The following is a 142005-nucleotide window of genomic DNA, read 5'->3' on the forward strand; positions in this document are numbered from 1 at the left end:
AAGTGGCTTCAGAGAGCAGGGAGAGCAGACGGGCTTGGGACCGGGTGGCAGTCAGTCTGGGGCTAGCTTGGGGGTGCCCAGGGATGGGGTGGAGTTCTTGCTGGCACCAAGAAACAAGCACCAGGCTTTCTTGTAAGCTTGTCCTGATGTGGGGCAGAGAGGGAAAGGGAGAAGTGCAGCCTAAAAGCTGTCAGCATCAAACATCAGAAATGAAGCGAATGGCTTTTATCAAAAAGACAAAAAGGAATAAATGCAGGAGAGGATGTGGAGAAGAAAATAACATCTTCCCTACATGTAGCATCCTGGAGCCCAGCTCTTCCCACAATCCAGGTCCCCACCCTGAAAATCTGTGACAGGTCTCAGTTAATTTAGCAAGTTTATTTTGCCAAGGTTGAGGATGCATCCCCATGGCACAGCCTCAGGAGGTCCTGATGACATCTGCCCAAGGTGGTCAGGGAACAGCTTGGTTTTATACATTCTAGGGAGACACGAGACATCAATCAACCTATGTAAGATGAACATTGGTTCGGTTCAGAAAAGATGGGACAACTCAAAGTAGGGAGGGGCTTCCAGGTCGTAGTAGATAAGAGACAAACGGTTGTATTATTTTCAGTGTCTGATGAGCCTCTCCAAAGGAGGCAATCAGATATGCATTTCTCTCACTGAGCAGAGGGACAACTTTGAATAGAAAAGGAGGGAGGTTTGCCCTAAGCAGTTCCCAGCTTGACTTTTCTCTTTAGCTTAGTAATTTTGGGGCCCCAAGATTTCTAAGATTTATTTTCCTTTCACATTTCCCCCTGTTTTCTTTTTAAAAATATTTTGGAGAAAGCATTTTAGGAGATAATTAGTCCCTGGTCTCAGAGTTCATCTGATCTCTCAAGGCTAGGATGGTTTCTGCCTAGATAGGTAGGTCCTGGGTTATTAGGAAAGTTCATTTTTAGAAGGTTGTGAAGTCTCAAGTCCTAAGAGGAGAAAATAAGGAGAGGGAGAAAATAGGGAGAGGGAGAAAAACAACAACAAACAAAAGGCCAATCCTGGGACATCAATATAGGCCACGTTACTCTGAAGTCCATACATCAGTAGGCAGATAAGAAAGTGGCTTATGTATGTAAATAGGTTGCTGTTATTTTCTTCTGAAGTTTAAGTTGTTCAGCTTCAGTCTGTAGGGCTTTAAGAAAGCACAGCTTAGGTTTCAGCAACACCACATTAAGAAAAGTCAGGGGGAGAAAAAGGAAAAATATTGACAACTTTACTTTGAAGTCTTGTGGCCTAGAAAAATTAGCATCCAGTCCAAACTGCAGAAAAAAATTGAAAAATTGAAAAACATTAGGCAGGACTAGAATCTAACGACGGTGTACTATAGTTTTTGACACATAGTTTTTCTCTCTCCAGTTTCCTGTTTTTACTAAAGACACATCATGGTAGGATCGATTTGCTTTATTATAGTTAGCCAGATTATTTGTATAAAGTGAAACAAGAATAATTATTTTCTACATAGGCTTTTATAATGGGCTTTGATGGAACTTTGTTCCCTAGAAGGAATCTCAAATAATACTTTTTTAAAGCTGAGCTCAGCCATGGATTTGTACAAAGAGAGGGTGAACTCCTCTCTTTTTCAGGTCCCAGGATAACTTGGGACCCTGGGCCTGTCAGAAAGTGACATTCTTTACTTACCACAAGTCAGGAACCCTGTGCAGGGACTGTGTAGACATGTAATGAAGACAATTTTCCCAAGGGGCTTTTATTGGCTCTGTAAGTCAAGTTTGATTCCTTAAAGGAAAGCACACCATTCCTCTCAAAGTCTTGGTAAAATAACTGTTTCTCCAATTGTGTCTTGTTACAAATGAAAACAGATTCTTATTGCACTTACACAAATAACTATATCGCTATAAGTTAAGAATACTCGCAAATAGGTTCCAAATTCTGGAGAAATCAGGTAGAGAGAAACAAATATGCTCCAAATTTTGTTTGTAGATGTATACTCAATTGCTAAAAGATGTCAGTATCTCAAAAGGCTCTGAAAAACAAAACAAAGGCTCAGCAACATTTTAAGCAAAAAGTCAAAAAGATTACTTCGGTGTTCTATTAGTTCAGTCCATACAGTTAACTCGTGTTCTGCTTGATATTCATGAACATTTCAGTTCTTCATGAGTTCTGAAAAGTTTTTCCTCTATTCTGATGTCACAATCTCCAAAGTTATCAGAAACCTGCGTTCAGGAGCACCTGTCAGAGTTTTATAGCTGGTTATAAAATCACCTTCTAAAGAGGACCAAAACAAGAAAACAATTGTTCGTGGATGACAGAACGTTTTAACACAGCCAGAGTCAAAGACACAATTGACAAGGAAATTTGTTACCTCTGTGGCACACAATAACTTAACATAACAATTATAATAATTACTGATAATGTGTATTACATCATATCAGAATTATAGGAGTTTCTCATGATTGTGAAACACATACCAATAACATATTTACACAAATGCAGCCCCCCCAGAAAAACCAAACACCATTTTATATATGACAATGCCTCCTGTATAATTTTTATACCAAATAAGCCAAATTTGTTATTTTTGGACTTTAGGGAATCTAATATCTTAACAGATTAATTAAGTCAGAAAAAGATATAACTTATAATTTGATTTTGGGAAGTTTGTCAAACCAAACAGAGGTTTAAGACACTTGATATCACAAAATAAGATCGCAGGTCATTGTAAAATAAGTCATTCATTTGAACAAAGTCATAACTCAAGGATTTCAAAAAAAAAGGTAAAAACCTTCATTCTTTGAGAAAACAGAATTAATTTTCCAAACAATAAGCCCTAATAAAAACAGCATGAAGCTAATTAAATTTGTTTTCCAAAATTTTATAAACAATCTACAAAATTTTAATCTTGACCATAAGATATAACTTTCATAAGACTTTATAACCTTTATTAAGGAGTCAGTTAATGCTTCAAGAAAACCTTGTTTTTTTTTGTTTTTTTTTGTTTTTTTTTTTTTGAGATGGAGTCTCGCTCTGTTGCCCAGGCTGGAGTGCAGTGGCCGGATCTCAGCTCACTGCAAGCTCTACCTCCCGGGTTTATGCCATTCTCCTGCCTCAGCCTCCTGAGTAGCTGGGACTACAGGCGCCCGCCACCTCGCCCGGCTAGTTTTTTGTACTTTTTTAGTAGAGACGGGGTTTCACCGTGTTAGCCAGGATGGTCTCAATCTCCTGACCTCGTGATCCGCCCATCTCAGCCTCCCAAAGTGCTGGGATTACAGGCTCGAGCTACCGCACCCGGCCAAGAAAACCTTGTTAATCTGACACAGGGCCCACATGCTGGTCTTGCATCAGTGTGCCTTTGACATTAGTGGTTAATTTATAGATAAACTGAACTTATTTTTTCTCTCAAAATCAGCCTTTGCAATCTCACATGCCCAGCTCTTCCATGATAGTCCCTGGGCCTTGAGGAGCTGAACAGCTTTAATTTCTTACCCTGTGTCTCAGGAGTGCAGTATATTTTGATTGGCATCTTCTGCAGGGCCTGAAAATGAGGCTTGAATTGCTGTCACTTTTTAAGATTTGGCAGAACTTGTGGCTGGGCACGGTGGCTCAAGCCTGTAATCCCAGCACTTTGGGAGGCCGAGACGGGCGGATCACGAGGTCAGGAGATCAAGACCATCCTGGGTAACACGGTGAAACCCCGTCTCTACTAAAAACTAGCCGGGCGACGTGGCGGGCGCCTGTAGTCCCAGCTACTCGGGAGGCTGAGGCAGGAGAATGGCGTAAACCTGGGAGGCGGAGCTTTCAGTGAGCTGAGATCCGGCCACTGCACTCCAGCCTGGGTGGCAGAGCCAGACTCCGTCTCAAAAAAAAAAAAAAAAAAAAAAAAAGATTTGGCAGAACTTGGTGTCTTTTTTAGACTCTGGAGTCAAAGCCCTGTAACTCAACGTCACTAGGATTTTAAAAGCACATACAGAAAGATATATGTATGTAATAACCTTAAATTTTTTTAAAAAATTTAATCTCAGTTTTTTTGTAAGCAAACCAAAATGTAGTAATAATGGCATAGAAATTATTTTGATAAAATGTAAAAATCTGTTAGACCAGTTACCAAAGACAAAAGGAAAGGCCTTCTGTAGTACACAGAATAATACTTTGGAAAAAAATATTTCCTTTAGATCTTTTTTTTTTTTTTTTTTGAGACTGAGCTTCACTCTTGTTGCCCAGACTGGAGTGCAATGGCATGATCTCGGCTCACCGCAATCTCCGCCTCCCAGGGTCAAGAGATTCTCCTGTCTCAGCCTCCCAAGTAGCTGGGATTACAGGCATGTGCCACCATGCCAGGCTAATTTTGTGTTTTTAGTAGAGACAGGGTTTCTCCATGTTGATCAGGCTGGTCTTGAACCCCTGACCTCAGGTGATCTGCCTGCCTTGGCCTTCCAAAGTGCTGGGATTACAGGTGTGAGCCACTGTGCCCAGCCTCCTTTAGACCTTTAAGAAAACATTGTTGGCCAGGCACGGTAGCTCATGCCTGTAATCCTGGCAATGTGGGAGGCCAAGGTGAGTGGATCATCTGAAGTCAGGAGTTTGAGACCAACCTGGCCAACGTGGTGAAACCCCATCTCTCCTAAAAGTACAAAAATTATCTGGGCTTGGTGGTGGGTGCCTGTAATCCCAGCTACTTGGGAGGCTGAGACAGGAAAATCACTTGAAACTGGGAGGCAGAGGTTGCAGTCAGAACAGATTATGCTATTGCACTCCAGCTTGGGCAACAAGAGTGAAACTTCATCTCAGGAAAAAAAAAAAAAAGAAAAGAAAAGAAAACTTTGTTAGCATCAGGCCACAACAAACAAAACTTGAGGGAAAAAACTTAAATGAGCTGAAAATGAGTTGAATGCAAGTATTACCATTTCGTGCCTTTTAAAAGGAAAGAGAAAACTGAAAACAGTGAGATGCAATAAAAGTTCAGCTTTCAGTTAAAAAATTAAAATCTCTTATAATTTATTAAGAATTAATCAATCCCTTAAGAAAATTTTATTGTTCTAACCAATTTTTTAGTGTGTGTTTTTTTTTACATCAGACCCAATCTCTAGAAAGACCATTATGCTTTTCCTTTAATTATAGACAACCTGATCATATAAAAAGTTTTTTTTAAGTAAATCCTCTTATTGTAGCTTACACAGAATGTTCATGACATGCTTGGACTTTCTGGTTTGTTCTGAACATCCCTCTTTCTTGAACAACCAGACATTTTATTCTAGGACTACATTTGCCATACAAGATTATTTCTCATATAAAATTACTTCTCTTTAGGCTTTCTTACCAAAAACTACCTCTTTATTTCTATAACTTTACTTATATCTCTCTTATTTCCTGGTTCCTTTCATCTTGTTTTATACATAACCTTCAGAAAACTTTGAATTAGACAAAAATTGTTCACTTTTTTAAAAAGGACACTTTTTAAAAGAAAGGATGTTTTCCTACAATATATTTTTTACTGGAAAATATCCAAATGAGCAATATCTATTATTGAATCTAATATAACTTTAGATTCTAAAGTATGACAACTTTGTCTACAAGTATTTATCACATTACATTTACCCAATTATTTCATTTTGTTTACCTAGGTTATTTCCGAAAACTATAATAGTCATCATTTAAAGTTATGAAACTTGTCTTTGCAAAATTCTAACTGAGATATCAAAAAAGATATGTCCTAATTGACTTCATCTTGCTTCTAACCTCCAAGCTGTCCTTGTTCATTCCTGCACTTTTGGAGGAATGTAGTTGATAGTTCATCTTTGAAACAAAGAAGATGGTCCTTTCCCCAAACAACTGCCTTACTGCCCATGGACTAGACTGTCTAAAGCCACAAGATTAGAAGTTATGGAAATTTTACTAAACAATTCAAGATGTAATTATGTTCGTTAAACAAATATTAATGTCTTATTTTTTAAAATTACACAAGCAAAGATTATTCTGTTTGGGGCTGGGTTTATAGTTTTGTGATCCCTATGCCAAATTTTGACACCTTATAGTATTTGGCAGGGATAAGTTTGAAATTGCTTGACTAATAAATGTAAACAAAAATGTATGCTGGAAATTCTTAAAACATTTCTAATATTACTTTACCAATAATTTTAAAGACAACTTATTTATTAAAGATTTTACTTAAGTTACATAAAACTTGAAAAAGCTTTTGACTAGTCTTTTTTTCCTGATAAAATATTAGATTCAAGCCCTTTTATTTTCTTAAGCCAATTAGTTAGAGCTCTTATATATATATATTTGAGATGGAGTCTTGCTCTGTCACCCAGGCTAGAGTGTAGTGGCATGATCTCAGCTCACTCCAACCTCTGCCCCCTGGGTTCAAGTGATTCTCCTGCCTCAGCTTCCCAAGTAGCTGGGATTACAGGCATGCATCACCGTGCCTGGCTAATTTTTGTACTTTTAGTAGAGACGGGGTTTCACCATCTTGGGCAGGCTGGTCTTGAACTCGTGATCTTGTGATCCACCTGCCTCAGCCTCCCTAAGTGCTGGGATTACAGGTGTGAGCCACTGCACCCGGCTTTTATATATCTCAGTAGTACAACATCGTGTACACAACACATAAATACATATATGTATTAGTCATGCCAATAGGACTATGTCTTATAGAGTCATAACTCCCCTTTTTGTTCTCATCTTAGATTTTCAAATTCTTGATAACCTGCTTCAATAGGTTGTATCAATTCTTGATATCCCTAGGCAGTTGTCAGTTAAATAGTCTTAAATTGGGATATCTGAGGAGGGATGAGGGATTGCTAGGCAGCCAGGGCTAGTGGGGTCACCCTGCTGCATCCCCTGCTCCCCCAACCCTCCAGCACAGTTTATAACCTGTTCTCTGTGGTTTGGGAAGGCTAACAGTTGTGTTAACATGAGCTTACAGTATAACCCAAGAAACTTCTGCATGGCACAGAATGCACCGGGTGACTTTTTGCAAGGTAGACGTTGTGTGTTGTGGGATGAATATGTTGAAGTATCTACTTTAATATAAGTATATACGGAGTATACATTGAAGTCCTAATGCCCAGGACCTGTGAGTGTGATCTTACATGGAAACAGGAACTTCGTGCATGTCATGTTATAATAAGGTCATTAGTATGGGTCCTGGTTCCACATGACTGATGCTGTCACAGGACTTACAGGACAAGAAGCGAGACGCAGACACATGTGGAGAGGAGGCTATGATGGTGCCGGCACAGGTTGGAGCAATGCAGAATGTGGAAAACAAAAACAAAAACAAAAACAAAAAACTCCCCCAAATCACAAAGCCAAAGGGAAACATCAAGCTGGGAACCACATAGGACAAACCCGCCTCCCATTCTACTCCTAAATAAGATCACTGCAAATATGAAAAAGCTACATCTCTCCCTCACTATTTGCCCACAAAGAAACTCCCTGTGGACAAAGGACAGGCAGAAGTCAAAGTCCTCCCTTGGCTCCCGTGAGACAAATGCATATCCGATGGCTTCTTTTGCCCTATTGTTTCACTAAGTCAGACTAAGGCATGAGTGACTATTCCTGTAAACTGTGTATTCAGGGAAAGGCTAATCAGGAACTCAAAAGAATGCAAGTTTGTCTCTTATCTACCTGTGGCCTGGAAGCCCCCTCCCCACCCGACTTGTCCCACCTTTCCAAGCCAAACCAGTGCACATCTTACATGTATTGATTGATGCCTCATGTCTCCCTAAAATGCATGAAAGCAAAGCTATGTCCCAACCACCTTGGGCATATATCATGAGGACCTCCTGAGGCTGTGTCATGGGTGCATCCTTAACCCTGGCAAAATAAGCTTTCTAAATTGACAGAGCCCTGTCCTATATACTCTTTGGTTTATAGGTCACATGCCCCAGGACACCTGGAGCCCCCAGAAGCCGGAAAAGACAGGAGGGCCCTGCCCTGGAGCCTCTGGAGAGAGTGCAGCCCTCCCGACACCCGCATTTCTGACTTCTGGCCTTCAGAACAGTGAAAGACTCTATCTGTATAGCTTTAAGCCCCTCACTTTGTGGCCGTGGGATCCTATTCCATGGAACTCGTGCTGCTTTCTGCAGCTACCCGGTTGTCAGATGCTTGGATGAGGTCCTGTACATCATGGAGAGCAAAGTGCTTTACTGAAATTGAATGTTACTCTCATTAACAAAATACCTTACCAGCAACACCGCACTGACTGTTGGGCAGAACAGCTGGGCACCTCAGCCTGGTCGGGGTGGCATGGGGTCACCATCACAGGGTGCACTCCAGCCCATTGCCAGACCCCGCCAGGTCACCCTGAGGCATGGGTCTGTTACTGGTGTCTCACAGCATTGCTGCCTGAGCTACCAGGTGGGACTGAGTTTGAGGCACCATCCTGAACTGAGCCTTTGGTTCACACAAGCCCCGGTCTCCCCTGGGGCAGCTGGTTCGAGAGGACAAAGTGCTCCTGGGGGGACCACTCCAGCCCCATGCTGATCACACAGAGCATCCCCTGCAGAGAAAACCTTCTCAGGGTCCTGGGACCTCCCTGGAGAAGAGCAGACATCCCAGGTGGTCCCAGATCTTTCTCACAAGAAACCTCTCACCCCGGTGGGTACTGGGGTACACACAGACCCTTGGGGAACTGTGGCAATTCCAGATCCCAACTCTATCCAGGAGGGCCCAACACCCACTGCTGACACAAAAGGAGCCCATGCTCAGAAAGAAGCTGGGCTCTGTAGAAAGACATGGCACAGAAAGAACTCAAGGAGACGCAGACTGGTGGAGGGGGGCGGTGTTTATTTAGAGGACTAAGCGTCCAGCTGGACTTTAGCAGATAATGAATAACAAAGAGCTTTTCAGTGGGAGGGTGAGGTCCACAGGAGAGGCCACAGATCTGGGCATGGCCGAGTGTCTGCCGCCTCCTGGGCCTCCCTGAGCTCCAGCACTGGCCAGGGTGGAGGGCAGGGGAGGGAAGATCTCCAAGGAAGAAGGGAAGGGCAGGGCGGTTTGGCCCCAGCAAGTGGAGTGAGCTTTGTGATGGGCAGCAGAGGAAACGGCTCACCCCAGGATTCCCAGTGGGGTGATGATGTGGAGCACAGGGTGAGTGGATTTTCAAGGCAAAGACGTGGCATGACCAGCGGAGCTCTGTTTCTGATTCCAGGGACTGTCATATTTCAGAGAGACACAGCTAAAAACTGCATCACAGGTCTGGAATACAGGACGGCCTTCACCTGACACCTGGGGCCAAGCATCAAATCTTACACTGGCAGCACACAGGGATGCAGCAGCTGGACTGGGAGCAGCAGGGCTTGCAGCAGCTGGACTGGCAGCAGGATGACCCACAGCCTGAAGAACAGCAGCAGGGCTTACAGCAACTGGACTGGCAGCAGCTACAGGAGCCACAGCCCCCCTTGGATCCCCCACAAGAGCCACAGCTGGAGCAGGAACAGGCTGGCACACAGCAGCACACGGGCTTGCAGCAGCAGATGGGCACACAGCAGCTGGAGCCACAGCCCCCACAGCTGGAGCCACAGCCCCCCTTGGACCCCCCACAGGAGGTACAGCCCCCCTTGGAGCCCCCACAGGAGCCACAGCCCCCCTTGGAGCCCCCACAGGAGCCACAGCCCCCCTTGGAGCCCCCACAGGACCCACAGCCCCCCTTGGAGCCCCCACAGGAGCCACAGCTGGAGCAGGAACAGGCTGGCACACAGCAGCACACAGGCTTGCAGCAGCAGACGGGCACACAGCAGCTGGAGCCACAGCCCCCACAGCCGGAGCCACAGCCTCCAGAGCAGCCACAGCAGCCCATGGTTCTGGTGTGCTAAGAATGGAGCAGGTAGAGGAGCAGGTGAGAGGCAGGTGCAGATGTGGAGGCCCCTGAGCCTGGGCCCTTTATATCCCTGCCCAGGGTGAGGTGTGAAGCTGGGCACATGGTCACTTCCTGGTTCCTGTTTGTGCCATTTCCCCAGGGAGATTTTGTTTGCTTTCTTGAAACTAGAAACAATCACGTTCTGTTTGCTGTGTTTTGCAGTTTTAATTCCGGCTCTGCATCTCTAATCTGACTGGCGCATGCCACACCCATGTATCATGGAAGGGACTGACTAGGGCCCCCAGGCGCCTGCTGGACCTGCCGCACATCCCCTTCCCCAGTGGTTGTCCCCACATGACTCCTGGCCATCAGGGGAATGCCTCTGAACAGCCACCAAGAGACCCGGAGAGCTTGGCCAGGAGGGGCACGCAGGACCTCATAGCTTTCACAGCTCTTAGGGCAGGAGGCTGGGATCAACTCCTCCCTCCTGGGGGGCTCCCCAACTGGGCAGCTGCCAGCAGCTGCTTTCAGGGCCTCACGCCTGAGGCTGCATCAAACCCGAGGCCACACATGTGCAGGGTGATGGGGCTGGGAGGGGCCCGACACACCTGATCAGAAAGGCAGAGCTGGCTGGGTTACTTTTCCCACACTGTTGAGAGAGACCTTCGCAGGATGTCAGAAAAAGAGGGAGCCAGAGGCAGGGGTGAAGCCTGTGTCCTTGTCCAGGAGCTCCAGTGACAAATGACCACAAACTGGGGGCTCAGACAACAGGAACTTGTTCTCTCACAATTACGGAGGACCCACACCTGGGTGTCTGCAGGCTGTGCTCCCGCCAAAGGCTCTCGGGAGGCTCCTTCCTGCCTCTTCCAGCTTCCGGGCTCCGGGTGTCCTCTGGCTGTTCCTTAGCTGTGGACGCATGGCCCAGCTTCTGCCTCCCCAGCCACAGGGCCGTCCCCTGTGCTCCAGGCCTCTCTTCTCCTGCAGTCAGGTTCCTCCGGCTTCCCTCTTACCAGGACACTGAGGTCACACTCAGGGCCCGTCCTGGAGTCTAGGATATCCTTCCCATCTCAGGATCCTAGACACAATCACGTTTGCCAAGGCCCCTCACATCCACAGGACCCAGGAGCCTGGATTTGGGGGCCAGGAGGGCATCAGTCAGCCAAACACGAGACGCCCTGGAGTCACCCTGGGTGCCCGTCCCTGTACGACAAGGTGGGTCCCTTGTGAACAGAGCTTTGGGTCCCAACTGGCTTCCCTGCAGAAGCCACTGCCCCTTGGGGGTGTTGGGCGAGAGGGGGCAGGCACTTGCTAGGGGTTAGAAACTTTGGGGATTTTGTGGGTCTGCTGGTACCCCACGGTCTGTGACAGTCAGACGATGTTCTGTGCAAGCTCTGCGGGGAGAGGCTAGTTACAGTGCAGGCTCCACACTCCCTCGGCACCACAACCTCTCCTCTTGCCCGCAATCCTGCTCCGGTCCCACAAGAGCCCCTATTTCCAAAAGGGAGGCCTCAGGGGACAGGTCCCTCAGCTTCTCTCACATTGATGGTCCTGATGCCAGCATAAGGGTCCATGCTGGGCCTCTGGGAGCCCAGAAACAAAAGAGAGTTTGTTTTCTAGATCATGGTCCAGCAGGAGGCCATAAACCCCCAGCGGGGAAGTGGGGCCGTAGCTGAGTGGAGATAAAGCAGTGAGTGGCGGTGCTTTCCCCACTGTTCAGGGCAGGAACTGACTAACTCTTTCTCGGTTTTTGTTTGTTTTTTGTTTTTGTTGTTTGTTTGTTTTTGTTTGAGACAGAGCCTCACTCTGCCACCAGGCTGGAGTGCAATGGTGAGAACTCAGCTCACTGCAACCTCTGCCTCCTGGGTTCAAGCGATTCTCCTACCTCAGCCTTCTGAGTGGCTGGGATTCCAGGCGTGTGCCACCACGCCTGGCTAATTTTTGTATTTTTAGTAGAGATGGGATTTTACCATGTTGCCCAGGCTGGTCTCAAACTCCTGACCTCATGGGATCTGCCCGCCTTGGCTTCCCACAGTGCTGCCATTACAGGCGTGAGGCGCCACACCCACCCTGACTAACTCTTTCCGTTCAAGGCTGGGGGTTAATATTTTGGGCCATGCAGTCACTGTGACGACTGCTTGACTCTGCCCCAGTGACCAAGGCAGGCACAGATGCAGAACCGCCCACCGCAGCTGCGCTTCAGAGAAACTTTAGGAACAAAAGCAGGTGGGGCTGGACCCGGTCCATGGGCTGTAGCTGCCCAGGTGGGTGATGCAGGTGTTCGTGTGTGAAGATGGCACTGGGGCAGGTCCGCCTCAGCCACCCAGCGCTGTCTAAATTGCAAGACTCTTCCTGACCTGAGAACACGCCTGTAGAACTAAAACAAACAGGTTTCCTCAGAAGAACGTGAGAAGTGGGGGCTTTCCTGGGGTCCACCCAGTGAGGTCACGTTGCCTGCGTGACGGGGCCTGCTCTCCACTCCCATTCACTTGGGTTCTGGGTGGACGATCTCCAGGCAGAAATGCCTCTGTGGGGTTGATTTCATGCACCACAAGTGCACAAGTGTAGGAGGTCCCCAGCCGAGCTGTAGGTGGCGCCACAAGGCATCTGCCTCCTCCCCTCCTGTTCATCGTCCCCAATCCTGGCCTTTGAAGTTCATGTTCACACAGACACCAACTTGCACTTAATTGCTCTGAAGCATCAGCTCGTGGCCTGGCAGGATCCCATCATCGGGAATTCCATCTCAGGGGCATGGCCAATGCCACGGCAATCTCCATCCCACAACGCTGCCCCCGGATAGACCAACCCTGGACCCAGAATCCAAGAGGACCAGCCTGTTCGCTTTTCTCCACTGGAGCCTTCTCAGAGGAGAGCTTTCATCCTGACTTGGATAACTCGGGAAGTGCGGGCTTAGCTGGCCTGGAGATGGCATCCCGGCTGCCGCACAGGCCACAGAGAGCGTTTGTGGAGATTGCCCGTGGTCTCTGCATCTGGTTCACGCTCTCAGCCAGGGTAGCTGCCTCCCTGTGAGGACTGCCGTGACATCCAGCGGTGACAGTTGCTGCAGACTGAGGCAGGCAGCACATGCCAGGATCCCTCACCCCTCACACTTCCACAGTCCTGAGAGGTGGGAACACCCACTTTTCAAGGACAGGCAGCGCAGCCTGCAGGCTGTGCCCTACCCACACCCAGGGCTGCCACTCCGGTGTCTAGGCAGGAGCCGTGCAGGTGTCTGCATGAGTCAGCGGAGACCGGGAGGTTTGGGTCAGCAGCTGCCATCAGCACGGGGATGTTGTCAGTTTCACATATGAAACAGTCACCCTAGGTTCATCCAGAATCTTGAGCCACACTGAAGGTCTTCCTGCCAGCAGCTCCCAGAGTGCTCTGGTCTCTCTCACACAGTGAACATTTTGCAGCCAGTGTGTTAGCCCCTTTGCCCTGACAGCCAGGAAGCTCAAGATGTTGTAGTGAAGAAAACAATGCGCTTCTAACCATTCAACTGTGGTTTTCAATCCTGGCCTCTCCTGCCTGACAACCGCCTCCTAGCTGGGCAGGGTCAGACTCTGGTGCCATCAGATGGCGTGGCCTGGAGGTGGAGTCAGGGGACACTTGGGGCTGCCTCTTGCAGGGCTGTGGGCCAGACAGGAGCCTGGAAGTGGGTGCGAAGCCACGATCTATCCTTCCAGGGCCCCAGGTCCCCTCTTGTGGATCGGCGCTGAGATGAAGTCAGCCGGGCAGTGGGAGCCTGGCCCTCGAGGGTCCCGGGGCATTACTGGTTCTGCACAGGGCAGATCTCCAGGTGATGGTGATCAGACATTGGCCAGACAGGGCCCGTGGGGTAGGGCTGCAGCAAGCACAGGCTTTTGGGAGAGGTGTTTGCTAGTGGGCCTCAGGCCCAGCGAGGTCTTGAGAGGACAGAGAATGGAAGTGCCTGAGTGAGGGGCCAGAGCGGCCTGGGGCAGGGAGGGCAGGACCTCTCCGAGTGAGGCCCTTGGGGCTGTCTCAGGGCCTCTGTGGCCTGGTTCCAGGTGCATCCTGGCTTGGAAGCACTGGGGGAGGAGGAAGTGTAGGAAATGGGAGTCTGGCAAGAGGAAGCCAGCTCCTGCTCAGGAGGACCCAGCTCTGTCCAGCAGGGAGCCCTGAGGGCACGGTCTTGGGCCTGAGCAAGGTGTAGGGTGAGGGGAGTTCTGAAGGGCGAGGGGGGCTCAGGCTGAAACTGGAGTGGGAACCCCAAGAGAGTGCATAAGGAACAGCGCTTCTCCCTTCTTTCACTCTCGGAAGACGGAAAGTTCACTTCTGGGCCCCAGAACTCTGCTGCCTGCTTCCAGGATCGAACACGCCGCTCACTCCCTGGATAGGCGGCCGCTGTGCTGGCACAGAGGAAAGGGCTGTGAGGGTCCCAGCGCCAGCCCCCGCTGCTTCTGGTTTCTGCGTGTTCCTTCCGAGCTCTAGACCTGCACCTCTTGTTCTTCCATCTTAGAGAACACCGGTTTGCTGATGATGATGCCTGTGTGCCTGGGAACACGTATGTGTCATTCAATGTGTTCCTTGTAGCATGATCAGTTCACAATGTGGAAATGAATGAAGGCTACCCGAACAGGAACGCTTGGAGGCTGTTTACGCGGAGCTGGCTCTGGCAGGGGGTCAGTGGTGCCACCTGCATCGGGAACTGTCGGTTGATACATTCAGTCTCTCAACACTTTATTCGCATATCATTTAAACAAATTTCACCAAATGTTTTGTGTGTATATTTAAAAAGTCAAATAATGCCAAGAGGCTTTTAATAGCTTCGCCTTGCTCAGCCCAGCCTCATGTAGGGGATGGGCATGTGTGTAACAATGCACCTTCTGCTGTTACTGGCCAGGCTCTCCGTAGGTGCTGGTCCCACTGGCTCTTGGCGTACCATTTTGAGAGCGTAGGTGTTTACTTTCTGTTGTGATGTACGAGGACTCACGTCTCCTGCACCTGTCTTTCGTGTCCTCCAAATACGCTCCCTGTGTGTGTTTTGTGAAACCACTCTTTCCATTGTTGGAATGTTTATGTGAACATTGTTCTCTGTGGAGCCACGCTGCCCATGCGGGTGACAGTTCCTTCTGACTCAGCCGCCTTCTTCGGAAGCCTAGGTTGGCTTTGTTTTTTCGCTTTTATCATTTGTTCTCCATGAGCCTTGATTCTCCCAGGGTTTCACTGTCTCATCTCTGCCAGGAGGCACTAAGACTTCTGTCTGGCCCTATGCACAGTGATCACAGGGCTCAGGTGAGAGGTGGCGTGGAGGGGAGGTTTAGCCAATCTGCTTCTTCAGGAGCTCCTGGGTGACGAATCTGTCCCTGAACAGCCTGTTTTCTTGGGACCTCTTTTTTCCAGAGCCCCTGTCCTCCTGATCCAAACTGGGCGGATCTGATTGGACCACACATAGCTGTCAACCCAGGTCTCGGTCCTCGCCTCTCCTGGGCTGAGCCCCCTCCTTCTTAGAGGCTGGGCCTTCTTCCTTCTTGGTTTATGCCTTTAGTTGACAGAGAAACCCCCCACCTTGGACCCCACCCCACGTAGCTTCCTAAGTGAGCCTGGAAAGGTACAGCCAAGTTCTTGCATGCATTACTCTATCCTTTCCGTCTTTGCAGGGACTTAAACTGGGAGACTGAAAACCATGTCCCGTTCCAGCATCCAGCGCTGCTGTTGTGAAATCCAACAGAAATTCTTCCCAGCCTCCTGTCGTGTGGGGCCTGTGTTCTCTGTCTGGAAGCTTGGGGCCCTCTCTTCACTCCTGATGTGTAGATATCTCACGACGGAGGCTCATTCCATTCACTTTCAGTGATTGCACTGCAGCCCCTCTCGTGTGGAGGCTCGCAACCTTTGCCACTGGGGCTTTTTTTCTTACATAATTTCTTTGATACTCTCCTCTCTTTCATTTTCCAGTTTTTATCCTTCTGTAATTCCCATTAATCTGATGCTGAGCCTCCTTGATCAGGCCCAAGAACTCCCTTTCATAAGTATGAGTATTTTGTAATTATTATTATTTTTTTTGAGATAGGGTCTGGCCGTGTTGCCCAGGCTAGAGTGGGCAAGACTTTGTCCCACTTTGTCCCGGCTCCATGGGACAAAGCTCCCACACTCAGGATCGTCCTGGACCTCACCCTAGATGCCTCTTCACCTGGGGGTTCACCTGTGTCCTTGATCTCATCCTCTATAATAAACCAGTAAACATAAGCAAGTGTTTCTCTGAGTTCTGGGTGCTGTTCTAGCAGATTATCAAACCCAGGGAGGGTGGTGTTGAGTAAAGGAAAACAAAAATCTCAGGACCCCCAAGCTCCTTAGGCCAAAGGGAAAGTTAAGCCCGGAGGCTGAGTGGCACCACCCTCTCGCAAAAGCAGCCCTGTTCCTCCACAGCCTGTGTTGTGGTGTGTTTCGCTCTCCAGGCCCAGGAAACGGCAAAGGCCTCAGGCGTTCAGGACACTGCCCCCGCAAATCACTCATAAATATGCACCGTACTGTTTGCAAAACTTCTCAAGACGTGTGTCCTGCCATCAACAAGGACATGCCCGTTGTGACTTCAGGCCTGCAATCCACGTCCAGCTCCTAAAACGAAAGTCTTCCATTCCACACCGATCATATAGATTATGAGTTTATCTTCCCAGGAGCAGAACAAAAACAAGATGACACCAGTCCCTCCTCCACCTACCCGGAGAGGTCTGCACAACTGGCTCTTCCTTTAGTCCCCTTTCTCCTCAAACGCCCACCTTACCTCATGTAAAATGCAGACTTACTGGGCACTAACTAAAGTCTCACAGGAATGCAACCATTGGCCTAATGCTTACCTGCCTCTTCCTACCTGCCTGCTTCCCTTTAAGGAAGTGTATAAATACCAAACTTCCCAAAAACCTCTTTGGGAAAACAGCCACAGATGTGCCTGCGTCTTGCATTTTTCCCAGGTGCGCCTTAAAGCAGGCTTAGTAAACCCTGACGGATAGAGAGCTTTGCCTCAGCCACTCATTTTAGGTATCAGTGTGAACCCTGATTTATAGCCCGTTGGTTAGAAGCTCCAGAGACCTGGACTAGTGATTGGCATCTGTGTTAATCTGTTTTCACACTGCCGATAAAGACATACCTGAGACTGGGCAATTTACAAAATGAAGAGGTTTAATGGACTCACAGTTCTACTGGGGAGGCCTCATAATCATGGTGGAAGGTGAAAGGCACATCTCACATGGCGGCAGACAAGAGAATAGAACTTGTGCAGGGAAACTCCCCTTCATAAAACCATCAGATCTCATGAGACTTATTCACTATCACAAGAACAGCACAGGAAACATCCACCCCCATGATTCAATTACCTCCCACCGGGTCCCTCCCACAACACGGGGGAATTGTGGGAGCTACTGTTCAAGATGAGATTTGGGTGGGGACACAGCCAAACCATGTCAACATCTCAAATGAGGACAGTCTTGTGGGACTCATCCCTTTGCCTGTGGGATCTGAAATGAACTCTGTTTCAGGATGGGAGTGAATCGCAGGACAGTATCAGAGAATCAGTTGGTGTGGAAAGAAGCAGACAATTGAGTGGTGTGGGGAAAACTCGCACATCAGGAATGAGAGTGGTCTGTGTGAGAGTGTAGAGAAACTACGTTTTTCTCAGATTCATACTGACAACAGAAGCGATACCACAGGTGGAAGAAAACAGAGAGGGCCTCTTTCTGGTCCAGGCAAGGGGTGGAGGCCATTTTTGTCTTTCACCTTCTTCTGTGGGTTCATCTCTCTCTTGCTTGTTGGTTCTGAGGATTATTTATTTTTTCAACAGCTCATTGACTTAAAAATATACATGTTTTAAATACAGCACTTTAAGTTTTATTTATTTATTTATTTATTTATTTATTTAGAGACAGAATCTCATTCTGTTGCCCAAGTTGGAGTGCAGTGGTGCAATCTATGCTCACTGCAGCCTCTGTCTCCCAGGTTCAAGTAATTCTCTTTCCTCAGCCTCCTGAGTAGCTGGGATACAGGCGCCCACCACCATGCCTGGCTCATTTTTGTATTTTTAGCAGAGATGGGGTTTCACCATGTCCTTTTAGAAGTTCCAGGGTTGTGAATTAATGTTGACTTGTTAATTAAGTCAACATTACTTACTAAAACAGAAACTCAGAAGCAATTTCTAAAACTTCTGTGTTGTTGAGTTTTCACTTTCTTGTCACAGTTTCATCAGGCACTCATTGTCTGCCATCCTATAAGACACTGCCTTCCCAAGCAGCCTCCAGTGCTCTGCTGTTACAGACGCCTGGGTCTGGGGGCTCCAGCCTTGCAGCCCACCTCCTACTCCGCCGGCTCCTGCCTTCCCTCCCCATGAGTCAAACCTGCTGGACTTTGGCCGGGGCCCTCCAGCCTCCGGAACTGGGAGAAATGGTGTCTGTTGTTCAGTCCTCCAGGCTTACTTTGTGGGTTTCATTCTGGCAGCCAGAGCTGACAGAGGCAGCAGGGAAGGGACAGGTGGGTGCCTGAAGCAGAGGTCTGCATAGGGAAGTGTCACAAGGAGGCAGGAAGGAGATGTCTGTAGGATGTCTTCCAGGAGATGCTGTGGGATTTGGTGACTTGTGGGAGAAAGAAGCCCAAGGGGCCTCCCAATTCTGTGTTCTGGAAGACAGGAAAGATGGTGAGGCCCCCATCCAAGTGGATGCCATGGCTGAGTTATGCCCCCTGGTTCATACGTTGGAGTCCTCACTGCAGTATCTCAGAATGGGACCTTATTTGGAGATAGCTCTTTACAGGGTGATTAGTTAAAATGTGGACCTCATGGATTAGGGTGGGCCCTAATCTAATCTGTGTCCTTATACAAAGAGATAAGGATGCAGACACACACAGAGGGACGAGCACGTGAGGGTACAGGGATGGCAGCATCTGTAAGCCATGGAGAGAGGCCTCAGGAGGACCCAGCCCTGCGGCACCTCGATGGCAGATTCTGGCCTTCAGACTGTGAGACAATCCACTTCTGTTGCTCAAGCCACATGGTTTGTGGGGCAGCCCTAGCAAACTCACATAGCAGGGAACAGGGGGTTCCCAAATGCCTGGGAGTGCAACTCAGTGAAAATTGTATATTTCTCTAATCACACAGAGGCTGAAACAAAAGAATCACAACGCAAACTCGTGAGAGGTACGGATCGTATTTATTTAGAAGATCCAGCCCAGGTACTTAAAGGCGAAGCCCTGGGGCAAAGAAACCAGGCCAGGTCGGAGGTAGAAGAGGAGACTGGGCACCCCTCCTCCTCAGGAGAGGATCCTGGGATCTCTAATAATTCTGAGTCCTCCAGATCAACTCCAAAAGCAATCGGAGCTCTGGCAGCTCAGGCAGGATGAAGACGAAGGGTGGAGGAGACAGGAGGTTGCAGGGACCCGGGAGAGGTGGCAGCAGGTCAGAGGATTCCAGTTTCAGCGTGTTTCCAGCAGGCTCACAGGAGGGGCCCAGGGATGTGGGATCTTGACGCCCTGAGAAGGTTGAAGTGGTGAGGTCAGGAAAGGAAAAGGGGATTCCGGGAGAATTGATGGGCAGGACCCAGCACGCCGGAAGCCCTCATGACCTCAGAGGCCGAGCGGCTGAGTACTGAGCCCTGAACACTAGGCTGCCTTAGTCCAGAGGAGGACAGGCTCAGAGACATGCTTCAGGAATTCAGGCCACAGCTGCAGTCATTCCTGGAGGCCCAGATCTGTAGGACCAGCTGAGGTTTGTGGGCAGAGCCTCAGATCTTGCACTGGTAGCACACGGGGACACAGCAGCTGGACTGGGAACAGCAGGGCTTACAGCAGCTGGACTGGCAGCAGGATGACCCACAGCCAGAGTAGCAGCAGCAGGGCTTACAGCAACTGCACTGGGAGCAGCCACAAGAGCCACAGCCCCCCTTGGAGCCCCCACAGGAACCACAGCCCCCCTTGGAGCCCCCACAAGAGCCACAGCCCCCCTTGGAGCCCCCACAAGAGCCACAGCCCCCCTTGGAGCCTCCACAAGAGCCACAGCTAGAGCAGCAGCAGAAGGGCACACAGCGGCTGGGGCCACAGCCCCCACAGCTGGAGCCACAGCTCCCCTTGGAGCCCCCACAGGAGGTACAGCCCCCCTTGGAGCCCCCACAGGAGCCACAGCCCCCCTTGGAGCCCCCACAGGAGCCACAGCCCCCTTTGCAGCTCCCACAAGAGCCACAGCCCCCCTTGGAGCCCCCACAGGAGCCACAACTGGAGCAGGAACAGGCTGGCACACAGCAACACACGGGCTTGCAGCAGCAGACGGGCACACAGCACCTGGAACCACAGCCCCCGCAGCTGGAGCCACAACCCCCACAGCCGGAGCCACAGCCCCCACAGCCAGAGCCACAGCCTCCGGAGCAGCCACAGCAGCCCATGGTTCTGGTGGATTGAGGGTGGAGCAGGTAGAGGAGCAGGTGAGAAGCAGGTGGCAGGTGCAGGTGTGGAGCTCCCTGAGCCCCGGCTCTTTATATTCCTGCCCAGGTGTTTATACTGATCACATGAATACTGTTGTTGTTTCTGCTGTTTCACATGCACAAGTGTTATTTTTAATCTCTTCACCGTCCTATGAGCCGCCATCAGCTCAAGCCAAGCTCTACTTTCCTTGGTTTCTAAATTTGGCCTCTTCCTCATAGGCGTTTCCCTTTGTTAGAAGACACTGGGCTCCCTCTCCAGCGGGTGTCCTAGGAGTCTGGGAGGCAGTGGTGGCTTGGCTGGTGGGTGGACCATTGTCCTTGGCGCTCAGAGCTCTCCTCACTGATGCAGACCCTCCACCCCCTGGCATTGGTGTTTATGTCAACGGTGGTCATTTTGTAAAAAATAAAATAAAATAAAATAAAATTAAAATTAAAAAAATAAGCTGAAAGAAAAGGCTGTCTATAGGTTCCATCACTTAAAAACTTCCAGTATAAATATTTTGTCAAATTTGTAAAACAAAGTGTCGAAGAGCATGGATTTTAGTGTGGCCCTGGTTCTCCTTTGTCTTTCTTACCTCTTCCTCCTGTAATCAGCTCACTCCTAATGACACAGATTAGACCCACGTTCCCTTCAGGGAAGCTGGGCTCACAGAGGGAACAGAGGAACAAGACCCTTCCTAATGCTTTCAAGTTTTCCTCCATTAAGTCTTTGTAAAAATTCCACAAATCGACAGATATGCTTCAAATTTACTCTCCTTGAAGGCTACAAAAATTTTGACTAGCCACCCTCTCTAATGCACTTTTATTTTCCAAAAGATTACTTTTAATTTTGTATTGAGGTAAAATTTACATGCAGTGAAATGCCTTTTTTTTTTTTTTTTTTTTTTGAGACTGAGTTTCACTCTGTTGTCCAGGCTGGAGTGCAGCAGCATAATCTCAGCTCACTGCAACCTCTGCCTCCCAAGTTCAAGCGATTCTCCTGCCTCAGCCTCCTGAGTAGCTGGGATTACAGGTGTGTGCCACCATGTCTAACTAATTTTTGTATTTTTAGTAGAAATGGCATTTCACCATGTTGGCCAGGCTGGTCTCAAACACCTGACCTCAAGTGATCCCCCTGCCCCGGCCTCCCAAAGTGTTGGGATTACAGGCCTGAGCCACCGCGCCTGCACTGCATTTTTTTTTTTTTTTGAGACAGTGTCTCATTCTGTCACCCAGACTGGAGGACAGTGGTGAGATCCTGGCTCACTGCAGCCTTGGCCTCCTGGGCTCTGCACGTATTTTGAGTGTGCAGTTCCATGAGTTCTGCTAAACACGTACTTGTGTGCCCATCACCCCAACCATGACCAACTGCTCCACCCCCAGAGGTTCACTTTCACGGCCTTCCCTTCCCACTCATCACTACAGGCACAGCTCTGCTGACCGGTTCTGCCCGCTGTTGAATGTCGCAGAAATGAAATCATTAAAAATGTACTCTGGTTTCTTTCCCTCACGATGTTATTCTGTGTGTCAATGATTTGCTCTTCTTCTTCTTCTTTTTTTTTTTTTTTGTTGAAACAAGGTCTTGCTCTGTCACCCAGGCTGGAGTGCAGAGTGGTGCCCTCATGGCTCACTGCAGCCTTGGCCTCCTGGGCTCAGGCGATCCACCTGCCTCAGCCTCCCAATGTGCCGGGATTACAGGCATGAACCACTACGCCTAGTCTTATTCTTCTTTTTTAATCACTGCGTAGTGTTTCGTGTAAAAATACTCTCGACTGCGTTCCCCCATTCTCACGTTCATAGATATTTGAATTGTTCGCAGTTTGGGGCTATGATGAATGACACGTAAACATGCCTTACAGTCCTTCCGTACTCATGTTTTTAGTTTTAATCTTTTGGTTAAATATTGAGCACTGGCCTTGCTAGACCATAGAGTAGTGTATGTTTAACTTGCTAAGAAACGGACAGCTGTCCAAACGCTCGTGCTGCTTTCCCCTCCCCAGCGGTGCCTGGGACTGTCAGCTGCACCAGGCCTGTCAGTACCGCCCGGCGGCTTTTCAAACGTGAGGCATCGCATGGGGGTACAATCGCATCTCGTGTGGATTTTGACCTATGTTTCTCTGATGACTAATGTTCGCAAGGATCCTTTCTTGCACTGGCCATTTTCACATCTTTCTTGTTAAAAGGTCTTGTTAAAATTGTTTGCCCATTTTATCCTAGGTTTTTTTTTTTTTGTTCTTTTTGTTATTGACTTATTGGAACTCTTCATAAATTCGATATCAAGAATATATGAATGAAATGCTTTGCCATATGTATGTATATATATTTACACATGTGTTTTATATACATGTATATATGTGTGAAGGGGGCCAGCCCCTCCACACCTGTGGGTATTTCTCGTCAGGTGAGATGAAACACTGAGAAAAGAAATAAGACAGAGACAAAGTATAGAGAAAGAACAGTGGGCCCAGGGGACCGGCGCTCAGCATATGGAGGACCTGCACCGGCACCGGTCTCTGAGTTCCCTCAGTATTTATTGATTACTATTCTCACTATCTCAGCAAGAGGAATGCGGCAGGAGAGCAGGGTGATCATGGGGAGAAGGTCAGCAAGAAAACATGTGAGCAAAGGAATCTGTGCTGCAAGTAAGTTCAAGGGAAGGTACTACGCCTGGATGTGCACGTAGACCAGATTTATGCTTCTCTCCACCCAAACATCTCAGTGGAGTAAAGAATAACAGAGCAGCATTGTTGCCAACATGTCTCGCCTCCCACCACAGGGGGGGTTTTCTCCTGTCTCAGAATAGAACAAATGTACGATCGGGTTTTATACTGAGAGATTCAGTTCCCAGAGGCAGGCAGGAGACAGAGGCCTTCCTCTATCTCAACTGCAAGAGGCTTTTCTCTTTTACTAATCCTCCTCAGCACAGACTCTTCACGGGTGTCGGGCTGGGGGACAGTCAGGTCTTTCCCATCCCATGAGGCCGTATCTCAGGCTATCACGTGGACAATATTGGCCAACACCCAGCTTTCCAGGGCAGAGGTCCCTGCAGCTTCCGCAGAGCATTGTGCCCCTGGTTTATTGAGACTGGAGAATGGCGATGACTTTTCCCAAGCACACTGCCTGTAAACATTTTGTTAACACGGCACGTCCTGCACAGCTCTAGATCTCTAAAACCTTGATTCCATACAACACATGTTTTTGTGAGCTCAAGGTTGGGGCAAAATTACAGATTAACAGCATCTCAGGGCAAAGCAATTGTTCAGGGTACAGGTCAAAATGGAGTTTCTTATATCTTCCTTTTCTATACAGACACAGTCACAGTCTGATCTCTCTTTCTTTTCCCTACATATGTGTATATATAATATATATGTATGTGTAAAATATAATACATAATTTTCCAGTATTTGATTTGCCTTATTATCTGAACTTCTTTTTGTAGGGAAATGTTTTTGATTTTGAAGTGCAATTTAACATTTTTTTCTTTGACAGTTAGTGCTTTCTTGTGACCTTTTTGAAAACTCTCTTTCTGCTGGGCATGGTGGCTCATGCCTGTAATCCCAGCACTTTGGGAGGCTGAGGCGGTCGGATCATGAGGTCAGGAGATCGAGACCATCCTGATTAACACAGCGAAACCCCATCTCTACTAAAAATACAAAAAATTACCCAGGCGTGGTGGCCTCCAGTCCCAGCTACTCAGGAGGCTGAGGCAGGAGAATGGTGTGAACCCAGGAGGCGGAGCTTGCAGTGAACCGAGATCGTGCCACTGCACTCCAGCTTGGGCGACAGAGTAAGACTCCGTCTCAAAAAAAAAAAAAAGAAAACTCTCTTTCCTAGCTTTTCCTCTAGAAGCATTAGAGTTTTGGTTTCTATATTTAGTTCTATGATGGATCTCAAGCTAATTTTTGTGTGTAATGTGAGGTAGGAGTTGAGATCCATTTTTTCACATTTTCATCCAATTGTTTCAGCAGCATTTGATAAAAAGACCATCGTGGCCAGGCGCAGTGGCTCATGCCTGTAATCCAGGCACTCTGGGAGGCCGAGGAGGGAAGATAACGTGAGGTAAAGAGTTCGAGATCAGCCTGGCCAACGTGGCGAAACCCCATCTCTACTAAAAATACAAAAATTAGCTGGGCATGGTGGTGGACACCTGTAATCCCAGCTACTCAGAAGGCTGAGGCAAGAGGATCGCTTGAACCCAGGAGGCAGAGGTTGCAGTGAGCCAAGATTGTGGCACTGCACTCCAGCTTGGGCGACAAAGCAAGACTCCGTCTCAAAACAAACAAACAAACAAAGGTGGTTCTCTTGTAATAGCAGCACTTTGGAAGCCACGTGAGGTCATGAGTTCGAGACCAGCCTGACCAACATGGAGAAGCCCCTGTCTCTTCTAAAAATACAAAATTAGCTGGGCGTGGTAGCACATGCCTGTAATCCCAGCTACTCAGGAAGCTGAGGCAGGAGAATCGCTTGGACCTGGGAAGTGGAGGTTTCAGTGAGCCGAGATCATGCCATTGCACTCCAGCCTGGGCAACAAGAGCAAAACTCCATCTCAAAAATAAAATAAAATAAATAAATAAATAAATAAATAAATAAATAAATAAACCAACCAACCAGCCATCCTTATCCCACTGGAATCATGGTGTTTTTAATGAGAATCAGCCGACACTATGGCAAGTTGTTTCCTGTGTCCTGCTCTGCGGTCTGTATGCTGCTTCCTAATGCAAACACAGCGTCACTGTGACATTATGGGAGATTTTGAAGACAAGTATTATGAGACTTCAACTTCATTCTTCTTTTTAAAGATTGCTTTCTTTTTTTCAATTCCTTTGCTTTTCCAACGAAATTTTAGAACCAACTTGATCATCTCAACAACAAAAACATAGATGGATAAGGAGGCACATAGATGATAGATAGATAGATAGATAGATACATAGATACACAGATACATAGATGATTCTGAAGAATTGGACTATGTAATTACAGAGGCTGAGCAGCTCCACAGTCTGCTGTCCGTGAGCTGAAGATGTCCCCTGCTTGTCTCAGGACTGAGTCTGGTTCCCCCATCACTCTGACCAGAGATTCCTGCTAAGATGCTCCCTTGGTGACCACTCCATACACAGCCAGCATCTCTAGGCTCTGTGCAGGGTCTCCCTACACTCATTATCCAAGATTCCTGGGGGGGGGGGCAGGAAACCATCAGGTTCTGAAAATATTCATTAGCAGCGGTGGTGCATGCCTGTAGCACCAACTACTCGAGAGACTGAGGTAGGAGGATCCCTTGAGCCCAGGAGTTCAAGACCAGCCTGGGCAACACAGTGAGACTCTACCTCTATTGAAAAAAAAAAAGAGGAAGAAGAAAGAAAAAAAGAAAAGAATCACAAACAAGTAAACAAGCTGACCATGTCTTTTATTTATCTATTTATTTATTTATTTATTTATTTATTTATTTAAGACAGGGTCTCACTCTGTCACCCAGGCTGGAGTGTGGTGGTGCAATCATAGCTCACTGCAGCCTCAACCTCCCAGGCTCAAGAGATTCTTCCACCTCAGCCTCCCCATTAGCTGGGACTGCAGGTGTACACCACCATGCCCAGCTAATTTTTTTTATTTTTCTGTAGAGATGGGGTCTTGCTATGTCACCCAGGCTGGTCTTGAACTCCTGAGCTAAAGTGTTCCTTCTTCCTTAACCTCCCAAAGAACTGGATTACAGGAGTGAGCCACCATGCCCAGCCCAGGCTGACCACTTCTGAAAGTGTTCTCCACTCAAGCAGCTCATTTACTTAACAATATCACTTATTCCCACACACCCCCTCCCAGATCTCTTCCATGTTTTTGCAGAACCAGCTCTCCTAAATAAATTTTCCACAGTCGTATTTACAATGCAAATTGTAAGTAAAATTGCAATGCTTGCAAAAAAAAGAAACGTAGGATTCTGTGATGTCGATGAAAGTGACGTTGGAGAACCTCTGGTGGGAGCCAGGCAAGGCCACCGCAGTGAAGATCAGGCAGTTCACCCTGAAAGAGAAGCTGGCCAAGGAGAAAAGATAGGGGCTTCCCAACGGGGTGGATTGACCTCAAAGAGAGGCGTTTGTGAAGGATGAGAAGGAGCTCGGTTGTTTTTGCAATGTGACTCCCTTCAGCATCATTCTGTAATGGTCAACTGTGAAATGAAGGATGTTGCAGCAGGCAATCCTATGATTTTATCAAAAAATTATGCATGAAATATCCAATGCTCGATTTTCTCTTTGTTGATTTCACGGAGAGTTACAACTGTGTCCTATATCTTGCTAACTATCACGTGTCATCTGTTCATTATTAAGGAAGGTTTCGGTTTTCTTTTGCTTTCTCTTCTACCCCCCACACCCCAAGCACAGACAGCATTGGTTCTGTTGGGCCCATTTCCAATGGATGGCTGGCAGCAGGCTTTTCTCTGGTGCCCATTACTGAGGTAGGGAGGCCGTCTTTGATCTGCAGGTCACTGGGTCCTTCCTGGGCCAAACACCTCCCCTTCTTCCCTGGAGAAATCTCTTCATCACATAGCAAGACATGAATTTACCCACGGGAGCCACAGGCCAAGCAAAGAGAACGCCCAGTGAGCCATGGAGGGAGAAGTTTCCGGCATTTTCTTCTGGACCCACTGACCCCACAGCAGCCCCTCCTGCCCCACTGGCCAGGCTGGATGCAGCCACCAACTCCCTACCTGCAGTGTGGTCCACCCTCATGGAATCTCATCAAAGTGTACCCTTAAAGAGGGTTCCTTTCATTTCAGCTTTAATTGTCCTTTGCTGCTCAAAGGCCTTCTAAGTGTTATCATTTACCAGGCAGAACTGAGAACTCTGTAGCTCCCCAGATTTCTCCAGGCTTTCTAGAACTTTCCTCCTGGCTGGCAAAACCAGCTGGTTCTTTCGAGCTCACCCTGTTCTTGTAATGCTTTGATAAATGCAGCCACAACAACCCACGCAGGAGGGGCCTTGTGTTTTCTGAACTCTTCCCTCAGGGATACACGATCTGGGACAGTCTTACCAAATACATAACAACTACCTTTCTCGCCTCTGATAACTTTCCTTTCCACCCACCTCCTGACCAATAAACCAAGGTCTCAATGCTATGTTTTTGTTCTGGTTGGTTTCTGGGTCAGCCAGGATGGACCAATTATGCTGCCCAAACAAGCCACCCCCACGTTTCAGTGACTTCACATGACACAGGCTTGCTTCTTGTTCACATCGCAGGCCACTGCACATCAGCTGGTGACTCTGCTCTGTGCTTCGTCACTCTGGGACTCAGTCGGAAGCAGCAGCCAGTGCTTGGAACATTAGTGGTCATGGTAGGAGAAGAAACAGAGAATTCAGAAAACTGCAGCAGGTGCTTCAGGCTTCTTCCCACTGAGGCAAGCAAATCACACGGTCACACCTGACTTAGAGAGGGCTCATGGAAGGGTTACTCTACCACCTGCCATCTGACCTGTTCCCAGAAGAAGAGGAGAACCAGGATACCTATAAAGAGCCCTAATTACCACCCCGTTCTGTGCTCTGTGTGGCAACACTGCCAGTCTTATAGATAGGTTTTTGGCTAAATGAGCTTAAACTTTTATTTTTTACTCTAACATATGCATTTAAGGCTATAAATTTTCCACTGATTTGGCTGCATGCAGTAAATCTGGTAGTCCCATTATTTCATTAGGGGTTACAAAATGCTAAGTTTCTAATTCTATGATTTCTTCTTTATTTATAAACTGGAATACTTCCTCTAATTTTGTTACCATAAGATAAAGTTTGTCTATCAGAGATAGAGTAAGTGCCTGATTATTTTCCTTTACTTAGTCATCTTCGAAATAATGCATTGATTCCTAGAATCCTCTACAGGCAACTAAGTTTTACCGTTTGCATAGTATCTGTATTATTATTTTTTGTGTATGATTACTTACTCCTAGTTTAAACATACTTGATGTGTATCAGTCCAGTTAAGAAATTGGTGTTCAGATTGTCCTAAGTCTGTCTACAGAGAGTTTCTCCAGGTTTGCCTCTTATCTTTTTTTTTTTTTACACAGAGTTTGGCTCTTGCCACTCAGGCTGGAGTGCAATGGCACCATCTCAGCTCACTGCAATCTTTGCCTCCCAGGTTCAAAGGATTCTCCTGCCTCAGCCTCCCAAGTAGCTGGGATTACAGGCATGCACCACCACACCTGGCTAATTTCTTGTGTTTAGTAGAGACAGGGTTTCACCATGTTGGTCAGGCTGGTCTCCAACTCCTGACCTCAAGTGATCCACTTGCCTCAGCCCCCCAATGTGCTAGGATTACAGGCGTGAGCCACCTTGCCCAGCTGACTCTTTAGTTCTTTTGATGTAACTGCATTAGTCTTAGTTATCATCTCTGCTTTCTGGGATGACAAGATGTTCTAGATTCATCTTGTTCACTTCCAGCCCATTCACCAGAGAAGCCAGGTTCCAGGGAGATACAATAAACAGCATTTGAAGACAACAGTCTTGGTGCTAGGCGTGTTCACTGCTACAGGATGGCTCATTGTTTCTGAATCTTTCAGTGGAGGAGGAAACTGTTTTTATTTGGATAAAATACATCATGATTTCATATCGATATGTCTAATTCAAATTCAGGATGACAAGATTTTTACTTAACCTCATCAGTTCCACACCAAAAATTCCAGTTCTGATACCAACCTAATTAATGCATTTGCTTTTTCCATACAACATTCACAGCAGGATATCAACCATACTACCACTGCCACCATGACTTCTAAAAACAGCTTAGGAATTTTATTTTTGTGTTCTTTCTATGTTCTTAGGACATATCCCACCAATAAATTGCTGTGTTTCCAAATAACTTGAAATAATTCAATTCTATTGTCTTTTTTTTTTTTTTTTTTTTTTTTTTACAGAGTCTTGCTCTGTCGCCCAGAATGGAGTGCAGTGGCGCAATCTCGACTTACCGCAACCTCCACCTCCCAGGTTCAAGCCATTCTCCTGCCTCAGCCTCCCAAGTAGCTGGGAGTACAGGCACATGCCACCACACTCAGCTAATTTTTATATTTTTAGTAGAGACAGGGTTTCACCATGTTGGCCAGGCAGGTCTCAAACTCCTAACCTCAAATGATCCGCCTGCCTTGGCCTCCCAAAGTGCTGGGATTATAGGCATAAGCAACCAAGCTCAGCCCTTTCAGAATTCTTAAAAGGCAATATTGGCTTGGTGTTAGGAGTGTTTATTTACAGAGGTAACGGGCTGTGTAACAACAAAGGCAATCAGAGTAAGTTGGGTACAAAAACTTCCCAAAGGAAGATGGCAGAGGTCTGGACCAGGGAAAGGAGGCAAGTCTGAACTCCCCAGAGCTTTCAGCAGCCTCTTCTGCTTCTGTGGCCCTGGTCTGAGGAACAGTTCTGTCTCCATCAGATCAATAGCTGGAAAGATCTAGGAAGAAAAGGGATCTGAGAAAAGAGGGGTCAGCCGGGAAGGAGATGAGAGGCAGGGGAGACAGCCAGCCCCATCCTAGCACCTTCCACCAACATCACCATCAGACCCACAGTCCGAAATACAAGAAAAAGAGAACAATAGCTATAGCCATAGTAATGACGCCGAACAACAGAGAAGTCAGCAAGATACGTGTTTCAGTTTGTCGGCATGGTATTTTTATTAGTTTGCAACTTTTCGTTTCAGATAAAGCAGAGTGTTGGACATGCAAAGGGACTCCAAGGAAGCCTCTTAAACACCCACCTTGTTGCAGGTGGGACGCTCATGGCCAGCTGCTTCCAGCTGGAAAAGACAGGACTGCAAGTGGGTTCAGGAGCTCAGGCCTCTGAATAGACAAGCAAAGGCGAGGCTAGCAGGCGAGGGGTGATTCAACTGCAGTTGCAGTTGACTTGGGAAGAGAATTTGTTAGGAGAGACAATGGACATTGATTAGGGTGGACTCTCCTTAGGAAAAGGCAGCCAGATATGGTTCATCTTGTAGTGAGGAATGGACTCTGGGCAGTGGTTTGGGGCTCAACGATGAAGGACGGGTCACAGCTTCAGAATATGGGGTTAGCAGGACTCACATGAGGCCTGAGTCCAGAGCCTCAGATCTTGCACTGGCAGCACACGGGGACACAGCAGCTAGACTGGGAGCAGCAGGGCTTGCAGCAGCTGGACTGGGAGCAGCAGGGCTTACAGCAGCTGGACTGGCAGCAGGATGACCCACAGCCTGAGGAGCAGCAGGGCTTGCAGCAGCTGGACTGGCAGCAGGATGACCCACAGCCTGAGGAGCAGCAGGGCTTGCAGCAACTGCGCTGGGAGCAACCACAAGAACCACAGATCCCCTTAGAACCCCCACAAGAGCCACAGCCCCCCTTGGAGCCTCCACAAGAGCCACAGCCACCCTTGGAGCCCCCACAAGAGCCACAGCCCCCCTTGGAGCCCCCACAGGACCCACAGCCCCCATTGGAGCCCCCACAGGAGCCACAGCCGGAACAGGAACAGGCTGGGACACAGCAGCACACAGGCTTGCAGCAGCAGACGGGCACACAGCAGCTGGAGCCACAGCCCCCACAGCCGGAGCCACAGCCCCCACAGCCGGAACCACAGCCCCCACAGCCGGAGCCACAGCCCCCACAACCAGAGCCACAGCCCCCACAGCCGGAACCACAGCCCCCACAGCCGGAACCACAGCCCCCACAGCCGGAGCCACAGCCCCCACAGCCGGAGCCACAGCCCCCACAGCCGGAGCCACAGCCCCCACAGCCGGAGCCACAGCCTCCGGAACAGCCACAGCAGCCCATGGTTCTGGTGGATTGAGAATAGAGCAGGTAGAGGAGCAGGTGAGAGGGAGGTGCAGGTGTGGAGCTCCCTGAGGCTGGGCTCTTTATATACCTGTCCAGAGGTCAGGCATGATACAGGGTCCCTTCCTTGTGACTGTTTACACTATTTTTCCAGAGCTCTGTTTTTTCCCTCTTCGCTAGTGACTTCCTCCTGGCTCAGTTGAGCATCTACTTTCTTTGTGTGCTAAATTTGTCTTTTTCCCCATTTGTTTTGGCTCCTACAATTAATACCTCAGCTCCAGGCTGTCTGGTGCTTCCCACAAAGCCCCAGGGTGCTGGTCACCTGCTCTCTGCTGACCACATGTGACCAGTGGTCAACAGCCTCTGCCCAAGTGCTCTCATCTTTCCTGTGTTGACTCCCCCAGATAATATTAATTTTACCTTTTTAGATTTCAAAAGTTATCCATGGTCTTTATATTTTAGTCATGCCATTTTCAGTTTTGCATTGTTCTAAAGAAATACTGGAGGCTGGGTAATTTATAAAGGAAAGAGGTTAGAATGGCTCATGGTTCTGCAGACTGCACAAGCGTGGCACCCACCTCTGCTCAGCTTCTGGGGAGGCCCTCAGGAAGCTTTTCCTCATGGCGGAAGGCAAAGCAGGAGCAGGCACACCACATGGTGAGAGTGGGAGCAAGGGGTGAGGAGGGGCCGCACGCATGTGAACAACCAGATCTGAGTGAACCCACTCATCGCCAAGGGGATGATGCTAAGCCCGTCATGAGGGATCCACCCCCATGATCCAAACACCTCCCCGCAGGCCCCTCCTTCAACACTGGAGATTACATTTCGACAAGAGATTTGGAGGGAACATCCCAACTATATCATTATACCCTGACCCCTAAATCTCATGTCCTCGCATTGGAAAATAGAATCATCTCTTCCCAACAGTCCTCCCAATGTCTTGACTGATTCCAACATCGAGTCCAAAGTCCAAGTTCCTTCCACCTATGAACCTGTGAAAACCAAAACACATTATTTACTTTCAAGATACAATGAGGGTAGAGGCACTGGGTAAACATTCCCATTCCAAAAGGGAGAAATCAGCCAAAAGGAGGGGGCTACAGACCCCATGCATGTCTGCAATCCAGCAGGGCAGCCATTAAATCTTAAAGCTCCAGAGTAATGTCCTTGGACTCCCTGTCCCACATCCAGGGTACACTGGGGTGAGCGGTGGGCTCCTAAGGCCTTGAGGAACTCCACCCTCGTGACTTTGCAGGGTTCACCCCTGCACCTGCTCTCATGGGTTGGAGTTGGGTGCCTGCAGCTTCTCCATGCTCAAGATGTAAGCTGCCAGTGGCTCTACCATTCTGGGGCCTGGAGGATGGTGTCCTCCTTCCCACAGCTCAATTAAGCAGTGCCCCAGTGGGGACTCTATGTGGGCCTCCTGCCCCACGTTTCCCCTCTTCACTGCCCTAGTATATACCCTCTGTGTGGGCTGTGCCCCTGCATCAGGCTTTTGCCTGAGTGCCCAGGCTTTCTCATAAATCCTCTGCAATCTAGGTAGAGGATCGCAAGCCTCCTTCACTCTTGCACTCTACACATCTACAGGCTTAACACCACATGGGAGCTACCAAGGCTTATGGCTTGCATCCTCTGAAGCCAGAGTTATCTTTGGGGTCTTTTGAGCTGAGGCTGGAGCTGGAGCAGCCTATGTGTGGGGAGCAGTGCTCCAAGGCTGTGCAGGGCAGTGAGGGCCTGGGCTGAGCCCCTGAAACCATGCAGTCCTCCTAGGCCTCTAGGTCAGTGATGAGAGGGGCTGTCTCAAACACCTTTGAAACACCTCTGAAGTCTTTTCCCATTGTGTTGGCTATTAGCACTTGGGTTGTGTTTTGTTTGTTTGTTTTGAGTCATGCTAATATCTCTAGCAGGTGGTTGCTCTGTAGCCTGCTTGGATTCCTCTCCTGATAATGCTTTTTCATTCTCTGCCACATGGCCATGCTGCAGACTTTCCAAACTTTTACACTTTGATTCCCTTTTAAATATAAATTCCAACTTTAATTCATGTATGTGCTCTTGCATGTGAGAGTACGACGTTAGATTCAGTCAGGCCACAACTTGAATGTTGTGCTGCTTAGAAATTTCTTCCACCAGATATCCTAAGTCACCACTCCTAAGTAGAAAGTTTCAGAGCCCCCTAGGGCATGAAACACAATACAGTCAAGCTCGCTGTCAAGGCATAACACATGTGACCTTTGTTTTTAGTTTCCTGCAAGTTCCTCATTTCCCTGAGACCTCATCAGGCTGGATTTCATGGTTCTTATCACTGTAATTATTTTGGACACAACCATTTCACCAGTCTCACAGGAGTTCCAACCTTTTCCTCATCTTTCTTTCTTCTTCTGAGCCCTCCAAAAGCTTCCAGTCTCTGGCCATTATCCAGTTCCAAAGTCACCTCCACATTTTCAGGTGTCTTTGTAGCAACATCTCACTCCTGGTACAATTTTCTGTATTGGGCTCTTTTTCGTGTTGCTATAAAGAAATACCGGAGACTGGGTAATTTATAAAGAAAAAAGGTTTAATTGGCTCATGGTTCTGCAAGTTGTACAAGCACGGCACCAACATCTGCTCAGCTTCTGGTGAGGCCCTCAGGGGGCTTTTACTCATGGTGGAAGGCAAAGCGGGAGCAGGCATGGCACATGGTGACAGCTGAGAAAGACAGAGCTGGTGGAGGGACAGGTGCCACACGTTTTTTTTGTTTTTTTTTTTTTTTTTTGAGATGGAGTTTTGCTCTTGTCGTCCAGGCTGGAGTACAATGGCATGATCTCGGCTCACCACAACCTCTGCTTCCCAGATTCAAGTGATTCTCCTGCCTCAGCCTCCTGAATAGCTGGGATTACAGGCATGTGCCACCACACCTGGCTAATTTTGTATTTTTAGTAGAGACGGAGTTTCTCCCTATTGGTCAGGCTGGTCTCGAACTCCTGACCTCAGGTGATCTGCTGGCCTCAGCCTCCCAAAGTGTTGAGATTACAGGCATAAGCCACCATGCCCGGTCAGTGCTACACATTTTAAACAACCAGATCTTGCTTGAACTTCCTCATCACCAAGGAGATGGTGCTAAACCATCCATGAAAAATCTATACACATGATCCAAACACCTCCCAGCAGGCCTCACCAACATAAGATTTGGAGGAGGCATCCAAACTATATTACTGGGGATCACTTTTTTTTTTTTTTAGATAAGTCTTCCTCTGTCACCTGGGCTGGATTGCAGTGACGTGATCACAGCTTACTCCAGCTTCAAACTTCTGGGCTTAAGGAATCTTCCCACCTCGGCCTCCTAGGTAGCTGGGAATATAGGCGTGTGTCACCATACCCAGCTAACTTTTAAACTTTCTGTAGAGATGGGGGTCTTGCCATGTTGCTCTGGCTGGTCTTGAACTCCTGGCCTCCAGTGATCCTCCTGCCTTGGCCTCCCAAAGTGCTGGGATTGCAGGTGTGAGCCAGTGCACCCAGACAATATCCTTTCCTTTCCTATCCAGATAAGAATAATCTATCCTCATCTTGATGTTTGTGGGGAATCTTTTCCCCTACTCAATTATTTCTGAAAATCTCACAAGTCTCTCTGCTGTTGTTTTCTCTCTTCCCCAGACAGAGCGTTCACTCCTCTTAGGCTGCTTCTTCCAGCTTCTCAGTTGGGTTCCTTGCTCAGTTGTACTCCACGTGGGGAAAGAGGTTCCTTTATGCCATAGTCTGCATGTGTTCCCCAAAATTCATGTATTGGAAACTTCACCCCCAATGCAAGAGTGTTGGGAGGTGGGGCCTAACAAAAGGTACTTGGAATGAGTTAGTGCTGCATGCAAGAAGGACTTGAGGGAGGGCCTTCATCCTTTTCTGTGCCATGTGAGGACAGCATATTCATGCTCTCGTGCCCTTCTGCTTTCCAATATGTGAAGACACAGTAAGAAGGCCCACACCAGACACCAGCACCTTGATCTTGGACTTCCTAGCCTTCGGGACTATAAGAAAGTACATTTCTGTTCTTTATCAATTACCCAGGTCAAGTATTTTCTTATAGCAGCAAAAACGCACTGAGGCACTCTAGTCACCAAACCACTGCTTATATAGGCTGCTTTCTTTGTTTAAGGGATGCATGCTAAACCCCGAGGAGAGCATAAGAGGGGCACATTACTGACAAGAAACTGAAGTCTGCTTACCAGATGTGTCTGCTCCTCAAATCTCCTGGCCATGCTCTTGGGCATTGTTTCACCAGTGTACTCACCTAAGAACACAGCAGCATGTCCCCAGCGTACTCGCCCAAGAATACAGCAACATGTCACCAGTGTACACACCCAAGCATACAGCAACATGTCACCAGCATACTCACCCAAGAATACAGCAACATGTCACCAGCATACTCACCCAATAATACAGCAACATGTCACCAGTGTACTCACCCAAGAATACAGCAACATGTCACCAGTGTACTCACCCAATAATACAGCATCATGTCACCAGTGTACTCACCCAAGAATACAGCAACATGTCACCAGTATACTCACCCAATAATACAGCATCATGTCACCAGCTTACTCACCCAAGCACACAGCAACCTGTCACCAGTGTACTCACCCAAGAATACAGCAACCTGTCACCAGCATACTCACCCAAGAATACAGCAACCTGTCACCAGTATACTCACCCAAGAATACAGCAACCTGTCACCAGCGTACTCGCCCAAGAATACAGCAACATGTCACCAGCGTACTCACCCAAGAATACAGCATCGTGTCACCAGCGTACTCACCTGCAGAAATCCTTGAGGAGATGATCTACCGAGATAAGAATCAGAAGAGCCCTCAAGAGGTGACTGAACTCCGTTGAAAACAGAGGCTGTGGTGTGCAGTTTCCAAGTAGTTCACCTAAGACAAAGTGATAGAGACATGTTGAACATGAAAAGGGTGATGGATAACAGCAAAAAATAAATAAAATAAAATAAAATAAAATAAATAGAAAGGAAAAGAAAAGAACAGACAGCAGCAAGTTGGCAGCTGGGATTTAGGGTCAAACACCAAACAGGCCCAGGGCAGTGGCTCATGCCTGCAATCTGAGAGTGCCTGTAATCCAGGGAGGCCAAGGCAGGAGGATCACTTGAGCCCAGGAGTTCAAGACCAGCTTTGGCAACAAAGGAAGACATCGTCTCTAGAAAAAAAAAATTGTTTTAAATTAGCCAGGCATACTGGCACACACCTGTAGTTGCAGCTACTCAGGAGGCTTAGGTGGGAAAAACATTGAGCCTGGAAAATCGAGTCTGCAGTGAGCCATGAAATAAAAATTAAAACATATCATAAAAATAAAAGAATATGGAGGGAGAGTTAAAGATCTCACTTTCAGAATTGGGGACACCTTTAGACACAAAAAATGTAAGGATAGAAAGGAATCGAGTAAGAAAACTAACAAGTCCAAGCGTTCAGTTTGGGAACTGGTCCCAGAAGATGGGTAATGTCTTCCCGTCACCACCAGCCTGTCCCACTCCGTCTTCTCCAGAGCCTCCATCTCTGTCTCCGTTACGTGCAGGCTGGTATGCCTTGCCAATCTCTTCCCAATTTCTTCTTGATTTTAGCTTCTGGCTCGTGACTACTTTTTCCAACACAATTTCTAGGTTAATTCTCAGTGATTTCCATACACAAGTAAATGAATCTTCCCCACTCCTCACCCCTGTGGTGATATCCGTGACCGTGTTCTCAGCAGGGCACCCCACTGGGCTCTGTCCCATGCACCCCGCTTCCAGCCACCATCCTCTTCCTAGCTCTCTTTCTCCAATGCTTTGATCTCACCAGAACTCTGGGTCCATCAGCACAACCATGGCTTCACCACTCCCCAACCTCTCTGATACATCTTCTTTTTTTGGTAACAGCTTTGTTGAGATAAAATTTATATGCCACACAATTTGCCCACTTAAGGCATACAGTTCAATGCTGTGTATTCACAGTGCTGTGCACCCATCACCATCACCAGTTACAGAACGTTTCATCACCTCAGAAGGAAAGTGCACGCCCTTGAGTACCCCCAACTCACTACCCTCCAGGACGGTTCTCCAGGCGGGTTCAGATCTCGGCAGTTCTCCCGGTGTCTCACTTGTGGTTCTGAGGCTGAGGTCAAGACCCCTGACTTAGTTCCTTCTCCTTGGCTAATCTGATCCCTGCACTGCCAGCTGTGCCATTCCGGGCAAGCGATTCATACTTAACCCCTCTGTGCCTGTGACACGAAAAACACGCAGCTGCCTTGAGGATGAAATGAGTTAAAGTCAATATCAAGAAGTGCCTTGATATTGTGCCAGTATCAACAGGTACAATCCCCTTCTCTGTCACACCCAGTTCCAGCCCACCCCAGCTGCAGTGCTTAGGGGCCCAGGGAATCCTGTGTGACAGGCTAAAGCGTGTGCCCTACCCTGCGTGGAAGGCCTGGTCCCCAGTCCCTCAGGACGGGGCCTGATTTGAAGGTGGGGCCATTGAACAGGTCATTCAGTTTCAGTGAAGTCCTCGGGGTGGGCCTGATCCCCATGCACTGGGGTCCCCATGGGGAGAGGAGACACAGACCCACAGAGGGCGGCCCAGGGTGGGGAGGAGACACTCGCCCCCAGCCCTGGAGGGGCCTGGGAAGGAACCAAACCCTGAGACTCCCTGAGCTCAGGCCTCCACCCCCAGAACAGAGGAAACCAACGTCTGTGGCTGAAGCCTTGGAGCCGCCCCGTCTGTGCCGCCCTGAGACTGTGGCCCCGAAAGCTCCTCTCCCCGGCCACAGAGCTGAGGGTCCGACAGCGGCCCCAGGAGCCCCCAGAGCCGCAACCCCACCGTGAGGGGAGGGGAGGGAGTCAGGTCCCGCGGTCTGCCGGGTGCCTGCCCCGCAGCTTCCCCGGGAGGAGGGAGACGAGGCCCCGAGGAGGCTGCAGGCTGGGGCTCCAGGGTGGTGCTGGGGGGTTCCCAGAACGGCCGGGGGGCGGGCGAACAGGCGGAGCCTTCGTGGGTTACCCCCTAAAAACCAGCCCACGCTCCGCTTCTCGGGGACCCTCCCCACGGAAGCAGCCCTGAGATGGGGGGGAACTGCCCTGTGCCAACCCCAAGGGAAGCCCCCAGGAGTGACTCTGATGAGCCGGGTCCATCAGGGCACGCCCCCCACCACGCCCCCAGACAGACACTGAGACCCAGATGGCCACCCGGTTCCTCATTCATTCATTCACTCATTCATTCCCCGCCAGCGGACCCCAGGGACCGCGCAGTCCCTGGAGATCCAGAGGAAAAGGAGAAACCCAGGCTGCCCCGGGGGCTTTAGGCTGGCATGGGGAGGGGGAGGACGTGGGCCCTGCCCAGGTGGATGCTGGAGGAACCAACTGCAGGAGGCACCGCCAAGCAGGTAAAGCGGGCAGGGGCAGTTCTGAGAGCCCGGGGGTCTTTCTCTTGCTGCCTCCAGGAGCCTCTTCTGTCTCATTCTCTTAAACCTTCTACAAACTCCGCTTCCCGTTTAGTGATTTTCCTTTATAAGGGTCACAGTGAAAATCGGAGTCCTCCTCCTGGCGAGTAAGGGCCTGTGTGGTTCTCACTGCTTGCTGTGCCACTGCTTTTGGGAACATGCTTGCACCTGCCTGTGTTTGAGGAACTCTATGCGACATGTTTTCTAACTTCCCTTTTCGCATTGTGTCTGAAGTGTGTGAGTGATGGTGTTTGGTTCAGAAATCCCGGAGGTCCTGTAAACAGATGTTGTGTTTCTGCTTTCTGATTTCAATTCCTACAGAGGTTTCAAATGGGAGTCTGCAGAAATGTATACTCAGTAATTTTCTCCGAACACTAAGCATCTGCCCAAATATAAGATAATCTAGTTATTTTACTTCAAAATGTTATTTTCTTTTAGTGTGAACTGAGGTTGGTCATTGAAACTCTATATTCCCCAATGCCCAACTGTAACAGTTATAATATTATCATTTTATAATTTTATCTTTTTCAGATAATACATGTTTACATTTACATGTTTATAAAGAAAAGTAGGGCCTGTGGTGTTTTTAATGCCGTTTTGCTAATGTACTCAGTATTATTTTATAGATTAGATTAATAACGTGTATTCATCTGTGTCTAGTAAGTAGGTAACTTTATTTATTTTTTTCAGCTATGTCTTCTCATATCACCCAAGACTTTTTGCCAGAGCAGGGCATACAAGATGCGTTCCCAAAATCAATATGGAGAGGATGTGGAAATTGTGGCCTTGACAATTTCCACTGGAGGAAAGACTGGGGAAATGTAGATGAGTGTAAATTGCAGAAAGAAGATTACAATAGACTTAAGCAATGTTCATCAACTACCCATAGCAAAATCTTTCGATGTAATAAATGTGTTAAATATTTAACAATTCTTCAAATTTAAATAGATATAATATAATTCATGCTGGACAGAAGCCTTTCAAATGCAAAGAATGTGGTAAATCCTTTCAAATGTTCTCATTCTTAACTGAACATCAGAAATTCACACTGGAAAAAAATTCCACAAAATGTAAAGAATGTGGCAAAACCTTTAACCAATGCTCACACTTTACTGAACGTGAGAACATTTGCACTAGAGAGAAACCTTACAAATGTCAAGAATGTGACAAGGTTTTTAAAACTTGCTCAGTCCTTCCTAAAAACAGAATTTACACCGCAGGGGAACATTACAAATGTGAAGAATTTGGCAAAGCCTTTAAACAGCTGTCCCACCTTACTGGTCATAAGGAACACGGTGCTGTGGAAAAATTTCACAAATGTGAAGAGTGCGACAACGTCTTTCTCTCTTGCTCAAGGCTTTCTAATCATCAGATGATTCTTGCTGGAGAGAAGCTCTCCAAATGTGAAAAATTGCACAAGTCCAAGTCTTTCCAAACATCAGAGAAATGAGATTGGAGGGAAACCTTTCAAATGTGACGAATGTGACAGCATCTTCGAATGGTGCTCAGACCTTACTAAACATAAGAGGATTCACACTGGTGAGAAACCCTACAAATGTGAAGAATGTGGGAAAGCCTATATGCAGTCCTCACACCTCAGTGAACACAGGAGGATTCACACCAGAGAGAAACCCTACCAGTGTGAAGAATGTGGGAAAGTCTTCAGAACTTGCTCAAGCCTTTCTAATCACAAGAGAACTCATTCTGAAGAAAAATCCTACACGTGTGAAGAATGTGGCAACATCTTTTTTTTTTTTTTTTTGAGACAGAGTCTCACTCTGTCACCCAGGCTGGAGTGCAGTGGCTGGATCTCAGCTCACTGCAAGCTCCACCTCCCGGGTTTATGCCATTCTCCTGCCTCAGCCTCCCGAGTAGCTGGGACTACAGGTGCCCACCACCTTGCCCGGCTAGTTTTTTTTTTTTTTTTTGTATTTTTTAGTAGAGACAGGGTTTCACCATGTTAGCCAGGATGGTCTCGATCTCCTGACCTCGTGATCCGCCCATCTCGGCCTCCCAAAGTGCTGGGATTACAGGCTTGAGCCACTGCGCCCGGCCGGCAACATCTTTAAGCAGTTATCAGACCTCACTAAGCATAAGAAAACCCACACTGGAGAGAAACCCTACAAGTGTGACAAATGTGGAAAGAACTTTACCCAGTCCTCAAACCTTATTGTACATAAGAGAATTCATACTGGAGAGAAACCCGATAAATGTGAAGAATGTGGCCAAGTCTTTATGTGGTTCTCAGATATTGCCAAACATAAGAAAACCCATACTGGAGAGAAACCCTACAAATGTGAAGAATGTGGAAAGAACTTTACCCAGTCCTCAAACCTTATTGTACATAAGAGAATTCATACTGGAGAGAAACCCTACAAGTGTGAAGAGTGTGGCAAAGCCTTCACCCAGTTCTCACACCTGACTGTACATGAAAGCATTCATACTTGAGAAAAAAAATAAATATAAAAATAGGCAAAGCTGTTAGTATCTGCTTGCATCTTACATCAGAGTTCAGACTTAATAAAGTTATTATAAATGCAATGACTGTTGAAAGACCTTTCATGAAATATAAGTTTCCAGAGGACTAAAGAATATTTCTTCTGGAAAAAAAATTAGAAATATGTTTTATACTAGACGGAAATCTTGTATCAGCTGCTTAAACTTTATTCAAATTCAGAGAATTTGTATTGTAGAGAAATCCTACAAATGTCATAAATGTGGAATAACATTTGTTCAGAAACTGTAGCTTAGAAAACACCAGAGTTCATACTAAAAGATATTTTACAAATGCAGTAAATGGAAAAAATAAGCAAAATCAAGTCTACGGAAACACTGGAGGATTCAAGAGAGAAAGGAATAGGGCACGGACACATTCAGAAAAGATGCTGAATCAGAGTGGTGAGTCTACAGACTCATCTAGACTTAAAACAGATCATTAATTAGCTGGGTGTGCGTGCCTGTAATTCCAGCTACTCCGGAGGCTGAGGCAGGAGAACTGCTTGAGCCTGGGAGGCAGAAGTTGCAGTGAGCCAAGATCATACCACTGCACTCCAGCCTGAGTGACAGAGCTAGACTCTATCTCCAAAAAAAAAGGAGGATGAGATTGATTTTTAGTAGTTATATATTCTAAATATACTTTTTTGCATTGAAAGAATGCTAAGTATTTTGAAAAGTGAATATTGATGTAATTCAACTCTTAATTGATGCTGTGTCTTCATTTCTAGTTCTGATGTGAAAACACACAGTCAATTCTTATTGTTGCATCAGAAATATGAGAAATTCCTTTACATTAGGTGTGCATCACTGATACACTGGTCCATGAAAGGCGAAAGGCTCTGAAATGTAAGATGCGTGAATAACATCTTGATCAAGAGGCTCTTTGTGGTTGTTTTACTTACTTGTAAGTGGTTCATGAGGTAGGAAGATTCTTCTGCATTATAGGAAGAGGGAACCATTTTGAATTTTATAAATCATTGGTTTTACCAGTATTTCATGAAGGTAATATACCATAAATTTTTAAATGTTTTATAAGATTCTGTGTGAACTTAATTTGCTTTTAATTAAATACAATTGTGTTAAATGTGTTAAGTTCATGAAATAAAGTGTTATCCTACCAAAACCCAATTCCATCTTACTCAAGGGTGTTGATAACAGGTGGTAACAATATGCTATTGGGTGGCATAGTGGAATAGCATCTCCGGTGATCTCTATTCCCAGTGACTTTTTAACTGCAAGTAATTTGAAGAATATTGTTCCCATAGTTTTTTATACTTTTTTTGTAACCACAGAGTCATCATTATTGCTATAAGAAAGATTATACAGGAGTTTAAATAAAATACATACATTTCTGAGTATTTTAATTGTTTTCCTATATTTTTTGTTGGATGTACAACTATTCTGCCCTGACAAAACACATACAGAGTTTTAGTTTTGATTCACACAGAGTTAAATATACAAATATATTACTGTAAAGATAAACTACGCTGAGCATGGGGACTCACATCTGTAATCCCAGCATTTTGGGAGGCCAAGGTAAGAGGATCACTTGAGGTGAAAAGTTTGGGAACAGTCTGGGCAACATAGTGAGACCTTGTCTCTACTATACATTTTTAAAAAATTAGCTGGGAGTGGTGGTGCACACTTTCAGTCCCAGCTACTCAGAAGGCTGAGGTGGAAGGAGCATGTGAGCCTGGGAGATCAAGGCCGCAGTGAGCTATGATCATGCCACTGCACTCCAGCCAGGGCAGCAAAGCAAGCCCTTGTCTCAAAAAAAAAAAAAAAAAAAAAAAAAAAAGAAAGAAAGAACAAAGCAAACGCAATAAAGATGAACTTTAGGTTTAAGAGAATTATGGAGCAAGTAATTGTGTTTGTATGAGTGTTGGTGTCTACCTAGTTTGAAGGTACAGACAACAAAGAAAACAGCAGGATTGGATAAAACAGATAATTTTAATAGACATGATTATTTACTATAGAAAACTATAAACCTCAAAGATGTTGAAAGAAATCTCTGTTCTTTCCTTTGTATTGAATTCATTTCTGTAAAATATTCTGGCTCCTGGTTCAGAATCTCCTCATGCAAACCCTCTGTTTTTACTTGCCTCTTGTTCATGCTGGACCTCACATCAAATGTTCCTATCCCATTGTTCATGCAGCATTATTTCCATCCCCTGCCCAGGGATGAGAAGAAGAATTTACATAAACCTTAGTGATGCTCCCCAAATCATTTTCAGATGTGAGTAATTTCACAATGAGTGTATTAAGTAATATTTTATATAACTCATACATTTTATTTAGTTATTTCATTTAAAGAACCCAATTTAAGCCAATTTTTCTTTAGTTATTGTTCTTTTACTTTATATAATTGATATCGTTGGGTATATTTACATTATCGGGCCAGTTTGTTCAGGTAAACACTGGGGATGCTTTGTAAGTTATTGGGTTATTTTGATATGTAAAAGAAGTAAACAAATATAGTGCTAGGGTGAATAACATTTTTTATAATTAGAAGTAAATAATTCTGTTGAAGCAAGTTTGTGTTTTCAAGTTAGAGACTGAAAACATCCATGGTGAAGAAATGGTATTAATTTTGCATGTGGAGAGAGGACATCTGCTCCCAGGCTACACAACTGGCCTTCTCTGAACTTATGAAGAGGAATTTGCTTGTTTTATTTTCTAATAATCTCCAGCTCTCTGCCGTCTCTTTTTGTTCATCTCTAACTATGCATTGATCACAGCCCTTCTTTGCCTGTCTTACGGCTACACCTTTCTCACTGTTTTCCCCACCCCACATCGCTCCACATAGCACTTTGCAGGTTCTGATGAGAGGTTTGGAATTTTCTAATGTGGTGAGAAATGGCTTTTCACTGGAGTGTTTGAGGTCATTTATAGCCATGAATACACTTGGATCACTTAATTGGGACAAGAGGCGTGCACTGTCTGCAGGTCAGAAGATTCAATCGGTCAGTTAGCACTGTCTGGATTTATTTGTAAAAGGTAGATGTTATTAAGTCCTCACACAGTGTGGTTACTATAACATTAGTTTGAATAGTAAAAGCATTAATACCAGTGGGTTGTATATGGTAAGCACTGTTTTAAGAAATGTCAAATTTTGAAATGTCTTAAGAGAAAATGTATTTTGAAATAATTTTTTAGGAGAGTTTATGGTAACTAAAAAAATTTACATTTTCTGTAAAATACTTATAGCATAATGCATGCTGTCATCAAAATGTATTTGAGTGTAAGTGGAGCAATTAGAGAATGACCTCTGTGGATTTAAGATTTTGAATGGGCGGGGCACGGGGGCTCATGCCTGTAATCCCAGCACTTTGGGAAGCTGAGGCGGGCACATCACCTGAGGTCAGGAGTTCGAGACCAGCCTGGCCAACATGGTGAAACCCTGTCTCTACTAAAAATACAAAAATTAGCCAGGCATGATGGTAAGCTAATTTTTGGAAGCCCAGCCGCTGTGAGATGGGACTCTACTGCACTGAATAGCTTGTGTATACATAGCACTTTACACTGTTTTGGTGTTGTGATATTTTTTGTCCATGGTTCCTAGCTGATAACTTCCACAGACTTGGTGAGTCTTTTGTTACTAGTTTGGTGCAAAAATTATTGTAATTACTTTTGCAGCAACCTAATAGACTATTGAATGTTTTAAGCCTCAGGGGCAGCCTCTGGTGTCCTCCTGCTCTCCTTCTACTCTGATGGTCCCTTGCCTTGTTGACTGTGGGTCTTGAGACCCTCCCATGAGACAGTAATCCCTACCTACCCCATGCCCTGGGGGAAGGAATGGTGATGGCACAAAGCTTCCATGAGAACCCAAGAAGGGCCGGGGAATGGTGGCTCACGCTTGTAATCCCAGCACTTTGGAAGGCCGAGGTGGGCGGACCATGAGGTCAGGAGATCGAGACCATCCTGGCTAACACAGTGAAACCCCGTCTTTACTAAAAATACAAAAAATTGGCCAGGCGTGGTGGCACGTGCTTGTAGTCTCAGCTACTAGGGAGGCTGAGGCAGGAGAATTGCTTGAACCCAGGAGGCAGAGGTTGCAGTGAGCTGAGATCATTCCACTGCACTCCAGCCTGGGCAACAGAGCAAGACTCTGTCTCAAAAAAAAAAAAAAAAAAGAAAAAGAAAACCCAAGAGGACTGGGTTCAGAGAGCTTTTCTGGGTAGCTGAATGCAGGGAGGGTCCTAGGGGGTGGAGCCTGGGGAGATCATGGAAGCTCGGCACCCCTCCCCCTGTGCCTCACTGTACGTGGCTCTTCATCTATAGTCTTTGCAATATCCTTTATAATACACTGCTAAACACGAGCATTTCCCTGAGTTCTGTGAGCTTAATGAGGGGGTCATGGGAACCCCAACTTGAAGCTGGTAGGTCAGAGGTTCTGGAGGCCCGGACTTGCGACTGTTTTGTGTGTGTGTGTGTGGCGGTGGCGGGGTGTGCAGTCTTGGGAACTGAGTTCTCAATGTGCGGGACGTGATGCTTTCTCTGGGCAGATGGTGTCAGAACTGAATTAGAGGATACCCAGCTGGCGTCCACTGCTTAGTGTGAGGGGGAAATAAAACCCATGTTTGGTCACAGAAATCTTGTGTCGATGATTGTTACGGTGGGAGAGTAAAGGAGAAAACACCATACCTGCCATATTTCTTCTTGGTTTCACCTCCTGTTACCGGTGGCGAATCCATAGGGGTCTGCGGCAGCCTCAATTCTCGTCTCCTCAGAAGACAGAATTCCACTGAGGGGCATGGGACTGAGGCGAGTTTTAGAGCAGGAGTGGACGTTTATTAAAAAGCTTTAGAGCAGGAACGAAAGGAAGGAAAGTAAATTTGGAAGAGGGCCCAGCAGGCTACTTGAGAGTCAGGTGCGTGGTTTGACCTTTTGACATGGGGTCGGCATGCTTCCGGGGTCTGGCATTACGGTTCCCGGATTCCTCCCTCGGGGAGCGCTATCCATATGCACAGTGGCTGCCGGCGCTTGGGAGGGGAGCATGCGCAGTGTGTTTACTGGAGTTGTGCGCATGCTCACTTGAGGCGTTCTTCCCTTGCCTGTCTAGCATTCCTAGACAGCACCTGCCGAGTGCACCCCCCCTCTGCTATCCAGACAGCACCTGCCAAGTGCTCCTCACTCTCTGCTATTCAGACAGCACCTGTCGAGTGCCCCCCACTTTCTACTATCCTAACAGCACCTGCCGAGTGCCCCCCACTTTCTACTATCCCAACAGCACCTGCCGAGTGCCCCCCACTTTCTGCTATCCCAACAGCACCTGCCGAGTACCCCCCACTCTCTGCTATCCAGAGAGCACCTGCCGAGTGCCCCCCACTCTCTACTATCCAGACAGCACCTGCCAAGTGCTCCACGAACTCTGCTATCCAGACAGCACCTGCCAAGTGCTCCCTACTCTCTACTATACAAACAGCACCTGCCGAGTGCCCCCCACTTTCTGCTATCACGCCACTTAGTACTGCTATGACCTAGAGACGGTGAGACCAGGATGGACCAAGGAGGCCTCGGGCAGCCACCCCCTGGGGGTCGTCCCCAGTGGCAGCACACTGGGAGGGACAGGGTCTGCTGGGGGCCACCTCGGTACCGGGCACATCACAGTTGGAAGGCTCCCTGGTGGCCCAGGACAGAGGGAAATCTACAGCCCGGCTTAGGGAAAGCTGGACATTGAGAGGAGACAGAGCAGGGACAGGGGAAGAAAGACCGCGCAGACCCGCCTCTGAGCGGGGACAGGGGAAGAAAGGCCGCGCAGGCCCGCAGAGGCGGCATGGTGGGAGGATCACTCCCCGTATCCCAGCCCAGGGCCCCCAGTTGCTTCCTGGGAAATTCACCCTCGGCTGTGGTCTGTGTCCCAGCCTGGGCCCTGGGTTTGGTGTGGGGCTCTAGGTGAGGCTGGGAAGCAGGAGTGCTCCAGGCAGAGGGGCCAGGCATGGTGGAGAGAGAGGACGGACACCCGGTGGGCAGCACAGACCCCAAACCCACTCCACCCTCCTGGAGGCTCTGGCCTGTGCACCCATCTTCATCTCACCTTCACCCTGCAAGGATGGGAGGCTGAGACTCCCTGGGGCTACCCTGGAGAGAGGGTTCCAGGACCAAGGGGAGCTCTGGAGAGGATGGAAGCGCCGCTCCTCACCCCATTCCATAAAAAGACAAAGGTGCCCAGAATGGCAGGAAAACGAACAGGAAGGGGGACCCACAGGGCCCCGCCCCTGCCCCGCCCCTGCCCCATGCCCAGATGGGGTGGTTCTCCCACAGGACAGGAGTAAGGCCGACTAGTCCCCAGACTCCCAGGAAGAGAGCTCTGCGGGGACCATCTCCCCAGAACCTTCTGGAACCCAGGACAGGAAGGTGTATATGGGTGGGAGAGGAAGTCTTCTCTCCTTCATTTTCTGCTCATGATACCTCTCCCTGCCCGGGAGCCACCATTCTTGTTCTTGCAGCAAAGATGCCACACAGGGCGGCGGTTGGACCTGTCCTACCCAGGCGGCTTCCGTCAGAGAGTGCCAGAGTTCGCGGGGAAGCACGCGCTGGCAGGAGGTCAAAACCACATGCATTGGATTCCAGCCTCTTTTTAAGCCCAGGCTTTATTCCAGCCTCTTTTTGAGGAATTTGACTGAAAAGTTCCCTCCTTCTCGGCTGATGTGCCGTGCCGTTCTGGGCTCCTACCCTTGGCTCCAGCAATGCTGGTGACGAGGCGCTGGGGTCCCCGAGGAGAGGAGGCCTCCAGGAAGGACCTGGCCTCAGTCCACGCCGTCCAGGGACTGTGGCGCTGCCCTCTCGAGCTGTAGCACCTGGAAAGAGAGGCCTGTGACACCACAGCCCTGCGAGGACAGACTCTGGGGCTGTCGAAACACTGGCACACACCAAAAGCGGGTCACAAGTCCCAGAGGTGAAAAAGTAAATTACCAGAGTCTCCACCGGATGCTGGGAGTGTGCGCTGGAAAAGCCTGGAGGGGCGGGTCCAGCACACGCACAGCTGTCACCGCAGACGACAGCACGGCAGTGTTTCCACCTTTACCTGAATCTGTCTCTGATGTTCCTACGTGTTTTCACTCTTGTGGCTGCACAGCGTCTGAAACCCCTTCCTGATCTGGGGGAGCTCACCCGAGTGCATCTTGGTGGGAGCCAAGCCCCCACCGCCCACTACAGAGGCCAGAGCTGGGGTAGCTCTCTCTCCTGTCCTGGGTGGCCAAATGACAGGGCCCATCACCCGAGGCTTGGCCACTCCACTGCCCGGTGACCCAGGGACACTGGGATTCAAGGATGGCAGAGCAGGTTGGCATCCAGCCCAGACAGGGTGTGGCGCATGGGCTCATCCAGCCACAGCAGGGGATATAGGGCAGCAGCCACCTGGCCTGAGTCCCAGCTTTCCAGACCCTGTGACCCCTGCCCTCCCTTCCACGCTCTAAGTCACTCTTTCAGCAAGTTCCATTCCACAGAAATCAGCCAGACACAGTATCTCTTCCTTACAACCATGCAGCCCCAAACACCTTCCGGACCCAAACATCAGCATTCCTCAACCTTGGCGCCACCAACATGTGGAACAAAGAATTCTCTGCTAGGCGTGGGGTTGGGATGGGCCCGTCCTGCACGTGGAAGGACATTCAGCAGCATCCCTGGGCTTCACCCACAGGATGCTGAGAGCACAGACCCTAGCCCAGTCGTGATAACCAAAATCATCTCCGGTCATCACCTAACGTCCCTAATATGTGCACACACACAGTGGAGAACTATGCAGCCTTCGGAAAGAAGGAAATTCTGCCATTTGCAGCAATATGGATGAACCTAGACGAACATCTTAAGTGAAATAAGCCAGGCAGAGAAAGACAAATACTGCATGGTCTGAGTCATCTGTGGAATCTCAAAAAGGGGATCTCGTGGAAGCAGAGAGTGCGATGGCGGCTACCAGGGGCTGCTGGGTGGGGAGATGTTGGTCAAAGGCCACAAAAGAAGTAAGTTCAACAGATCCAGTGCACAACATGGTGACTGTAGTTAATATTGGAAAATTGCTGAAAGAGTAGATTTTAAGTGCTCTCACCACACACAAATAATAGGCATGTGGGGTAAGGCATGTACAGTGAAAGAGCTTGACTTAGCCATTCCACCGTGACACTCGTATCGAAATGTCATGTTGTATACCATCAATATACAGAACTTTTATTTGTCATCATGAGAAAAGTAAATTTAAAAAACACTTTAAACATACTTGTCCCTTTGCAGAAAGGAGGACAGTAAAAAGTCACTGTGTATATAAGAAAGTTTTTCAGTTTTTCATGGAAATAACCTCACGTTTCTTCTACAGACACTAAACGTGGAGAAAGAAACATTTCTGCTGGATTTACCTGATTTTCTATGCACCGAAACTGCCAAGGCCAGCTCGTGTTGTACAGGAACGGTCGCAGATCAAACCTGTTGTCCTCAGGGCTGTAGTTCTCGGCGTGGTACGCGGGCGTGAGCGTGGTCATCTTGTGTCTGTTCATGGAGTGCTTGGTGAAAAACCACTTCACTTTGTCAGCGACCTGGTTGGCGTGCAACACACGAACTTCATGTTAGCAAAGCTGGAGAGACCCCAGGCTGGAATTCCGATGCTGGACCACACAAGCAAACGGTTAATGGGTTACTCCCCACACAGGACCTTCCCCAGTGGCAGGCATGGGGGATGCCCAGGCTCACACTGGGGGCGCTGGCCGAGCTATGAAACCAGCATCCCCCTAACTCTGATGCTATGAAAACAGGGTCCCCCGCCTCTGATGCTATGAAAACGGGGTCCCCCGCCTCTGACGCTATGAAAACGGGGTCTCCCTGCCTCGGACGCTATGAAAACGGGGTCTCCCTGCCTCGGACGCTATGAAAACGGGGTCTCTCTGCCTCGGACGCTATGAAAACGGGGTCCCCCGCCTCGGATGCTATGAAAACGGGGTCCCCCTGCCTCTGACGCTATGAAAACGGGGTCCCCCGCCCCTGATGCTATGAAAACGGGGTCCCCCTGCCTCTGACGCTATGAAAACGGGGTCCCCCTGCCTCTGACGCTATGAAAACAGGGTCCCCCGCCCCTGATGCTATGAAACCGGGGCCCTCCTGCCTCTGATGCTATGAAACCGGGGTCCCCCTGCCTCTGATGCTATGAAAACGGGGTCCCCCATCTCTGATGCTATGAAACTGGGGTCCCCCTGCCTCTGATGCTATGAAAACGGGGTCTCCCTGACTCTGATGCTATGAAAATGGGGTCCCCCGCCTCTGATGCTATGGCATGCTGACTCGGGAGATCTGAGATAAATCCCGCGAAGATTTATTTCACAAGGCTTCCAGGAGGTTCCATGGGACTACCATGCTTGTGGGTTTCAGCCCAGGCAAGACTCACAACTAGCAGAAAAGCAATACTATTCTGACCCTGAGGTTTACATTCTGCCCTCAAAGAAAAGGGAGGGCTTGTTTCATGTCATGTTTACCTGGCTGTGGGTGAGCCTCACACAGATTAACTTTGGGCCAGCAGAAGACCAAAGTTGGTAAAAACAATTGGGGAGTGTTACTGTGTGAGACACAGTTTTATTATGTTAGGGTCACACTGTCGTCTACTTGTTCCTGCAGGTCAAACCGGCCTCTGCAAAGGGGACATTACCTAACTGGCCTCCCTCTGTGACATGTCCCACGGGCTTTACCTGTCTCGGGGTGCAGACGTGTCTCCACATGCCGAGGAGTTTGCAGAACATACTGTAGGGCCCCATCTTGGCCACCTTCCTGAGTTTCCCATAGACCGAAAGCTCTGCGTACGTCATCCCCATATCTTCCTGTGCACGACAAAAATCCGTTCCACAGTGACAGCAAGTCACAGCGGGAGGACAGCCTAAAGTTTCTTTTGGAGTTGGGGACCAGAGACCCAGGAGGTGAGACTCTCCCAGGGAGGCAGGAGCAGAGGTGGGCTTTGCTCCCCATCGCTGGTCAGCCAGTAAGGAGGCAGCATTTGGAAAACAGCAACGAAGAACCAGGCATTTGGTTTGGAGGACTGCAATGCGTGACCTGTGGCTCACCAAGAGCACTCGTGTCTGAAGGCCCAGTTCCTGGGGATGTGACTTTATTTGGAAAAAGAGCGTAGGCCGGGCGTGGTGGCTCACACTTGTAATCCCAGCGCTTTGGAAGGCCGAGGTGGGAGGACTGCTTGAGCCCAGGGGTTTCACATGGCAAGACCTTGTCTCTACAAAAAGTAAAAAACTAGCTGGGTGTCGAGGTGTGTGTGCACCTGCAGTCCCAGCTACTTGGGGGGCTGAGGTGGGAGGATCACCTGAGCCCGGGACATCGAGGCTGCAGTGAGCCAATATTACGGCTCTACACTCCAGCCTGGGTGACAGAGCCAGACCCTGTCTCTTAAAAAAAAAAAAAGAAAAGAAAAAGAAGAAAAGAGAAAAAGATAAAAAGTCTTTGCAGATGTAATTAAGTAAAGAATCTGAAGGTGAGATAACTCTGAATGTGGGGTGGGCCCTGCATCCAATGACATCCCGTATGTCGTTGGGATGTCATAAGGGCCAGGAGGACACGTGGAGAACGGGAGGCCACAGGAAGAAGGAAGCAAAGGATGAAGTGATGCAGCCACAAGCCAAGGAACACCTGGAGTCCCCAGAAGATGCAAGAGGCAAGAAAGGACCCCCTAGAGCAGCGGTCACCAACCCCCAGACCATGGATGGGTACTGGTCCCTGGCCTGTCAGGATCTGGATCGCAGAGCAGGAGGTGAGCGGAGGGGTGAGTGAGCATTATCGCCTGAACTCCGCCTCCCATCAGATCCTCGGTGGCATAGATTCTCACAGGAGCGCGAGCCCTACTGTGAACTGCACAAGCGAGGGATCTAGGTTGCACGACCCTTATGAGAATCTACCACCTGGTGATCTGAAGTGGAACGGTTTCATCCCAAAGCCATCTCCCACCCTCTGTTTGTGGAAGACGTTGTCTTCCAGGAAACCCTGGTGCCAAGAGACTGGGGACCACTGCCCCAGAGCCTTCGGAGGGACCAGGACTCTGCCAACACCTTGATTCCAGACCCTGGCCTCTGGATCTGTGAGAGAAGAAATTCCTGTTGTTTTAAGCCACCGGGTCATTAGTGACAGTAGCTCCACAAATCATCCGAGGAAGGCGTGGCACACGGAGCAGATGGAGCCTGTCTGCTGCCCTCCTGAGCCCGTGCCCTGAAGAGTGGGGGACTCAAAGAGGACTGGGGGCTCACTGAAATCTGGGCCATGCTGGAGGCCATGAGGTGCCGCTGGTATCACTATCACAGCGCCAGGCAACAAATGCCTCAAGCCAGGCTCAGAGGAGCCGATTTCACCGTGAGGCTCATACAACCCAGGCCCCTTCCATTGTTCAAGACCCGCTCCGATTTCCCCTGGATTCCTACCACACCCCAGGGCCATCATTAGACAGTACGGCCACAGCCATCGCTGGGCCTTCTTGTCCGTCCCTCCAGGGGACTCTAAGTGTTTTCACTGCAGAGGCCACGTCTGTGTTGCTCACCACGGCGTCCCCAGCACCTGACGGGTTGTGCACAAACGGCTGATTGACGGGTTTCTTTCCCATGAAGTGAGCATTTTCCAGTGTGACATTTAATGCCTTCAATTCAACAATAGCTGGAGACTTCAATACCCCACTTTCAATAATGGACAGAACAACTAAGATGAAAAATCAACAAGGAAATGGAAGATACCGACAACTCTGTCAAGCAGGGAGGCCTGGCACACGGCTGCAGGGCGCTGCACCCAGCGGCCGCAGAACCCACCTTCCTCCCAAGGGCACACGGGGCACTTCCCAGGCCAGACCATCTGCTGGGCCACGAGAGAGGCCTCAGACAACTTTAAATGTGGAAGTCATACAAAGTGCTTTCTCACCACAATGGAATAAAAGTACAAATTCAGTAACAAAAATTTTGGAAATTCACAGATACGTGGAAATTAAAGAGCATATTCCTAAATAATCAATGGATCAACAAAGAAGTCACCAAGGGAATCAGAAAATACTTGGATAAATGAAATGAAGACACAACAGACCAAAACGTATGGGAGGCACTGAATGCAGTGCTAGGAGGGAAACTTGTAGCTGTAAACACCTACCTTAAAAAAGAAAAAGATCTCAAATCAATAACCTAACTTTCCACCTTGGGATACTAGAAAAAGAAGAGCAAATGAAACCCAAAGCCAGCACAAGGAAGGAAATGGCAGAGATTGGAGGGAAATTAATGAAAGACAATAGAGAAAATCAACAAAACAAAAAGTTATGCTTGGAAAGACAAAAAAAAAAAAAAAAAATTGACAAACCTTTAGCTAAAATGACCAAGAAAAAAGAATGAAGACTCAACTAAAATCCGTAATGAAAGAGACACGTTAGTGACTTTACAGAAATCAATGGCGAGGCCGGGCGCGGTGGGTCTGTAGACCCAGCACTTTGGGAGGCCGAGGCAGGCGCATCACCTGAGGTCAGGAGTTCAAGACCAGCCTGACCAACATGGAGAAATCCCGTCTCTACTAAAAATACAAAATTAGCCGGGCATGGAGGCGCATGCCTGTAAATCCCAGCTACTTGGGAGGCTGAGGCAGGAGAACTGCTTGCTTGAACCCGGGAGGCGGAGGTTGCGGTGAGCAAAGATTGCACCACTGCACTCCAGTCAGCCTGGGCAACAAGAGCAAAACTCCATCTCAAAAACAAAACAAAACAAAAGAAATCAATGGATCGTCAAGAAAGATAGGCACGCATCACTTAATGACAGGGATACGGTCTGAGAAACACACGGCCAGGCCACTGCATCTTGTGAACATCCTCAAGGCACTTACACACATCCAGATGGTCTAGCCTCCTACACGCCTATGCTCCATGGCACAGTCTGAGCTCCTTGGCTACACACGGGCACAGCATGTTGCTGTGCTGAATACTCTGGGCCAGTCTAACACAATGCTAAGTATTTATGTATCTAAATGTAGAAAAGGGACAGTAAAAATACAGTAGAAAAGATAAAAGATGGGACACCTGCATAGGGCACTTCCCAGGACTGGAGCTTGCAGGACTGGAAGCCGCTCTGGGTGAGTCAGGGAGTGAGTGGTGGGTGAATGGGAAGGCCTGGGATGCTACTCTGGGCTGTCTAAGCACTGTAAACTTAGGCTACAGTCAATTAATACAAATATATTTTTCTTCCTTCAATAATAAATTAACCTTAGCTTATTGTAACCTTTATATCTTATACACTTTTTTTGTTTGTTTGTTTTGTTTTGCTTGTATTTCTTTGGTATAGATGGGGTTTCACCATGTTGGCCAGGCTGGTCTTGAACACCTGACCTCAGTGATTTGCCCACCTCAGCCTCCCAAAGTGCTGGGATTACAGGCGTGAGCCACCGCGCTCAGCCTTACCTTATAAACTTTTTAATTAAAAAAAAAATGACTCTTATAATAACAGCTTAAAACACAAATACACTGTCAGCTGCCACACACAAAAATTAACTGGCTCACAGACCTAAACATAAGGACTTAAATGATAAAACTGTTGGAAGAAATTATAGGAGCAAATCCTTGTGACCTAAGGAAGTTGGAGGGTCATGGATCTAATTGTAAAAATATTTTTTCTTATTCTATAAGCTTCTTTCTATTAAAAAAAGATTTTTTATTTTGCTTTTTAACATTTGTTGTTAAAAACTAGTAACACAAACACGTCGATCAGCCTGGGCCTGCCCTGGGTTAGGATCATCAGGCTTGGCAGAAATTCTCTCTAGCTGCGACGGCATGACCCTGTAAATCGGAATCTTAAGGAGGTTACTAAAAAGCTCTGAGCACTAATACATGAGCTCAACAAGGTGCAGGGTATATGGTCAATATGCAAAAATCAACAGTATTTCTCTATAAAGTAGCAATGAACAACCTACACATGAAATTATTAAAACAACTCCATTCACCAGAGTATCAAAAACGATAAAATATTTTGAAATACATTTGGCGAAAGAAGTGCAACCTTAAATTCTGAAAACTAGAAAAAAACATTGTTGAAAGACATTAGAGGCCGGGCGCAGTGGCTCACTCCTGTAATCCCAGCACTTTGGGAGGCCAAGGTGGGCAGATTACTTGAGGCCAGGAGTTTGAGGCTTCATGCTTCGCCCAACATGGTGTAACCCCATCTCTACTACAAATACAAAATATTAGCAAGGCGTGGTGATGCACATGCATAATCCCAGCTACTCAGGAGGCTGAAGCAGGAGAATTGCTTGGGCCAGGGAGGCGGAGGTTGCAGTAAGCTGAGATTGCGCCACTGCAACTCCAGCCTGGGAAACAGAGTGAGACACTGTCTAAAAAAAAAAAAAAAATTAGAGACAACTTAAATAAGTAAGACATTCCATGTCCCATGTTCATGGATCCAAAGTGTTCTTATGATTAAGATGGCAGAACTCCCCAAACTGATCTACAGTGTCAATGCAATCTCCATCAAAATGCAAGCTTTTTTTTTTTCTCCAGAGATTGACAAGCTGATCTCAAAATTCATATGGATATTCAAGAGGCTCAGAGTAGCCAAAATCCTTCCTACAAAGTTATAATAATCAGGACAGTGTGGGACCAGCATAAGGAAAAACAGAAAAGATCTGTGGGACAGAATTGAGTGTCCAGAAATAAATCCTACATTTACAACAAGGGTGCCAAGCTAAATCAATGTGGGAAAGAATCATCCTTTCAGCAAATGGTGCTAGGACCACTGGATATTCACATGCAAAGGAATGAAACTGAACCCCTTCCTCACACCACACACAAAAGTAACTCAACTAGATCACAGACCTAAATGTAAGGATGAAAACTAGAAAACGCTTGGAAGAAATTATAGCAGCAAGTCGTTGTAACCTAAGAGGCTGGAGTGTCATGGATCTTATCACAAAAAGCCCACAGCCACTTCTCCCAGCATCCATTAAGCTACAAACCACAGCCTGGGCCTCATAATGAAGGGCCAGTGTGCAGTGGAGGAGTCAAGGGCGATTCTCCTCCTAGGTCACTCTAAAGCACAAGCAGAGACGCCCCTCCTGCCTGCGAGGGACTTGTGTTCCTCCGCCCGCCATATGCTCTCCCTCCCCTCCCACCATGTCATCCCCGTTCTGGGGCCCCAACCATGAGGAAGTAAATTGAAGTGTCAAAGGCCAGCGATGTGACTGACACTGAGCCCTGGGCACCCAGGCCAGGGACCCAGTGACAGTGATGGAGCACAGCTCCTGGGGTCAGGAGGGAGGTTGGAAGAGCCAGCACCACCATGCAGGAGGTGGGGAGGAGGGCAGGAAGCGCCGTGGCAAAGCCACTGCCATTACCTCGTCGGTCTGGGACACCTGTCCATCAGCCAAGGGCTCCAGCTCTGCGGTGGCCGGCGCCGACACGATGCTGCAGCCAAAACACACAGAGGTGGGTCAGTGCAGCTGCGAGGGTGGTGTGAGCTCTCGGAGAGAATCCCCAAACTAAGTTTCCCGAGCGTGCTGGCCCTGGTCACTCCGTTCACCCTGGGCAGGACATCACCGAGGCTTGCGGTGCTGGGCTTCCCAGCAGGGGTGAGCACCCTGGCCTGAGGAGCGTGGGCACTGCTGTGGCCTCCCGACCCCAGGAGGGGAGGCAGAGGTGGAGGCACAGTGCAGGGCCAGTCCACCGGGCACTATCCACACCCGGGTCGAGGGGACTCTGCTGTAGGGAATGTCAATGGCCTGTGCACGGCACGATGTTGAGGAGCACCCCTGGCCTCTACCTGCTAATGCCCAGCACACCCCGTGTGGTGAAGCTAACTAAGCATGTCTGCAGACATTGCCTGCTGTCCCCTGGGGGGCACAGTCACCCCAGTGACAATAAGCAGAGAAGAAAACACATTCCCGTGGCAGGAAACCTTGGCAAAGGCCGAGGAAAGGTCTGGGCACTGATCCGTCTTCTGTCACTTCTTTTTTTTTTTTGAGATGGAGTGTCGCTCTGTCGCCCGGGCTGGAGTGCAGTGGCCGGATCTCAGCTCACTGCAAGCTCCGCCTCCCGGGTTCCCTCCATTCTCCTGCCTCAGCCTCCCGAGTAGCTGGGACTACAGGCGCCCGCCACCTCGCCCGGCTAGTTTTTTGTATTTTTAGTAGAGACGGGGTTTCACCGTGTTAGCCAGGATGGTCTCGATCTCCTGACCTCGTGATCCACCCATCTTGGCCTCCCAAAGTGCTGGGATTACAGGCTTGAGCCACCGCGCCTGGCCCCGTCTTCTGTCACTTCTAAAGCACAGGTGCTCTGCTCAGATGTGGCGAGCCTCGGTCCGCCAAGCCTCGGCCTGGGGAAGGGAGGCAGGGCAGGCGGGGAAGGCAGGAGGCCGCAGCTCCGTGATCTGGCCGGAGTCGGGGGGCTGTGGAGGCACCCACAGGAAGAAAGGGAGGCTTGGTCACAGGCCTCAAGTGCCAGCTCAAGGGCAGGACTATTCAGCAGGCAACAGGAGCTATGAAGGAGCCTGAGTGTGGGCCAGGGTGGCCAGGCCCGTGCTGGGAGAGGAGCCCCGTGGCTGCGGAGCCACAGCCCGTGAGCACGCTCACCTCTGCAGGGCAGTAAGCTGGAAGCGCTCGATGCAGAACTGGACGAAGGCTCTCAGGTCTGTCTTGCTGATTCCGCCTATGGGGTTGATGTCTGCACTGGAGCAGTCATACTTGGTCAGGTAGCCCAGGAGACTGCAGGGAGAGGGAGAGAGAGCGCGGGTTCCCGAGGGGCCGCAGATTCCATCAACCCCAGCCGTCCATGGAGTTGCTTCTTCCAGGGGCCCTGAAGCCAGAGGCGTGGCAAATTCAAGCCTCCTGGAGAAGTCCCAGAGCAACCCGCAAAGGTGGCAGAGGCTGCAGATGACCCAGGAGGGCCTTTGAGCACACCAGAGGAGACAACGGGGATGGCAGGCAGGTTTTGGGGGTCACCAGCACGGAGCTGGGAGCAGCCGTCTGAACAGAGCTGAGGGATAGAGGTCTTGGGGTGTCGGGAGTGAGCAGGGACTCGACACACGTGGACGGACACTCTGCTGCCCATGCGGCCGGGCCCTTCCCCTGCCTGTCAACTCTGAGGCCTGCGATCGGCAGAAGAATCCATCCCTCACTAAGATGCTCACGTCCTAATCTTCAGAACCTGTGACTCTGTCACTGCACAGGGCAAAAGGGACTTTGCAGATGGACTCAGGTGGGGACTTGAGATGTGGGGGTGATGCTGGATTGCAGGGTGGCCCCGAAAGGCAATCACAGGGGTCCTTAAAAGAAGGGGGTGAAAATGAGAGTCGAGGGAGCCCTGACTGCAGGGGAAAGACAGAAACGCGGGGCCGCTGGTGGTAAAGACGGAGGAGGTTGTGAGCCAAAGAAGGCAGGACTCCAGAGCCTGGAAACGGCAGGAAACAGATTCTCCCTGGGGCGTGCAGAAGGAACCCACCACGTCCACACCTTAACTTGAGCCAGGGGACCCATACTGGACGTGCGTCCCACAGAACTGAGGGACCATAAATGTGTGTTGTTGAAGGCACTCACCTAGTGGTACTGGGTTCCAGCCGCCCTTCTCCACCCCACCCCACTGCCACCGCTGGCACAGGCCTCCAGGTTCTCCACAGGACTCCTGGCTGACCACCCATCTCCGCCACACCAGGCCAGGCCAGGCCCTTCCACCGTCTGAATCCTCTCAACGCTGCCCTTGACCTTGAAAGGCCTTCCAGACTGGCCCCTGCCTACCCCACCAGAGGCATTTCTCGACACTCTCAAACTCACACCTCCACGCCTTCTCACCCTTCCAGACCCTCACCGTGGAGCAATGTCGGGGGGTGTAAGACCTCCAGGGTCCCCACAGAGGGACAAGTGAGACCCTGTGCTGCCTTCAGTGGGGGCTGTCCCAGTCGCCCCATCACTCCCTGTCCTGTCCCGCCCAACGGTCCTTTAGCAGGAGCTGGGATATGGGCCAGACGGGCCAGGGGAGATGACAGTCTCCATCTTACCACCTTTTCTCTTCCATCCCCAGTGACTGCCCAGGACTGGGGAAATCCACCTGGGCTGACTCAGAGAGCACAGCCAGGTGAAATCCCGCAGTGCAGAGCTCAGCTCAACCTGCAGACCCACGGGGCCAGGACGCTGCCTTGCCTTGGCGGAAGGAAACTCCGGCTGGGAGGTTGGGGACCACGGGGATGGGGAGGCACGGTTATAGGGGGAAAATTGAGGCAGACTTTTTCTGGTGAAATCGAGACTGATTTGGTGGATTGGTGAGACTCTGAAGCCAGCAACAGGCGTGGCCATAAATTTCAACACAGGACCACCGAGTTCCAGCAGCTGTCCCCTCCTCTCGCGCTCTGCACGGAGCTTTCCCCCAGGCTGGTCACTTCCAGCAGCCGAAATCATGTTGTTAGATGCCCACTTTCAACACAGTCTCTCAGCCCTGCATTCCCGTGCTAACCCCAACTTAACCCCGCAGGGCTGGCTTCACTCTCCCCTCCCCTCCTGCTCCCTCTGGAACCTTCTCCTGGGCCTGCCTCTGAACCCACCCCTCCTGCTGCTGGGGATGCACTGGCCGGGCCCCCAGCAAAGCCACGCTCCTGCTTGGTCACCTGCTCTCATCTCGCCAGTAACATCCCCACTGCTCCGCACCAGCAAGTCCACCCCCTCTCTGTTGGTCTTTTCTTTACAGCATTTTAAGGCAAGAAAACAAATGGAGACCAGTCTGGGCAACAGAGCGGAAACAAAAAAAAATTAGGCGTGGTGGTGTGCCTACAGTCCCAGCTACTTGGGAGGCTAAGGTGGGAGGATCGCTTGAGCCCAGGAGGTCGAGGCTGCCGTGAGCCGTGACGGTGCCATGCCATGCCAGCCTGGGTGACAGAGCAAGACCCTGTCTCTAATAATAAAGCAAACTCCTTTTCCTGTCCCCACTGATCTCGGCAGCGCTTATCCTGCGCCTCCCCTCCCCTTCGAAGTGAAATTTCTGGAAACAGCTGTCTCTGGCTTCTCACACCTCCCCCTGCCCCACACCGCACACTTTCCAAAACCAGCTCTGTGGGTCTTCCAGTCCCCACTCAAGACCAGGCCTTTCAGGGAGACAATGACGGAACCTCAGTCCTGGGGCAGTCACGACTCAGGCCTTCACGGGCTCTTCTCCACCCACCCTTGCCTCCTGCAGGCCTTTATGAAACCCACTTCTCAGTAGGGCCCTCCCTGGGTGAGCTGCTTACAAACTCCCAGCTCTCCCTTCCCCTGCTTGAGCTCTCTCGGCAGATGTTTCCTACAACACACATGTTATCAGCTGGGTTATTGCTGTCTGCTCCTACTTGCAGAGAACAAAAATTGTTTCTGACTCATTCACACCACCGGGAAGAAAGCCTGATGGGGGACAGGTGTCCAACAGGCCCCCGACGAGCAGACAGGGATGCAACGGAACTAGAATCAGAAGCAATTCAACAACAGAATTACAGGGAAATTTAAAAGAAATCAACACTACACACTTGAGATTCTCACCAGAACGCAGAGGAAGAGAAGGACTGGCTGTGTCCAGTGAGAAGAAGACAGCAGACGGGGATGCGGCATGTGAAACAGACAGAAGGGCTTTGCTACATCATGAGGGGCGTGTCCGCAGCCAAGAGCCTTCTGTCCCGCAATGAGAAAGGGGCAGCTGAGGAATTACGTTTGCTTATTTTTTCTTTTTTTTTTTTGAGACAGAGTCTCGCTCTGTCGCCCAGGTTGGAGTGCAGTGGCGCCATCTCGGCTCACTGCCAGCTCCGCCTCCCAGGTTCACGCCATTCTTCTGCCTCAGCCTCCCAAGTAGCTGGGACTACAGGCGCCTGCCACCACGCCCGGCTAATTTTTTGTATTTTTAGTAGAGACGGGGTTTTACCATGTTAGCCAGGATGGTCTCGATCTCCTGACCTCATGATCCGCCTGCCTCGGCCTCCCAAAGTGCTAGGATTACAGGTGTGAGTCACCGCACCCAGCCCGTTTGTTTATTTTCTAAATGGCATCTAGAGACCTTCCAGCTCCCAGAACCCAATCCCGCCCTGGAAAAAATACTCGTTTCTTTGTTAACATTTTAAATACTAGAAAATGATGGACAAGAGTTGTGAGGGGAACTGTTGTAACACAATTTTATAACAGATCAAATTCTTCCGCATCTACAAAAGCAATGAAAAACCAAACCAAACATCAATCTCCTCAACTACACCAGAGCTCAGAATACATACCAGCCACTCACCCCTCCTGAAAAATCAGTCCCTTACAAAGGCACCAGAGGCACCAGAAAAGCAATGATCAAAACATGCATGAGGAGGATGAGAATGTTTACACAGTATCAGGTGTTAATTTCAGATTTCTGTAATTAGAACAATAAAATAGGATTTAAAAGTAAAAAATCAGTTTTAAAAGAGAACACGTCTGTAGACAGACAAGGATGCAGAGTGATTAAGACACTTATACCCTTTGGGAGGCCGAGGCGGGCGGATCATGAGGTCAGGACATTAAGACTAACACGGTGAAACCCCGTCTCTCGTAAAAATACAAAAAAATTAGCCGGGCATGGTGGTGGGCTCCTGTAGTCCCAGCTACTAGGGAGGCGGAGGCAGGAGAATGGTGTGAACCCGGGAGGTGGAGTTGCAGTGAGCCAAGATGGCGCCACTGCACTCCAGCCTGGGCGACAAAGCGAGACTGTCTCAAAAAAAAAAGACACTCACACCGTAGAAAAAAGGGAGGGATAGATGTATGGAAGGAAGGAAATGTGGACAGATGGGTGGATGGACGGACAAAGGGAGAGATGGGCGGATGGATGGGTAAGTGGACAGATGAAATGGTGAATGAATATATGGATAGATGAGTGGACAGATGGACAGATGGGTGGATGGACAGACACATGGGTGGATAAATGGATAGGTGGGTGGGTAGATGAATGTGTGGATGGACAGTTGGGTGGAGGGATGTGTGGGTACACGGATGGATGGAGGAGTGCACAGACAGATGGGTGAATGAATGGATAGGTGAGTGGGTGGGTGGATGGATGAATAGATAGGTCATAGGTGGGTGGGTGGACAGACAGATGGGTGGGTGGGTGAATGGATGGATGAATGGATGGACAGACAGATGGGTAGATGAATGGACAGGTGAGTGGGTATATGGATGGGTGGATGCATAGATGGATAGATGAATGGACAGATGGATGGATGGGTGGATAGATGGATGGCCCAACTGATGGATGGATAGATGGATGCAGAGACAAACAAATGAATACATGACAAATAGTTTTTGAAATTCCTCAGCTCCTAAGGAGCAACTAAGAATAGCACAGATGAGCTGAGAGGGGCAGAGGCTCACCTAAGGGAAGTGGGGAAACAAAGGCTGGAAAAGAATTTCTAGGAGCCTCCACTGCTGGGCTCGAGGGGCAGCTTGAATTTTATCCGGGGAGTATTTTCAGTCCACATAAAAAATGAACTCTGGTTTGGAGGTAAAAACTAGCTGCAAAGGAATGACTGAAGAGGCAGTGGAATAGCCTAGAAGAAAGAGGGGAGCCCGACCATGGCAGAGGGCAGTGGGAAGATGAATTTGAGGCGCAGGAGAGACGAAGAACCACAAGGCTGATGAAAGTGGTGAGCACCCAGAGCCACTGGCAGGTACACAATGCTCATAGCTCTGCCACTTGGGGTGGGTGAAATTCTAGAGGAATGATGTCGTTCCAGGTACCAAACCCGCCATGAGAGGCACAGGAGTCACCCTCAGAGCGTGTCACCCTCAGAGTCCTGAGAGGTGCGGGGGCCTACCACCACGTGCCGCTGGACCACACTCACCTCTCATCCACGTTGGCGGATCCCAGCACGAGGAGCCCACCACGGATGCCCCGAGACCAGAGGCTCAGCTGAGCAAACAGATAGGCGAGGACCATCCGTATTCGAGCCTGGACAACACAACAGAGGAAATAACAGGTTCCCTCGCAAAGGAACACACGGGAGACGCGCACCCACAGACTCTTGAAAACAAGAAAATTAAAACAGCTTAGGAGCTCTCTAGTGTTCTGGGAACATCAGAGTCTCAGAGTCCCACGGTGTCCCGAGGCCTTCCTCTCAGGGTTGTCCCAACTCCACAGGGCTCACGCAAGCTCGGTGGGGCTTGTCTTCAAAGATGGGAGCACCCGGAGCCCAGGAGGGCAGAGGGCAGAGGGAGCATCAGTGGCAGCAGTGGGGTCCCTGGGAGAAAGCTTGGCAACTGCATTTCCATCCCTTTACCACTGGCAGGAGGGGAGGGGCCACCAAGGCACAGCAGAAAGGGGACAGGGAGAGACGGGACAGATCCCAGCAGCGGGAGCCCTCGGCCTCTCTTCTCCTCCACCCATCATGGAGCACCCAGTCAAGTGCAGTAGCCCAGGAGGCAGACAGCGTGTGGGCTGTTCCCTGAGGATTAAAAAGACACACACTCACACACAGCCACGTGCACTCTCACATCATGCACACCCACCCACCCGCACGCTCACAGGCATGCTCATGCACTCACTCATGCGCACAATTGTGCACTCATGTTTGTGCACACTCACTCGCACATCCACACACACTTGTGCACAAGCACTCACAAGCACACCCACACTTGTGCATACTCACATTCACACACTTGTACTCTCATACACTCATGTAACCTCTCACACTCATGCTCACACCCAGGCTCACACCCTCCTCTTGCACTCATGCTGGTATGCTGGTGCACACACTCGTGCATGCACACCCTTACACCCCCGATCTTGCTCTTACACATCACAGGCTCACGCACCAACACACACACAGACCCCCTCCTTGTTAACAAGGCTGCATGACCGACGTCTTCAGTGAGGCACACAGGCTGTGACCCCAGCACTAGTTGTCCCTGAGCTCCCTGTGCCATGACCTTCATGGAGATGACGGCCCAGGCCGGGGCACCGACACATCCTGCAGTGATTGTCCCAGGGCTCCCTGCACCTCCCCAGGGGACGCCGGCCCAGGCAGGGGCACCCGCACATTTTGCAGTGATTGTCCCAGGGCTCCCTGCACCCCCACCCCCACCCCCAGGGGACGCCGGCCGAGGCGGGGGCACCTGCACATTTTGCAGCGCCAGGTTTTCCCTGCTGCTTCCTCCATGAGCTGCGAACAGAGGGCTCTTCCCCGTCACCAGGCTGAAGATGCCCGTGACGGCCTTCACGGCTGGATCAATGTTGAGACTGATGTGGTGGCTGGAGGGAGAAGGGTAGGTGTTGAAGGCAGCATGTGCACGTGTGTGCATGTGTGTGTGCATGTGTGTGCATGTGTGTGTGCATGTGTGTGCATGTGTGTGTGCATGTGTGTGTGCATGTGCACGTGTGTGCATGTGTGTGTGCATGTGTGTGTGCATGTGCGTGTGTGTGTGCATGTGTGTGTGTGCATGTGTGTGGTGAAGCCCTGATGACCTAAAACTGACCATTGTAACCCGTTTAAAGTGTATGATTTGTGGTGTTTAGCAATCCACAGTGCTGTGCAGCCATCACCACCATCCAGCTCAGAACTTCCCATCACCAGAGAAGGAAACCCCATCCCACTGGCAGTCTGTCCCCACTCCCTCCTCCTCCAGCTCTGACAGCTGTGACACTGACAGATGCAGAGAGTGACAGACTCCCTCGCTCTCTGTGCCGTGGCCTGTTCTGGACACTGTGTGGAAATGGAATGGAAATGGAATCAAACACCATGTGGCCTGGTGTGGCTGGCTCCACTCCTTTCATCCGCACCACGTCTTCAAGGTTTCTCCTGTGTCACGTGATCGTGCTCCACTCCTTTTCATGGGTGAATAATATTCCACTGTGTGAATGGACCACAGTTTCTTCCTCCGTTCATCTGAAATGGACCTTGGGTTGTCCCAACCTCTTGGCTTCTGCAAATGGTGCTGCTATGGACTTTCCTGAACAAGTATCTGTTTGGGTCCCTGCTTTTGATTCCTCTGAGTACATATATAGGAGGAGAATTGTTGGAGGGCAGGGGGACAGCTTTTAGCTGAGCTCAACAAACAGGATGGGGAGCTGCTCATTTTCTCCTAGGAGCCATTACGGATGGAACATTCCAGATGGAACCCAGTCTCTCTTCTCTGGAAAGGTGCTCTCCCTCCACTGTCCTCACGTAGAGAACTGCCCGTGGAAGAGGGAGTGAGGGCAGGGGGAAGGGACAGGAGGAGGGGTAGGAGCCAGCCCGCAGCCAACTCCCAGGACCTGCTGTGCACCCTGGTGAGCACATACGACCTGCAGCCTGCACTGGGAATGCAAGGAGTGAGGGGACGGAAGGGTGGAAATTGCAGGCACCATCAGAGACCCGGGTGGGTCAGATAGGGAGGACTCATACACAACTTCCCTGAAATCTGTCTCAAACCAAGAGAAAGTGGAGCCCTGATAAACTCCTAGATGCACGTTTAAGCAATTGCTGATGACTGGAGAAACAAACTGGTCTATCCGTAGACAGTGGAATATTATTCACCCACAAAAAGGGACGGAGCACTGACACGTTTGCCCACATTGTGGATGACATGATGTGGAGTGAACGAAGCCAGTCACCAATGCGCTCACAGGCAGAGCTTCCAGCGGCTCCGAGCCCTGTCAGCCGCCTGCCATGCCCAGCACCAGGGGCCAACTCCACCTTCCAATCTGCTGGGCCAACTCTCTGGCCCGGGTGCACGTCTCCTGGGAGGAGTTCTTGCTGGCCATGTAGCAGGTGGTCAGTATGCGCCCACAGAGGTCTCGGGGATCCTGAGGGGTGTAGCTGATCTGGTTCACGATGGTGCGGACATCAGCCAGCACTTCCTGATCTGAAAACCACCAGGACAGAATGGGTGGAAGTCACCTGAGTGTGTGGGGTGTCTACAGAGTTCCACCCTAGTCTACAGCTCCCAGATGCCCGTGCAACTCCACCCCAGTCTACACCCCCAGGTGCCCGTGCAACTCCACCCCAGTCTACACCCCCAGGTGCCCGTGCAACTCCACCCCGGTCTACACCCCCAGGCGCCTGTGTAGCGCCAGCCCACGCTATGGCCCACAGCCCCATCCGACGGGCATCGTCACCCCTGTTCTGCTGCATATGCTAAGATGATGTCCGATACCATATCACACAGGGGAGGATGTGAACCTCCAATGCCTGTGTTCTCTCCACCAGGCCACACCGCGCACAGAGCAGGCAGGTGCAGCTCTGGAGACTCAGCCACATAGGCCCAAAGCTCCAGGAAGCTGCTGATGGCCTTGCTGCCTTGGCTGCAGGACTGGGATGTGACGTTGTGACATTTGTGCGTGGCCACAAAGCCCCTTTCACCCCGATGTCCACGGCATGGGTGTTTCCTCTGCCCCCTCCTGGGTCCCAGACTCAGGTAGCCCAAGGGCTGGACCCTGGAGCCTCCCTCAAGCCAACAGATGTCACCTACTTCCGCTCCTCACAGACTTGCAGACCTGGCAGCACATGGAGTAGACGAGGCAGGCGGTGGCTGCGCTGTCCACCCCGCCACTCAGGGGCAGCAAAAACCCCCCCTGGAATGGACCAACCAAACACAGTGTAAGCAGAGCCTCGGAGAAGCGGCATGCCCACGGACCAGCCAAGCTCCACCCACAGACCTCAAGGAGGCGTCCACAGAAATGCACGTGGGTGTCGGCACTTGCCACGGGGTCAGGACAAATGCCCACACGTGGCAGGATTAATGGATTTTTCAGAGGGAAAAGAGACACTTTGCTGTGGGGCGTGTCTGAGCTGATTCCACTGATGAACTGCAGATACGTGGGGTTACAATGCTGGCGAGATGGCGAGCGTGACCCTGGATGCCGACAGGCTGGGTTTTGCCGAGCCTCCAAAGGTGGAGCCGACCCACCAGCCACTGTGTCCACCTTGCCTCTGGCTAGTGCAGACTAAGCTCACCATGGAGGCAGAGTGATGAAATGCTTTTTGTCATTTGCATTAAAAAAAAAAAGAAAAAATCCCTACCCTGCCCCAGAATAAAACCAGACCAACCAGTAGAACAAGCAAAGTGGGCTCACTAGAAACTGGAAGTCTTACCTGTTGGCTTCGTCTTAAAAAATCCCAGAGCCAGCAGGCAGGTCCAAGGCTGCAGGGCAATCAGAACATGGAGCCCGGAGGCGGACGCCCCGGCCCACAGCCCCCAACAACCCACCCAAGCAGGCCCCAGGAGGCTGCAGTGCCGGAGTCAACGCTGGGCTCTCAGGACGCCCGTCTCTGCTTCAGGCACCTCGTGAGAAGGGACGCATGTGATTCCAAAGACAGCCCCGGGACGTGGGTATTATCATCATCCTCATTTTAAAATGGGGACACTGAGCCACAGAAAGGACAGTGCCTTGGGACCCAAGGTCACAGCACGGGGAAGGAGTAGGACTGGGGGTCACACCCAGGAGGTCTGGCTCCAGCATCCATGCCCTCAACCCAGGGGAGGCACAGCTGCCTCCTGCCAAGTCTCCACCCAGGCAGGTTCTGAAAACCCACTGCGTGACCTCCAGGAGTCCCCACCCCAGAGGTGTGGCCACGCGGATGCCAGGTCCTTCCCAGGGGTCGGGGCCACACACCTTATCTCCTCCTCAGGGCTGTGGTATTTCCACTCGATGGGCTCAGAGACGGGTGCCAGGAGGTCCTCATGGCACGAGAGGGCAAAGTCCACCTTCACTCGGGGGTAGGGGCTCGCCCTGCTGGCCTGGCAATGGAGATTCAGACAGGATGACTCCCAGCTTCATGGAAACCCTCTGGGTCCCCGGGACCGACAGGCAAGCAGGACTCCATCAGCCATGTCAAAACCACAGCGAGGCCGCCCTCACTGCCACAAGGATGGCGAGGAGCAAAACGACCAATGGCAACAGGTGTTGGTGAGGGGCGAGAAACCGGGGTTCTCATACCCGGCTGCCCGGAACCCACCACGGTGCAGCCGTGTGGCAAACGCTCTGGCAGCTCCTCAAAAGGCTCAACAGAGCCAGGGGTGGCGGCTCACACCTGTAATCCCAGCACTTTGGGAGGCCGAGGCAGGTAGATCACCTGAGGCCAGGAGTTCGAGACCAGACAGACCAATATGATGAAACCCCCGTCCCTACTAAAAATACAAAAATTAGCCAGGCATGGTGGTGGGCGCCTGTAATCCCAGCTACTCAGGAGGCTGAGGCAGGAGAATTGCTTGAACCCACGAGGCACAGGTTGTGGTGAGCCGGGATCACACCGTTGTACTCCAGCCTGGAGTGAAACTCCGTCTCAAACAATAACAACAACAACAACAAAAAAACCCATAAAAAATGGCTAACAGAGTTACCATAAGACCCACCCAGCCAATTCCACTCCTGGATAGACACACCCAAGAGAAATGAAAACACGTGTTCCCTCCAACAAAAGTACATGTATGTTTGTAGCAGAATTATTCACGATAGACAGAAAGTGGAAGCATTACTGATGCCCATCAGTGGATGAGTGAATAAACACAACGTGTCCATCTCCGCTACAGAACACGCTCTGACCACACAAAGGGATGAACTACAGTCGCTCCCTGTATCTGTGGGTTCTACACCCGCAGATTCAACCGCACACAGAAGATACGGTAATCGCGGGATCTGAAGCCCATGGATACAGAGGGCTGACTGTTCGTGTCAGTGAGCTCTGCAGGGGGCACTGTGGGACACAGGCATCCCTGCAGGGGATCGGTGGAGGCTGAGGCTCCCGGATCCAACCCCTGTGGATACCGAGGGGTGGCTGCACCCGACACATAGATAAACCTTGAAAACAGCACAGTAAAGTGTGGGAAGCCATACGCTATGTGATTTCATCCCAATGAAACGTCGAGAATAGGCAAATTCATGAAGACAGAGAGTAGACTTGTGGTTGTCAGGGGCGGAGGAGGGGAACGGGGTGGAGTTTCTTTTTGGGGTAATGAAAATGCGCTAAGATTGTGGCTGCATAACTCCATGAGAACCCGAAAAAGCACTGAATTGGGTGCTTAAATGGATACATTGGGTGGTATGGCAAATACGACTTAATAAAACTGCTATGAAAACAAAGGCTGGGTGTGGTAGTTCACGCCCGTAACTCCAACACTTTGGGAGGCCAAGGTGAGAAGATTGCTTGAGCCCAGGAGTTCAAGACCATCCTGGGCAACATAGTGAGACCCTGTCTCTACAAAAGAAAAAAATTAAAAACTAGTTGGGCATGGTGGCATGTGTCTGTTGTCTCAGCTGCTTGGGAGGCTGAGGTGGGAGGATCACTTGAGTCCCAGAGGTCCAGCCTGTGGTGAGCTGTGATGGTACCACTGCACTCAAGCCTGGGAGACAGAATGAGACCCTGTGTCAATCAATCAACAGCAGAAGAGTCCGCTCTGTGACGAGCATCACACTTCTTCAATGTCTGCAAAAATCACTGTCTCACGACAGCTGCACAGTTGGATATCCTATTTGTGATGACATCCTGCAGAAACGCAGAGCTCCAGGCTACCAGCAGCAGGACCTGGGGCTGCAGGAGGGGCGTTACTTGCATCCCAGTGTCTCAGACACAGGTTCACTTGTGCCTTGGACCTTGCCTCCGACTGCCGAGGTGGGGACCAGCCTTGGCTGCACGCTGTGTGCCTGTTTCTACTGCGCTTGCCACCCCCCACCTTGAGGCCTTCCTGGGCTCCAAGGCTGCTTGGGTCTTCCTTGTGTGGCAGCCCCTAGCACACTGACCGTCTAGTCGGCCTCTCCGCCTGCCTGTCCCCAGCTCACCCCAGCTCAGGGCCTGGCTCAAGCAGAGGACGATGGGGAAGCGATGGAAGCAGGTTCCGTCTACAGCACCAGCCCTTTCCACACTTGGGAAGTCCGGAACTTCCCGGTGGACTTTTCAGGCACTGCACTCTCATGGCCGCCACCAGGCCCGCACGAATGGGGCCACTTTCCACATCTTTGAGGAGCGTCCCACACAGTTGTCTACTGCAGCACTCACCGCCAGGTTTCGAGATGAAATCTCCGCCCTATAGCTCCGGACGTCCTCCAGATCCAGCGTGGCCGTCAGGACTTCCTGGGGAAGGAAATTTCAAAGAGAACCCGTGATTTCCCGTTTATTCCACTCCCACGTGTAAATTGGCCGCTGTCAAAGGTGTGTCACACCTTCTAAAGCAGGGGCTGAGACCCCTGAATTCCTGGGGGCCCAGGGATGGGACAGATGACATTGAGGCCAACCCACAGCTCTTCCCCCTCACTGTTGCCACCAGAACCTCCACTGCATTCAGACACTTGCCAGTGACCCACTAATCACGGCACAAGACACCACCCTATAAGACACCCCCCTGTCAGTAGGACACCTCCTGGTCAGTAAGACACCCCCCCGTCAGTAAGACACCCCCGTCAGTAAGACACCCCCCTGTGAGTAAGACACCCCCGTCAGTAAGACACCCCCCTGTCAGTAAGACACCCCCATCAGTAAGACACCCCCCTGTCAGTAAGACACCCCCATCAGTAAGACACCCCCCTGTCAGTAAGACACTCCCCTGTAAGACACCCCCGTCAGTAAGACCACCCCCCTATGAGTAAGACACCCCCCGTCAGTAAGACACCCCCTCGTCAGTAAGACACCCCCGTAAGACACCCCCTGTCAGTAAGACACCCCCGTCAGTAAGACCACCCCCCTGAGTAAGACACCCCCCTGTCAGTAAGACACCCCCGTCAGTAAGACAGCCCCCGTAAGACACCCCCCCGTCAGTAAGACACCCCCCCGTCAGTAAGACACCCCCGTCAGTAAGACCACCCCCGTATGAGTAAGACACCCCCCGTCAGTAAGACACCCCCGTCAGTAAGACCACCCCCGTATGAGTAAGACACCCCCCGTCAGTAAGACACCCCCTGTCAGTAAGACACCCCCGTCAGTAAGACCACCCCCCTGAGTAAGACACCCCCCTGTCAGTAAGACACCCCCGTCAGTAAGACCACCCCCCTATGAGTAAGACATCCCCCTGTCAGTAAGACACCCCCCCGTCAGTAAGACACCCCGTCAGTAAGACCACCCCCCTATGAGTAAGACACCCCCGGCAGTAAGACACCCCCCTGTAAGACACCCCCGGCAGTAAGACAGCCCCCGTCAGTAAGACACCCCCCTGTCAGTAAGACACCCCCCGTCAGTAAGACACCCCCTGTCAGTAAGACACCCCCGTCAGTAAGACACCCCGTCAGTAAGACCACCCCCCTATGAGTAAGACACCCCCGGCAGTAAGACACCCCCCTGTAAGACACCCCCGGCAGTAAGACAGCCCCCGTCAGTAAGACACCCCCCTGTCAGTAAGACACCCCCCTGTCAGTAAGACATCCCCCCGTCAGTAAGACACCCCCGTCAGTAAGACCACCCCCTGTCAGTAAGACACCCCCCTGTCAGTAAGACACCCCCCTATGAGTAAGACAGCCCCGGCAGTAAGACACCCCCCTGTCAGTAAGACACCCCCCCGTCAGTAAGACACCCCCCTGTAAGACACCCCCGTCAGTAAGACCACCCCCCTGTGAGTAAGACACCCCCATCAGTAAGACATCCCCCCCGTCAGTAAGACACCCCCCTGTCAGTAAGCCTCTGCAGGGGACTTCTGGGAATGTCCCTCTCATCAAAAAGACACACAGGGAGCCAGGGCCCCTTTGCTGCCTCTGCATGTGGCTGTGTGAAGATGGGATGGCTGGAGCTGCTGCAAACATCCCGTGCCCAAGAAGAGAGGCAACCTGAGACTGAGGCCAACACAGAGGAGGGCGGAGCTGGAGGACAACCTGAGAATGAGGCCAAACACAGAGGAGGGCGGAGCTGGGGGAGGGCAGAGTCAGAGCCACAGGCCCAGTATCCATGCCAGGGTCCTGGCCCGGACGTGCTGCCTGTGTCACAGGAGGTGACACTGCCTTGCCTTTGAACCTGGCTGTGGGGGATTCTGCCAATTGCAGTGTATGCAGAAATGAGGTTTTAACTCAGGGGTTATTCCTTCATGAAAAAATACCTTTATCAAATTGTGTTCCTGAGTGTTGCCTTGCTAAACGCAAGCGTGGGACAGCGGGAACAGCACCTGCACCACTGTGGTGGTTCACAGGATGGCCGTGGCCACCTTGCGCGCCCCTCACTCCTACTGCTGTAACAGGGGGCCAGACCTGGCTGGAGATGCCCATGAAGACAAGGAGACCGATTCACGCATCCTGTGGTTCCCTGGCTGCTTTCCAAAGTGATGGCACTGTGGCCACCAAGCTTCCATGCAGAAAGCCATGGTAAGTGTGAAGCCATAAAACAATGGAGATGGGGGAGGTGAGGATTGTTCCATGAGAAGGTGGCTCCATCCCACTCTCCCCAAGGCTAGGTTAACAGCCTTCCATATTGCAGCCTGACTCCAGGTACACAACAAGCCGGAAAGCCCAGGGGATTAGGAAGACCCTAAGAAACATGGGCCCGACGAGGGGGATCGGCGGGTCTGTTGCTCGAGCGGGAGGCAGAAGGGGAGACTCTCAAATGATTCCACGTGTCACAAGACTTCTGTTGATGATTTCAGGTGCACCACGGAGGACCTGGCAGAGGGCAGTGTCCTGAGCCTGAGGACAGCACTGCCACTCTCAATGCAGCAGACCTGTGGCTGTAGCCTAGGACGGAGATCTCGGGCCACATCAGGAATTCTAGAGACAACAGCTCCTGGATTCTAGTGCATGAAACAACTGCCTAGTGCTCACTAAAAATGCAGACCCCCGAAGACTCCGGTTCGGGGGCTTGATGTGGGGCCAGGAACCTGCGGGGGTCCTGGGGCAGGTGATTCCCAACACACCTGCCAATCAACACGACCGCCAACGTGCCTGTGGCTGTGGCGTGGGGAACGGGGAGAGGACCACACTTCCCATCAGCAGAAACTTAATCCTTCTCTTCAAAGCCCTTCCAGCTCTGTCGTGGTTAACCATGAAGAGCAAGGAGGCCTGCAGGGACGCTGTCACGTGGAAAGCAGGGCCTGGAGTTGAGACGGCCACATCCTTGCCTGCCCCCTGTGCAAGAAACCCCTGAAAAGACCGTGGAATTCTTTTTCAGGGTGAAGTTCACTCGGTCCACTTTGAAACTGGTTTGGTTTCGTAACCGCCTCCGTGCTGACCGCGCCTATGCTGTGCGGAAAGCACCAGACAGAATCGTGAGGATGGCAACGCAGGGGCAGCAAAGCAACGAAACCGCTCAGCCAGCCTCTCAGAGTCGGTGACGCCAGGACACAGGCTCATTCTGCTCCTGCAAAGCCAGCTGCAGAACTCGTGTCCTGTGCTACCGCCTGCCTCGGTGAACCCCACGCTTTAATGCCGCTCCCCAACAAGAGTAGAGTGGAACGCGTCGGGTCCAAAGGCGAGTCCTGCGACGCTGTGTGCGGGAGGGAGCGCTGGGGACCCGCGAGGGGTCTGAGCCCGAGAGTGGGGATGCTCCCACCCACGTCGGCTTGGGGCAGAACTAAAAGTTACTTTTTGTTGTATTTGTGCACTCGGGATTGATTTCCATTTTTGGCAATAACAGCTCGTTTTTTCTTGTTTGCTTCAAAAACCGAAAGGGAGGCCGGGTGCGGTGGCTCACACCTGTAATCCCAGCACTTTGGGAGGCCGAGGTGGGTGGATTGCCTGAGCTTAGGGGTTTGCGACCAGCCTGGGCAACACGGTGAAACCCTGTCTCTACTAAGTAAAGTACAAAAAATTAGCCGGGTGTGGCAGCAGGCGCCTGTAGTCCCAGCTCCTCGGGAGGCTGAGGCAGAATTGCTTTAACCCGAGGGGCGGAGGTTGCAGTGAGACAAGATCGTGCCACTGTACTCCAGCCTGGGCAATAGAGCGAGACTCCATCTCAAAAACAAACAAACAAACAAAAAACTGAAAGGAAGAGTGGCCCAAACCTCTCCCAGGACTTTCCACCCGTGGTCTCTTCTCTGTGGAGGAAGTTCGCGCCCATCGCGGTAACCATCACCTGGGAAGCCCTGCCCTGTGCTAATGCGCATCTTTAGACGCAGAACGTGCAGAGCTTTCATCAGCTTCCCAAAGGAATCTGGGGCTCCAACAAGGTCCTGAACCCCATTCCAAGCGGCAGCTCAGTTGCTGGTGAGGACTGTGCCAGGCAAGGTTCTTAGCTTTGTTCTCTGTTATCTCCTTCCTCTGAGCACCCACATATCTGTGTCGCTTCAGGATAGCAATGGCGCTTCCAACCTGTAACTCACAGCTTCCCCAGGGCTGTCCCTCACGCAGCTGGCCACTGTGTGCTCAGAGAGCCCCATAGAACAAAGCCTCGCTGACCAGAGTGTCCTGGGGTCTCCACTCCTGCTTCCCCGGACTCAGGGACAGCGTGGTGTAAGGCCTTAGATGAGTATATGTGGCCTCAGCACCTGGGGAAGAATGGCGGGGCCTTAAACGGCCTCACCATGAGCTCCCCTGACGGCTCTGCTCCTGAGGATAAGGCCCCCTCACCAAACACGGGATCCCTAGAACTGTCTCGGGGGCCATGGAGTCTGCTCCTTTCAAAGGAGCGGCTCTGGTTCCCTGCCAGCCCTTGGAATTCCAACAAACCAACACCACCCTCCCACAGGCGCCAGGCGGCACCCGTCCTCTCGGCACCACAGAGCCTGCCTCCCACCGCGGGCTGTCCCCTTGGTTCCTGAGTGCACTCCCACCTGGCCCTGCGGGGCACGGAGCCCTCCTCCCGCACTGTGGGTACGCAGAACTCGTAAGCTGCCTACAACCTCAACCGTCCAGTACCATGTGCCATGTGTCGGGGTTCGGCTATCCTCAGACCCGAGGGTGGGAGGTTCCCCCCTCACCAACCAGGTAAATCAGAGGCCATCAGAGCGGGCGGGACCCCCGGGGGCTTCTCCACAGGGGCCCTCACTAAGCACCCGGCTTAGAGGGGAGGGCCAGGAGCTCGGCCTCTGCACAGGGAACCCTCCCCCAGTCACGTCCAGGCCCGTTCATTACCACGTCATCCAGAGAGAACTGGGATCCTTGAGCGAAGACGCTTCCGTTCATGGCGATCATGGCGCAGCCGTCGTAGTAGAGGCGGTCCCCGTCACAGCCCTTCTGGTTGGCCAGCAAGTAAATCCCACCGTTCTGGAAAAGGCAGAGCCCACAGCAGAGTGGTCAGCTGTGGTCCACTGCCCTCGCCTGCCACCTGCCCGCGCACAGGAACGTCCCCCCAGTCCCGCGAGGTCATCATGAGCGGCCCCACCACCGCCGAGATAACGCGCACGTGTAGGGAAGCACAGACCCGTGAAGCTGCAGCGAGCCTGGCCTTGCTAGGCGCCAGGCTCTTCGTAAAACATGTGTTTTTGCTTCATAACAACCCTACAAGGCAGACCCCGTCACCTCTCTGAGGCATGATGAGGTTCAGACAAGCCAAAGAAAGCTCCGTGTGATGAAGCCAAGATTCAAACGCGGCTCAGCTAAACCCACACCTGCAACGTGAAGGACGAACCAGCACCGACGGCTGCACGTCTCACTGCCCAAGAGCAGGAGCAGCAAACATACGGGTGTTCCCTACGCCCCGCCATCATGCCAACGAACAAGGAGCACGTCCTGGTTCCTGGTCACAGCAGGGAGGGTGACGGGGTCGGCTTCCTGGGGTAGCTGCGCGGGTGAGATGGGCTGTGCCAGCGAAGCCCCGGGGGGCAGCAGGGCACACTTGTTGAGTCCAGGCCGTAATTACAAGCCCGGAACGTCCATCTTGTGTGGGCCCAGCCCTGCAATGGGCACTGAGGATGCAGGAGTGCTTGAGATGCAGTGCCTACCCCATGGTGCACGCTCCCTGGCCCAACCCCTACCTTGCTGGTGGCCATAGTCACAAGATCCACCCTGGTGTTGGCTTTGCGCAGCACGTGGTGACTGCCCGAGGCATTGGTGATGATCTCCACTCCATCCAGGCCCATGTCGATGTGCGGGCTGCGGGCAGAGGCAGGTGAAGAGAAGAGGCCACCAGACTCCTCTAACCCAGCCTCCCGGGCGGCCCCTCACACTTTCCCATGGCAGCTCCCGGCCGATGGCCCCAGGAGGTCTGCAGTCCCAGGTCCTCCCAGCTGGCCCATGTGAGGTGGGTGATCGGACAGCACAGGGGCATGGGGCTCACCTGTGGGGTGTCCAGAGCTCCTCACAGATCTCACTTCCAATGCAGGTGTCCCATGTGGCCAGCACCGCATCTCCGAAGGGCGCAGTTTCCTGCCGTCGGAAGAGAAGAGTGCATAAGATTCATTGGTCACGCCCTGTCTGGGCCACAAACACTACCTAGGGCCACACACATCCTGCAGCCACAGAGCTGGAGTTGGCTCTGGGCTCTCGCACATTCCGAAGAGGTGGGTGCCCTGCGGCTGCACATGGGACACTGGGTGGTGCCAGGAAGAGGAGCCTTTAGGAGCCTATGTGTGGAATAAGGGGATGCCTGTACTCTGAGCAGCCAAGGGGCACAATGTCACGGTCACCGATGGGGTTGCCAATCGGGGCCAGCGGCTTCTGAAGTGACCCTGTTCTGTGATCACACTGAAGCAGCTGCTGCCCTGTGTTGATGAAACTCGGCCCCCACTCCCAGCCACAGAGCAGCGGCTGAGAGGGGACACCAGGGTGCCTTCCCTTAGAATTCAAAATTGAGAACAGGGCAGTTTGCTGTCGGTCTAGATAACACTTAAACGTAGGAACATAGCCCCTGGGGGCGGAGAAGGCTGTCTTCTGCCACAAGGAGGACACCAAGAGGAGGAAGCCAGTGTGAGCAGGGAAAGGGAGGAAAAGCAGCCCCAAGGCCAGGAGGAGCCGCCCTGGCTGTTGCCTGGCCCAAAGCCCCCCTCGTTACAGGAATCTGCCTCCTTTGTCTGTTTCAGACCTGTGCGCACTGTGGTGCCTTCCGTTACCTGGATCCCAAAGGGTTCCCGCCCCACCCGGTCCACTGTTGCCTGAGAACAGCGACAACCGACTGAAAAATGGGCTCCACACCCAGGGACTCGCCTGCTTTGTCAGGTCCTGTATCATCCGAGGCAGAAGGTACTCCTCCGTGTGCCTGGAGAGGAAAACACCAAGGATCTGAGGAGGAGCATCTCAGGACAAATGAGGAAGGGCAGCTACATTTAAACAAAACTCAAACTGAACCCTCCGAACTGATGAACTGGCAAAGGAACTGCCAAGCGTTCCCCCAGTGCAATAAACAATTGCATGAAGGTAAAGAGTATGAAGGTGGCTTGAGGAGACTACGTGACATCGTGGTGGGCTGGGCTCTCTGAGCATCAGGCTGTCTCAGTTTCCCCACACGCTCATGGTCATCTTTACGGAGAGATGTGTCACAGGGGATTCGCTGAGAACTGGCCACGCTGCCCCATGGAGAAATCCGGGTGGAATTCCTGACTGCTGTTACTGAATCAGAAAAATCATGTGGCATTAACCCGAAACACAATGACAAACCCGTACATCCTTGGAATAAAATGATGCTCTCAATTCGAGAGATGGGGAGGAGGGTTTAATACCAACTTTAGTGCAAGGTGTCCCAAGACACTCCACCAAGAGGCGGAATCTTCAAAATAGACGGTTCACGTATTTGACTTCCAACAGGCTGTTACAAGATGTGCCACTCAGACTTGCAAGAAACTCTGTTTCCTTTTTGCTTTCTCAGAATTCCCAGGAGCCTTCTGGGCATGGTTTTAGTAGCTCTCTTTACTTAAGAAATGTTAAAAGTTGAGAAACTGAGTCAATGATGTCTTTCCCCCTCATTCACGTAGGGAACGGGGACATGAAGATACCCTACAGACCTCCAGGCTGCCTTGGCATCCCATAACGAGCACTCAGTTCACCCTCTATAGCCTGTTGATGGCGATGCTGCTGCACCAACATGCATTTTAAACGCAGGAACCGTCCAAACATCTCTCCCTGCATCTGCACCTTTCCCTCGACTCATGCAAAGACCCCCCGGGCACCAAAGACCCAGCAGGACGGGCATGCACCCAGCCTTGCCCCTCACTGCAGCTGTGCTCCACGGCCAGCACACACCTTGAGAATGGCTCTCTGCAGGCAAGGACCAGGCCTTAGTTATGTTTTCCTAAGAGGACCTGGAACCTGGAATGGCACCTTGAGCCTGCCAAGTACTCTTTACTAAAACAGGGGCATGGTGAACACGACCATTTCTTGTCATCATCTGGCACAGCTCCCAGAGGATTAGAAACCTCACCTTTCGGCCAGGCACGGTGGCTCAGGCCTGTAATCCCAGCACTTTGGGAGGCCGAGACGGGTGGATCACGAGGTCAGGAGATCAAGACCATCCTGGCTAACCCGGTGAAACCCCGTCTCTACTAAAAAAATACAAAAAACTAGCCGGGTGAGTTGGCGGGCACCTGTAGTCCCAGCTACTTGGGAGGCTGAGGCAGGAGAATGGCCTGAACCCGGGAGGCGGAGCTTGCAGTGAGCTGAGATCTGGCTACTGCACTCCAGCCCGGGCAACAGAGCGAGACTCCATCTCAAAAAAAAAAAAAAAAAAGAAACCTCAGCTTTCTCTAAGCGAACCAAAATGTGCAGTTGCTTCTGGTGGGCTCCAGCCTCACCTTCCTGCCACCCCTTCCACAGGGATGAAAGGAATACCATCCCAGAGGGCCCAGTGTGACACCTGACACTGAGGTATTCATGAGACAAACGGAGAAGGAGGAACAGGAGCCCCACACTTATGCTCTGAAATCCTAGAGACAACATCAACTGATAAAAGGTCTCAACAAAAGCACAAATAAATGACGGGAGATAAGTTGACAACTAAGAAAAGATTTTGAAAAGTCTTAAAATGCTTGCAGATACGAAAAACAAAGCACAGGATAGAGCCCCGTGAAGAGCACTGCAGAGAAGACAAATTCAGGGGAATAAAACTGCCAGAAAAAAATGCAAATACATGATGGTTAGAAAGAAGATGAAAGATAAGGCAGGCAGACACAGACATGTCACTTGCCCACCATCGAGGTTCCGGAAGAACAGAACGGAAGCAAAAGAACAAAAGCCTTTGGAAGCAGAAAATAGGTCAACTTTTCCTGAAATAAGAAGACCTGAATGTGAAGTCGAAAAACCTTACAGGGCATAATCAAACATGATGAGAACCCCCAAGCCATTTGCTGGAGCTACTGAACCTCCAGAGTCATAGAGATATCCCACAGGCACCTCGGCAGGAAAAGCTGGTTCCTGCAGAAGCAGCACTAAAATCTGGTTGGCCACAGACTTCCTTTATGGATTCGTTTTATTGCAAAATATGTTACGCAAAAGAGTACAAAGGCACACATGTGTAATTAAAGGATATTAAAATAAGTCCAGTGCACGCAGTACCCAGGTGAAGGAGCAGAGCATCGCCTGGACCTCGGAGCTCCCACCGTGTGATGCTCTCTCCTTGGAAGTGCTCCCCGCAACAAATCTCGCCTATCTTTGGACTTCAACCCAGGTGCGCTGATATGGTCTGGCTGTGTCCCCACCCCAATCTCACCTTGAATCGTAGCTCCTGTGATTCCCACATGCTGTGGGAGGGACCCGGTGGGAGATAAATTAACCACAGGATGGTTTCCCCCAAACTGTTCTCATGGTAGTGAGTCTCAGGAGAGCTGATGCTTTTATAATGGGTTTTCCTTTTTGCTTGGGTCTCGTTCTCTCTTGTCTGCCGCTACGTAGGATGTGCCTTTCGCCTTCTGCTGTGATTGTGAGGCCTTCCCAGCCACATGGAACTGCGAGTGTATTAAAGCTCTTTTTCTTTATAAATTACCCAGTCTTGGGTATGTCTTTATCAGCAGCATGAAAACGGACGAACAGGGTCTCATTCTGTCATCTGGGCTAGAGTGTAGTGGCACGATCGGGGTTTGCTGCAGGCTCAGTCTCATGGGCTCAAGTGATCCTCCCACTTCAGCATCTCAGGTAGCTGGTGTTGGGAACAGGCCCCCAAATGTGGCCATAAACAAAATCTCTGCAGCACTGTGACATGCTCATGATGGCTATGACGCCCAGGCTGAAGGCTGTGGGTTTACCAGAATGAGGGCAAGGAACACCTGGCCCACCCAGGACGGAAAACCACTTAAGGCGGTCCGGAACCACAAACAATAGCATAAGCAATCTATGCCTTAAGGACATGTTCCTGCTGCAGATAAGTAACCAGAGCCCATTCCTTTGTTTCCTGTTTTAGTTAATCTATAATCTATAGACACAATGCTTATCATTGGCTTGCTGTCAATAAATATGTGGGTAACACTCATTCGTGGCTCTCCACTCTGAAGGCTGTCAGCCCCAACTCCCACTCCACACTCTATATTTCTGTATGTGTGTGTCTTTAATTCCTCTAGTGCCACTGGGTTAGGGTCTCCACAACCCAGCTGATCGCGACAGCTGGGACCACAGGTGCACATCGCAACGCCCAGCTGATTTTTGTATTTTCTTTGGTAGAAAGGGGGTTTCACCATGTTGCCCAGGCTGGTCTCGAACTTCTGAGCTGGTCTCGAATCCTGAACTTCTGACTGCCTTAGCCTCCCAAAGTGCTGGGATTACAGGCATGAGCCACCACGCCTGGCCTTTCTTTTGGTCTTCATGAGTATCTTAGCTATTCGTGGCCTTCTGCTCTTCCATGGAAATATTGGAGCCGGTTTATTGAATTTCCTGTTCAGATTCTTATGGAAACTACACTGAATCCATAGATCAACTTAGGGGAGATGAATGCTTTTCACACTGTGCCTTCCTTTTCACATACGCAGGCAATCTCCATTTAGCTCAGTAGTTGTTAATGCCCTCCCATAAAATTTTATCACTTTTTCCCATACGGGGCTTACACATCTCTGGTTATAGTTATCCATAAGCACTTTGGCTGCTGGAATAAACAGTATCTTCCTTAAAGTTACACGTTCTGACTGAATGTTGTTGGTAAATGAAAGGAGCCTGACTTTTGATTGGTTTTATCATCCAGCAAACTTGCCAAAATGTATTGTTAATTACAATACGGTTTCAGTCTATTCCTGGATTTTCATTTGATCCAGAATAACGACCTCTGTCCTTTAATCAAATTATTGTGTCCATTTTTATTTGTAGTGATTACTGACAGATTTATTCTGTCTTCTGTGCTATCTCTGAGTCCCACTTTTTCTACTGGACTTTTAAAGAACTCACTTCCTTTTATGCTTCATTTGGAATTATTTCATTTTTTCCTTTTTATTCTTCTTTTCTTCTGCCTGCTACTTTGACAATCATATGTTCTGTATCTTTCCTTTTAGTGGTTACCCTAGAAACTTTATGTGTATTTCACCTAAAGTCAAAAATTGATCAGTATCTTTACCCTCCTACAGAGCATTGCCCTAATTTACATGCACAGCTGTGCAGCGATTTAGGGCTGGCCGATTTTCTACTACATACTAGACATTATGTTTCGTACAGTCCCGTTTGTTTACACATATCCACAAATTTATCAATATCCCTTTTCACCAATCCTTTTGAAATTTCAAGGCTTCTGTTAGAATAATTTTCCTTCTGCCTAACGTACACGTTCAGAATTTCCATTGAGTCTTTTAACGATAAACTGTTTTTGCTTGTGTAAAAATGTCTTGATTTTGTCCTTGTTCTTAAAGGATGCATTTGCTGATTCTAACATTCCCGGCTGCCGGTGACTCCCTCCTCGGATTTTTTTCCAGCCACCGTCTCCTGGCTCCAGGCTTTGCCACGACGAAGCAGGAGTTGCTCCAGCTGCTCAATCTTTGTGGGTGATTTCTTTTCTCCTTCTGGCTACTTTCGAGAATTTCTCTGTGTCTTTAGTGTTCTGTGGTTTCACAAGAATGTTTCTAGATGTGACTTTCTGTTTGTTTATCCTGTTGAGATCTGTTGCAGTTAGTGTATCTGAGAACAGCATCTTTTAAATATTGTGTGGATGTTTCCATCTTCTTTCAAATACCGCCTCTTCTCCATAACCTCCGTTATCTCCTTCTGAGACAGGGATTCCACCCTTGTTATCCACTTTCACTCTTTGCTCATGTTTCTTAATGTCTCTTAGGTTTGCATCAGATTTTCTTTAAGGCTTAAATTCTAGATAATTGCAGGGAGAGGTCTATCTTTCAGTTCCCTACCTCTCTATTCAACTATGTTTAACTTACGTGTTATTCATCCACATTATTATTTGGCTCTTTTTCTAACTCTGATTGTCTGTTTCTTACCTTTTGAGCTTCTCATCGATTTATTTCAGTGTATTAGGAACACTTATTTTCTATTCTGTGTCGAGCTTTCACGTCTGCATCTACTGTATTTTTTTGCTGGTTCTTACTCGTTGTGCCTTATTTCCTTGTACATTTTATGATTTTGGACTGTGAGTTTCTCATTTTCTATAAATGTCACGTCTAGAAATTCTGAGCAGCCTGGATTGAAGGTGAATTTCTCCAGAGAGATGTCTGTTTGCCCATGCCCAGCATCTGCGGGCGCTACGGTAACTTCTGGAAGGTCTATTGCCTGGAGACTGGACACTTCCTGAACTCATCTTGGGTGCACACGGAATTAACTTCTTCTCCTGAGTCTTATTATACTACACAGGTAGCGAGGTTTCCAGCACAAAGGCTGTCAATTTCTAGGCAACATTTCTCCCCCTTCACCAAGCACCAGGTTGAGGAAGGCATGTGTTCAGCCTTCTCTCTCTGTGCAGTGGGCTTATGTCTCAGTCACGGTTTTAATGTGAGCCGACTATAGCGACAGCATACGGGGGTGTCTCCTACTGGATCTCCTGCCCATCCCCCCACCTCCACTTCCATGGAGTTATCATCAATAAAGCTCAAGGTCTCCAGGCGTAGGAAAACCCTTGGGGCAAAAGCCAGCTTTGTGCCCCGGGTCTTACCCTTGTTTCCCAGGGTCTCTGGTTTCACTGTTTTTAGGCTCAATGTATTCTGTACTTTCCTGCCAGCTCAGTGGTGCACATTTGAAAATGAGACATAAATGCAGACACACTGTATCCTGCATATTAATGGCTTCGGTCGTGAGGGTCATTCCGGTTCTGGAACTGCCCTGGAGTCAGAAACGGCAAAGCAGCAGAGGAGTGAGTGGCAGACAAGAGCAGTCAACGATTCCACCTGCAAGACAGAAAGTGAACCGCGAAGGGGCAGACATCTCTCCGCCTCTGCTGGCAGAGATGATGAAATTACAGCCTTGGAGCCTGCAGAAGAGAGTGGCCATGAGAAGCAAAGCCGTCCGCCCACGGAGACCTTGCAGCCCGTGCCTGGCAGCACCAGGCTCTAGAGGGCGGGGTGAGACAGAGCCGGAAGCAGAGGATACCTGGACCACTTCCTGGGCCCAGCACATCATCCCACTGGGGACCAGAGTGCACCAGACACTGGGCACCAGAACACTAGGCTCGGGAGACAGGGGACAGGGAAAGGGGCGGTCTTGAGGTCTAGAGGCTGAGGATGGGGGCACGTGTTAAGTGAAAGCCCAGGTGGCTGAGTGTAGGTGCTCAGCCTAGGAGATCAAAAGACAGCTTTTTTGTTTTTGTTTTTCTTCTGGAGAATTTACAAAGCAAAGATTTACTTTATCTTCACCTCAACATATGCTAGAAAGACATGGGATAAACTTAACATCCATTCTCAATTTTTAAAAATCTGAAGTAAAACTAGCTATAGATAGATATAAGCCCCAATCAAATGCAGAAACATGAAGAACTTTCCAAGGAAAGTTGGGAAAAAGACGAAACTGCCCCTTAGCAAAGAATTTTGCTCCAGAAATGATCTAGTACACCGTTCTAGAAATGCTGGCCAACAAAAGTTAAGAAAATGAACCAAGAGGTGTAAATATTGGAAAGGAAAAGGAAAATTAGTTGCATATTATATAAGTTTAACTTAAAAGAAAAACTACAAAAATCAACAGACTAACTAACAGACACAATAGGAGAATTTAATGAGGTGGTCAATTACAAAAGCAACACAAAAATCAAGTTTTCCTATATAAAAATATTAACCACTTAAAAATATAATATTAAAGAATTCATTTACAATAACAACAATAAAAAATAGAAATAACTGTAGTAAAAATAGAGAGTAGAATTTCTCAACTGGGGCAATTTTGCCCCCCAGGGGACATCTGGTAATGTCTGGGGACATTTTTGGTTGTCACAACTGGGAGTATCTGTGGGGAGACCAGCTATGCCAGTAAATGCCTGAGGATGCACGTGGCAGACACCCCATGATGAAGAATGACCCAAAGGTCAACCGGGTGACGATGTGAAACCTGACATTCAGTATCATTCGAGATGGAAGTGACACTTCACCTAACATGACTGACATCCCTGACTGATGACTGAGAGTTCCACGTGATCTGCACTGAACCTAGCTACAATTTAATCAGCAGCATCAAATCAGGCATATAAGGGACTGGCACCAGGGGGTGGAGACCCTAGTCCATGTTTCTGTGCATCCTCTGCTTGCAGAGACCTGATCAGATGAGGAAGCCATGAGTATGGAGCCCCAGATGTGGAGAACAATGAACAATTGTTCTGAGGGCACGATGACCTCCACAGGCACAATGACCTCCTTCCGCAGTGGCTCCCACAGTTCTACCTCATCCCCAATGTAGCCCCCTCCAGCACAACCCTATAACACCTCCCTCCAGCCCCCGCCTCTCTGCAGACAGCCCCTTCTCTGTTGTGCTGCCTGTTGCAATCTTGCAAAATATTTTCCTACTTTCTCTAATCAATCTGCCTGTCTTCGCCTACAACCGTCTTGGTAAATCCCTTCACCGCCTGCACCATTGGCCCCAGCTAGTCCATATCCCTGACACTGCTGAGGTAGAATAGGGTCTGGGGGCAGGGAACCTGAGCACTTCCTAGAACTAAATCAAAGGAAAAACCCCAGCTTTCTAAGACCAAGTAAATAACTTTGTAACTAATTCAGAGAGGAAACACCTCTTTATTTGCATAGTGTGTACACCAAGTAAATAACCTTGTCACTTCACTTCAGCCTCTTTATTGACATGGGGCCCACACCAAGTAACCAATGGGAAGCCTCTAGAGGATATTTAAATCCCAGAACATTGCGTAACCGGGCCCGTGAGCCTTGCTGGGGCCGCTCCCGTCCTGTGGAGTGGGCTTTTATTTTCATTCAGTCTCTGCTTTGGTTGCTTCATTCTTTGTTTGCTTTGTTTGTGCTTTTTGTCCAATCCTTTGTTCAAAATGTCAAGAACCTGGACACCCTCCACCAGTAACACCCCCATGATCCGGACCCAAGGCTACACACAGCGAAGGTGCTTAACACACATCCCGGGAGCGGTCCAGCACCCGACTCACCGACTCCTCGACCACGGGGTGAACCAGCGTAGCTCGCGGTAGTTGCCTTCGTTGGCCAAGGCCATCTTGGGTCTGATGAGCAGGATCTTCCTGCAGGCAGAGGAACAAAGCCGTGCACACCGGGCTCCTGAGACAAACATGTCACTGGCGGTGGCCACTGCCACCGGGGGACAAGGTGATGCCGTGTACAGTTGGCTCAAGAATGGGGCCCCGAGCAAATCTCTCTCCTTATCTGGGCTTCCACTTTCTCTCTCTGACTCAGGTCTCCACGGCTGCATCCGTTCCTGACCCTCACAGTGAAGCAGCTAAGCCCCAGCAGGTGTGCACCTCACCAGCAGCTGGTGACCAGGCGCTCCAGGGAACTCGCTCAGCAGGACTGGCTTCCAGGTCACAAGGACCTGTGTCCCCACACCCCCACCCTCTGCATCTCTCTCTTTCTGATACCTGATGATGCCTGTCTCGGTGGTGGCTGAGACCCAGAGAAGCAAAGGCACCTGGGTCACCTGCCTGGTGCATCGGCTCTGACTAACCCGGGCACTTCCAGAAGCAGCCGACCAGTAATGGGTCCCCAGGGCAGCACCCTCGGCTGAGAGCCAGGGAGAGGCCCCAGTCACCCTCCCGGGGGCGGGGGCAGGGAGCCTACCTGTTGAGGAATATCACTCTGCAGTTGTAGCGGACATTTCGGTGCATTACAGGCCTGCAGGAGAGAGGGGAGGTACATGCATGTCTGCCCAGTTATGAAAACACAGAGCATGCGGAGGCAGTGGCTGGCTGCAGCTCTGGAATCATGCATTTTACTTTAATATGAAGCTTCCTCCGATCCCTTCACAGAACTGCAAGGCTCTTCTGTTGGCACCCTCAAATCAAAGCTAAAATGAGCCGAGATGGTTCTGCCACCCAGGCAGCACTGACTCTAAGCCTAGAGGAGCTTCTTCTCAATGAACAGCAACTTCTTTCCACCACAGGGTTCTTCCCTCTCCTCCTGAAATGTTCCAGCCTCTGCTGCCTCCTCCCCTTCCCCCTCCAAATTGCCTTGTGCTAACCTGAGGTATCCACTTTCCAGCACTTGTCCGCCCTGAGCTCATTTCCACCCACCACCTGGGACATGTGGAACCCTTCCATTCGCCACTCGGGGCCGGCCCTTTCTCAGGACTGGGCCTTGGCTTCACACTCCTATCACCTCGCTGACACCCTATCATCTCCCACTGCAGATGAGGGGACCACAGCAGGAGAGGGCGACCTGGCTGGGGATACTCGCACGGGGACCAGAGTGACCCGACAAGAGGCTCTGGCCAGAGCAGGGCAGCACAAGGGAAAGATGACCCGGACAGGAGCGCTGAGAGGACGCAGTGTCGGAGAGAAGCACAGGCGCCTGCCGGGGGTGTGATCCGACCGCAAAAGTGTTTCGGGGGAAGAAAAACCAAACGTGGATGGTGTGGAGTTCCGATTCCAGCCTTGCCACTGGCTGAGTAACCGGTGTGAACCCAAAAGTATCTGAGACAGGTCTCAGTCCACTTAGAACATTTATTTTGCCAAGGTGAAGGACACACACCTGACACAGCCCGAGGAGGTCCTAACCACACGTGCCCGCGGTGGTCGGGGCACAGCCTGCTTGTACACATTTCAGGGAGAGAGAAGATGTCACTCAATACGTGCTGGATGGGCACTGCTCGAACTGGAAAGGCAGGACCAACTCGAGGCGGCCGGGGATGGGCTTCCAGGCCATAGGTGGATTTAAATGGTTCTGATCGGCAATTGGTTATTATCAATAGAAAGGAACGTCTGGGTTATGACAGTGGGTTGTGAAGACCAAAGTTTTATGATGTAGATGAAACCTCCGAGTAGCGGGCTTCAGAGGGAACAGACTATAAATGTTTCCTATGAGACTTAAAGTCTGTGTTGATGTTCATGCTGGTCAGCTCTTCCAAAAGGAAGGAGGGGAAATGAGGCCTGTCTGATCCCCGATCACCACCGACTCCCCGTCATGGCCTGAACCAGGCTTTCAGGTTAACCCTGGAGGGTCCCTCTGAGAGAAGCAGTTCATTCAGAGGGTTGGGAGGACCTTAGGATTTTATTTCTGGTTGACAACAGCCTTGACTCTTCCTCCCAAAAATGGGGATGAAAGGGTAAGATGCATGCAGGGGCACCACTGCCCGTCCCTGTCCTGGCTGCAGCCCCCGTCCTGGCTGTGGCCACCATGAGCAACTCACTCCATCATGGCTTCTGTTCCTCCTCTCCGACGTGTTCTGGATTCAGGACCCCACCAGATCTCATGTCCAACTGTAATCCCCAGTTTGGAGGTAGGGCCTGGTGTGGGTGGAGTTCTCATGCATGGCTTGGCACCATCCCCTCCGTGCTGTTCTTCTGACAGGGAGTGAGTGGGTTCTCGTGAGATCTGGTCGTTTTAAGAGTGTGTAGCAACTGGGTGCAGTGGCTCACGCCTGTAATCCCAGCACTTTGGGAGGCTGAGGCAGGCGGATTACAAGGTCAGGAGTTCAAGACCAGCTTGACCAATCTGATGAAACCCTGTCTCTACTAAAAACACAAAAATTAGCCTGGTGTGGTGGGTGAGATCTGGTCGTTTTAAGAGTGTGTAGCAACTGGGTGCAGTGGCTCACGCCTGTAATCCCAGCACTTTGGGAGGCTGAGGCAGGCGGATTACAAGGTCAGGAGTTCAAGACCAGCTTGACCAATCTGATGAAACCCTGTCTCTACTAAAAACACAAAAATTAGCCTGGTGTGGTGGCGTGCACCTGTAGTCCCAGCTACTTGGGAGGCTGGGGCAGGAGGATCGCTTGAACCCGGGAGGCAGAGGTTGCAGTGAGCCGAGATCGCACCACTGCACTCCAGCCTGCGCGACAGAGTGAGACTCTGTCTCAAAAAGAAATAAATAAATAAAAATAAAAAAGTGAGTAGCGCCTTGCCCCTCTCTCTCTTGCTCTTGTTCTTGCCACAGAAGATGCCTGACGAACACAAACTTGTTCTCACTTAGACAAAGTGTGCCCAGAGTGTGAGAGAAATAGATGTTTTCAATACAATACGAGCCCTCCGTGAATATCTGATCTCTAAGTGGAGTAAGTCACCAGGACAAACTCAGAAACAAACTAAAGCAGATCAGGGCGACGCTTTCACCACGTGAACGTTTTACCACCGGACACATAAAACAAAGTTACACACCAAACGACGCACCGGGAGAAGGATTTTTACCTTACGTGGGAAGGGACTGACATGTTTCACATGTCAAGGACTCAAAATAAATGAGACACAAACAGTTGTAGGCAAAAAAACAGGTAACTCTCGAAGAGTGTTACAAACAACCAACAAACAAACAAAAAAATTCAACTCCGTAAGTGAGCAAAGCAAATAAATAAGACAGTCGTTTTTAAAAAAGTATTCACCACTCTGTTTCTTTATTTTGTTTATAAAGGCGAACCCCTTGTAGGGCAGAACTAAGGATGGTGTACCCGCAACCACAGAGGGCGGGAACCCAAATCAGCACCCTCTTCCTGGAGGACCATTTGAAGAAACAGTGCAAGATGGAAGTTATCAATAACATTATGATAAAACTCTTGTTTTGTTTATTGGAGCCTCCAATCCAGAAAAACGCTAGATTTCAAAAGAAAAAAATACCTTCAAATATGATGGTTACAATTTTTAAGTGTAAAAAGTAGAAAAATGAAAAGAGGATTATAAACTCAGTCAGCAGAGGAAAAGTTTGAGCAAAAATGAACCAACAAAAGACAAAACCCAAAAAGAACCAGCCTGGGCAACATAGCGAGACCCTGTCTCTAGGAAAAATTTAAAACAAACAAACAAACAAACAAAAACCACACCAGCCAGGTGTGCTAGCGTGCACCTGTAGTCCCAGGCACTCAGGAGGCTGAGGCGGACGGATCACTTGAGCCCAGGAGGTCGAGGCTGCAGTGAGCCAGGATTGCACCACAGCACTCCAGCCTGGACAACAGAGTGAGAATCTGTCTCAAACAAACAAACAAAAACGAAAAAAAGAAACCCTAATGAGTAGAAAACTTGGTGAAGTGACAAGATAAGTCCATGTGGTCGGCTGACTCTCAGCCCCTCAAAGATGTCCCCATCCTAACTGCTGGAGCCTGCGACTGTGTTTTGTTACCTGAAACGTTGCAGGGGTGATGAGGTGACAGGCCCTGAGATGGGAGATGATTCTGGACAATCTGGGCCAGCTAGCATAATGGCAAGAGTCCCCATAAGAGGGAGGGTCAGAGGAGAAGCTGTGACAACAGAAGTGGGGGTCGGGGCGACGTCACAGCTGGAAGAGGCCACAGGCCAGGGAAGCTAGAGAAGGCAGGGACACAGATCCTCCTGGAGAGTCTCCAGAAGGAACCAGGCTTGCTGCTGACCCACTGACCCCTTGACTTCTGACCTTCAGAACCATTAGATAAAAGACTGGTGTTGCTTGTGTGTTTTGTGTCCATGGTAATTCACTAGAGCAGCAAAAGGAAACTAAGAGAGTCCACGGGACCAATTAGCATCATCCATGTGAACAGAGCCTAAAATTCCCATCCGTGTGCTGCTTAGAAGAGGCCCCACTCCATAAATGTCATGGTGAGGGTTGGATGCGAGTGGCGGGAGAATATGCGCCAGACAGATGCCAAGAAAGAAGTGAGCCAAGATGCCATCTCCATGCCGGATGAGGCGGAGCTGAAGGAGACATAAAGGACTTGATGCAAGGCCCAGTGAAAGGCGACAGCGATGCACAGCGCGGCAGACACCAACAGAGCATGTGCAGAGGCCTCCACAGGGGACAGCTATGCAGTGTGTGGCACAGACCCCAGCACAGTGAGTGCAGAGGCCTCCATAGGGGACCAGCTATACAGAGTGCGGCACAGACACCAGCACAGCGCACACAGAGCCCTCCACAGGGGACAGCTATGCAGACTGCAGCACAGACACCAGCAGAGCGCGTGCAGAGGCCTCCATAGGGGACGGTTATGCAGGACACAGTACAGACACCAGCACAGCATCCTCCATAGGGGACAGCTATGTAGAGTGCACCACAGACACCAGTACAGTGCACACAGAAGCCTTCATAGGAGCAGCTATGTAGAGCACAGCACAGACACCAGCACAGCATCCTCCATAGGGACCGGCTATGCAGGGCACAGCACAGACAACAGCATGGGGCGTGCAGAGGCCTCCACAGGGTACCAGCTATGCAGAGTGCAGCACAGACACCAGCACAGCATACTCCACAGGGAACCCGCTATGCAAAGCAGGGCTCAGACACTAGCACAGCATGTGCAGAGGCTTCCATAGGGACCGACTATGCAGGGCACAGCACAGACACCAGCACAGCGCATGCAGAGGCCTTCCTTGTGGAGCTACACATATGCAGCCTAGGCCATGGGAACCATGTGGCGACACGTGGACATGGAATGAGCCCCAGGGCTCCCCATGATGTGAGTCAAGCTCTCTGCATGCAATGGGGTGAACGCTGCATTCCCCTTTGTGTGGAGTCTGCTGATGTGTGCACGGGACTTTCCGGAAGAACTGACACATCCTGCTTCCGGGAGCTACCTCCTTGCAGGGGAAATGAGGTGGCGTACGGGGCTGAGATAGGAACAAAACCCACTTTTCAAGCATAAGGCCTTTGGTATCCCTGGACACGTGGACGTTCCACACCCTGGATGGAGGCTGGTTGGGTGGGTCATGCCCTTGAGCCTGCCTTTGTCCCGGGCTTGCCCTTCCACACTCACACTGGCACTTACATGCCCACGTCGCAGATGATGTCCTGAGTGACGGGAGACTCCAGAAGGGCCGCCAGGACTTGAAACGAGTGCAAGAGGGTGTCCGACTCGTAATAATGATCCCAGCATCCGTAGCCGCTGCAGAGAGAGTGAGAAGGTGAGCTCCAGAAACAATTCAGGTGAGCGGGCTGGGGCAGGGCCTGTGGGCCCGTCCAGTCTGAACGTGTCTGGGGGCCGGGGCTCAGGTGTTTTCTCAAAGCCTTCCAGGTGATTCCAGTGAGCATCCAGCATAAGACCCACCACCCCAGCACAATGTGCTTTACTGAACGTGATAGAGCATGGCCCCTGCTCCTCTCTCTGAGTTTTAAGTTACTACAAAAAATCTCTCATATCAGGAAGTGCCTGTCCTTGGGTTTCCTTTTAACCATTAATGTGGCCCAAATGACACTGATCGACAAGAGAAGAACCCCAAAGAAACAAAGCTGGACCCACAGAAATCCATTATTTGGCAAAGATCACTAATAACCATTCAGAAACACCACCCACAAAGCTACCCCTGAGTTTCTTGCTATAGATGTTTGTAGTCGGCTGAATGAAGGTAAAAAGGTCTGTCCACATCCCAACCTTAGAAACCTACAAATGCAACCTTATCTTAGAAAAAGAGTCTGCTGATGTAACGAAATTAAGTATCCCAAGATCACCCTGGCTTCTGCAGGTGGGCCTAAGTCCAATGACAAGTGTCCTTGTAAGATAAAGGAAAGGAGAGACGGGGAGAACAGGAGGAGGCAACGTGAGGACGGAGGCAGAGATGGGAGCACGGAGGCCACAAGCCAAGGAGCACCTGGAACCACTAGGAGCTGGGAAAGGCAGGAGGGACCCTCCCCAAGAGCCTTTGGAGGGAGGCAGGCCCTGCTGCCATCCTGATTTTGGACTTCTGGCTTCCTGAACTGTGAGAGAATACATTTCTGTTGCTTTAAGTCTCTAGTTTGTTTCTATTTCGGCATCCGCAGGAATTCAATAATCCGTGGTGTCATTAAATGTGAAGGCTGGGTTGCTTACTATTGGGGTTCCCATAATACAATATAGAGCATTTGTAGAACACTTATAACTCTTCAAGAAGTTCTCCTTTCTACTACGCCATCAGCCTGGAAGGCACACTTTAAATGCCCAGCAAACCTCACACACGCTCGCATAAACCCCAGAACCGGCAATTATGATTTTTAGTATCTGGGAAAGCACTGCTCTCTGTGCTGGCTCTGCTAAGAGGAAAAGCCCAGTTCTCAGATACAAACGGTATCCAGGAGATGCCCCAGTAGGGAACGGAGTCCTGAGATGTCCGTTCTCCTCCAACGGATCCCTGTTTCGTGGGTTTTCATGCCCTGTTGGCGTCCTGGCCCACATGTGAAACCAAATAACATAATAACACCACACGTCCCTCTGCATGGCATCCAGCGACCAGAGGCCTCTCACCCCTTCGACGGGCCAGCAGCTGGAGGAGCAGTTTATCGCAGGCGCTGGTCAATCCGTGCCCGGGGCTATTTGGGTGGCAGCCATCCCTTTCCAAAGCCTCCAGCACCGACTCAAAGGAAACAGCTGACGTTTCTAGGTGAGAGGGTCTCTGGTCCACGAGTCAGCCTGCTCTAGGGCCACTGGGCCCTCCCTGTGTATCAGGTGCTGGACCCCTAACCAGTAAGAACAAGAGGCGGTGTGCTCAGTGAAGTGACGTCCCTCCTCTCCTGCCTCGGTTTCCTCTTTGTAAACTGTTGGAATATTTCATAGGAACCTGCTCAGCAGGTTGTGAGCTATATAGAGCCCTGCTCAGCTGGGCCCCTGTCCCTGCTGAATGCAAATATTCCATCCCAGGGGCCTTTAGTTAGACATCCTCCCATTTTCAAAATGAAACAGGTCCATATTTGGAGGAAAGAGAGAGGTGGATATAACTTTTATAGAAGAGAGAGACTAGGACGAAGAAAGAAAAGAAGAGTTCAACTCTAAGCATCTGGGCCACATCAGGCCGGGGGACTGGGCTGTCACCACTGCAGCTCTTCCAGGGCAAGCAGCAGACAGGACATGAGGATCACGCTCCTGGACCAGCCCAGGAGAGGTCAGGCTCTCGAGATGATCAGGCCTTGAGTCCGGCCCAGGAGAGGATCCGGCCACAGGGCCAGGAGAGGATCGAATTTTTGTGACCTCAGACTACCCAGAATCCTAGATCCCTTGGCACTTAGGTGAAGAATTTCTTAAAGAATCAATCAAATGAAGACAAATTAAAGAACAAAGTAAACATTCTTGGATATTATGGGAGAAACAGCCCTATTTGAAGGTGGGATTCTAAGGAGAGAAATCGACCTAATAAAGGAAAGGAACTTGGAAGGACTTAGAGAAAGATGCCTCTGGACTCACACAAAACCTCCTAAGAGAAGACAGTTCCTGCTTACTCTAAGTCCAGAAGCAAGAACACACACTAAGGCAGGAGACAAAGACTGAAGAGGGACTTCCAGATTCCACAATGGGTCAGGGGCCTAAAGACCAACGGGAAACTAGCTGAGCACAGATGGCAGCTGACATCCAAAATGAGAAAGGACTATCGCTTACAAGAGACCTACAATGTGGCTACTTATTGTTTTTTGTTTTTGTTTTTGTTTTTAAAGAAGGGACAAGAAGGGAAATAAGCAATCAGTTTTCCTGATTTTTACAAAAAGGCATATAAGAAATGATGACTTATGCTTGTTTTGAGATCACGGAATGAAAACCAAAGATATCTTGGTCCTCAGGCTGTTATAACAAAACACCTTGGACTGGGTAATTTATAAGCAACAGAAATGTATTGCTTACAGCTCTGGAGGCTGGGAAGCCCATGATCAAGGTGCTGGCAGATTTGGTACCTGGTGAGGGCTGGTTCTCTCCTTCTGTGTCCTCACGTGGTAGAAGCGGCCAACGAGCTCCTTTGGGCCTCTCTTATAAGGGCACTAATCCCATTCATGAAGGTTCCACCCTCATGACCCAATCACCTGCCAAAGGCTTCATCTCTTAATACCATCACCTGGGGGTTAGGTTTCAACATATGAATTTTGGGGGGACACAAACATTCAGACCACAGCAAAAAGGCAGTGGTAACACAGAAGCAGCCCAACTTTGAAATTGGCCTTAATCCGGTAAAAGTCAGTTCCTTTAATTACTCAACATGGGAATCTAGACTTACTCAGCCTCCCTGGGCCTGCTCTTGCTCAGGTGTTCAATGGCATTAACCAGGCCCAACAGCAGGTGTGGCATGTCCACAGCTCTCAGGACTGTCCCTGCTCCTTCCTTGCCTTCTCAGCTGGGGAGAGCTGATGCAGGCATCGCTAGCTGACCACCCCAGGGTGTCTGTGTCTGTTCTTACCATATTTCCAGCTCTGGTCCAAGCCTGTATCTTGCTCCTCTGTTTTTGGCAATTTCAATACCTGTAAGTACAGACAGAAAAAGAAAATGGGGCAATTTCAGCACCTATACATTCAGAGACAGATGAAATAACCTGCTGCAGTAGGTAGGATAAAAACAAAATACAAACAACAAACAAAAATGCTCTGTGCCTTCCCAGACCGGATGCAGTCAGGCTTCCTGTTGACAGCCTGGCAGCAGAGGGCAGCATACACCTGTATACACCTGCACCTGCCTATACTTGCATATGCCTGCTTATACCTGCAGAAAATGAGAAACAGCGAGGGTTTGCGGGCCTGACCCTTAGCACCACGGAGGAGGCGGAGGAAGAGGAAGAAGTCACACCCTGGTAGTTTATTAACAAGGAAATGCCCAACACCACCTAGAGGAAAAAGGACTTGAAGGATTACGATCCAGCAGTGGTGCCACTGTCAGGCACCATTAGCTTACTGGTCTGGGGCAGCAGCTTCCAACAAGCATCTAGGGAGGAGAGGCTGGCAGAGTGTAGGCTTAGCTCTAGTCACCCAGCCTTCTTCAGTCCAACTGGATTTGCTCTGAGCAAATGAGGTGAAAGCAGGTTGCTATTAAAAAAAAAAACAAAACAAAACAACCACTGGCTGCGGTGGCTCATGCCTGGAATCCCAGCACTTTGGGAGGCCAAGGCAGGTGGATCACTTGAGGACAGGAGTTCGAGACCGGGCTGGCCAACATGGTGAAACCTCGTCTCTACTAAAAATACAGAAATTGGCCATGCATGGTGGCGGACGCCTGTAATCCCAGCTACTCAGGAGGCTAAGGCAGGAGAATTGCTTGAGTCCAGGAGGCAGAGACTGCAGTGAGCCAAGATGGCACCACTGCACTCCAGCCTGGGCAACAGAGTGAGAGTCCATGTCCAAAATAATAATGATAATAACAATAATAATCCAGGGTACATGCTGATAAGATGCCAGCTCTTGAAACATTCTGTTTCTATTGCTCCTGGCAAAGGCTCTTGCAGTCAGCAGACCAGTGCAAGATAAGCTGCAACCTGACTACACCTGCAGGCTTGCCCATTTAGGTGCAGGTGTAATAGTTTAACTTTTCATCCTCCACGGTGCGTCCATATGAACGAAAATTAGATGGTGACCTTTCAACAACCACACCCTATCTTCGAGGCCACCATGCCCAGCTGATTTTTGTATTTTAGTAGAGGCGGGGTTTCACCGTGTTGGCCAGGCTAGTCTTGAACTCCTGACCTCAGGTGATTCCCTGCCCCCTCCCCGCCCAAAGTGCTGGGATGACAGGCGTCTTTTTCTACTTCCCTTTCTGGGACGCCTTCTCCCAATGCCCACCCACCAGGGAGGTCCACGGGGACCCAGACCGTCAATCTCTGGTCTCTGCACACCATACCCGCCAGGGGGCAGCCATTCCGTCCAACTTACATATCTCCGAGGATGGGCAGCTCAGCCCCAGCCACTGGACCCCAGAGATAGAACACGGGTCCATCCCCAGGCCTCCCGCCTAAACCGCCAGACTTTTCTTAACCGTGCCTTGTATATCGCTTGTCCCCACGAACTATAAACACTCACTTCCCGAGGAGGACCTGAGCACGTACCACTGGCGGGGTCATTACCCATTATCTCACCTGATCCCATGCCCAGGGCCGCGAGTTGCCCAGGGCAAGGCTGTGAGCGCGCCACGGGCAAGCCTGGGCCTAGCCACAGTGCCCCCGCCGCCCCAGACTCACTCTTTAAAATCCTTTGCAAATTGCCCTCGAAGTCCAGGGCCCACTGGTTGAGTGCGCAGGTGGCCACGGTCACCTTCCGGCCCATCCTGGCTGCAGTCGCCCGGGCAGGAGGCCAGCGGGGGACAGCAAGACCCGGGTCCCAGCGAGACAGGGTGCTCCGGCGCCGGACCTTCCGGGTTTCCCGGCCCCGCCCCCTCCCCGCCCATCCGTTGAGGCTCCGGCCAAGCAGAACTGCGGCGTCAGGCCCTGCCTACGGATCGCTCCGCCCCGTCTGCGGCGCTCACGACCGCGCCTGCGCAGCGAGGTGGCCGCCGAGTTCGTTGCCCCGTGAAGGGCCCCGCCCCCGCCCCGGCTCCACCCTGCCCCGGGCCCCGGCCCCGCCCCCGCCCCGCCCTCGCGGGCAAACCTGTCCAGTCGCACAGGTGCGGGGGAGCTCACCGCCCAGCTGCAGCTCCCCTCCATTTTATCCCAGACCGCCACCCCACAACCAGCTTAGCCATGTTTTATTTTAATACGGCGTGAAACGTTCCAAATACACCAACACTAGAGAGTACGGTAGGAGCGCTCCATCGTGCCCGCGGGACGGCAGACCGCAGCAAATCGTTTCTCCGTGCTGGGAATCCCGCCTCCCTGGGCAGATGGCGTTGAATTCCTGGGAACCCTCTCCTGCCCCTTTCACTCCTGTACCACGTGTGTAAGCAGCGCAGGTAGCGCGCTGCTTGCCTTTTCTGAAACTACACGAACTGCACTTTAATGTGCTTCTGCAACTTGATTTTTTCCCCTGTAACATGAGATACGTTCTTTCAATTATTTTTCTGCAGTTTGGTATTCCATTGTAGGAATAAAGCAGGTTTATTCAATAGCGGATGGGCATTGAAGTTGTTAGCAGCGTTTTGCCAACAGACGCACGCACACACGCACTGCTGCAATTTCCTTTCCGCCAGTTCCAGCAGCTTTGCGGAGTCGTAGGGTTCGTGCTGTTGGACTTTCCTAAATATTGCCAAGTCTCTTCTCCAGGGCGCTTGCACCGATTCACTATCAGCAGTTTCTCACTTTTTATTTTTTCACATTTCCTCTTTAGTCCACCCAGGGTAGAATCCATTTTTCCCCCATATAAATAACTGCCTCACCATCCTTGCTCGAAGAGGCCGTCCTTCCTTCCGTCATTCATGTTAGTTTAAAAACACACAATTTACAAATTTGGAAAAAGAGGAGGCTTTATTTGTTGTAAAGGGTTGTAGCCTGCAAGGTGGCCGCACCAGGAATCTGTCTCCAGCCAAGGCCAGAGACAGGCACTTCCAAAGAGGAGGGTTTGGGGCAGGAGCTCTATGCTGAAGGGATTGACTAAACATACATATTTAACAGGTTAGAGGAGGAGCTATGAATATTCATGAAGGTGGTCCTGACACATGCCCTGTTTTTGAGCAAAGCATGGAATATATGACCCATGTTCACTTTGGCGTGGAGACTTAACATTTACATGTCTTACAATTAGGGCCTTTATGGCAAAAGATCTTTTCAGGACACAAAGGCATACAGGTGCATCATCTCTATAAACGGGTCAGCTGGTCGGTGGGGTCAGCTGGTCGGTGGTCTCTTATCAGGAGAAAGTCACTGAAATCAGTCTCTTGTCCAATCACAGCTGTTATGGCTGGTGAAACAGGGTGAGTTAGTCAGCATGTGGAGCTGCAATTGTTTTAATATTGCCTATCCCAAGGCCAGTGTTTGGCTAATAGAGACACAGAAAGCCTTGTGGCCGTTAGAATATAGTTTATTCTCTAAGTGTGGAGTGCCTGACTTACCCTTGCCTAGCATGGCTTTAGGTCCTGTTTATAATTTGGTGTCATATTGCCACAGAGTCCGTTCTATCAGTCTTACGATATCTGTTTTAACAAGAATGCTGGCCAGTTGTGCTGTCCAAACTCTAAAACAGGGGGCTATTACCAGGCATGTCTGACCTCCCATCGCGTCATGTCTGGAAACTCAGTGTTAAGGTTTTTCTGGTGTCCCCTTGCTCAAGAGAAGGTCCCTTTGGTCAATGGGGGACTTAGGACTTTATTTTTAGCTTATGTACATATACCTGTTTTCACATTTTTTAAATCACTTTTTCACTGCCTATAAAGTAATGCTTGTTCATGACAATTTGGCAACTCCACAAAAGTACAAGAATGTTATACACGCTAACTTATTTAATCCTCACAGTAGTTTTCATGCCTCTGAAATCCACACAATCTGCTCAAATGATCTCCTGCCAACAATGGCTGACACCAGGCCTGGGCAGAGAAGGGGAGGATCCTTGAATATCTGGTTGTCCCAGAAAATAGTAAGTACTCAAAGGATGGTAGGGACATGTCATTTGAAAAAAGAAGCCAATTTGAAGGGGCTCCCATTAGCCAAAGACAGGACAATACAGTAAGGATCATAACTCAGTCAGTTAAATCCATTAGGGCATACTGATAAAAAAAAAAATAAAGAGGAAATTTCTACAGAAGAATGCTTGCTAATAAATAATTTATTAATCAAAGTTGAGGGAATGATAAAATTAGAAAATTAACATTGTCCCAAGAAATAAGGGATTCAGGCAAGAGTCATCATTAAATGCTAGGGTGAAAGGTAATTTGGGAATAGCATATTTACAGTCTCAAAGTATCACTGCTCCAATTACTCATAAATAACAAAAGGAAAAATGGAGACTTCTGGCAGTAAACACTGAACCCCACTATCAATCATGGAGCACAGTGATGTGTTGTCTTAGAAAAGTTTAGGACTCTCGAAATTTATTATGTCACCCTGGGCAACAGAGCAAGATCTTGTCTTTAAATAAATAAAAATAAATAAATTTATTATGTCAAGAGGGAAGTCCTAGAAACTGAGTCACGTAGCATGTTTGTAATTTTGTCTTTTAGATTAGAGACTAATGTTTTTCTCTATCATTTATGTTTTATAAATGACTAGGAGAGACCACAGACCAGGCCTCCTCCCCTTTTAATTACTGATCTTTATTATATTGTCTCTTATTATCCCATACTTAACTCAGACCAGACTCCTACATCTTCAGTGTAAAATGTTAAATATACCTTCTCTCCAAAAAAGACCACCTCAATTTGTCAGATTATAACTTTATGCATAAAAAAGTTAAAATTCTGTTAAACTTCCCTAAAATTTGTCTACATAAATGATCCCAAACATCTACACTTTGAAACACTGATTTCCATTCTTTAAAATCTGTGCTTCCCAGGCAGCCTGTCCTCAAACTTTATACACTTAAATAAACTCTCTTTAAGCTAAATTCTGACCCGTTTGGTTATTTCAGGTTGACAGCCTTCTGACAAGATAAAACATGCTCTAGTATATTATCCTGCCAAAAAAAGTGCATAGCCTGAATGCACAGTGTGGCTCCCTGATTAGATCCTGGGGTTTAAAAAAGGACTGTAGGGCAGGGCTTCACACCTGTTGTCCCAGGATTGTGGGAGGCCAAGATGGGTGGATCGCTTGAGCCCAGGAGTTCGAGACCAGCTTGGGTAACATAGTGAGACCCACGTCTTTACCAAAAAAAAAAAAAAAGTGTGCTCCTGTAGTCCCAGCTACTCAGGAGGGTGAGGGAAGAGAATCGCTTGAGCCCAGCAGTTCAAGGCTGCAGTGAGCTGTGATCGATCGTGCCACTACACTCCAGCCTGTGTGACGGAGACCCCGTCTCAAAAAAGCAAAACAAAACAACAATAACAAAAGGGCTGTAAAGGGCATTATTGGGGTAACCGGGGGAAACTGGAGATGCAGAATAGATAACAGCGTTGAACTGACGTGGTCACTGTATTTTGGTAATATAGGAGAAGGTTTTCCTTCTTACAGAGTTGGATACCGAAGTATTTGGGAGGGGGATATCACGGTATCTGCAGCTAACGGTGGGGACTGAGTGGGGAGAAAAAAGAAAAATACACATATATAAAGAGAGAAAGAGAGACATGAAACGTGGCCACCTGCTCACCCCTGGTGAATCCAGGAATCTGCGTGTTCACTTTACGTTCAACTTGTTTGTATGCTGAACATTTTTCAAAACAAAAAGGTGCAGGTTAAAAATAAAACATGATGTATCTCTGAGGGCCACAGAGACGTGGTAACTAGATCGCTCTGCCCGTAAGTAAGGTCTGTTACCCGAGCTGTTGGGTGTGGGGTCAGCAGACACCTTCAGCTGCCCCCACCTCCAGGTCTGCCTCGCCCCAGGTCATGCCCTCGCAACGTGGCCCGTACGTCCGGCTCGCACTGTGGCTCAGCTTCTTCCTTTGCCCAGTTCTGCTGCTCCCTCCCCTCCCGTCCTAGCACGGGTGTGCCCCCTAATAAGCAGACCACCTGGACTCCATCTCGGGTCACTTTGGCGGTCTCCCAGCAGCGAGACTTCCCTGACATCCATGTGTTTACCTGATCGTTTGCGGAGGATCCTCTTCGCCCCGGGACATAAGCCCTAGGAGCAGCGGCTGTGTCTATTTCGCTCCTTGCGGTGCACCGGCGCCTGGACATACGCTCCATCAATGTGCGTCGCGAGCCGCTGAAGCCCCATTTGCCGAGGAGGAAACTGAGGCACGATCATCCAGGTGATGAGCCTGGCACGTTCTCCGCGCGGCCCACGTGGCCTCCCCGCCCCGCCCCACACCCGGCTGGTCCTAGCGGTTCCAGACCAAGCGCGGGAAGCTGCGCTCACTCGCGGGGGCCGGGGAGGGGCGGCGGGGCGGCGGGGCGGGGCCTGGGCCGTCAATCTCGAGTCTGGCCGCTGCCGAGTGGCGGGCGCGGTGGGCCCGGAGTCAGCTCAGGCGTCTCGGCCAATCGCGGGGCGCGGGACCGACGGGCGTCCGGGGTTCGCCTCCGATTGGCGGGCAATCGCTGACGTCATCCGGGGGCGGGCACCCCTGCCCTGCTGGTGACTCCGGCCCCTGGCTAGAGGGTAGGCGGCGAGGAGCAGCGCGAGCCGGCTAAGGGGCGCGTGCGCAGGTGAGGCCAAGGGAAGGTGGTCGCAGGTGAGGGGCCGAGGTGTGCGCAGGTGAGACCAGGGGAAGGTGTGCGCAGTGGGGGACACGTGCCCAGGTGCCCACTCACAGGGCGAGGGTGGGGTCAGGGGCAGGGGGCGTGCGCGCAGGTGGGGACGGGGACCTGCGCGCGCTAGTGGGGACAGGGTCCGGCTCACAGGCTAGGGGCAACTGGGGCTCCGGGAAGGCGGGGCGGAGGCGTGGATAGTCTCCCCTCCCCCACGAGCCGGCCCCTGAGGGATGCCCTGTACCCGCGCGGTCTGGAGCTTCCCCGGGCGAAGGCTGCCTGGCTCCGGGGTCGGCTCCTGGCCCCTACCCCGTGCCGCGCTCCGCGGCGGCGCTTTCTCCTGCTCCACCTGTTGTTCGCCTCCCTCTTTGTCAGTGCTGAGCCAGGCACAGCAGCTCTGCGATGGGACTGGCTTGTCCGCCGCCCTACCTGACATGCGGCTGTTGAAGCCCTGAGCGCTCACCTTGTGCCTCTTGCTTGACTCCAACTGTGGACCTTGAGCGTCTGCCCTCTCCTGAAATGTTAGCTCCCTGGGGTCTTATTCATCTTTGTGTTCCCTGCAGGACTTTAGCCGGTTGAGAAGGATCAAGCAGGCATTTGGAGCACAGGTGTCTAGAAACTTTTAAGGGACCAGTTCAAGAAGGAAAACTTCCCTTCTGCTGTGAAACTATTTGGCAAGAGTCTAGAGGTAAGTGTGTCTCAGTGTCCTGGATCCTGAGCGCAGGCTATGGCTTCACAGCGTTGAAAGTACAGACAGACTGGTCCACCAGCTCTTGAGTGCCAATGACTGTCTGTGCCTCTTATGAGTAAAGTACAACGTATCAGGGCACCTCCCCTTTGTCTGTTCCCAGCCATCTATTGGGAAGGATGTTACTTAGATATTTATTGCAAAACTCAATGCTTATGACTAAAGAGCTGACTCCTGGGTGACTGAACTCTGTAGTAAGCTAAAAGTACTTCTTAGGTCTTGTTTTAATTCCTTTTGACAACATTCTCCCAGTGGCTTTTTCACACTTTGGTTCTGAGGTTACACATCCTCTGACCCTTTGCAATTTTCTGGTATTTTACATAGTTGATAATGTTGGTACCAGGCATTGTCCCCTCGTAGCTTATCCATGACTTGGGGCAGGAAGAATGCCACCCCATTCTGCTTAGCCTTCCTGTAAGGCAAGTGTGCATGTGGGTGGTCTGGATTAACACTAGTCAGTGTGGAAACTAGGGATCAGAGGGAGTGGGGGCACTGAGCTGGTAAGTTTTGGTTGAGAAGAAACTAAACTTGTATCTTACCTTGATGAGAGCCTGTGGGAGAGGAACTGTCTAAAACAAGCTGGCTTGTCCGGGTGGCTGTGATCTTGAGATCAGACTCGCTAGCGTGTCAGTTTTTCTCAGAAGCAGTTTTCTTTCATCCACTTTGATTTTACAGATATAAGGAGAGTGACTGGCACTCACCAGGCTCTGTATTCAGTATTTGGGGCCGTAGAGAGACACGGTCTCTTCCCATCAAGAACTCTTCGTCCTGCTTTGTACATCATAGGAACTTCAGAAACTAACTTGTGTAAATTGAATTAAGTGCTGCTACTCCAGTTCTCACACTGCATAAGGAAAATGTCTTTCATAATTGAAAATTTTTAAATGAGTGTAAATGTTTATTAAAGTAGTTCATGCTCACATTTTTTTAAAAATCAGGGTTAAAAGGCTTCCAAAGAAATAGTCCCTACCGCATCCCACGTCGACAGTCTTGCTTGCCAGCAGCAAACACTTTTCATTCTTTTAGCTACTTTTGTGTTGTTGTATGTACCTACTTATTTCTAAGTAGTTTGCTTTTAGCAACCCTAACTTTGCAAATTTCCTTCTGCACGTACAATAATCAATAGAGAATACATTGTTATGACAAAGTTACCATTATTCATTGTTGAGCCAAGTAAGATCCTATAATAATGGTTTGATTTCTTCTTTTCCTCCCTTGTATGACTTTTTATTTTTCCTGGAGTTAACAGTTGCCTTGCTTTTTTTTTTTAATTTGGTAAGGTTTCTATGCATCTATCATTCATATTTTTTTTCTGGATGCTGTAACTGAGCTGTCACACATATCAATAATTTTCCTACACATTCGGATGCAACAAAATTCATCATTTTCATTTCCTCTCTTTCCTAGCCATTCATCTTATACCAATGTGGTCTGGTTTCTGGCTAGTCCTGCTGCATAGCTGTCCTCTTGGGACTTGCCCATGCCCTTTTGTGGACATCACTTCAGCAGCTCTCTTGGGTCTCCAGTTTCCTGGATCCTTTGTTGTTGTCCTTGAGTAATAGTTCTCATAGGAATAGAATTCTAGGTTGCAAAAAAGTTTTCCTCAGAATTTTGAAAATTTTCGTCATTGTCTTCTAGAATCCAGTTTGCTGTTGAGAAATCTAAGGCTACCATGATTTTTACTCCTGGTTTTTCTCTAAAAGCTTTCAAGAGCATCTTTTTAAAAAATCTCTGATATTTTAAAGTTTCACAGTTATGAACTTGTTCTGGAAGTGGGGATGTCACTGCTTCCTCCAAATTATAACCATGTAGAGCAGCTGTGGGTACCTAGAGACATTCTTTGTTCTCTCCGCCTTTTTTTGTAGGGTGATTATTGAGGGCCTCATATGGGCCGCTGTTCTAGGCCCTGGTAGTAGAACAATGAGGAGGACACACAATTCCTGCCCTTGGGAAACTTACACTCTAGTGAGGGGAGACAGACAATACACACACACAAATGAATACTTCTAGGCGATGGGGAGAGTTACTAAGAAAATTAAGTACCCAGTGGAGGGCCTTGGCAGGGAACCTGGGGAGCAGCTGCTTCAGATTGGCTGGGAGAGAAGATCTCCCAAGGAGGGGACATTTTACATGAGCCCTGAACAAGGACACCTGCAAATGTGCTCTAAGCAGAGGAAGTCAGTGCCACGGGCGACTTAGACTGTGTTCAAGGATGAGTGAAGACCCCTGTGTTCCTGGAGCCAAGGAGAATAGGAGAGAGTGGTATGTAGGAGGGAGGTGGGAGCCAATTTGTGCTGGAAGAGGGAGGGGCATTCTGCCATGTTTGGAGAATGAACTGAGACTAGCAGGAGCAGCCGTAGGAAGGTCAGGTGGGAGGTGATTGCAGGGTCCAGAGGAGAGAGTCTAAGACAAGATGATCTCTTCCCTGCATGGAATCTGCTGTCAGGGACAAGGTACCGGGAAGGTGTGCACAGGAGGCCAGCCCTGCCAGGCCCAGGAGCAGTGGTGGATGCAACAGGGAAAAGTGGTGTCTGTTATTTGAGGGACAATTTTAGCAAGATTCTCCTTCTTGCAGGGCCCAATGGCTGCAAAATCGCAACCCAACGTTCCCAAAGCCAAGAGTGGAGACAGCGTCACCAATGACAGAACTGCATCTCAAGGGCAGTGGGGCCGTGCCTGGTAAGGATCTTGCCTGTTCTCCCAGCTAGAAAGTAAAGTGGGGTCTCAGAGCTTTCCAGCCTTTGGAATTGTATGGACCCAAAGGAATGAAACACCTATTTAAAAGAAAAAAAATTTTTTTTTTTTTTTTTTTTTTTTGTCAAGACTAATGAAAGGTAAGCAGTTTCCCACTTTATAAAGTAAGGAATTAGAAAAAGAAACTAGAAATCATGGCCGGTCCACAATGTGGGAAAAAAGATATGGGCTTAAAGAGCAGCTGGGGCCTTCTCACCACCCTGGAGTATGACCTGTTGTCACAGCTCCCATTTTTCCATGGAGCCGTGGGGACTTCCTGTGGGGCGAGTGTCCTCTCCGGCCTGGAACTGGGGAAATGACTGGCCTTGGTGGTTGTGAAAAACCTACCTGCACTCATGTTCTGAGCTCTGGGCCTTCCGTGGGGGCCCCAGATTGTGCCGCCAGTTAATCAACCACAGTAAAGCAGGCATGTTGAGTGGCTTCCTTGCCCACAAGGAGGGCCTGTGCTAGGAGCTGATGCCCTCTCTCATGGGGTGCTGGTGGGTTTGAGCAACAGGTCCTCCACACAAGAGCCTGTTAGGGTCCTGGTGGGGCCCGGGGCGGATGGGCCCCCGTGTGACTGCCTGCATCCGTCCTCGCAGGGAGGTGGACTGGTTTTCACTGGGGAGCATCATCTTCCTACTGCTGTGTGCGCCCTTCATCGTCTACTACTTCATCATGGCGTGTGACCAGTACAGCTGCGCCCTGACCGGCCCCGTGGTGGACATCGCCACCGGGCGTGCTCGGCTGTCAGACATCTGGGCCAAGACTCCACCTATAACGAGGAAAGCCGCCCAGCTCTATACCTTGTGGGTCACCTTCCAGGTCAGCAGCCCCTGCCCTGGGGTCGGGGCACAGCAGGTGGGGAGTGTGCCCTCCTGCTGGGGTAGTCCTTCCATTTGTCTGGGACATGGGATCCTGACTCAGGTTGACATCTGGGTTCCCGGGACCCAGCAGGGCATTCCTTGGTGTGTTCAGATTCATCCTCAGATGTCAGGCAGAAGGCACCTGTCACATCAGTGTTCAATACACCTTCATGGCCTGCCTGCCTGCAGTTGCTGGGCACGCCCAGCTCTGGAGAGACAAGCTGAGGATAGGAGCAAAACCTGGTGGGAGGGCAGGGCCAGCCCGAGGAAGCCCCATAGTCGGCAGGAGTCATGCCTTGCACCAGGCCTGGAAAGGAGCATCTCAGTCCCCAAAGGGACGCTCTCAGTCATGAGATGCCACTCACGAGGCAGGGCTGTGTTTCCCCACAGGCGGTCAAGATCCAGGATGTTCTCAGCTCTGTGGTGTCCCCACCGGCTTCCCGGTCCAGAGGGAGTTCCGGGAAGGGGTTGTTATAAACCTGGCACACACAGGGGTGGTGCTGATTGTCTGAACCCAGGAAAAGGTTTCCAGGGAAACGGTGCTAGAAAGAGACAGGCCTGGGTTTTTCTTCCCTGCGAGGGAGGAAGGCTCAGATCCTGATTAGCTGTTTCTCCGCAGGGTCCAAGCTTTTGGGCTCCAGAATACTTCTCAGTTCCGATCTCTTGGTCCCTTTGAGTGAACAGGGGCAGTGTGAATCACAAATAGACACAAAGCAGGAACCCACCTGTCCATCAGTAGATGAATAGACACACAGAACAGAACACTGTGCCCACTGTGGGACACTATTTGGCAGTGGAAGGGAATGAAGCTCTGATGCCACTAGGCGGATGACCCTTGAAGACACCAGTGAGCGAGAGAAGCCAGTCACAGAGGCCGCATACCGTGCGGTTCCATTTATGTGCAATGCCCAGCACACACAGATCCACAGAGGCAGAAAGCTCAGTGGCAGCCAGGGGCGGCAGGGCCAGGGAACTCAGAGTGACCGTGGATGGGAACAACATTTTCTTTTATGGTGATGAAAAGTTCTGGAATTAGCAGTGATGGGTGTACAACCAGTGATGTAAATGTGCTGACTGCCACTGAATTGTGCACTTTAAAAAGGTGAATTTTAGCCGGGTGTGGTGGTGCACACCTATAATCCTGGCTACTTGGGAGGCTGAGGTGGAAGGATCACTTGAGCTCAGGAGGTCAGCGCTGCAGTGAGCTATGACTGCACCACTGCACTCCAGCCTGGGTGGTGGGGCAAGACGTCATCTCAAAAAATAGATTTATGTATCAAAAAAAGGTGACTTTTGTGGGATTCTCCATTTTTAAAGGTGACTGGGAGGGACCTGTGCCCTCTCCTGAGGGGCGAATGGAGCCCTGGGGGAGAACGCGTTGGCACTTTCCCTGGTTGATGAGTTTATTGTCTCAGAACCCTCTTCAAAACCGGCAGCCCAGCAGTGTGAGCTTCCAGGAGCCATAAGTGCTTTGGGAAGAAAAAGGCTATGATTGTGATTCTCATGTTCCTGCTATGCGTCCCCCTTTGCAGGTGCCCTCCAGGTGGGGGTGATCAGGCTGCTTGTGTGTTTCAGGTGCTTCTGTACACGTCTCTCCCTGACTTCTGCCATAAGTTTCTACCCGGCTACGTAGGAGGCATCCAGGAGGGGGCCGTGACCCCTGCAGGTAGCTCCCTCCCCTTCACCCTCCCCAGGCTCCCGTTCCTGGCCCTTCCTCTCAGGGACCTGTCCTTCCCCACACTGCTTCATCCCTAAGACTTGTCACAGGATAGAAATCCATTTTGCTTGGATTTTTCACAGCATCCGTCCTCAAAACCATTGAGGGCAGCTGGGGCCATCCCACACCCAGGTTAGAAATCACTTTCCTGGGTAAGGAGGGAATGGATGGGTCCAGCTTCTTCCCAGCCCCATAGCAGGGGATGCACTGGGCCCATGGAGCTTCCTGCAGAGACCACCGTGCCTTCCTCTGGGCTGTCCATGGGAGACCTTGTCTGTTCATTCCTCGCCATCATTGAGAACCATGAGGAGCCTGGCTTCATGCCTCACACGTGGGTGCAGACTGGAACCTCACCCCAACTCTGCCCTGAGAGACTCCCTGTTTTTGGGGTGGGGGTGGGCTGAGGTGCTCCCCAACAATTACAGATGGGACCAGGGACACCACAGGGGCATCCTCACTTGCTTCTGCCCCTCTGCCCTGACCTCCCTGTCAGACTGCGCACCTGTCACTCAGCCTATGGCCAGTTAGCAAGATGCAGAACCAAAGGATGGACTCAGCCTCCTCTCCCTCTTCCCAGGAATTAGGAGGAGCAGGCAGTTCCTTGGCCAAGGGTGTAGGAGCCTCAGAGATGGTGCCTGGGGCCCCGGACGAGGGTCTGCAGCAGCAGAGGCCCAGAAAGTGACCAGAGCCCCCGCCAGGCACACTTCAGCCCAGCCAAGCTCCTTACTACAGGCTGGGAAAGCACCTTGATTTCTGAATCCTTCGTCTGCAGGGGTTGTGAACAAGTATCAGATCAACGGCCTGCAAGCCTGGCTCCTCACACATCTGCTCTGGTTTGCAAACGCTCATCTCCTGTCCTGGTTCTCGCCCACCATCATCTTCGACAACTGGATCCCATTGCTGTGGTGCGCCAACATCCTTGGCTATGCCGTCTCCACCTTCGCCATGGTCAAGGGCTACTTCTTCCCCACCAGCGCCAGAGACTGGTACGTTCTTAGCAGCGGGTCCAGCCTGATGTGGAAAGTGGAAACTTCCACCCCTGGCCTTTCTTGCTGCCTGGGGCAGGTAGTTGTAAAGCCCTGAGCACTGAGAATCCATGGAAGAGGAGGAGGGGATGGAACTTGCTTCACCCTGGGGAACATCCTTTCTGAATGTTTGCTGGCTTCTCCAGCCTTGGCTAGAATGCAGCTGAAGATGGCCAGGTCAGATGTGGTGGCCAAGTCATTGTCTTTAGGGCTGGCGTGGGGGTAGGGAAGTCAGGAAGAACTTCTGGCTTGGGGCACTGGCAGACCATTGCCTCTTTGGATTAGCTAGTGAGGCCCAAAACAAGCTTCGTGAAGAGTCTTGTTGTCCCTGTGGCTTTAATGTAACAGCTTCCCAGGAGAGCCCTGCTGGCTTGTACCCATTCTATGGAAGCCTTGGCTGGACAGCGGTCAGCCAGTCATTTGTCTGTCCACTCACCCATTCATCTGCCCATCTCCCCAGCCACCCACCCATCCACCCGTTCACCTACATATTCACCCATCATCCACCCACTCATCACCCCATCCCATTCACCCACTCACCCATCCATCTACCCATCACCTCATCCCATTCACCCACTCACCCATCCATCTACCCATCAACCCATCCCATTCACCTGCCTACCAATGCATCATCCACCCACCCTCATGCATCCACCTATCCATCACCCACAGCCACCCAGCCATCATCCGTCCATCTACCCTCCCATCATCCATTCATCCATCTGCCCATCCACCTACCCATCTAGCCACCCACCCATCCACCTGCCCATCTCCCCATCCATCCACCTACCCACCCAACCGTCCATCATCCGTCTCATCCACCTGCCCATCCACCCTCCACCCCATCTGTCTACCCACCCGTCATCCATTTATCCATCCACCTACCCACCCACCTACACATCTAGCCACCCACCCATCCACCTGCCCGTCATCCATCCACCTACTCATCCATCCACTCTATCAGGGCCTGTTAATGGCGTGTGCTGAAGGGAAGGGATGCATTCATCCCATCCAGGTCAACCTCCTGCCTGAGCAATGTCCACAGTTCCTGACCGGCCTCCCTTACCATCTCAGGCCCTCCTAGCTGGCTCCCTCCGGTTCCCTGGGTGACGCTTCTGAACACACCTGATCCCTGCCACCCTGCACCCTAGCTCAACCCTGCCTATCATTTATCCATCCCCCTGCTCCTCTCCCCATCTCATTCATCCATCCTTCCACCCACTCACCCTCTTATCTGTCCGTCCATCCATCCATCCATCCATCCATCCATCCATCCATCCATCCATCATAAACCAATGTTTGGTGGGATTCTCCTGTGGACACTTGTAGGCAGTGGGACTCACAGTTCAGTTTGGGGGATCCAAAACACCCAGTGTGGTTTACACCTAGGCTTTTGGGAAGTGTTTCTGGAGGATGACACTTTGCAGCCTGTGTGTTACCAGATAATGAGCCTGGCCTTCAATGTCTCCTTTAGATCATCCTTGTCACCTTTCATGTCAATGACTGTGGACTTTGTGTGTTTTGCTTTTTGCTACTTACCCTACCTGAGGGAACTGGACATGAAAATAGGATTTTCTAGTTAACACAGAAATTGCTGTGTGTCCGCAGCCAGCTAGACCGAGCCAGGGTCTCCACAGGGGTTATCTCAGCTGATGCTCTGGCCCTCCAGGGATTGGGGGATTCAGGTAACTGGTCAAAGAACTTGTCCTGCACATGCTGGAAGCCGGGCCCAGGGTGCGTTTGTCATTCTCTACGCTGGCGTGATTTATAATGTCACTCACCCATGAGGACCCACATGCCCCGAGTCTACTTCAAACCACGTGCTTGGGCCCCAGAACGTAATCTCAGTGCAGTTGAGCCAGTTCTTCGGCTCACCTGTGCCATGCATCAAGGGCATCTGGAGAAGGGTAGAGAGAAACCCAGGTACCAGCCCAGGGCCAGTCTCCCACCCTCCCGGGCACGGAGCAGGTGCCCAGGGGCTTCTGCCAAGGATGCCTCTGCTGAGCAGCAGCTGAACACAAAGGGGAATGAATGAGGGTGCCAGGAACCAGCAACTGAAGCATTCCAGCCGTGGGGGTCCTGGCGGCTCATGGCCAGCCTCTGCCCGTGCCGTCTCACGTTACCCTTTAGGACCCTGGACCAGTGCTGGGCTCCCACTAAGCAAGGTGGCCCCATCTTCCACTAAATGTATCTTTTATTTATATTTTCAAGCAAATTCACAGGCAATTTCTTTTACAACTACATGATGGGCGTCGAGTTTAACCCTCGGATCGGGAAGTGGTTTGACTTCAAGCTGTTCTTCAACGGGCGCCCCGGGATCGTCGCCTGGACGCTCATCAACCTGTCCTTCGCAGCAAAGCAGCGGGAGCTCCACGGCCACGTGACCAACGCCATGGTCCTGGTCAACGTCCTGCAGGTGCCTGTCATGGCTGGAGAGGGTGGAACGCCGATACCGGCGGGCTCTGGGGAAACCCAAGAGCTGGAGCGTGTTTCCATGACCTTAATCTACCGCTTGTAAAAGAGAGTCAGCCGCCCTCTCCAGGTGTCACCAGGAAGCGGCCGGAGAGCATGTGGTGAAGGAAGCCATCCTTGGGTGCCTGTCTCTGCCAGCCCTGGGAGGGGAGGAGGCAGGTTCTACGCAGCCAGGCATGGTCCGGGAAGGTCTCCCTTGGGGATTACACCAGGGTAGACTCTGGGGGTGCGTGGGAGTTAACCTGGTAGAGTGGAGGCAAGACGGCATGCTCCAGGCACCCCCTGTAGGGAGAGAGGGTGGCAAGTCTGGGACACTCAGGAACGTCCCGCATCCTGTGCAGACAGCGTTCAGGAGCTCGGAGGCAGGTGAGGCTGGAGGCCTTATGGAAGTCGTCGTCTTTATCTTAAAAGCAGCAAGACCGGGAAAGTGTGTGCTGAGCTGGGGTGCAGGGTGGCAGGGATCAGGTGTGTTCAGAAGCGTCACCCAGCGAGCCGGTGGGAGCTGGCTAGGAGGGCCCGAGAGGGTGAAGGAGGCCGGTCAGGAGCTGCTGACATTGCTCAGGCAGGAGGTTGACCTGGCTGGGATGAACGTATCCGTTTCCCTCGGCATGCGCCAGTGCAGGCCCTGAGAACCTGGGCTGGAAGAGACGCCAGGGCCATGGGCTTGGGTGGCTCTGAGGACAAGGACACCCTTACCCCTGCCCATGTGCCAGGCAGGAAGAGCCCCAGCTGCACAGTGAGGAAGCTGCTGAGCCGCTCCCCAAGCGCCCCCTCCTGCGTCCGCGCCGAGTGTGATTTCCCCGAGGCCCGTCTGGGCCCCAGGAGGGCTGGGAACAGTCAGCGGCTGCTTCCGTCTTGCAGGCCATCTACGTGATTGACTTCTTCTGGAACGAAACCTGGTACCTGAAGACCATTGACATCTGCCATGACCATTTCGGGTGGTACCTGGGCTGGGGCGACTGTGTCTGGCTGCCTTACCTTTACACGCTGCAGGTGAGGAGGTGGGCAGGGCCGGGGCCGGCCCAGCGGGGCATTTGGCAGACACATGCTAAGCTTTCTCCTTGCAGAAGCATCTGTCCTTGGGGGCGCCAAAGCTGCTTTCTGTTTCTAGGAAGAAGGGAAGGCCTCATGTATTAGCTAGCTTGGCCGCCTTGGGCCACCAGCCAGGGAGGTGACCTTGAGCATGTCCCCAACATCTGCAAAGTAGGGCAGATGCCGGCTTAGGGCTAGATGGGGCAGTCGAGGTGGAGGGGGGTCAGTACGGGTGCTGGCAGCAGGTGTCCTCTTTATTCCTGCCTCCTAGGATGTGCTGGGCACTGGGGCAGGGCTGCCCTGGGAGTTCCAAGACAGTGGGGGACAGCGAGCGGCCTTGTCATTGGCATCAAGCCCCCCACTTCCCTCCCAGCTCAACGAGAGCAGCCCTGCTCTGATTTGGGGGAAATGCTGGGCTCCCAGGTAAGGGATACCAGGTGGCATCTGGTCCCGCATCCTATGCAGGATGCCATCTGCCCATTTCAAGAGCAAGGAGCCCCCTGGGGACAGAAATAACTCACACCAGGGCACTTGCTCAGCAGCACGGTGGGGTGGCCTGCCCCAGGAGGCTGTGCACAAGTGAAGAGAACCAACGTGGAGAGGCTGTCACCTGTTCAGGATATGACAGGCCCAGCCTCACCCGTGACAGCCAGTCCTGTGGGATGGAGGTGTGGGTGTCCTGGAGAAGTGTCCTGGAGACGCTCACAGCAGAGAGGGCCAGTACCAGGTGGAGGGTGCAGAGCCCCAGCTGGCCCCACGCTCACACCAGGTCCTTGGAGCCTCCGCATGGCCCACCCGGCCCCATTTCTCCACATGGCTGGCTGCAGGCCTGCTGGTTCCCTGGTTTTATAAACTCCGTTTTCTAGGGATGTGAAAACGTAGCAATAGGTCCCACTATATAGTAGTTCTTACTTGCTTTACCTCTGTATGTGTCTTGAGATGGATGTACATTTTTTACACTACATTTGTATTAGTCTTCTCCGGAGAAACAGAATCAATGGAAGGGTGGAGGGTATACGTGTAAGAAACAGATGTATTTTTCAACTCATGTGATTGAAGGGTGGCTTCAGGGCAGCCTGGAGGCCCAGGGAAGAGTTGATGCTACGCTTAAATAGAAGGCCACTTTTTTTTTTTTTTGAAACGGAGTCTTGTTCTGTCACCCAGGCTAGGGTGCAGTGGTGTGATCTTGGCTCACTGCAACCTCCACCTCCTGGGTTCAAGCGATTCTCCTGCCTCAGCCTCCCAAGTAGTTGGGATTACAGGTGCACGCCACCATGCGCGGCTAATTTTTGTATTTTTAATAGAGATGGGGTTTTACCACGTTAGTCAGGCTGGTCTCAAACTCCTGACCTTGTGATCCGCCTGCCTCAGCCTCCCAAAGTGCTGGGATTACAGGCATGAGCCACTGTGTGTGGCCAGAGTGAGCCACTGTGCGTGGTCAGAAGGCCACTTTTTAGCAGATTCCCTCTTCTTTGGGGAAGGTGGGTCTTCTGTCTCTTAAGGCCTTCAACTGACTAGATGAGGCCCACCCCTATTGTGAAGGGTCATCCGCTCTGCCTGGTCGACTGATTCGTGAATCTCATCTGAAAAATGCCTTTACAACCAGACTAGTGTTTGATGAAATATCTGGGAACAGTGGCCTGGCCAAGTGGACACATTAAATTGACCATCACAATATTAAATTCAGATTATATTTTTAATACTGTTACATGTTTGATATTTATACTATATGTCATATATAGGGGGTATATACACACACACACACACACACATAGACAGGTAGAATGCGGGTGGAGTTACTCATTTAATACCCACAATAGCCCTCGAAGTAAGTGCTTTTATTCACAGAAGAGAACACTGAGGCAAGGCGTGTCAGAGGCAGAGCTGCGGTTCGACCCCAGGCCCACCGGGCCCCTGAGCCCACACTCCTGTCCTCTCCCTGGGCAAAGCACCGCTTGACCCCTTCCCCCTCGTCCCCCAGGGTCTGTACTTGGTGTACCACCCCGTACAGCTGTCCACCCTGCATGCCGTGGGCGTCCTGCTGCTGGGCCTGGTGGGTTACTACATCTTCCGGGTGGCCAACCACCAGAAGGACCTCTTCCGCCGCACGGATGGGCGCTGCCTTATCTGGGGCAAGAAGCCAAAGGTCATCGAGTGCTCCTACACGTCCGCAGACGGGCAGAGGCACCACAGCAAGCTGCTGGTGTCAGGCTTCTGGGGCGTGGCCCGCCACTTCAACTACGTCGGCGACCTGATGGGCAGCCTGGCCTACTGCCTGGCCTGCGGCGGCGGCCACCTGCTGCCCTACTTCTACATCATCTACATGGCCATCCTGCTGACCCATCGCTGCCTCCGGGATGAGCACCGCTGCGCCAGCAAGTACGGCCGGGACTGGGAGCGTTACACCGCCGCGGTGCCTTACCGCCTGCTGCCTGGAATCTTCTAAGGGAGCGCCCGAGGGAGAAGCCCTGCAGGGCTGTCAAGAGCATGTTCTGCCAGGTCTGTGGGGGCTGGCATCCCAGCTGCAACTGTAGGAGCCTCAGTTTCCTCATCTGTAAACTGGAGAGAGCCCGGCACTTGACAGGTGTGCAGTACATAATAACGCTCTGTTCCTTGCTGTTGCCTTCAAGGGAATTCTGAGTGTCCACCACTGCCATATTGCCAGCACAGACGGATTTTCCCTTATCAGTGTCTCTAGGGCAGGAGGATTACCCGGTCACCTTTACTAGTCCTTTGGAGACAATTTACCTGTATTAGGAGCCCAGGCCACGCTACACTCTGCCCACACTGGTGTCTGCTGCTGAGCAGGTCTTCCCATGCCCTGTCATTAGGCTGCATTTATTCTTGCTAAATAAAAGTGGGAGTGGGGTGTGTGGGTTATCCATGTATCGCCTTTCAGCTGCAGATCCCCCCTCCCCTGCCTGCTCTGCAGTCGTGGGCGGGGCCTGTGCTGTGTTTCTCCTTGGTAGCGTGCATGGTGTTGAACTGGGGCGCTGGGGAGAAAGGGGCTTTCATGTCGTTTCCTTCTTGCTCCTGCTGCACAGCTGCCAGGGGTGCTTGGCAGACATCCAGGGGCGCTCTGCCTGGAGTGTGCAGACCTCAGAGAGGTCCCAGCACCGACTGTGGCCTTTCAGGTGTAGGCGAGTGGGCTCTGCTCCCCGATTCCCTGTGAACGCCCACCTTCTCGAGAGAATTTTCTGCTTGCCCGGTGACTCTGCACGGACTCTGGCTTGAGCAACTCGGGGAACTTCACCCTCGGGGGCCTCCCACGCCTTCTCCAGCAAGGAGGTCTCAGTCCCGGCCTTGGCAGGGCACCTCCTTTTCTGTGCTTTGTTACCTGGGGCATTCTCCCTCATCCCTACGGTGTTGTGTAAAGCTCTTTTTAAACTTTATGCTCTGAGTAGAGTTCATCTTTATATTAAACTTTCCCTGTTCGAATAAATGGCTGTGTGGTGTCTGACTCGTGAATGGGCCTGACCGCAGGTCTGACTGGTATATGCGGGCTCTGTTTCCGGTATGAGAAGGGGTGTCCGAGAGAGACGCTTGGGTGCAGCATCAAAGCGTTGGGTGCCCATGGGTGCATGGCGCCACCCTGCCCCTCTCCCTCCCACGTCAGCCCTTTGCTGGGGCTGTTTTCAGGTTGGATGTGGAGAGTGTTCCGTTCCCCAGGGAGATGAAACCAGGCTTGGCCCCCTGTCCCCAGCAAGTGAACGGAGAAGCCAGAAAGAAAGTGCCAGGTTTGTCTTGCACCTGGAGAAACAAGAGGGTTTCACACGGGCAGCCCAGTGCCCACGCCGGGGCAGAGGGCCAAGCTCAGAGTGGTTTCATTGCTTCGCATGAGAACTGGTCCCACAGCCAGGCGGCCTCCCAGACAGCCTGGAGGGTATTGGAACTGTGACCTGGGCTGACTGCGGAGCCCCGGTGTTGGTGCACCGGGCCCCACTGCTACCTGTTTGAGGATATGGGCCTCAGGGGTCCCGGGCGTCTGTGCTGGACACATACCATGAGAGTGACTCAAATGCCGGGGAGATGGGAGCACACTGCCCTGTGTGGCTCTGAGCGGAGTAGACCCTGCCTTTTTTCCCCAGACATTGAGTAGATTCATTTCACGGAGGCTGGGGTGTGGTCGCTGTGAGCTCAGATTTGGGCTTCCTTGCCCGCGTTGGAATCCTGGCCCCAGCATTTAAAAGCTGCATGACCTTGAGCGGACCTACCCTCTCTGTGTCTCAGCTTCCTCTTTTGAAAGATGAGGGTCATTATTATCTTCCTGCCTTGATGTGAGAAGGGCTTCCCAGGCCAGTTTGGCGGGAGAGCTCTCGGTTCAGATGTGGACCTGCCTGTCTCAATCGGCCGAGGGTTGCTTTTGGTTTGGTTTCTGTTGGAGCAGCTTTGCGCTGGGCTGCAGGTTCCTCTTCCAGACGCCGTGTGTTTGCACAGTGGGTTCTGCAGATGCAAGGCTGTCGCCCAGGCTCTGTCCCACCAGACACATCTGCCCTCACTCGTCCTCAGATGGAGCCCGCTTCTCTCTGGGCAAGAACAGGGTGACCCAAGAGCTCAGATTAGACAGTGCCAGCCTCTACCATTCTCCAGGTACAGAGTGCATTCTGTTCCCAGTGAGGCCACAGTGCCTGCTCCCTGGGAAGCTGGGCTGGCCTTTGCCCCATTCCAGAGTGAAGGGCAGCTCAGATCAATTGCCAGGGCCATCTGACCTGTGCTGTACGGGGCATGGCACTGCCCTCTGATAAGGGGCAGGCATCTGGTACCCCAGGACAGGGTCAGTGCAGGAATCCAGTGGGCACATTCAGCGAGGCTGTTTTCCTTTGAGTAGATTCAGTCCTGACACACCCCACCCTCCCCCACCTCAGCCTTGGAAAGCGAGGGGAGGCCTTTGTCAGAAACCACCCTGCTTGCTGTTGGCTCCAGCAGATCTGCTTTCTGGTCCCTGTTTAACAATCTTAACAAACTCAGCACATATCTCTGTCCTGGGAGGAGCTGGGCACTGCGGGCACTGTCTTTGATGGCAGAGCTGACTTCTTGGGAAACTGAGGCCTGGGGTTTGAAGCAACTCACCCCAAATGACAGAAGTAGCAACTGGTAGAGGCCAAATTTAAACCTCAGGCGGAGACGTAAAGGGGCAGTGTAGGTCACAGTGTACAAAGTTTGGGTTAGACAGGAGGGTAAGTTTCTGCAATCTGTGGCACAGCATGGTGAGTGACCATAGTTAGGAATGTGTTATATATTTCAAAATTGCTAAGAATAAACTTTCAGGGTTCTCCCCACACCCACAAAAACACACAGGTGGTTAATTAGCTTGATTGACTCATGCTACAATTTACACAGGTATCAAAACATCACATTGTACCTCATACATATAAGCAATTATTGTCAATTGATAATACCATTAAAAAATAGAAATGACCAATGAAGATCTGAAAAGCTGTTCAATTTCCCTAGCAATTAGAGAGAGGAAAATTCACATCATGTGATCCTTTGGCAAACTTTATCACATTGGCAAACTTTATCGCAACAGTAGCTCCCGGCATCACCGAGGTCAACAAGAAGCCAGTGTTCTCCTAAACAGCACGTAGGAGTTCTGTGACCCATTCATTCAGGTGAAGAAATTTACCCTGAAGAAATCAAGGGAAGAGGAATATGTTTCGATAACAATGTTCGTGCAAGTATGGCTGATAATAAAGTTTTCTGCTGGGCGCAGTGGTTCACGCCTGTAATCCCAGCACTTTGGGAGGCCAACGTGGGCCGATCACTTGAGTTTCAGGAGTTTGAAACCATCCTGGGCAACATGGCAAAAACCTATCTCTGTAAAAACAATGAAAACATTAGTTGGGCATGGTGACACATGCTTGTAGTCCCAGCTATTCAGGAGGCCAAGGTGGGAGGATCATCTGAGCCTGGGGAGGTTGAGGCTGTAGCGGGCCGTGATTGTGCCATCACACTCCAGCCTGGGCAACAGAGCAAGACCCTGTCTCAAAAAAAATTAATAAAGTTTTCATATGAAATATACACATAAAAGGATATAGACCAAAACATAAACATTAACGCTATTCATAGCTGCACGGTGGAGGTGATCGTGTTTTTTTTTTTTCTGTATTTTTGATAAATGTTATTTTTCAGTAACACTTCTGCAGGATTATAGTAGAGATGAGGAAGGCTGCTTGCACCTGGACAGATACGATGCGTTTGTTTTGAATAAACTAGACCTTCCTGCCCTAAGCAGGCCGAGGAGGAGGAGGAGGAGGACTTCTGACCAGGAGGGGTGTTTCCTCGCAGGCACTGGTGCCACTGAGAGCCGCGGACTGGGGTTGGCTTCACCGCGTTGCTTGCAGGGAGGGCTGTTTCCGGAGCAGGAGTCAGCTGTGTGCAATTCGCTTCTGCTCAGAGCTCTGTCTGGAGGACTGTCAGAGGCGGATGTCAGTGATAGCGACAGGAGGCAGCCAAATGCCCAGCAGACAGAGGCGGGTTCCCGGTGAAGCCCCACCTCCAAACCGAAGACAGTTTAAAGCCTGAAAGCCAAGTTATCCTTGGACCGGACTGAGAAGTTGTCTTGCTGTTTGGTGTACTTGCCTCTGATGGATCCCCACCCTTCACCTGTTTTACATATACCTACCCTTTCCTAATTGATTTTCTACACTGTCGTGTCCACCTTGGAGTGGCATCTTTGCTTTAACCATTTTTGTTTGTTTGTTTGTTTGTTGTTGAGACAGTCTTGCTCTATCACCCAGACTGGAGTGCAGTGGTGCAATCTCAGCTCACTGCAACCTCCGCCTCCTGGGTTCAAATGATTCTCCTGCCTCAGCCTCCCGTGTAGCTGGGATTACAGGTGCCCGCCACCATGCCCAGCTAATTTTTGTATTTTTAGTAGAGACTGGGTTTCTCCATGTTGGTCAGGCTGGTCTTGAACTCCTAACCTCAGGTGATCTGCCCACCTTGGCCTCCCGAAGTGCTGGGATTATAGGCGTGAGCCACCATGCCCAGTCTAGTTTTAATCTTTTTTTTGCATACTCACAAACCAATCAGCATGCACTCCCCATCCTGTGCCTATAAAGACTCCAGACTCAGACAGTAGAGGGGAGAGGGCCTGACTTTGGGGAAGATGACCTGCCCCTTCTGGCCCCCCTCCAGCTCCCCTTTCCACTGAGAGCTGTTTTCGTTGCTCAATAAAATTCTCAGCCGTCACCATCCTTCAATTGTCCATGTGACTTCATTCTTCCTGGACGCTGGGCAAGAGTGGCACCCACCTAGTGTGAGTACCCAGAAAGGCTGTCACACTGGCCCTTTGCCCTTGCCAGTGGAGGGCAGCCACACCATGTGACAAGGCAGGGGGACAAGTGAGCTGCTAACACACCTCCATCCACAAACGGCAGAACTAAAGGGGCACTGTAACGCTGCCTCTGGGGCTTTGGGGTCACAGGCACCCTCACCTGGGTGCTGCAACACGCCTAGTCTGGCCGCAGGTCCTGCATGGAGCCTGCTCCTGTGTCTGCACCCGGAGTGTCCGGCCAGATCCCGCACTCACTCGCTCACGTGCTCCCTCCTGCAAGGGGTTGAGCACAGAGAGCTGAGTAGACGAGGCACCCCTTCTGTGAGTCCCATGAAAGGACCAAGAAAAACCTTGCATTATTAGGAGAGGGAACGCCAGGCCATAGCCTGGCCAGATTTTCTGGTCAAGAGGCCTCAAGTCCATGCAGACTTGAGGTCTAAATCCCCTCTGTGTGTTTTTTTCATCAGGATGGGCAGATTATTCTCCCTGAGTGCCTCCTCAGTTCACCAATCCACTCTTGCCCCTTTACCAAACCTTGGTCTCCAAATCTCTTAGGAAATCTGGATGTTACCTGGGAAAACCAAGACCGCAGTGACTGGGAGCTGGGGACGGGATGGGTCTGGCTTTTGGAAACTCAATGCCCACATTCAGCAATGACCCACAGACGTGGGCCAGCTCTTTGTTGTCCCAGGAAGTGGGCAGGGGTGGGGGTTTGCACAGGGTCAGTGTTGTCACCTGGACACACAGGGAAGCTGCAAGATGGCTGTTAGCAAGAGGCAAGTACCAGGCAAGCCCACCTGGCTCATAGCTTTAAACACCTCCACAGCTTGATGACTCCAAGGTTCCATCTCCAGCCACACCTTTGTCCTGAACTCTGCTCATGAGTCCACATGTCCCCTCTGCACCTCACTCAGCATCTGAAAGGTGACTCAACTTCACACCTCAATCAGTCCTGACCTTTCCCCATAAATGTCAGTTGCTCAAACCCAAAACCTGGTATCATCCCTGACTCCCCTCTCTCACCCCACATTCCATCAGAGGGCAAGCCTGTGGCCGTGCCTGTAAAATGTCCAGGATCTGACCGCTTTCCATCTACCAGGTGCCCCCGTCCCAGCGTCTCTCAGCCCCCAGCACATGTCTCCCCGCCTCCTGCCCCCTGCCCCCAGTCTGTTCTTGGCTCAACAGCCAGACTATCCCATCAAAACGTGAGTCAAGTCCTGTCACTCCACCACTCAGAACTTTCCAAGGTCTTCTAGTGTCGCTCAGAATAAAAGCCAGGGTCGTTCTGAGGGCCTCAGCAGCCCTGTGGACTCTCAGACCTCTCCTGCTGCTTCCTCCCACATTGACACAGCGACAGCCATGCCCGCCACCTCCCTGGGCCTCCGGCACTGCTCCACCCCAGTCAAAGCCCAGTTAGAATTATGGATGCAAATCCCCATGGCCAAGATCATCAAGACATCGACCGCCAAGCTTTCTGGCCAGGGATTTCAGCTGCAGAACTGTTTGCAACACTTAGCTGCAATGGAAGTGCCAATTCTGGAACTGGTTTCCGTGTTGTTGGCTCACTTCTTCTTACCCCTGAGCACACTTGGAAGGCTACAGACTTAGATAAGTGAGGAGGAGGCGGGAGTCTTTTGAATTACATGGTTATTATTTTTTTCTTTAACTGGGAATGAACTCCACTCTGTCTTGAGAAAGAATTCATTCTTGACTTGCCTTGCAGATGAGAAATGCTGCTGTGGAGGCTGAGTAGAGGCAGGAACGGCTGCCTTCCCTTTAAGACTTGGAGATGACCCTGAGGAGGGCAGCAAAGGCGTCTGCAGAACCATCTTGGCTGTTCCTCCCTGGACAGGAATGCAGGGAGCTGCAGGGAGGGTCACCATGGCCCTCTGTACCTTGGAATACACTAAGATCTCCAGGGTGTGGTGGATCCTGGTGTGATGGGTGCAGATGCCCACATATCCCACTGTTAGGAGTGTCCTCACAGTTGTATCCTGCCATGTTCAAAATGGCTGCAAGTTCAGGGCTGTGCATTGCAGTGTCCTGTGCAAAAAACTGTGAAAAGATTGGGAACGAGTTATGCAAATCAATAGGTGATTGGTTTATTAAGTGCATCCACATGGCAGAATATTATGAAGCTCTCAAAAATAACAGGGCAGTCAACTGATGATGAATTACATTAACTTAATAAGGAAGAAAAACCATTTTATTAAATCAAATAGATGGAGAAAAAAGGACACTAATTCATGATAAAAACTCTCATAGATAGGGAATCAAACTTTCTTAATCTGATCAAAGACATCCATAGAAAACCTACAGCTCGCTTCATACTTAATGGTGAGATATTGGATTCTCTCCCCATAAGATCAAGAACATGGCAAGAATGTTCACTGTCATGTCTTCCAAATGATATTAGAGATCATAGAGATTGCAATAAGGCAAGAAAAAAATTTAAAAAGACCTAGATTAGGAATAAATAAGTAAATTAGTACAACTTACAAGATTGTTATGTAGGAAAGAGTTAACACAACAGGCCCTAACTACTCTGTTTGGAAAGGTCTGCCTTCAAGGTAGGCCCTTAAGTAGCATCTGGGAATTTAGATGTGGGTAGGGTTCTCACCACTGTGATTGACACGAGTAGCTCACTGTGCCTAGACTGTTGATACAAATAGTATGCCTTTTGGTTCACTTGCTTTCCTTCTGGAACTCTGGAATTTTGACCATGCCAAGCAGAGGCTGGATATGGTATAAGGCCAGCACTCCTGAAAAGTCCTGGCTGCTTAATCTCAAAAGAGCTTCCCTCATTGATAACATGTCAAACGTATTGTCACAACTTGTTGCTGGGAAAATTAAGCATGTCCTGCATGATCCCACTGGGAGAGACCCTTTGAAGCTTATGCCTGGTCTCCCCCAGACTCCACTCGCATGCACCTTTTCCCTCTGCTGATGTCGACTTTTGTTCTTTCCCTGGAAGCTGCAGTTTTCTGAGCCTTCTTAGGGAATCATCAGACCTGAGGGTGGTCTTGACAGTCCCCCACAATAGTTGTGCAGAAAATCCTAAGAAGTCTACAAAAAAGCTACTAGAACTAATAGTGAGGTTGCAGGATACAAGGTCCATATCAAAAATCTAGTTTATTTCTATTCTTGCAAAAAAGGAATCATATCAATTTTTCGATAACATTTACTGTGTCAAAAACACAGTGGACTTAGAATGAAATTTTAATTAAAAATATGGAAGACTTACTGTATTTTGGAAACCACAAATTATTTCTGAGAGAAATTAAAGAAGAGCTAAATAAATAAACAGGTGTGCCATATTTACATATTGCTGATGTGTTTACATACTGGTTACATATCAGACTGGTGATACAGCACCATTTCATCCAAGTGAGAAATGAAGAATATTTTCAATGAAAAAATTAGCAGTTAAAAAACCAATAAAAATTTTTGAGTCATATAGATACCCAAATGGAGACAAATGAATTTTGACTCCAACTCGTATCATTTACAAAACTGAAATGGATTATTAATCTAAATGGAAAAAGCAAACCCATAAAATCTTTAAAAATATATGTAAGAAAAGGATCTTGGTTAGGCAAAGATTTTTAAACAGGATGATAAAAAGCACTAACCACAAAAGAAAAGGAAAAAAAGTGGACATTGATGAAATTAGAACTTCTCTTCATCAAAAGAAAATGCTACGAGAATGAAAAGGCAATTCACCAAGAGGGGGAAGTTATTTGCAATGACACTTCCGTCCCCTGGAGGACTCACATCCACATTATATTATGATGCTGCAAAAGTAATTGCGGCGTTTGCTATTTCAGTGACAAAAACTGCAGCTACTTTGTCACCAACTTAATATAAGAGGTTCTGGCCGGGTGCGGTGGCTCAAGCCTGTAATCCCAGCACTTTGGGAGGCCGAGACGGGCGGATCACGAGGTCAGGAGATCGAGACCATCCTGGCTAACACGGTGAAACCCTGTCTCTACTAAAAAATACAAAAAACTAGCCAGGCGAGGTGGTGGGCGCCTGTAGTCCCAGCTACTTGGGAGGCTGAGGCAGGAGAATGGCATGAACCCGGGAAGCGGAGCTTGCAGTGAGCTGAGATCCGGCCACTGCACTCCAGCCTGGGCGACAGAGCGAGACTCCATCTCAAAAAAAAAAAAAAAAAAAAAATATATATATATATATATATATATATATGAGGTTCTTACAAATCATGGAGAAAATGACTGGCACGCTGATGCTTTTAAGATGAGACAGAGGCTTTGACAAAATGACCAATGTAAGTGAAAATATGCTCAACATCATTAGTTATCGGGTAAATGCAAATTAAAACCACCAGGAGCTACTGCATCTTCACAAGAATGGCAAAGAAAAAGGCTGAGAAGCCTACCTGTAGAGATGTGTTCTCCGGTTGCCGATGGGGTGCACATGGGAACAACCCCTTGGGGAGATCGTTTGGCAGTGTCTCTTACAGCCAAGTGCTCATGTACCCTGTGAGCCAACAACCCTACTCCTGGGAGTGTTACCAGGGATGCAACCTTCATGCTCGCCAGAAGACACGTGCAAGAACGTTCATAGTGGCATTATTTGTAAATAGTTTAAAAAAGAAACAGTTGGCAACAGCCCGAATATCAATCAGCAGTAGAATGAATAATTTGAAGTACAGCCACACAATGGAAAAACGCATGGCAACTGAAAGAAACCAAGAAAGCAGCAATGGCTACGTCCAGCAGCACGGCTGAGTCTGCACACGGGACGTTGAGCGAAGGAAGCAGACCCGAGACTGTGTACCATGTGAGTTCCTCTATATGGTGGCCAAGGGCAGGAAGGACTTACTATTATAATTAAAGACAGAAGCATGGTTACCTCCAGGGACCATGGAGCTGGGTGGGGTAACCTAGCTGGAAGGGAACAGGGTGCTGCCTTGAGGACACACGAAATATTCCAGGCTTTGGTCCAGTTACTCAGGAGTAGGCAAATGTGAGTCATCCCTCTGCACCTGAAATGAATGCATTTCATGTCTGTAGATGATATCTTTTCACTAGGAAGGGAAGAAAGCCAGGCAGCTCATGCAAATGCACCTGCAGAGGATGAGGCTGGGCTGGGACCAGAAACACAGGTGTGGACAGGGGCCTGCAACAGGAAAGCTGTAAGGGGGTCTCCTGGAGGGAGGTGCTGTTGGGAGGGCAGTGGCTGCAGTGGCTTTTTATAGAGACCCTGCGGATGCAGAAGGAGCTGATGGGGGACAGAGCCCCTGAGCAAACGACAAAAGTGGGAGCTTGGAAACCCAGGCCCCTGGTGATGACCAGCATTTACTGCCCCCTGACCAAGGGCAAGGCCCTCGTCTCAGTCCTTGCTGTACAGTGACTCAGACTCCCTGAGCTAGGTAGGCGTCACGCTTGACATTGCTCCCACTTAACAAGGGGGGAATAGCAGTGCCAGGTCTCAATTTTGTCCAGTTCACAGCAAGTGCAGAGCCAACATCCTTATTGCCCAGCACTAGGGTCCTCATGCTTAAGCACGAAGCTGTAAGTTCTGTCTCCCACCACACTTTTTCCTTTCTTTTTTTTATTTTTGAGACGGAGTCTTAGTCTGTCACCCAGGTTGGAGTGAAATGGCATGATCTTGGCTCACTGCAACCTCCACCTCCCTGGTTCAGGTGATTCTCCTGCCTCAGCCTCCCGAGTAGCTGGGACTACAGGTGCATGCCACCATACCAGGTTATTGTTTTTATTTTTATTTTTTAGTAGAGATGGAGTTTCTCCATGTTGGCCAGGCTGGTCTTGAACTCCTGATCTCAGGTAATCTGCCCGCCTCAGCCTTGGCCTCAAACTCCTGGGCTCAAAGGATCCTCCTGCCTCAGCCTCCTGAGTAGCTTTGACTACAGGTGTGTGCCACCACACTCAGATAACTTTTTAATTTTTTGTAGAATCAGGGTTTTGCTATGTTGCCAGGCTGGTTTTGAATTCCTGGCTTCAAGGGATTCTCCTGCCTTGGCCTCCCAAAGTGCTGGGATTACAGAAGTGAACCACAGCACCCGGCCCACACTCGTACTTATAGCCTTCTGTCTCTTTTTTTCTGATAGAATTCTAACAGTCCCAAAGCTCTGTCCTCCAGACCCTTAGAATCTAGAGCAGCAAATTTGGAGAAAAAAGAGGGTTTCCCAGTTAAGTCCGGGTGATAACAGTCAACATCTGGTTGGCCATCACGTGATGTTTATGGAGGTGGCATTAGGAACTGGCCCCGGACATATGGAAGTGAGGATGTTAAAGTCCACTACTCCAGCAGGGTGTGGTGGCGGGCACCCACAGGCCCAGCTACTGGGGAGGCTGAGGCAGGAGGATCGCTTGAGGCCAGGAGTTTGTGTACGGCCTGGGCAAGGTAGCAAAATTCCATCTCAAATTTGTTTTCACGTGAACAACTCCACGGAGGCCCCCTGCGTTCACCTCCCAACTGGCAGAGACAGTGCCATCATGCCTATCAGTCGGGCTTCAGCAGTCCTGACTACCTTCTGTTTGCACAGCCTCAATCATCTCGTTGAAATGCGCAGCATCTCCACGCTGAGCTGCCCCGTGTCCTTCCACAGCTGCCTGGTACTATCGTTTCAGCCCAGGTGAATGTCCCGCCCACATAGGTGAGCTGCACCTTCCTCTGCCCTTATCTTGTCCCAGCCAGACGACCTGGACCCTCCTGCCTGCTCCACGTGTGCGGCTACCGCTCCTGTATCCCCAAGAGACCTCCCAGGCGTCCCCTGCTCAGAGCTGAGGGCAGGGATGCCCCATACTTTGAGCTCTCTCTTCAGCCTCCCAGTGTCTCAACCATCCCGGCAAAAGTCTTAGGGCCTCTGTTGTCCTTGGCAGGACAGATCCCTGGAAGGTCACACACTCCAAAACAACCAAAACGATGGATATAGATAAAGTAGAAACACGAGCATAAAAGCAAAAAGGTAATATTCTGGGGCCACCGCTGCCAGGGGCTGATGCCCGCACAGGGCGGGGCCCCTGAGGTCATGGCTGTGTTGCAGCACAGAGCCATTATTGTGCATGATGATGGCCTGAGCCACCCAGAAAAGGCCACCTGACACCCAGCATCCCTGCTCAGGAAGGCAGGAAGGTTTGTAACGCCCTTTAGAGATCTTGGTGCATTTACAAACATCCTGCTCGGCCAGGTGCGGTGGCTCAAGCCTGTAATCTCAGCACTTTGGGAGGCCGAGGCGGGCGGATCATGAGGTCAGGAGATCGAGACCATCCTGGCTTACATGGTGAAACCCTGGCTCTACTAAAAATACAAAAAAAAAAAAAAAAAAAGCTGGGTGTGGTATCAGGCACCTGTAGTCCGAGCTACTCGGTAGCCTGAGGCAGGAGAATGGCGTGAACCCGGGAGGCGGAGCTTGCAATGAGCCGAGATCGCGTGTGAACCCGGGAGGCGGAGCTTGCAATGAGCCGAGATCGCGCGTGAACCCGGGAGGCGGAGCTTGCAGCGAGCCGAGATCGCGCTGCCGCACTCCAGCCTGGGTGACAAAGCAAGACTCCACCGTCTCAACAAACAAACAAACAAACAAACATCCTGCTCTACCTAGTTTTTTGTTAACCGGATTATTCAGTTATATGGAACAATCCATTCTCTAATGAAAAGAGCAGAAGGGTTGTGGGTGGGTTGCATTATAGATGATTTTCAAGCAGTTCTTTGTTTCAGTAGCTCTGGTTTGGCCTGGATGTTTTCACTGTTCAAGTCTTTCAGAATCTTTTTTTTTTTTTTTTTTAATTTTTAATAGGAAGTGAGAACATCCCCGAGCAAGACCAACAATTGCTGAATAAACACAAACACCCTTGAGAATCACTCCGACAGGTGCTGCCTCTTCACCTGGGGATTGCAAAGGTGAGAGGGGAGGTGAGTGTCTCCCGGTGTTTGGAGAATCATATGAGCGTGTGCTCTGGGAGCTTTAAGTTTCTCGTGAGTGAAAGTTCGCGGTTTTAGGTTTTCTCTTGATGCTACTTTTTACCTCTTCCTCCGTCTACTAAGAAGGGTTTCCTTGTAGGTGAAAATGGAACCAAATTAGTTCTGTGATCTTGTTCCATTCTAAAAGCACCTGGAATTCAGTAATTTCTGTGGGCTTGTGCTCAAAAGCAGGCTGCCAAGTCCTGGGGTCCTTGTCAGGGGTCCTGGCAGAACCCTCAGGAGAGGGCTGGGTTTCTGTAACGTGGCTAACACAGACCAGCAAGGCCACATTTAAACCAAGGTTTTTTTTTTTTTTAATTTTAATTTTTATTTTAAGCTCCTGGGTACGTGTGCAGGACGTGCAGGTTTGTTACGTAGGGAAACGTGTGCCATGGTGGTTTGTTGCACCTATCAACCCATCACCTTGTTATTAAGCCCACGTGCATTAGCTATTTGTCCTGATGCTCTCCCTTCCCCCACCCTACCCCCGATAGGCACCAGTGTGTGATGTTCCCCTCCTTGTGTCCGTGTGTTCTCGTTGTTCAGCTCCCACTGATAAGTGAGAACATGTAGTGTTTGGTTTTCTGTTCCTGTGTTGGTTTGCTGAGGATAATGGCTCCATCAAAGTCCCTGCAAAGGACGTGATCTCATTCCTTTTTGTGGCTGCGTAGTACTCCATGGTGTATATGTACCACATTTTCTTTATCTGGGTATGTTTATTAAGGGGAAGACCCAACCATGCATTGTGTGTGGCCACCTGGTAAATGAAAAGTAGGTTGGGATTTTCTTCCAAATATATATATGGGTATGTATATGTGTGTATATATATGTGTGTGTGTGTATATATATTTGTGTGTATATATATGTACATGGGTAAATTGCATGTCGCAGGGGCTTGGGGTACAGATTTTTCCATCATCCGGGTAATAAGCATAGTACTCAATCGGTAGTTTTTTGAGCCTCACCCTCCTCCCATCCTCCACCCTCAAGGGGGCCCCATCCTCTATTGTTCTCCTTTGTGTCCGTGTGTACTCAGTGCTTAGCTCCCACTTATAAGTGAGAACATGTGGTATTTGACTTTCTGTTCCTGCATATATATATATACACACACACACACACACACACACACACACACACACACATATACATGTTTCAGTAGCTCTGGTTTGGCCCAGATGTTTTCACTGTTTAAGTCTTTCAGAATCTTTTTTTTTTTAATTTTTAAATAGGAAGTGAGAACATCCCCGAAAAAGACCAACAATTGCTGGATAAACACAAACCCCCTTGAGAATCACACCAACAGGTGCTGGCTCTTCACCTGGGGATTGCAAAGGTAAGAGGGGAGGTGAGTGCCTCCTTGGTGTTTGGAGAATCATAGGGGCGTGTGCTCCCTTTATAATTTATAATAATAAAATATATATATTATTTCCAAATATATATATTTCAAATATATTTCAAAATATATTTCAAAAATGTTTGAAATATATATATTTGAAATATATATTTGAAAAAATTTTATATATTTTAATTATATATTATATAGTTTAATAAAAATATATATAAATAAAAATATATATATATATTTGAAATTCACAAACATTTGCATTTCTCACCAGCCGATTACCACTGCTGGCAGTGAGGTGGCCTCCAGTCAAGGTCTAGGGACTTGACCTGGCTTGATCTGGCTCCACTCCCACTGCTCGATTTAGACTCTGCCCAGACAAACAGCAAGAGTGTAGCCAGATCCAGATCTTACCAACACACTCCTTCCTCCCCCGTCCTACCAGGCTGGAATTCACTGTCAATATCCTCCATAGAAGACACAGTTGGCTTCCAACAGCATCAGGGGATACAGGCAAAGGGGGTGATGGGGCCTGAGATAAGTTTCAGTTCAGCATAGAGGGGCCATCTGTGCCCAAATGACCAACTGGTCATTGGTAACTGGTATGACTTACTGTTCTCACTGAAAATACTACAGCTCCCCAAGTTTGAAAATAACATCAAGAATCTTCTCTGGCCAGAATAATGTCTGGCACATAGTAGGTATGCAACCGTTTTGGGATGGATGGATGGAAAATCAAATCCTAAGAGGAAGCTTCCTTCCAGGCTGGTCGTACGTCCATGTCGTAGGTGTCTCCATTGAAACGCTCACCCAGGAGTGGGCAAACTGATTCTGGAAAGGGCCAGGGAGTAAATATTTGGGGCTTTGTAGGCCATGAGGTCTCTGCTGTGATTACTCACCTCTGCCATTGCGGTGAGAAAGCAACCGCAGACAATAAACACAGAATCAAATCAGCATGTTCCAACACAACTTTATTTACTAAAGCAGTCGGTGGGCAGGTTTGGCCTGCGGGCCACGGTTTGCCAACCCCTGTGCTACACACGCTCACTGTTCCTACAGGACAGAGACTGCGTCCCCCATCCCCTTAGGATCCAGAACTAGATGTTTTAATTAAGTACATATGTATTAAAACTGCCTCCCCCTTTTACGATTCTGTTTTAAGAACTTTAAAAAATGTTGCAGGATTCTTAGGTATTATGTGAGGTTGAAAGGCTGAAAGTACCAACCTTGCTTCAGAGGGAATAGTGTGTAAAGCCGTTTCCTTCCTGAAACTTGGATTTGGGACTGAGAGGCGTGAGAATTGTGCTCTAGGGAACAGCCACCAGGGGGAGCGCAATGCACACAGAAGTAACCTACTTTGCACCAAGAAACCAGGGGTGAAATCTGGAGGCTCAAAGGTGCAGGCTATTCCTGGGATATGCTGTGTGCTCACTTGGGGTACGGGAGCTGGGATTCTGGGTGCAAACGAGGGAGCAAGACACCGTTTTCTCACACTCTACCCTTCCAAAGGTTTCGTGGTTTTGATTTGTGCACGTATTACTCCTGCAAATATATGCGTAAGTATTGTATGTGTGATGTCATCAGGACTAGACCAAGACGCATGGCGCCCAGGGGAACAAGCTCCAGCCCAAATTACTTACATAACTGACTGATCTGTGTTTAGGGAAGGGGCTGAGTGCTATGAGGGGGAGCAGAGGGAGTTCAACTTCACCTGGATCCCCCGAAATTCAGTTCAGGCTCCACCTGCAAGCCCTCCAGGCAAAGCATGGTATCATCCACAGGACCGTTTTCCAGCTTTCTGTTGCTATCCAAACATATCCCTTGGCCCAAATGACCACATTTTCATCCAGTGGAACCAGGAATACTATACAGCCGGGAAAAACAAGCCACAGCTACACACATCAACATGGGGGCACCACCAGAGGATGAATACAATAAAAAGGCCACAGGAAAAAACATACGAGGTGGTTACTTTATTTGCAGAAAGCCCCAAATCAGGCAAAACCAATATCTTCTCTGGGGATATATCCAGATGTGGCAAAAGTGCTAAAAAGAGCAAGAGAATCATTAAGCAAAACGTTAGGGTGCTGGATATCTTTGGGAGGAAGAACTAAACAAGAAGTGTGGAGAATACATGATGTCTTATGCTGGGTAGCAGGTTATTAACTTATTTGTTAAAACAAGGCCAGGTGAGGTGGCTCACACCTATAATCCCAGCATTTGGGTGGCTGAGGTGGGAGGTTAGCTTGAGGCCAGCAGTTCAGGACCAGCCTGGGTAACATAGCAAGTCCCTGTCTCTACCAAAAAAAAAAAAAAAAAAAAAAAAAGTACACCTGTAGTCTCAGCTACTCGGGAGGTGAGATGGGAGGATCATGTGAGCCCCCAGGATGTGGAAGCTGCAGTGGGCTATGATCATGCCATTGCAGTCTAATCCAGCCCAGTGACAGAGCAAGGCTCTGTCTTATTAAAAAAAAAAAAAAAAGGCCAGGTATGATGGCTTAGACCTGTAATCCCAGCACTGTGGGAAGCTAAGGCTGAGGTTTGAGACCAGCTGGGGCAACATGGCAAAATCCTGTTTCTACTAAAAATACAAAATATTAGCCAGGTGTGCAAGTGCATGCTTGTAGTTCCAGCTACTCGGGATGCTAAGGTGGGAGGATCGCTGGAGCCCAGAAGGTCGAGGCTACGGTGAGCTATGCGGGTTCCACTGCACTCCAGCCTGGGCAACAGAGCCAGACGCTGTCTCAAAAAAAAAAAAAAAAAAAAGTCATCCCTAACGTGTATTAGATTACATATACCTTGTTTTACAATATATCATAATAACACAGTATAAAACAAAACTAGAAATAATCCCTTCTGCATGTGTATCTCAGGGTGCAGCCCTGGGGAGACGGAGAAGCTTAGATCTGGGGAAGCTTTCATTTGGCTGTTAGGGTTTGCAGTGTGGTTTTCTAGAAGCTGTAAGGTTGAATGAACTGCAGATGCTCAGCTCAACCCAGAGAACTGCAGCTGGTGTGGAAATCAGGCTTCGTAGTAGAGTGGGAGGCATGACAAGCTGTAGTGAGAGATGTCGGGTCTGGAACACAGTGACTCAAGGCAGAGGACTGTCCCAGGGCATGGGATCCAGGCTGATGCCCAGGTGCCACTGCACCGCTGGCTCAGATGCCCCCGTGACCCCTGCAGCTCCCGGGGCTCCTGGGAATGCCACTGGCGGTGCCCCACACTGGGCGGTAGCTGCCTTTGTATTTACCCAGCCATGCCTTGGCTTCCTGAGCACTGGGTTGCTTCCAGCTCTGCGTTCCAGCACCTGTAGGACGCATCTGTGGATGCTGGTGGGCGGGATCAGCCTCCATATTACCTGCTCTTTGCAGGAAAGCCTGGCCTTTTAAGTCCCGGGCCTAGGACCTGTCCCAGTTTGACCGGGACTGAGAAGTTTTGGGGGGACATGGTTTCTCTCAATGTTGAAACTGGAAAAAACCAAACCAGGATGAGTTGGTTATTTCACCCAGACTTTGGTACTCAAATATAAGGGCTTGGTTTGGCTAGGACTGCTTTTGTGTCGCAGGAGCTCTCCACATATCCTGTACGCCTTCTGGAAACCCTCCATTTATTTTGGAAGGAATAGTCATCCCGCATCTCCCACTGGCAGCTCCTGGGGGCTGCCAGCGTTTTCCCGAGTGACTCTCAGCTGCCTCCAATCTTGCTAAGGGCAGATTAAACTAGTAAAATGAGACTTGAGAGCAATTATTCCTCCCTGAAAGGCTGGAGTGAGGACACAAGAACATGCTTTTCAGACTGGGGAGTCAACAATCACAGCAGATTTCTGTAACTGAAGGTGGTGGTTTTCTTGTCTTATCTTCGACTGGCAGGCATCAGACTCACCTGGGGGTCTTCTTAGACTGAGATTGCGGGGCCCCCACCTAGCGTTTCTCATTCAGGGGATCTGGGATGAGGACTGAGGACTGCATTTCTCACAAATGAAGCTAATTCTGATGGTCTGGGGTCCACACTTTGAGAACTGTTGTCACAGTGTTAAGGGATAAAGTCTGGATGAGGGGTTATCAGACTTTTTCTATAAGGGGGTCACATAAGAAATATTTTAGGCTTTGTGGGTGATATGGTTTGGATCTGTGTCCCCACCCAAATCTCATGTGGAATTGTAATCCCCAGTGTTGGAGGTGGGGCCTGCTGGGAGGTGATTGGATCCTGGGGGTGGAATTCTCCCCTTTGCTGCTATTCCTGATAGAGTTCTCAGGAGATCTGGTTGTTTAAAAGTGTGTGGCATCTCCTTCCTCTCTCTCCCTCCTGTTCTGGCCATGTAGGATGATCCTGCTTCCCCTGCGCCTTCTACCATGATTGTAACTTTCCTGTGGCCTACCTGGAAGCCAGCACCACACTTCCTGTACAGCCCACAGAACCGCAAGCCAATTAAACCTCTTTTCTTTTCTTTCTTTTTTTTTTTGAGACAGTCTCAGTCGCCCAGGCTGGAGTGCGATGGTGCAATCTCGGCTCACTGCAACCTCTGCTTCCAGGGTTCAAGCCATTCTTTTGCCTCAGCCTCCCAAGTAGCTGGGACTACAGGCGCACGCCATCATACCTGGCTAATTTTTTGTATTTTTAGTAGAGATGGAGTTTCACCGTGTTAGCCAGGATGGTCTTGATCTCCTGACTTCGTGATCCACCCACCTCGGCCTCCCAAAGTGCTGGGATTACAGGCATGAGCCACTGCACCTGGCCCTAAACCTCTTTTCTTTATAAATTACCCAGCCTTAGGCATTTCTTTATTGCAGTGCAAGAACAGACTAGTCCAGTGGGCCACGTGTTCTCAACTACTCAACTCTGCCGTAGTAACCTAAGAGCAGCTAGAGTGCAAATGAGCATGACTGAGTTCCAATAAAACTTTATTTACAAAGACAGTCAGTGGGCCAGAATTAGCCTCTGGGCTTTGGTTTGCCAGCCTCTGGTTCAGACCGTTACAGTGTGATTTTCAATGATCCCCTTAGCTTCTCTGTGTTTTCCATCTTTGTATTTGTGTGTGGATGACTTTGAGCCAGTTGAAAGCAGACCATGGAAGTCTGGGAAGGACCGTTTGTTTAGAGTATAGATGCAGGGCAGTGTAGCACAGCCATACCAAGGCTTTATAGCTTTCAACAACCGTCATATTATACTCACCGGTCTGTGGGTCAGCTGGGGGTTCTTCTGGTCTGAGCTGGTTTGGCTGGTCTTTCTGCGCTGTCTTGTGCACCTGGGGGTGGGGTCACCTCACAGGTCATCTGATGGTGGATTATCCAAGGTGGCCTCAGCCACATGTCTAGCAGATGGTTGGCTGTTGGCTGGGCACCTTGGTTCTCTTCCACGTGGCCTCTCCTCCTCCAAGAGGCTAACTCCAGCTCCCACACCAGGGGTCTGAACATAGCAAGTGAGGAAGCTGCACCTCCTCTGATGACTATGTTTGGAGCTCACACAATGTCACTTTCATCACACCGTATCCATCAAAGGAGTCACAAGGCCAGTCCAGATTTAAGCATGGGAAAATAGGCTCCACCTTGTAACAAGAGCAGCTACAAGGAATCTTTGGCTGTTTGTGATTTACCACTCAGATGGAATGAAAGGGTAGGGAATGAAGCTGCTTGGCATTGAATTTTAACTCCAGCTCTCATAGCTGGAGGTCTCACTTCATCCCCCTGAGCCTGATCCGCTCCTGCCCCCAACAAAAAAAATGAGACTGATGCTACCCAGCTTCAGAAGGTTGCTGAGAGGCTAGCTGGATTAATCTAGAAGAGTGTCTGGCACAAGCAAGTCCTCTCCATGTGGCTGCTGTTATTAATGTCTCAGTGAACCCCTACAGATGTGACAGCACTGGGGGCGTAAAGAATTGAGGACACCCAAGACCATTGGAATGTCCCTTCACATACGTACCCAAGGACTCCCTGCCCAGCTCTGGGCTTTTTCCTTATCTGTTTCCCTGCCTAGAATCTGTTCAAGCCTTCAAAGGTCAACTCACCTTGTAGCCTCTTTTTACAGCCCTTGTTGCATTGAATAATTTCTTTTTTACAAATATCTTTCTCCTATGAGCTGGGAGCTTCTTGAGAGCAGAAACAGGGTCTTGCCCAGAGCCCGTGGTTGTGCCTTAGGGAACATCCTATCCCAGCCCCTTTAAATCATCTGGGGTTTGCTTCACCCTATTTTCCATCAGAAACGTTGGAAGCCAGCCAGCACTTCTCAAGAGAGGAAGGATGTAAGCAGTACACATTCTGCTCCCTTGCAGGTCTATGTGGTCTCTCTTCTGGGACATTGCCATATGGATCTTAGAATAATTTGCTTAAGAAAAACACAGTAGCCAAATTCTGTCAATCCTATCTGTTTCCCATGAGAAGAACAGATCTCATCCTCAGGGCATCAGGGATGTTCAGGCTTTTTGAGAAGAGAGGACAAAGGTAGGCCCCCCAAGGGCATCTCTGTGCACTTGGAGAGATCCAAGAACTTGCTAAAGTAATGTAATAAGTTAGTATTCAATGCACACTTGTAGGGTTGAACTATGCTTTGTTATAAAGGGATGCCAAGATAGTAGAAAGTTTGTGTAGGGAGTAGACAGATACATCATTTCTCTTTCTATAAGGCCTGTTTTGAAAGATTTCTTTTTAACAGATGGACTAGGTGAAGACACGGCTGTCTGAACTTAGAGAGGTATAAGAGATGCAAGGATCGAAATGACTACATTATGTATCCATCCATCCATCCATGGACTTACCACCCATCCTCTCATCCATCCATCCACCCACCCATCCCTCCATCTATCCACCCACCCATTCACCCATCCATCCACCCACCCACCCACCCATCCATCCATCCATTCATCCATTCATCTATCCATCCGTTCAACATTCATTCATTCATTCATCTACCCACCCATCCATCCACTCATCTATCCATCCATCCTGGAGCTCACACAATGCTTTGCAAATACGTCAGTCTACCAACTTATTTTCCAATTCTAACCCTCTCCAACACTCCAACATCCCCTTCTCACAATCTCTCTTTCTCTCTCTCTATCTCTCTCTCTTTCTCTGTCCCTCCCCAACTACCCCCTTTTGGGAAATTCAAATTGCCCAAAATATAATAATATAATAGAGATAACTCCTTGATGTTATTATTGTGATCACCCCTTAGGTATGTACAGCACTTTACAGTTTTACCAAACACAAGTCTTCACATCAATCCTCTTCTCTGCAGCCACATAACTCAAGCAGTGACAGGACCCATCGGGAACACCAGAGTCATGAGCAGGAAGAACGTCTCCTGTTGCAGCTATGGGGGGAGTCAGGCATGACATGCCCAATGGTGCAGCAGGACACGATGATGTCAGGGCTGCCCCGGATATATTGAACTTTCTGATTTTTGTCTTCTTGTGATGGAAGAAATGATTTTGGATGAAGATGGAGAGAAACAATGATAGGATCAGATCTGTTGTGATGGTTTCTCTGGTGAGGAAATTATTTCATAAGCTTGGAAAATCTGATTCTAACTGGTTCACCCCTTGGAATTGTCTTCCCACTTGGCTTCCACAGGTCTGCATCATGAAGGCCCTTCCTTTTCAGCCAGGACTGTTTTGTCCACCTCCCACTCCCTCTGCAGGCAGGCTTGGCAGAGCCTGGACATTTTGGGTTGTCATAACTTGAAAGGTGCTACGGGGATCTAGTGGGTGGAAGCTGGGGGATGGCTACACATCCTACAAGGCACAGGACAGCCCACAGCAGAAAACGATCAAGACCAACATCTCCAGAGGACCATGGGTGTGTGGCTTGGTGACGCGTGGCCTTCCAAACAGAGCTGGTGGGCCCTGACCCACTTTGGCCCAGAAGTTTCTGGCACCTCCCCCCGTCTGTGTGACTGCTATTCTGTGACATTTGCACACTGCAGTCATAGCTCAGTGCTCCAGGCAGGACAAGTGACATCGCAAGACATGCACAGGCAGCCTTGATGGCACTGATCACAATTGAAAAATTATTAATGACTTTTTAATGTAAAAATAAATTCTGGGCCAGGTGCAGTGGCTCATGCCTGTAATCCCAGCACTTTGGGAGGCCAAGGCAGGTGGATCACCTGAGGTCAGGAGTTCAAGACCAGGTTGGCCAACGTGGTGAAACCCTGTCTCTACTAAAAATACAAAAATTAGCTGGGCGTGGTGGTGCATGCCCATAATCCCAGCTACTCAGGAAGCTGAGGCAGGAGAATTGCTTGAACCCAGGAGGTGGAGGTTGCAGTGAGGTGAGATGGCACCATTGCACTCTGGACTGGGTGACAAGAGCGAAACTCAATCTCGGATAAATAAATAAATAAATTCCATATAATATCTGGCTTCCCAGGGAGACCAGCATGCCCATGGGGAAATAAATTTGTCTGAATCCTCCTCACTGTCTCCTCACTCTAGAACAGCACCGTGCCCCTGGGAGGCAGTTGGTAAATATTTGCCGAATTAATACTAATAACCCTCTGAGTGAATCTACCTTAAGCTAAATATACAAGAGCATTTTCAGAGGATAATCGTGTAGCTCTAATTTTCAATGATTTTCTGGGCATTCCATCCAATGAAGCTCTAATGCCCAGGACCAAGGAAGCCCAATTGCTAAAAATTGGTCAGGACTGTCTTGGTTGCAAGTGACAGAAACCCAACTCAGACCCATTTGGCAGGAAAAAATTCTGTTGGCTCCCTGCGCTAAACAGTGCAGGGCAGGCTGAGGTTTGTGCTCCAATGATATCGTAAAAATTCTGTTCCTCATGTCTCTCCTTTGCTTCCTGCGGACTGACTTCGTCCTCAGGGAAGCTCTGGTTGTGGGGCTGCAAGGCAGCTGCAGGGCAACTCCAGGCTCACTTCAGGTTCTCCCAGATCCTGAATCCAAGGGAAGAGAGTATCCTTCCTGAGAGTTGACCAAGATCCCAGGAAGAAACCATGGCTGGCATCACATGCCCACCCTGGTCAAGGGTAGCCATCACAAATCAACGCAAACTTTGACCTAAGACAATTGAAATGTATTCTGACAGTTTGGAGGTCAGAACTCTGAAATGGGTTTCACTGGGCCAAAATCAAGGTGTCTACAGGGCCATTTTACCTCTGGGGGGCTCTAGGAACTAGGAGAACCTATTTCTTTGCTCTTTCTAGCTCCTGGAGGTGCTTACATGCCTTGACTCGCTGCCACTTCTCCGTCTTCCAAGCCAGGAGTGTATAATCTTCCAATCTCTCTGACTCTGACCTCCCGCTTCCTCTTATAAGGACCCTCGTGATTATCTGGTGTGCAGCCAGATGATCCAGGGCAATCTCCTCATCTCAAGATCTATAACTTAACTATACCTGCAAAGTCCCTTTTGCCATAGAAGGTCACATATACACAGGTTCTGGACACTAGGATGTGGCAGGAGGACAGGGACCATTATTTAGCCAACTGCAGTAGCCAAGGAGTGGAATAATCTTAATGGTCAGCATGGGTCCTGTGAGCCCTCAGGGCCCACCTCATCCAAATCTTAAGACTGGAGCAGGATTAGAGTGGAAAGAGATATAGAGACTCTAGGAGGCTGCTGGGCCAGCTTCCAGAAGCCCCAACTAGGTCAAGAGGCCATGACATCTACTAGGCACCTCATAGTGGCATCATGCAGAGCAATGACACAGAGGGACCCTGCCTGGACTATGGGTGGGCTCCACCTCTTACCTCTCTGCACCTGTTTGTCACCAGTTCTCTCCCTGGTATTAGTTATGTGCCCAGGACAGCACCTAAAACAGGGCAATGCCTTCTTTCCCTTCCTTTTGCATGTCAGTGATGTGAACCAACAGTTTCTTTTCTCAGTAGTTGAACAGTCTTTTCTGGTTTCTTTTTCTTTCTTTCTTTTTTTTTTTAGAGACAGGGTTTTGCTCTGTTGCCCAGGCTGGAGTGCAGTGGTGCGATGTTGGCTCACAGCAGCCTCGAACTGTGCTCGAGCAATCCTCCTGCCTCTGCCTCTCAAGTAGCTGGGACTACAGATGTGTGCCACCACCATGCCTGACTAATTTTTAAATTTTTTGTAGACATGGGGTCTTTCTATATTGCCCAGGCTGGTTTCGAACTCCTGGGCTCAGGGAATCCTCCTGCCTTGGCCTCCTGAAGTGCTAGAATTATAGGTGTGAGCCACTGCAGCTGGCCTCTCCCAATTTCTGTTATGCTTTCTTCAGATTTTCACTTCTGTGCATTGATAGTCAATATGTGGATTCACAAGTAAGTTTCAGAGCAATGAGGACTTGGAGTAAAGTAGAAACATGCTGCTTGGTTGGCCACATCATTCTGGGGCAAGCTCAGGGATTCAGCCCGTTGGAGGCAAAAGCCTTCCCTGCGCTGAACCAGTTTTTATTCCACTCAACACACCCCAGATGAAAATATTTTGGCTCAGGAGAGCAGTGCAATTACTCATGGCCTCATTTCCCTCCTTCTGTGGGAGTGGAAGCCAACATCAGATGATTTAAAACAAAGCAAAGGAAAAACCACGTTTTTGACATCAGGGCTAATTTCCCTGAATGTAAATGCTATTGTACCAAAGAAAAAATGAAAACAGCTTGACCAGCCCTGGAATTAATTTATTTCTGTGTCCCAAATGCATAGCACTTGGCAGAAAGAGCAAGGTATTTGGATGTCTGCTCCCACAGTGGCTATTTGCTGATTTACGTGGGGGAAATGCCTTGCATATCAAGACAATCCATCATCATCGTCATCGTCACTGTCATTGTTATTATCATCATTATCAGTGTCATCATCATTGTCATCATTGTCATTATCATCATCAATGTCATCATTGTCATCATTGTCATTGTCATCATTCTCAATGTCATCATTGTCATCATCATTGTCATAGTCATCATCATAATTGTCATTGTTATTTTCTTTTTCTTTTTTTTCTGGAGACGGAGTCTCGCTCTGTTGCCCAGGCTGGAGTGCAGTGGCGCGATCTCAGCTCACTGCAAGCTCCGCCTCCCGGGTTCACGCCATGCTCCTGCCTCAGCCTCCCGAGTAGCTGGGACTACAGGCGCCCGCCAACTCGCCCGGCTAGTTTTTTGTATTTTTTAGTAGAGACGGGGTTTCACTGTGTTAGCCAGGATGGTCTCGATCTCCTGACCTCGTGATCCGCCCGTCTCGGCCTCCCAAAGTGCTGGGATTACAGGCTTGAGCCACCGCACCTGGCCCATAATTGTCATTGTTATTTTCATCATCATTGTCATTGTTGTCATTACTGTTATTGACATCATCATTGTTATTGTCATCATTGTCAATGTCATCATCACCATCATTGTCATAGTCATCATTGTCATTGTTATCATTTTTTCATCATCATCATTGTCATTGCTGTCATTACTGTTATCATCATTGACATCATCATTGTTGTCATCATTGTCAATGTCATCATCATCATTGTCATAGTCATCATCATCATTGTCATCATTGTCATTATGCCATCATCATCATCGCCATTGTTGTCATCATCATTGTCATAGCCATCGTCATCATTGTCATCATCATCACTATCTATCATCAACGTCATTGAGGCCATCACACCTGTCACCGCAGTGAGGGTCAGGCCAGGAAATGCACCCAAGGGTTTCCTGTGCTGTCAAGTGCCCCTCATGTCTCAGGCTCTGTTGCAAATTAGAAAGTAAAAAGTCAAATTATTCTTATTTGCAGACCGTATGATCTTATATATAGAAAATCCTAAAGACGCTACCAAAAATCTTTTAGAATTGATGAATGAATTTAGTAAAGATAAAAAATTAACATATAAGATCAGTAGCGTTGCTATACATGAACAATGAAATAGCTAAAAGGGAAATCAAGAAGATAATGCCATTTATAATAGCTACAGAAAATGAAATACCTAGGAATACATTTAAGAAGTGACTGACAAAAAACTGAAGAGGAGAAAAACAAATGGAATGACATCCCATACTCATGGATCCAAAAATATTGTTAAAATGATCGTAGTACCTAAAGTAATCTACAGATTAAACACAACCCCTACCAAAATACCAAGGACACTCTTCACTGAATTACAAAAATGTTTAACTTTGTACAGAACCAGAAGAAACTCTGAATAGCCAAAACAATCCTGAGCAAAAGCACAAAGCTGGCATTATAACACTTCAAAATATACTACAGAACTGTAGTAACCAAAGCCTCTTCCATCCCTGCATGTCGAGGATGAACAGAAATGAATAGGCAGCCGATGCCTGGCCTTCCAGAAGTAACAGGCTGGCTGCAGATACACAGTCAGCATGCAGACAGACGGGACACCAGCAGATATTCCAGAGAGGAAGGTTATGAAGCCCCCCACATGAGAGACCAGGTGGGTTCAAAAGCCATCCAGCCATATCAGCTGAGCATGCGGTACTCAGAGGGGGAGTGTGGGCCTGACGTGGAGACGTGGGACAGGGGCCTGCAGAGATGACGGCAGCTCCATGTGACGAGGGCGTGACGTGGCTGCGGCAAACTGACCGATGTTTCTGGACAGCAATTTGGCAAAATGTTTAAGGAGCCTTTAAAAATTCTTGCTCTTCCAACTAGTCATTCGAAGGAGGTGATGGAAAGGGGCTGATCCAAAATGCAGGAAAAAGAGGGATGACGAAGGAGATTATCCCAGGAAAAATAGGACCTACAGGCTCCACAGAGGATTCATAGCAGGTGTGGCAGATGACATTAGAAGGAAAACATTTCCATCGAATACTCCATAACATGCAAATGGCTATAAGGTTCCACTGAAAAGTCTAGCACAAAACCACATATACTGTAATATATGTAGTGAGAGACGCCCTGGTGCCCCACTGAGTTGCACCTCATACAGCTGTTCACAGAGGCACTAGATGAAGGGAGACCCCTCTGTTTTCTGTGCCGACTATCAGGGTCGATAGCTGAATATTGACAAAGTTTACCTCTGATTAGCAGGATTTGGAAAGGGTTTTTTCTTCACGGTTTTCTCTATTTTCCACAATGAGCCTGTACTCTTTCTTTATTGAAAAAAGATCCAAAAGTCACTTATAAAATGAAGAAAACATTTGTCATGACAAATATTTAGTCACAATGCAATATTCAAAAAAGAAAATTGACTCATTCATTTTTGAGGGTAGCCGATTTTTAAAAAACCTATACACTGCATAAAAGTAGGTTGAAAACAGGCTGGGCACCGTGACTCACGCCTGTAATCCTGGAACTTTGGGAGGCCGAGGTGGGCGGATCACCTGAGGTCAGGAGTTTGAGACCAGGCTGGTCAACATGGCGAAACCCTGTCTCTACTAAAAATACAAAAAATTGACCCAGTGTGGTGGCTCACACTTGTAATCCCAGCTACTCAGGAGGCTGAGGCAGGAGAATCCCTTAAACTTGAGAGGCAGAGGTTACAGTGAGCCAAGATCATGCCACTGCACTCCAGCCTGGGTGACAGAGTGAGACTTTGTCTAAGAAAAAGTAGGTTGAAAACAGAAATGCCAAAATATCAGAGGGGTGACCACGGGCGGGGACCTCAGGTGATTCTGATGTTCTGTATCTTTCTGCATGTTTTCTAAACTTGCAAAAACATGGAAAATGTTCTCTGGAAGCAAAGCAGAGGGAGAGAATGGTTTCAACCAGGGCCGGAGGCCAGTGAAGCCTCCCAGATGAGGTGGCGTTGAAGCTGGAAGTCAGGAATCTGGCTGGGACCACAGCTTGCAGACCACCCAGGGCCCAGCTCCTCTTGGGGTCTCCCCTCCCACGAAGGGGAGAAGGGCTGCTTCAGAGAAGTGGCTGCGAAACAGGTGTCAGAATTTGCTAGAAACAGGTGGAGGCCAAAGCCTTAGTGCAGGACCCTCCTAATCCTCCCTTCTCCA

At 49.9% G+C, this 142005-nt stretch overlaps 4 protein-coding genes, 1 long non-coding RNA gene and 2 pseudogenes across 12 annotated transcripts; 4 read left to right on the plus strand and 3 right to left on the minus strand.

Annotated features, from left to right (window-relative positions):
- Positions 1-9032: 9032 nt before the first annotated feature.
- Positions 9033-9973, plus strand: LOC135967193 (uncharacterized; annotated as a pseudogene).
- An 8947-nt stretch (positions 9974-18920) lies between these two features.
- On the minus strand, positions 18921-20230 carry LOC141408396 (uncharacterized). Its single transcript, XM_074012538.1, has one exon. The coding sequence runs from the start codon at positions 20161-20163 to the stop codon at positions 19510-19512; it is 654 nt and encodes a 217-aa protein (XP_073868639.1). The 5' UTR covers positions 20164-20230; the 3' UTR covers positions 18921-19509.
- A 9692-nt stretch (positions 20231-29922) lies between these two features.
- LOC141408477 (uncharacterized) lies at positions 29923-38254 on the plus strand (annotated as a pseudogene).
- An 815-nt stretch (positions 38255-39069) lies between these two features.
- LOC141408423 (uncharacterized) lies at positions 39070-40861 on the plus strand. Its single transcript, XM_074012924.1, is given in 4 exon segments — positions 39070-39310; positions 39313-39811; positions 39813-40134; positions 40454-40861. Coding segments are annotated over 4 exon segments (1434 nt in total). The 5' UTR covers positions 39070-39084; the 3' UTR covers positions 40841-40861.
- A 6604-nt stretch (positions 40862-47465) lies between these two features.
- NADSYN1 (NAD synthetase 1) lies at positions 47466-96132 on the minus strand. 6 transcript variants are annotated; one of them, XM_065527816.2, is made up of 22 exons: positions 95950-96132; positions 94186-94246; positions 90825-90941; positions 85724-85777; positions 85081-85170; positions 82645-82811; positions 76791-76842; positions 75925-76013; positions 75623-75740; positions 74781-74912; positions 69799-69873; positions 67419-67543; positions 66898-66946; positions 66275-66377; positions 65500-65668; positions 63941-64076; positions 62671-62777; positions 57437-57568; positions 56204-56273; positions 50557-50685; positions 49240-49416; positions 47466-47688 (listed from the first exon to the last, which is right to left on the minus strand). In XM_065527816.2, the coding sequence occupies exons 2-22, from the start codon at positions 94186-94188 to the stop codon at positions 47638-47640; spliced, it is 2145 nt and encodes a 714-aa protein (XP_065383888.1). In that variant the 5' UTR covers positions 94189-94246; positions 95950-96132; the 3' UTR covers positions 47466-47637. The 6 variants fall into 6 exon arrangements, with proteins under 6 accessions (XP_065383888.1, XP_045228262.2, XP_045228263.2 ...); XM_045372327.3 differs by having other exon boundaries at positions 95848-96132; XM_045372328.3 differs by lacking the exon at positions 82645-82811.
- A 1016-nt stretch (positions 96133-97148) lies between these two features.
- LOC135966978 (uncharacterized) lies at positions 97149-100666 on the minus strand. Its single transcript, XR_010580730.1, has 2 exons — positions 100366-100666; positions 97149-97600 (listed from the first exon to the last, which is right to left on the minus strand). It is a non-coding gene; the product is annotated as an uncharacterized lncRNA (long non-coding RNA).
- A 191-nt stretch (positions 100667-100857) lies between these two features.
- On the plus strand, positions 100858-115009 carry DHCR7 (7-dehydrocholesterol reductase). 3 transcript variants are annotated; one of them, XM_005576941.4, is made up of 9 exons: positions 100858-100981; positions 101538-101662; positions 104298-104401; positions 105058-105280; positions 106897-106987; positions 107811-108024; positions 110275-110479; positions 111397-111528; positions 113549-115009. In XM_005576941.4, the coding sequence occupies exons 3-9, from the start codon at positions 104304-104306 to the stop codon at positions 114011-114013; spliced, it is 1428 nt and encodes a 475-aa protein (XP_005576998.3). In that variant the 5' UTR covers positions 100858-100981; positions 101538-101662; positions 104298-104303; the 3' UTR covers positions 114014-115009. The 3 variants fall into 3 exon arrangements, with proteins under 3 accessions (XP_005576998.3, XP_005576999.3, XP_005576997.3); XM_005576942.4 differs by having other exon boundaries at positions 100858-100958; XM_005576940.4 differs by having other exon boundaries at positions 100858-100932.
- The last annotated feature ends 26996 nt before the right edge of the window (positions 115010-142005 follow it).

Source organism: Macaca fascicularis, chromosome 14, assembly GCF_037993035.2.
Source record: "Macaca fascicularis isolate 582-1 chromosome 14, T2T-MFA8v1.1".
Taxonomy (NCBI): domain Eukaryota; kingdom Metazoa; phylum Chordata; class Mammalia; order Primates; family Cercopithecidae; genus Macaca; species Macaca fascicularis.

Excerpts from the sequence above, each read along its gene's own strand:
- LOC141408396 (XM_074012538.1), bottom strand. The coding sequence starts at position 20,163 with ATGGGCTGCTGTGGCTGCTCCGGAGGCTGTGGCTCTGGCTGTGGGGGC.
- DHCR7 (XM_005576941.4), top strand. The coding sequence starts at position 104,304 with ATGGCTGCAAAATCGCAACCCAACGTTCCCAAAGCCAAGAGTGGAGAC. Across the intron at positions 105,281-106,896 it reads CCTTGTGGGTCACCTTCCAG|GTGCTTCTGTACACGTCTCT; the intron begins GTCAGCAGCCCC and ends TGTGTGTTTCAG. Across the intron at positions 108,025-110,274 it reads CCCACCAGCGCCAGAGACTG|CAAATTCACAGGCAATTTCT; the intron begins GTACGTTCTTAG and ends TATATTTTCAAG.
- NADSYN1 (XM_045372325.3), bottom strand. The coding sequence starts at position 96,034 with ATGGGCCGGAAGGTGACCGTGGCCACCTGCGCACTCAACCAGTGGGCC. Across the intron at positions 76,843-85,080 it reads ACCCCGTGGTCGAGGAGTCG|GCACACGGAGGAGTACCTTC; the intron begins GTGAGTCGGGTG and ends TTTCCTCTCCAG. Across the intron at positions 49,417-50,556 it reads ACGTCTGCACCCCGAGACAG|GTCGCTGACAAAGTGAAGTG; the intron begins GTAAAGCCCGTG and ends CACGCCAACCAG.